The 144,179-nt window shown below is 41.4% G+C and overlaps 4 protein-coding genes and 1 pseudogene across 6 annotated transcripts in view; 4 read left to right on the top strand and 1 right to left on the bottom strand.

Annotated features, from left to right (window-relative positions):
* Positions 1 to 39,881: 39,881 nt before the first annotated feature.
* On the top strand, positions 39,882 to 97,702 carry ltk (leukocyte receptor tyrosine kinase). Of its 3 annotated transcripts, none has more exons than XM_034222246.1 (29): positions 39,882 to 40,066; positions 63,234 to 63,332; positions 64,513 to 64,662; positions 64,909 to 65,137; positions 70,632 to 70,771; positions 71,627 to 71,764; positions 73,610 to 73,759; positions 74,359 to 74,459; positions 74,583 to 74,743; positions 75,119 to 75,213; positions 76,525 to 76,596; positions 76,984 to 77,158; positions 78,128 to 78,278; positions 78,456 to 78,584; positions 79,380 to 79,536; positions 82,738 to 82,923; positions 83,530 to 83,628; positions 85,159 to 85,323; positions 86,206 to 86,319; positions 89,348 to 89,534; positions 89,614 to 89,704; positions 90,178 to 90,242; positions 91,610 to 91,739; positions 91,841 to 91,938; positions 92,427 to 92,519; positions 92,786 to 92,887; positions 93,833 to 93,967; positions 94,543 to 94,633; positions 94,720 to 97,702. In XM_034222246.1, the coding sequence occupies exons 1-29, from the start codon at positions 40,015 to 40,017 to the stop codon at positions 95,719 to 95,721; spliced, it is 4,557 nt and encodes a 1,518-aa protein (XP_034078137.1). In that variant the 5' UTR covers positions 39,882 to 40,014; the 3' UTR covers positions 95,722 to 97,702. The 3 variants fall into 3 exon arrangements, with proteins under 3 accessions (XP_034078137.1, XP_034078139.1, XP_034078138.1); XM_034222248.1 differs by having other exon boundaries at positions 79,380 to 79,518; positions 94,720 to 95,721; XM_034222247.1 differs by having other exon boundaries at positions 86,209 to 86,319; positions 94,720 to 95,721.
* A 221-nt stretch (positions 97,703 to 97,923) lies between these two features.
* On the bottom strand, positions 97,924 to 111,897 carry itpka (inositol-trisphosphate 3-kinase A). The gene is made up of 7 exons (XM_034222249.1): positions 111,248 to 111,897; positions 103,068 to 103,164; positions 101,684 to 101,897; positions 100,348 to 100,552; positions 99,775 to 99,876; positions 99,200 to 99,271; positions 97,924 to 98,805 (listed from the first exon to the last, which is right to left on the bottom strand). The coding sequence occupies exons 1-7, from the start codon at positions 111,662 to 111,664 to the stop codon at positions 98,563 to 98,565; spliced, it is 1,350 nt and encodes a 449-aa protein (XP_034078140.1). The 5' UTR covers positions 111,665 to 111,897; the 3' UTR covers positions 97,924 to 98,562.
* A 5,934-nt stretch (positions 111,898 to 117,831) lies between these two features.
* Positions 117,832 to 127,962, top strand: LOC117549872 (annotated as a pseudogene).
* Positions 127,963 to 128,207: 245 nt separating this feature from the next.
* On the top strand, positions 128,208 to 135,764 carry ivd (isovaleryl-CoA dehydrogenase). Its single transcript, XM_034222558.1, has 12 exons — positions 128,208 to 128,487; positions 129,657 to 129,746; positions 129,897 to 129,948; positions 130,072 to 130,241; positions 130,334 to 130,427; positions 131,169 to 131,299; positions 131,475 to 131,571; positions 131,708 to 131,801; positions 132,732 to 132,813; positions 132,973 to 133,077; positions 133,849 to 133,921; positions 134,790 to 135,764. The coding sequence occupies exons 1-12, from the start codon at positions 128,356 to 128,358 to the stop codon at positions 134,921 to 134,923; spliced, it is 1,254 nt and encodes a 417-aa protein (XP_034078449.1). The 5' UTR covers positions 128,208 to 128,355; the 3' UTR covers positions 134,924 to 135,764.
* A 2,378-nt stretch (positions 135,765 to 138,142) lies between these two features.
* Positions 138,143 to 144,179, top strand: part of bahd1 (bromo adjacent homology domain containing 1) — a 43,608-nt gene continuing 37,571 nt past the window's right edge. The window contains exon 1 of the mRNA XM_034222466.1: positions 138,143 to 138,455. The gene's annotated coding sequence lies outside the window, so the exon portion shown is untranslated. The remainder of the gene's footprint in view (positions 138,456 to 144,179) is intronic.

Raw genomic sequence — 144,179 nt, 5'->3', positions numbered from 1 at the left:
CCGAGGAAGTGACGAGCTGCATGTTGCCGCAGCCTCGAGGGGATCGTCCGTGATGCTTATGGAGTCTTTTTCACACTGTACTTTGATTTCTGCAAACAAATCATTATTATATATTTCCCTACATTCTCCAACAAAAGCAGATGTTTACATACATGTGCTAAGAATACCTGCATTGGCAACAGTCGTTGCAAAAAGAGTCACGACTATCACAACTATCACACCTAGGTAGAGTTGAGTCCTCATGACTGAATGATCTTCAGGGCTTCTCATACTCCGGACCGAACCCTGTGTCCCATTATAAAAAATTAAAATTATACAAAATAAAAACTTTCTGATTCTGATGTAAATTAATGTATATTTTCTTGTGTCTGACGCGTTGTGAGCTGTGAGAATGAACGCGTGCATATATATTTACTTGTGTGCGCAAGTGTGACACGCATTGCAAACCGCAAGTTAACCGCAAGTTTACCTTGACACTAATGCTTCTAACGCCTTTTTTGCTGAGGTTCAAGGCATTGGCTACAGACAAACAGTGCCATTTCTCCCACTAGTTCAAGCCATCATACTGTATGTATGTATTGAATGTGTACAGGGATACAGGGGGCGCCAATTGCCGACAGGCAAGGCATGCAAGTGCTTGGACCAGAAGGGGGCCCCCAAAGAAGGTAGATTAAGAAGGTCCACAGCAACGACAACATGAAAAACCCTTTAATTTACTGCAACGACATGTCGGGAAACCCCCTCAAGGCGGCCCCATGCATAGCGCGCCGTAATAAACTGCTTCTTAATTTCAGGTTTTCCTCTTCACACCGCAGCGGAGCAGTCTCTTAGCTCCTGAATCCGGTTCGTTTCAAGCATCAAAAAATGGTCCAGCCAGAGCAAAAGCACCACATACGTCACGCTTACGTCGAGGCGGGCCACAATAAAAGGCCCCTCTGAAACGTGCATTTTTGCTTTATTGGGGGGGGGTCTGGGGGGGTCCAAAAACCAGTCAGTATCTGGTGTGAGGGTTAGGGTAATGTTGTGAATAAAGCAAAAATGCACGTTTCAGAGTGGCCTTTTATTGTGGCCAGCCTAAGGCACACCTGTGCAATAATCATGCCGTCTAATCAGCATCTTGATATGCCACACCTGCAGTGGCGGCGCCAGAGATTTTCTCTAGGGGGTGCTGTGGGGTAGCTTGACGTTTCATAGAGGGTGCTCAAACATTTAGGGTTTCCCATTAATGCACCAGCGCTACAGTTGAATTTTCTACTGCAACACTCCCCACGCACACACACACAGTGCACTCGCGACTGTTACAATGAAGGCTCGATAATCAGCTCACGGCATGGGGTAAAGTGCTATTTTTACAAGTGGGGAGCGGACCTCACCTCCTCTAGGAGGGTCCTCACCTCCTCTAGGGGGGTCCGGGGGCTAGCTCCCCCGGGAAGATTTTTTTTTTAAATATTGAAGTTAAAAGCATCAATCTGGTGCACTTTGAGAGCGACATTAAGAGATCTATGGATACATCTCTCAACACCCATACGAAACAGAACTGTCAACAGATTTTCTATTTCTTTATAGATATTCTACAAATCACTCCCCTTTTAAAACAAACCGTTTGAGACCCACTGAGATAACTAGACTAAAGTTAACTATCTAAACACTGAGAGAGTCCTTTACTTCACCTGAGCTGAGGTTACCTGAGACTCTCCGTCTGACAGGAGAGAGTCCTCCCTCCACCTTGTTGTTGAAAAAGCTCCTTATATCCGTTAGCTTGGCTAGCTAGCACCAGATGCTAACCACAACGATCTCCGGTAGATACTCACTGGTGCGCGAGGCGAGCTCTCTCGCTCGCGCACGCACACAAAATGGCTCGTGCCCCACACACACACACACACACACACACACACACACACACACACACACACACACACACACACACACACACACACACACACACACACACCACACACACACACACACACACACACACACACACACACACACACACACACACACACACACACACACACACACACACACACACACACACACACACACCACACACACACACACACACACACACACACACCACACACACACACACACACACCACACACACACACACACACACACACACACACACACACACACACACACACACACACACAGAGCAGGGCTTGAATGAAACACAGAGACCCAGAAGTAAGCTACTAGTACTCACGACACAAGGCCTATTATGTGCAGAATCCCTCTCGCTTTCAGTTGGTTTTGATTGAGTGTCCACACGTGGACGTTTAAGGACTAAAAAACGATCAATTTTTCACTTTGCTGTTAGCAAATCCTTTGGCGCTCTAGCTAACAGGAAGTCACTCAAGTGTCACAAAGTAATTTAGCCTATGGGTAGGTCAAAAATCGAATGGGTGCTGGCCATTCGCCTAATCATATCACCTGTGTTGGCTTTATGTTTTTGGTCAAAAATGTGTTTGTTTCACATAATAGCATTGATGTAATCAATAATATTTCTAATTTAATACAAATAATAATAATAATTTTCGAAAAAAAAAGAAAAAAAACATATTTCTTGGGGTTGCTTAGGGGGTGCTTTGGCAATCCTGGGGGGTGCTTCAGCACCCCCTAGCTCCCCCCTGGTGCCGCCCCTGCACACCTGTGAGGTGGGATGGATTATCTCAAGGAGAAGTGCTCACTATCACAGATTTTTTCAGTTTTGTGAACAATATTTGAGAGAAATGGTTATTTTGTGGATATAGAAAATGTTTTAGATCTTTGAGTTCATCTCATGAAAAATGGGAGCAAAAACAAAAGTGTTGTGTTTATATTTTTGTTCAGTGTAGATCACACAGGAAGAGGCACAATTTGTAGACTCCCTGCCAAATTAGCTGAACGAGCAACACCTGTGTGAGAGCAGGGATGTCATTTGACATTCAATTTCATTGTAGAGAACGTTAATAACGCGTCAACGGGAAAAAAAATAAACGCCACTAATTATTTTAACGCGATTAACGCATGTGTATTTTTTGTCCTCGGCCGCCCCGTTTCAGAGCGCATCGAGTTTAAAATACCATCTACAAGCTGATGCTGACAGCCCCGCTCCTGCAGTGCCGTCCGCTTGCGGCAGACCACACTTCCACGCTCACCGGTAGGCACCGACTGGCCATCGGGAGGACCGGGAGGGTGTGTGTATGTGTGGCGCGAGCGAGCGAGAGAACAGGCACACCTTACGTGTATTGTTGTTGTTAGCATCTGGTGCTAGTTAGCTGCGTTAACGGATATATACGATACGATATTACTTTATTTGTCAGATCAAGTCTGAAATTTGACTTGCGTCACAGCAGCTCCATGTCCAATATCAACAGACAAGTATCCAGACACAATACATGAAACACAAACAACAAACATTTAACATAACAGCACAATCAGTGAGAGAAAACATGCTCAAAGAGCCTTCAGCGTGCATTTGATCTGGGATTTAGCTCTGTATTTACTGTGAGGATTGACTGATGCACAAAGGAGTGCTTCAGTCTGACTTTATTGAATCGTGGGACCCTGTATCTCCGATTAGATGGTAGCAGTTCATATTCACTGTTCAGAACATGGTTTGGGTCAGAGATGATGTGTTGGACAGTCTCACTAAGGTTGTTATGATAGGCTGAGTCATAGAGTCTCTGACAGGGTTGACCAACAATCTTTGAGCAGATTTTTAACAGGTGGAGCAGTTTTGATTTTAAAGCTGCCGACAAACATTTGTACCAGGTAGTATTGCAGTACTGTAGAATGGACATGATCACAGATGTAAAGAACAACAGAAGAATTTCTCTGCTCGCCCCAAAAGACCTAAGACGGCGGAGAAAATAAATTCTTTGTTTTGTCCTTTTGCACAGATATTCAATGTGATCCTTCCATGACAGCAGATGGTCAATCATTACACCCAAGTATTTGTATGAAACTCCCTGCTTGATTTGATCTGTATGGATGACAATAGGGACTTTATGGGAGTCAGATGGTGAGCCAAAAATGATTTCCTCAGTTTTCTTGGTGTTGATCTCAAGAGCATTGTTATCAGTCCACTCGACCATCTGATTTACAGCCTGTTGGTGCAGCTCAGGGTCGTCTGTGTTACTGAGCAGAGATATTATTGCAGTATCATCAGAGTACTTAATGATGACTTCATTTGGTGTGTTGGTACGACAATCATCAGTGTAGAGAGTAAAGAGCACAGCTGAACTCACGCAGCCCTGGGGGGCACCTACATTGGTTGTGATGGCAAATGACAGGGTTTTGTTAACCTTCACAAGTTGCTCTCTACTAGTACCAGTAAATAAGGTATGGATTTACTTCCATTTTGGCCATTTTTGACATATAAGGAGCTGTTTCAGTTAAAACAGAGGAGCGACATTTCGCCGACAACTGCGCCGAGCACTTGACTTTATGCAGGTAGCCAGACAGTGGGACAACATGATTGCAGCGTCCAGGCAGCTCCCGTTCGAGCGTATGCCTTCAGTTGCACATAGCTCCAACGAGCCATCACAGTGCGCGCGCACACACACACACACACACAGTCTTTTATTATTGTATTGTATGAGAGCGGTTCCAGGTTGAATTGAGGCGAATATTTGTAATGTTCAGAGGTTGTTAAGTTTAATATTCATGAGATTATATGTCATTGATCAAATGATAATAAACAAACATTTGCATAAAGCATATTGTCCACTCATATGTTGATAAGAGTATTAAAAACTTGAAAGATATCCCTCTAAGGAACATTTAGAACAGATAAAAAATGTGCGATTAATTTGCGATTAATCGCGATTAACTATTGTGGAAGCTATTCAGTATTTTTCCCATTTATTTAATGTATTTATTTGTTATTTTTTGTTTTGTAGAATTAATTGATTTACAGCCATATTATTTAAGTTAAGTTAAGTTGTGTTCCAGCTAAAATGCTTTTATTTTGAAGGTGATGGGTCAATTTGGGCACACAGCTGGGTTTATTTAAGGCAATCAGGGCACAGCAGCAGTCAGTGGGCACCGGGAAGGTATATGGTTTTTTACCAGTGTCAGGGCTGAGTTCAGTAAACATTTAAACACCTTTTGCTGTATTGTTCCCGCAAGGTGAAACTAATAAATACAACAAAAACGTTGATGCCTTGTCTGGACAATGGATTAATTACCTGCTCCTGATCTGCGTAAGGTCCACTGTGCCTGGTGCCTCAGTGGCCTTTTGAAATGTTGTTGTTGTTGTTGTTGTTGCCAAATAGCCACTACATAAAGTAAAAAACCTTCCTTATTGAAGCGGACATTTTTGGGATTTTTTGCACTGCATGGACGTTTGGACTGGAATCACCACCATGCTCAAACTGAGATGATCATGCTGATCAAAGGACAAAGGAACATGGACGCCGGCGCATCAGCGTTTGATCTGGAGATCTGAGACAATGCTCATTGACTTTGTGAAACTTTGAATTGCCTGTTAAAGACACGATCGGAGAACAGAGGACCACCCACGGCTTAAATGGACGCAGCACAAACCTACTCCACAACAACATAACATTGGTATGTGAAGGATAATCTGTCAGCTTTATTGGAAAAAAGCAAACTTATTTGGAGTGACTGAATTACTGTTTCGCTACATGTTGATGAATATTGGGAGTTGTTGGACTTGAAAAGACATTTATTCATAAATCTCCGACGTGAAGTGTCAATATAATTGCCTGTGTGAACTCAATCAGACAATATGGAGCAGCTGGTTGAGACAAACGAGACAATGCCTGTGGTTGATTCAGATGTTTCAAGTGTGGAGAATGTTGCTCCGCCCGAGCCCTCTGTAAAACGGAGCCTCAAGTTTACCCCAAAAGGCTTGGCGTTTTACATAGAAACGTGCCAAGAAAAGAGATCGGCAAAAATCAAGCATCAATAATACATTGAACCAATACGTGTCTGGATGAAATCTACTGACAATGTGAAGTCTGTGCTAGCTCATTTGTGCAACTTCATCAAGTGTTATGAGGACGCTAAGGACATGCATGAGTCTTTCATAGGTATGGATTTGCCCGAGGAGGAGGTCAAAAGGCAAAATACATATTTCAATGCAACAATGATGACATTTTGTAATTTCACTGAGTCTGTAAAGGATTGGTTGTCTGCTGCTGGGCACCCTCATGTGGAATCAAATGAAAATGTTGACAATGAAGTTGAAAATAATGACAATGTTGTTAGCAATGTTGATGTTGAAACTGATGTTGAGACTAAAACTAAACAAAGTGCTGTTATTGATGATATCAATCCGGAGGACAGTGCCTCTAACATTTCAGGTCCAAAGGAAAGGCAACACAAAACACACTCTAATGTATCTAAAACATCATCCACCGCATCTGCCAGGCTAAAAGCAGAGGCTGATAAAGCAGCAATTGTGGAGCGCATGAAGGCTTTAAAAAGGAAACATCAGTTGGAAGCAAAGGAGGAGGAACTGAGAAAAGAAAAGGAGGAACTAAGAAAAGAAAAGGAACAGTTTGCTCTGGAGACCGAGCTAGCTGCAACTAATGCCAAAATCAATGTTCTGGGAACTAGCTCAAAATGCAGCTCCAAAAGGGATGGAATGAACTCTTATCTGGAAAGGAACAAGGCTCAGAGTACAAGGCAACTCAATCCTCAGGCTAATTAATTTGTCCCACAGAGACATGACAAAAATAACATGCAAAATGAATTTCACCCTAATGCCCAGGCTGTCACTGTAAGACCAAAGGAAACCTCACAGACCATCAGGTTTAAAGACACATCACAAACTGTCAGGCCAAAACAAATGGCAGTGTTACAGACGGACATCAGACCACTATACACTCAAGCACCAACACAGCTGGTTCATGATGCTCAACAGACAGGACGAGCATCCTCCTTGAATATGACATGCAATAATGACACCCAAAATGACATTGTGAATATCATGCAACGCCAAACTGACATCACTACAATGTTAGTACAGCAAAATGTAGCATTCTCCCTACCAGTGAGAAATATACCCACATTTGATGGTGATCCTCTTCAGTATCATTCTTTCATCAGATCCTTTGAAAATTGTGTTGAGGTTAAAACTGATAATGCAAGTGATTGTTTACATTTCTTGGAGCAGTTCACCAGGGGGCAACCAAGAGACCTGGTGAAAAGTTGTCAGCACCTACCCTCTGTTCAAGGATACCAAAGAGCCAAATCCCTGCTTGCTGAACATTTTGGAAATGAATACAAAATTGCTTCTGCTTATATGGACAAAATTGATAGCTGGCTTCTGGTTAAAGCAGAAGATGTCAAATCACTGAAATCCTTTTCTCTGTTCTTACGGGAATGCTCAAATTTAACACAGCGAATCATGCACATGAATGAGTTGAACATGCCATCAAACCTCAGAAACATCATGATGAAGCTTCCTTATAAGGTGAGGGAGAAGTGGAGGAGCCATGCATGTGATTTGCAAGAGAGACTTGGTTGCAGAGCACTATTCATTGACCTTGTGAGCTTTGTTGAAAAACAAATTTAGAATTGCCTCTGACCCACTGTTTGGAAATATTCAGGACTCAAAATTTACCAGCTGCAACAAACACCCCACTGTCAGTGAACCAAGGCATAGGAAACAGGGCACCTTTGCCACCGGTGTCACTGCAATGAAAGAAAGAAACAAAGGCTACATGGATAATAAGATCAAGTCCTTTTCTGCCCAAAGTTACAACAAATGCTGTTTATTCTGCCAACAAACCAGCCACTCACTTGAAAAATGCTCACAGTTTAAGTTAAAGACACAAAAGGACAAGATACATTTCATAAAGGAGCATGGAATTTGTTTTGGTTGCTTGAAACGGGGACACATAAGCAAAGACTGCAGGAGTCGATTGGATTGCAGTGTGTGTCAGCAAAAGCATCCTTCAGTCCTTCACATTGAGCAGAAGGGTATAAGTACACCTTTTAATGAAGCACAAGAACCTGTGAGCACTCTGAGTGTAACATCTGGTCAGTCTCAAACATGTGGCCATATAGGGGCCGGAGATGAGTGCAATGCTGTGTTTTCGATTGTTGCCGTTCAAGTGAAAAGCCAAATGAGTGACAGAGTTGTACAGACCTATGCATTTTTGGATCCGGGGAGTTCCGGTACCTTTTGCACTTATAGCCTTGCAAAGAGATTGGGGCTAAGTGGCAAGCCAGCCAGTATTCTATTGCAAACAATGGGGCAAAAGAAAATTGTGAGTACCAATGTATTGTCTCACTTGGAAATGTCTGGCATGGATACGGATGATTTTATTGAATTGCCCAATGTCTTAACCCAAAGAGTTATGCCAGTGTCACGTGTGAACATTCCACGACAGGATGATGTGGAAAAATGGCCTTACTTGAGTAACATAAAGCTGCACGACTTGAATGCAGATGTGGATTTGCTCATCGGAACTGATGCAGCAAAAGTGATGGAACCATGGGAGCTGATCAACAGCCAAGATGAAGGCCCATACGCAGTCAGAACAAGAGTCGGCTGGGTCATTAATGGACCACTTAGGAGTGGAAGTAACGGCAGAGTTAAGACTGGCTGCTCTGTTGTCACAACAAATCGCATATCTGTGGAACATCTGGAAGAGATGCTCATTAAGCAATACAACCATGATTTTAATGAAAAAACATCAGAGGGGCAATTGGAAATGTCAAGAGAGGACATTAAATTCATGAATATAATGAGAAGTACTACAGAACTGAAAAATGGACATTATTATTACATTGACTTACCTTTCAGAGAAGAGGAACCGGTCTTGCCAAATAACCGCTGTGTTGCAGAGCAGCGACTTCAAGGCCTGAAGAGGACATTTGAAAAGAACATCAAGTTTAAAGAGGAGTACACCTCATTCATCAATGATATGCTGGTTCAAGGTTATGCTGAAGTTGTACCCATTGAACAGCTGGAACAAGATGAGGAAAAAGTGTAGTACATTCCCCACCATGGAGTACATCACCCCACCAAAGGAAAGCTGAGGGTTGTATATGACTGTGGAGCCTCATACAAAGGAACATCTCTGAACTGTCAGCTCTTGCAGGGCTCCGATCTCACCAACACTCTTATGGGGGTCCTCATTCGCTTCAGAAAAGCGCAGTCATGGCTGACATCCAGGCCATGTTTCATCAGGTGTGGGTGCCTGATAAACATGTGAACTTTCTTCGCTTTCTTTGGTGGCCTCAGGGCAACACTGACCAGGAACCAGCAGAATATCGAATGAGGGTACACTTGTTTGGAGTTGTTTCGTCCCCCAGCTGCGCCAATTATGCCTTGAGGCGAACTGCAGAGGACAATGCAGCTCACTTCCCTCCTGAAGTGATCAAAACAGTCAATCACAACTTTTATGTAGACGACTGCCTGAAGTCTACAGCCTCGGAGGGAGATGCAATTAAGCTTGTAAAGGATTTGACTCTGCTCTGTAGTCAGGGAGGATTCAACCTCCAAAAATGGGTGACAACCAGCCGTTGTGTCTTGACGTCAATCCCAGGTGACATCAGAGCAACAGAGATGAAAGAGCTGGATTTGGACACAGATCACCTGCCTATGGAAAGAGCACTTGGACTGCAATGGTGCGTGGAGTCCGACCAGTTCAGCTTTAGGACTTCATTACAGCCACGCCCACAGACCAGGTCAGCTCTCTGTATGACCCTATAGGATTTTTGGCTCCTTTTACAATGCCAGCCAAGTTACTGTTGCAGGAGCTTTGCCGGCAAAACCTGAAGTTGTAACGGTACGTCCACACAGCAGCTTTTCAAAAATCTTGAAAATCTTGGAGCTGGGCGTGTCTGAAAGCTTGGGGATTTCGCGACCAACAACCAATCACATGAATCTCCCGCCCCCGACATACAAAGCAAAAAACCCCGGTTCTTCTCCACTATTTCTTTTAACATTTTTAACATTTATGAGATTAATGTTTATGGTGCTATTGTATGCTACATTCCATGCTGGCTAATGATACTGTCTATGCTTGCTAGCAACGAAGTAAACTAGCAACGAAGTAAACTGGATATAAAATCCCCAAACAAGCGAAAACCTACCAGTTTCACCCACTGTCTCTGCCACCTCCCTCCATGCCTGGTTCCTCCGGTTTGTATCCCGGTAAGTAAATAGGGACTGGTCATAAAGAACCGGGTGATTTGCTACCGCAATAACTAACTTCTCCTCCATTTTTGTTAGGAATATAGAATGAACAGTCTGGCTCTCCCAGCTTGCACGCGGTTTGATTGGCTAGCGCTTGAACTGTCAGATTTGCATAAACGGGATTTGATTGGCTGTCGCTTCCAGCTCAGCCTCAAAAGTTGAACATTGCTCAACTTTGAAATCCTGAAAATCCTGGAAATCCTGGAAATCTTCGCCTCGCCCCCCCACAATGCAGTTCGGCGACAAGCGAGGGAAAGTGACGTCATCCCCATTCAAAGTCAATGGGCGGAGACGCGCTGGAAGCGGTGGACAAATCGCCAAAAGCTGCTGTGTGTACGGGCCGTAAGGATTTGCAGTACTCCCTCCTTCTGCTTCCCTTTTTGTTTGTTGTCTGTTGTCTGTTGTTGTCTGTCTGTCTGTGTTTGTCTCCCGGGCTGGGCGTGGCTGACCTACTTCTGGTTCCCGCCAATTCATCTCCGCAGCTGCTTCTCATTCATCCTGATCATCTACTCATCCACACCTGCTTATTAACCCGGTCTCCTCATCCAGTCTTCACCAGTTCGTCGTCAAGATTACACTGGTAAACGTATTGCTTTCTAGCTTAGCCTGACACAACTCTGGAATCAGTTTTTGTCTTACCTGTTTGTCTCTCTATTCAGAACCCATCATCACCTCCTCCGCTAGCCACGTCCAGCCACTTCCTCGTCGGATTCATCCGCTCTCCATGCTACCAGCTCCAGCCTGCTCGCTCCCCTCGGCTCTGAAACCCCTGCTCGTCACACTCCTGTCCGGTAGGACAAACACTAACTCCTACTCCAACCTACTCGCTCTCGGGAGCGTAAAGACACAGGCTCAACCCACCTTTCATCTGCCTGGCGATATCCCCAGCTCACTCCGGAGCCTCGGCTGAGGATCTCCATTCCCTCGCTTTTTTATCCCCTTTCCTGGACTATATTAACACAGTTAGTATCCCCTGTCACGATTAGAAATAAAAACCTTTTGCTGCAAACTCCTGTTTTTCTGTCCGTGTTTGTATTGTGGGTTCAGTCCTGAAAAGCGATCAGGGAGCTTAACAGAAGTGGGATGAACACATTTCCCGCTTCTTCTCCAAACAGTGGTCTGATTGGCTGAGCGACCTCCAAAGGATGAGTGTATTCAAGGTGGAACGCTGTATCAAAACCCTGAACTTTAAAACATCTGTGAAAGCACAAATTCATAATTGTTCTGATGCCAGTGAAGCTGGTTATGGTAATAATAATAATAATAATAATACATTGCATTTCAAAGCGCTTTTCCAGGTGCTCAAAGACGCTTTACAGTGGTGATAAAACATGATAAAATAGAATTTAAAAGTTATTAAAACAAGATAAAATAACATTTAAAAGTTATTAAAACAGCAATACAGCATAATTCACAGATTAAAAGCCAGTCTGAAGAGGTGTGTTTTGGTCAGTGTTTTGAAAGTGGGGGGGGTCAGTGCAGTCTCTGATGTGTTGTGGGAGGGAGTTCCAGAGGGTGGGGGCAGCGATGGAGAAGGCTCTATCCCCCCAGGTTCGGAGCTTGGTTTTCTTGGGGATAGAGAGGAGGTTCGCTTCTGATGTCAGTGTCGTACCTGAGACTGGAAGGTGGCAATAAGGTGCATGTTTCATTTCTTGCTGCGGCCAGAGTTGCACCTCTGAAGCACATCACTATTCCTCGTTTGGAGCTCACAGCGGCAGTCCTCGCTGTCAGAATGGATGGAATGCTTCAAAGGGAACTACAATGGCAACTGGAGAAGTCAGTGTTTTGGACCGATAGCATCAAATACATCTCCTATGAAACCAGACGTTTTCATACGTTTGTTGCCAACCGAGTCACTGTGATCAGAGAAGCTACAGATGTTGACCAGAGGAAGTATGTGGGCTCCAAGGCCAATCCTGCTGACGAAGCCTCACGTGGATTAAGAGCCGAAGAATTTCTCACACATGGAAAATGGATTAAAGGCCCAGAATTCCTGTATTTGCCTGAGAGTGAGTGGCCTACACTGGAAATGGATTCAGTGATTCCCACTGATGACCCGGAGGTCAAAAAAGAAGCAGCAGTGATTGCCATTGTTAAGGATTCAGAAAATCCAACAGACCATCTAATCAACTACTTCTCATCTTGGAAGAAGCTTAAAACGTCTGTTGCCTGGTTCCTTGAACTTAAAAAAGACCACATGTTGTACAGACTTCGACAGAGGTATTGGATAATTGATGCCAATTCAGCTGCAAGAAAGACCATTACAGAATGTATGGTGTGTAGACGGCATAGAGGAAAACTTGGGGAACAGAAGATGGCAGACCTGCCTGAAGAGAGAGTTGTGCCAGACAAGGCTCCTTTTACTACAGTGGGAGTTGATTATTTTGGCCCCATAGAAGTGAAAAGAGGAAGAAGCCTTCTAAAAAGGTATGGAGTGATTTTCACTTGTCTGACCAGCCGTGCAGTACACCTGGAGGTGGCTCATTCCCTTGATACAGACTCTTGCATTAATGCCTTGAGGAGATTCATTTGCAGAAGAGGCCCTGTGTCAAGTTTAAGATCTGACAACGGCACACATTTTGTTGGAGCAAACAAGGAGTTAAAGCAAAGTCTTGCTGCTTTGAATAATGCAAAGATCCAGGATGCCCTAATTCAGGATGGAATTAAGTGGAGCTTTAATACGCCAACAGGCTCACACCAAGGTGGCGTTTGGGAGCGTCTCATTCGATCAGTAAGGAGTATACTGACCTCTGTTCTTGGACAACAGGTTTTGGATGATGAAGGCCTGCAGACACTGCTTTGTGAAGTAGAGGCGATACTAAACGACAGACCCCTCACAAAAGTGTCTGATGACCCTAATGACCTCGAGGCCCCCACCCCAAACCATGTTCTTCTGCTGAAGGGAAAACCCATCTTTCCCCCTGGACTCTTTGAAAAGAGTGACCTGTACATCAGAAGGAAATGGAAGCAAGTACAGTATATCGCAGAGTTGTTTTGGAAAAGATGGACATCTGAATACTTACTTGTGATGCAAGAAAGACAGAGATGGGCAGCCCCAAGAAGAAACTTCTCCCCAGGAGATATTGTCATCATTGCCGATGCTACAGCTCCAAGAGGATCCTGGAAGATGGGTCGAGTTGTGAGTACCAAGTCTGACTCCAAAGGATTGGTCCGCTCTGTGTGCATCCAAACCAAAACCAGAGTCTTGGAGAGACCTGTGACGAAGATCTGCCTGCTGGTGGAGGCCACAGAATAAGATCATGGACAATTCTATCTATTTTCTCTTCCTATCCTGTCTTCTTACCATCTGTTTATCTTTCAGTGGCTACAGAGAAGGTGACACCGAAGACACTATGGCTCATGGATAGAGAGAATAGCTCCCTTATATATTTTACATAAGGGTAATTGTGATTCTCACAATTAGGGGCCGGAATGTGGAAGCTATTCAGTATTTTTCACATTTATTTAATGTATTTATTTGTTATTTTTTGTTTTGTAGAATTAATTGATTTACAGCCATATTATTTAAGTTAAGTTGTGTTCCAGCTAAAATGCTTTTATGTTGAAGGTGATGGGTCAATTTGGGCACACAGCTGGGTTTATTTAAGGCAATCAGGGCACAGCAGCAGTCAGTGGGCACCGGGAAGGTATATGGTTTTTTACCAGTGTCAGGGCTGAGTTCAGTAAACATTTAAACACCTTTTGCTGTATTGTTCCCGCAAGGTGAAACTAATAAATACAACAAAAACGTTGATGCCTTGTCTGGACAATGGATTAATTACCGGCTCCTGATCTGCGTAAGGTCCACTGTGCCTGGTGCCTCAGTGGCCTTTTGAAACTTTGTTGTTGTTGACAAATAGCCACTAAAACTATGGACAATCATGCAATTAATCGCGATTAAATATTTTAATCGACTGACAGCCCTAAAAACAATACAACAATTCAGATGAAACTACTTAAGGCGAGACACCCCAGGTGAATAGGGTCATTTTTCTTAACTTAAAGATATCAGCTAGAAATGTCTCCAGTTAATTACTTACAATAAGGCAATTGTTTTTTGTATTACAAGTTTTCTGAATTAGCGTATTTAAATATGCAAATGATTCATGAGAAATGACCTGTTAAACCCCGAGCCTGTTTTTCAGGTTTCAGGCTCGAAAATGACATTCCCAGAACAAATGACCATAATCTTCCCTTCTAAAAGGGTTAAATTAATAATGTTTTTTCTCAAAGTAATGATAAACCTGTGAGTTGGATGTAGAAAAGTCAGAATAAATATAGATGTTTTTTATTTTAAAGAAAATTCAGATTGAACATGGTAAAAAACTGTAAATTATAGTGTCCGTCCAAAATATATTTTGTACTTATAGTGAAAACTAACCTTGGATGATGCGTTAGTAGACTAAAAGCTTTAGGAATCCAAAGTACAACATATAATAAGTACCCTGTATCAAGATTGATGCAAAACAAGTGATATTTGACCTTTTATAGAGAGATTTAGCAACAAAAAACCCTCTTCTGGCCCCCCTTGCTGGATTTTGACATTTTGACATGTGACATATCTTTCTAACCGTCAGAGCCAATGGAATCGAGGGGAACTCCCACATAGTCCTTATGTGGTAATGTGTGTGTGTTAGACATGGTGTTAGACTGCCGCATAGCCAAGGTTTCTTGGTTTAAGACCCCTTTGTACTTTCACGATTGGTTGCTGATACAAAGGAAATGACCATATTTGGATCCGATGAGATTGTGCAGGAGAGACGGAGCTTTCCAACGATACCTTTGATGACATGGTGCAAACAGCGGTCGCGGTACTTTATGTTACGTTAGAATGCTAACGTTTGGTGAATTTAGGAGAAATCTACAGGCGCAAATAGACAAACTATAGTAAAAATAAACACTTAAATGTGTATTTTGTACGTTTTCCTTCCAAAAGCCTGAAAGAAAACATGTTATGGAATCAAAATAGCACAAAATCTCAAAATTGACCAGTGCATGAAAAACGATGTTTTTGCCTCCCGTGTCTCACCTTAAAGGCAATTTTCTAAAATCAGCCCAACCATAACAAGCTTCCAAGTCAATATACCTACATGATAGTAAGTCAGAGATGTGCAATTACATTTAACTTTTCGTTTTAAAACATTTTTTTATAAATGATTATGGGAAGTGCCCTTTTTCTCACTTGAGCTTCCGCCCCCCAAAATGTCTGTGCACGTCTCTGCAACCGACCAAACACATTCTCCTAAACATGCCCCTCTATTTAAGCTGCCAGGTCTTCCTGCCTCTGCCTCGCTATGCTGCTGCTGCCACTGCTGTGTTCACTTGCTATTGCTACGTTCATGTTCCTGCTGTGTTTCATGTTGCTGCTACTTGCCTGCCCCAGCTCCACCCCAGCTTCCACCTGTAGGCTCGGGGGATAGTTCTCTAATCATCACTCAATGTTCTTTGTAAATCTGTGGAGTGATGAGGCCCGAGCCTAGACGCCAAACTCAAACTATATGCTGCTTATCATAAACATATTAAGAACACGTGAGTTGTCTGACTGAAATAATTATATAAGTGGTTGGACAACTTTGTCAGCAAATTTCTAATTACATTTTTTTTGTAACAATATATAAGTGCAATTTCTTTACTCACACACCCAGCCGCACACTCCTCGGCAGTACTGGCTTTGATCTCTGTTAGACAATTTTGAAAATCCTCTTCAACAAAGAGGCTATGTGTGTTTATGTCTGAGCAGCTAATTAAAAACACATGGCAGCATATAGCCATGGATGAGATCTTCTTTTATGTTCGGAACACATAACAACCAGCAATCTAACCTTAGAAATGTATACACACAAAAAAGCTTTTTCTTATAGTTTGTAGAGGAGATTTTCCCCTGTCATCTGAAGAAGAAAAAAAGCTCATTATGACATTGAAAAGGCTGAGAGGTATTTTGGTGAAACATGGCAGTTACATTACCAGTCTTTTAAAATTGCAGTCAGCTAGTTTGTAGTTAAACTCAACTTTCCCCTCTCCACTGGGCAGAACATTAAACCTAGATGCATGCAGTTTCCGAGGAAGTGACGCGCTGCATGTTGTCGCAGCCTCGAGGGGATCGTCCATGTGATCAGGGCTCGAGCTTAATGACGTCCCGTCGTCCCGGGGCCGAAAAAAATAGTGTCAGGGAGGATAACAAATCATTTTGGGACGAATTTGGGACGAGAGTTCAAATAAAAATACCCTGCTAACTCTACTACAAACGGCGATGAAAATGAAACCGACTGCACGTTTTGTGTAGCACACAGTTATTAAACCTCCTTGTCAACATAAACACCATGATAAACACACACGCACAAAACATTTAGAAACCCGCGAAATACACACACATGTAGCTACAGCTGTGCCGCTGGCTGTGTCCGCGAATTCCTGGCCCGCAAATTCGCGGGTCTAGCTATGTACTGAGTGTGTGTATTTCGCGGGTTGAGTGATGTACAATGGCATCCCGTGGAGGAATTCTGAAATGTTTTACCATTACATCCCAAAAACGCACAGCAGAACCAGACCCTGGAGAGCTGGCCTCTTTATTTACTTACTCCTCTTCATCCCCTATGGGTAATAAGGCTGAGATGAGAACTCTCCATCGTATTTAGTCCTTAGCAATATGCTGCGCCTCTCCCCATGTAGGGATGGGTACCGAGCCCCGGTATTAAACGGGCCCCGGGCCGGAATTATTAAAGACAGTGCACGTTAAGCTCCGACGTTATCGGACTTTTTATCGGTACTGGAGACATTTAAAAAATATATGTCATATGTATTATTGCTACATACACATTATATCGCAGTTTTAGTTTCACCAACTCCGTTTCTAATATGCAATAAGACTACAACATGCGTCTATGATGTATTTTCGAGCTTTCCAATCCAGACGAGATCTCTCTCTCCCGTCTGTGTGCGAGGGGGCGGGGCCGTTTGTAAAGGTCTCCTGACTGTGTTACAGACTGTCATCCTGGTTAGTGGTTACTCTGGGTTCTGTCTTCAGGACACAGTGTTGGATTTTTTTGTTAATTGGATGGGACTTGATTGGATTCAATATTAGAGTAATTTTCTCGTTTGTTTAAATATATTTGGCCTTTGTTTATGTGATTGAATGATTTACTCATAAAAAGGTTGATGAATTATCATCTAATGATTTGTATGATGTTTTATTTCTGTTAAAGGTCACTTTGAATGATTTTAACTAATGATAATGTAGAAAAACTAACATTTTAAATTCGGGACGGTCCACATTCATTTCGGGACGGCTTAGATTGTATTTCGGGACGGTTCCGGGAAGATGGGGGAAAAAGTTAGTCGAGAGCCCTGCATGTGATGCTTATGGAGTCTTTTTCACACTGTACTTTGATTTCTGCAAACAAATCATTATTATATATTTCCCTACATTCCCCAACAAAAGCAGATGTTTACATACATGTGCTAAGAATACCTGCATTGGCAACAGTCGTTGCAAAAAGAGTCACGACTATCACACCTATGGTAGAGTTGAGTCCCCATGACTGAATGATCTAGAATAACACAGGAAGTGGCACCATTTGTAGACTCCCTGCCAAATTAGCTGAACGAGCAATACATGTGTGAGAGCAGGGCAGCATCTGTCTACTTATACTGGGATGTCATTTCACATTCAATTTCATTGTAGAGTTTTCATTTGGATAATTTCTAGTACACTTATTCAAGTATTTTTATTTATCTGCCTAACTGCTTTTCTTTTTTTTTATTCTACTGAATTTATTTTTCAACAATTAGGCCTACCTGATTATTTTACATACAACTCTATTTATAAAACAATACCACAATTCAGATTAAACTACTTAAAGGCAATTTTCAAAAAATCAGCCCAACCATAACAAGCTTCCAAGTAAATACCTATACATGTTAGTAAATCAGAGGGTCCTTCTCAGGTCGATTAAATGGAATCCTTGGGTCCTTCTCACTTCGGTTAAATGGATTCCTTGCGTCCCTCACTTGCGTTGTTTCCCTGCGTCTCTCCCACCAGGGAAGCATGGAGGGACGCAAGGAAACCACGAGAAGCAGGGAAATTAGTTTTAAGAGCAATGGGACGTCCTTTCCTCCGGAGCGTCACGTGAAGCGACATCCGTTTGTGATGACGCCGCACAGCTGATCGTCTGACAGCAGCTCTGTTCCCGTTATTTTCACAAACACCCCCGCCTCTGTTAGTAGGCCTACACATTTACTGACACAAACATTTGTATCATCTGTTGTAGACCCAAATAAATTTTTTTAAAAAAGAACTAATTCTCAAAAAAGATAAACGCCATTCTTAAAATGTATAAACGAACAATAGTTTGATTAATATTGATTAGAGTGCACAATAGAAATACAAATAATTTAGAGAAGAAAAAGAGATATGTTATCTATCAAAACCCAGTTAGATTAACATTCATTGGATTGCACACTTTGTGTGTTTGTGTGGATATGTAGCAAATTAACATTTTAATAGCACTTAATGACTGATTGAATGGAAATGACAATAAATGAAAATGTAAAACGAAAAAAGCGATCATGAAAATGTTTCCAAAAAATGAATAAAATGATTTTTGACCACTTTGTTGTTCAGATATCACATATTTGTAACTAAATGATACATGAATTGAAACAAAACACGGTATAAACAGAGGAGTGACTCCCGTGAGGTTCATGTATTTTCTTCACTCTGCTCTCATGTCAAGAAGCATCAGATCAGTGCATGCACTGCCTCGTCCAATCAGTGAGCGATACACAGTAAGGGGCTGGGCGAGTGTCTGAGGATTTCATCAGAGGATGGTCTGATGGTTGCTCGGTTATCGCTCCTCCATTATCGCTCCTCGCTCCTCGCTCCTCGATCCTCGCTCCTCGATCCTCGGTCCTCCGGCAAAAATAAGGCCATTGGGACGCTACTCAAGATGGCGCAGACAAATCAACTTCTGGTGAGACCGAGACCGAGGAGCGAGGAAATGAAAAATAAGAGAAGTGAGAAGGGCCCCTTGCGTCCCTCACTTGCGTCGTTTCCCTGCGTTTAGTCCCTCCCACCAGGGAAGCATGGAGAGACGCAAGGGCTGCGTTTCACTTCTCTTATTTTTCATTTCCTCGCTCCTCGGTCTCACCGGAAGTTGATTTGTCTGCGCCATCTTGAGTAGCGTCCCAATGGCCTTATTTTTGCCGGAGGACCGAGGAGCGAGGAGCGATAATGGAGGAGCTATAACCGAGGAACCACCAGACCATCCTCCGATGAAATCCTCAGACACTCGCGCCGCCCCCTTACTGTTTATCGCTCACTGATTGGACGATGCAGCGCATTCACTGATCTGATGCTTCTTGACATGAGAGCAGTTTCCCAGCGGAGTGAAGAAAATACATGAACCTCACGGGAGTCACTCCTCAGTCTATACCATGTTTTGTTTCAATTAATGTATCATTTAGTTACAAATATGTGATATATCCGAACAACAAAGTGGTCAAAAATCATTTTATTCATTTTTTGGAAACATTTTCATGATAATTTTTTTCGTTTTTCGTTTTACATTTTCATTTATTGTCATTTCCATTCAGTCAGTCATACAAATGTTTGTGTCAGTAAATGTGTAGGCTACTAACAGAGGCGGGGGTGTGTGTGGAAATAACGGGGACAGAGCTGGGTTGCGTTCCGATAATCCAAAATTAGCTCCTAAATTCTAACCCTATCTCCTATTCCTTGACCTCTGAGTGAAACGTCACAGGGTTAAGGGATAGTGGATAGGAGAATTCAAAAGGATTTAGGAGAAGAGACTGCGGTGCTTAGAGAATCCGAATGCACTTTCACTATCCGACGTGTTTATGATGCGCCAGCGGACGTCATGAATGTGCGTCTGCTGCTGTGGGGAATCTATGGAAACTACAGTTTTCTATACAGCGGACTACAACATGGATGTTTAATAAGAAGGAGGGACTACTGTAAACTCATCTAGAGACTCTGCACCGTGCTCTGATGCTGTTGCTTTATGCTTTATGAACGTGGACAACAGAGAAACATATTCTTCATGACCAAAGTTGGAATTGAAATAAAAAAGGAAAGTGAAACGTATGCTCGTCACCCTCTCCCTTGGTCCACATTAATACAAATGATCCCAATACGTATGATTGTATGAACTATTAAAAGATCTTAAAATAAATACAAATGTATTTATTATAAACGTTAGTCCTTAACATCTATCACTGTGTATATCACCATTCAAACATCTTTTAAACGTTGAACAACCCCACACAGCTCAGTGAAATGTTGACTTTATTTGATCATTTCAGTAAAAACTAACGTTCATATTTCTCTTTTTGATTATAATACTGATGAACGTTCAAAACAAAGCACTTTGGCAACTTACCACATAGGCTACGTTTTAAAATGCGTAATAAGCACCGTAACTTTCATTATATAATTTCTCCCATTATGGTTTGTGTCCGTGAACGGCCGACTGTTGAGTGACGGCAAATGCTGCGGCTGCAATGCATTGTGGGGCAGCATTTTCTCCTCTCCTTTCGGTTAGGGAGGTCCAGTGGTTCCTAAGCTAAAGGAGGTTATAAATAAAGGAAGTTTGAAACCTCCCTTCCTATCATTCTAGGGAATTCGAACGGCACTTATCATGGCTGCCACTGAGGGACTTCCGGGTCATTTCACTCCGTTAGGAAGGTTCCTAAGCTACATGGACTATTCGACTGCAGCCCTGGGAAATTAGTTTTAAGAGCAATGGGCGTCACGTGAAGCGACGTCCGTTTGTGATGACGCTGCACAGCTGATCGTCTGACAGCAGCTCTGTCACACACACCCCCGCCTCTGTTAGTACACATTTACTGACACAAACATTTGTATCATCTGTTGTAGACCCAAATAAATAAAATAAAATAAGAACTAATTCTCTGAAGAACCAGCACCTTACCGTGGTAGAGAGGTTTGTGTGCCCTGATGAACCTGGGGGCTGTGTTGTCTGGAACCTTGTGTTCCTGGTAGGGTTTCCCATGGCAAATTGGTCTCAGGCAAGGGGCCAGACTAAGATTGGTTCAAAAGACCTCATGAAAGACGACACAAGAAGTGAGGATACCCGGCCCGGAGGAAGCCGGGGTCCCCTTCTGGAGCCAGGCCCAGAAGGAGGACTCGTCGGCGAGCGTCTGGTGGCCGGGCTTGCCACGGAGCCCGGCCGGGCCCAGCCCGAAAAGGCAACGTGGGCAACACCTCCGCTTCTCCGTCCCGCGGGCCCACCACCTACGGGAAACAGCGATGGGGTCGGGTGCACTGCCAGAAGGGTGGCAGTGAAAGCGGAGGGTCTCGACGGACCAGACCCGGGCGACAGAAGCTGGCTTTGGGGACGTGGAACGTCACCTCTCTGGGGGGGAAGGAGCCGGAGCTTGTGCGGGAGGTGGAGCGTTACCAGTTGGATCTGGTTGGGCTCACCTCTACGCACAGCGTCGGCTCTGGAACCTTACTTCTGGATAGGGGTTGGACTCTATTCTTCTCCGGAGTTGCTCAAGGTGTGAGGCGCCGGGCGGGTGTGGGGATACTCACAAGTCCCCGATTAGGTGCTTCGTTGTTGGAGTTTACCCCAGTGGACGAGAGGGTCGCCTCCCTACGCCTGCGGGTTATGGGGGGGAAAACTCTGACTGTTGTGTGTGCTTATGCACCCAACAGCAGTTCAGAGTATACGGCCTTCTTGGAGACCCTGGAAAGAGTCCTGTATGGGGCTCCTGAAGGGGACTCTTTAATCTTGCTGGGAGACTTCAACGCACATGTGGGCAATGATGGAGACACTTGGAGGGGCGTGATTGGGAGGAACGGCCCCCCTGATCTGAACCGGAGTGGTGGTTTGTTACTGGACTTCTGTGCTAGTCATGGATTGGCCATAACAAACACCATGTTCGAACATAAGGATGCTCATAAGTGTACGTGGTACCAGAGCACCCTAGGCAGAAGGTCCATGATCGATTTCGTTATCGTATCATCGGACCTGAGGCCGTATGTTTTGGACACTCGGGTAAAGAGAGGGGCGGAGTTGTCAACTGATCACCATCTGGTGGTGAGTTGGGTCGAGTGGCGGGGGAAGCCTCTGGATAGACCTGGTAAGCCCAAACGTGTAGTTCGGGTGAACTGGGAACGTCTGGAGGAGGCCCAAGTTCAGGAGGCCTTCAACTCACACCTCCGGCGGAGCTTTTCGGGAATTCCTGTGGAGGTTGGGGACATTGAACCAGAGTGGTCGGTGTTCAAAGCCTCTATTGCCGAAGCCGCGGCGGGGAGCTGTGGTCTCAAGGTCCTAGGTGCCTCAAGGGGCGGTAACCCTCGAACCTCCTGGTGGACACCGGTGGTCAGGGAAGCCGTCCGACTGAAGAAGGAGGCCTTCAGGGATTTGTTATCCCGGGGGACTCCCGAGGCAGTTGCAAGTTACCGACAGGCCCGAAGGGCAGCAGCCTCATCCGTGGCCGAGGCAAAGCAGCGGGTGTGGGAGAAGTTCGGAGAAGACATGGAGAAGGACTTTCGGGCGGCACCAAAGTTGTTCTGGAAAACTGTCCGACACCTCAGGAGGGGGAAGCAGGGAACCATCCAAGCTGTGTACAGTAAGGATGGGACGTTGTTGACCTCAACTGATGGAGTGTTAGGGCGTTGGAAGGAACACTTTGAGGAACTCCTGAACCCGACAACTCCACCCTCTATGTTAGAGGCAGAGCTGGAGTATGACGGGGGATCAACACCAATCTCTCGGGGGGAGGTCACTGAGGTCGTCAAACAACTCCACAGTGGCAAAGCCCCGGGGGTGGATGAGATCCGCCTGGAAATGCTGAAGGCTCTGGGTGTTGAGGGACTGTCATGGTTGACACGTCTCATCAACGTTGCGTGGAAGTCGGAAACAGTACCGAAGGAGTGGCAGACCGGGGTGGTGGTTCCCCTTTTTAAAAAGGGGGATCAGAGGGTGTGTGCCAATTACAGAGGCATCACACTACTCAGCCTCCCCGGGAAAGTTTACTCTAAGGTACTCGAAAGGAGGGTCAGGCCGATTGTCGAACCTCAGATTGAGGAGGAACAATGCGGATTCCGTCCTGGTCGTGGAACGACGGATCAGCTTTTTACTCTTGCAAGGATCCTGGAGGGGGCCTGGGAGTACGCTTATCCGGTCTACATGTGTTTTGTAGACTTGGAGAAGGCGTATGACCGAGTTCCCAGGGAGTTACTGTGGGAGGTGCTGCGGGAGTATGGGGTGAGGGGGTCTCTACTCAGGGCCATCCAATCTCTGTACTCCCAAAGCGAGAGCTGTGTCCGGGTCCTCGGCAGTAAGTCGGACCCATTTCCGGTGAGGGTTGGCCTCCGCCAGGGCTGCGCTTTGTCACCAATCCTGTTTGTAATATACATGGATCGGATTTCGAGGCGTATTCATGGGGGAGGGGGTCTGCAGTTCGGTGGACTAAGGATTGCACCACTGCTTTTTGCAGATGATGTGGTTCTAATGGCTTCATCGGTCTGCGACCTTCAGCACTCACTGGATCGGTTCGCAACCGAGTGTGAAGCGGCTGGGATGAGGATCAGCACCTCCAAATCTGAGGCCATGGTTCTCAGCAGGAAACCGATGGACTGTCCACTCCAAGTAGGGAATGAGTCCTTACCCCAAGTGAAGGAGTTCAAGTATCTCGGGGTCTTGTTCTCGAGTGAGGGAACAATGGAGCGTGAGATGGGCCGGAGAATCGGAGCAGCGGGAGCGGTACTGCAGTCGCTTTACCGCACCGTTGTGACGAAAAGGGAGCTGAGCCAGAAGGCAAAGCTCTCTGTCTACCGGGCCATTTTCGTTCCTACCCTCACCTATGGACATGAAGGATGGGTCATGACCGAAAGAACGAGATCGCGGATACAAGCGGCCGAGATGGGTTTTCTCCGCAGGGTGGCTGGTGTCTCCCTTAGGGATAAGGTGAGAAGTTCGGTCATCAGGGAGGGACTCGGAGTTGAGCCGCTCGGAGTTGAGCCGCTCCTCCTTCGCGTCGAAAGGAGCCAGTTGAGGTGGTTCGGGCACCTAGTTAGGATGCCACCTGGGCGCCTCCCTAGGGAGGTGTTCCAGGCACGTCCAGCTGGGAAGAGACCAAGGGGTAGACCTAGGACCAGGTGGAGGGATTATATCTCTTCGCTGGCCTGGGAGCGCCTTGGGATCCCCCAGTCAGAGCTGGTTGATGTCGCCAGGGAAAAGAAAGTTTGGGGCTCTCTGCTGGAACTGCTACCCCCGCGACCCGACCACGGATAAGCGGGAGAAGATGGATGGATGGATGAAGAACTAATTCTCAAAAAAGATAAACGCCATTCTAAATAATGTATAAACGAACAATAGTTTGATTAATATTGATTAGAGTGCACAAAATAAATAAAATAATTAAGAGAAGAAAAATATATGTTATCTATCAAAACCCAGTTAGATTAACATTCATTGGATTGCACACTTTGTTTGTTTGTGTGGATATGTAGCAAATTAACATTTTAATAGCACTTAATGACTGATTGAATGGAAATGACAATAAATGAAAATGTAAAACGAAAAAAGCGATCATGAAAATGTTTCCAAAAAATGAATTAAATGATTTTTGACCACTTTGTTGTTCAGATATCACATATTTGTAACTAAATGATACATTAATTGAAACAAAACACGGTATAAAGTTTAAACTGAGGAGTGACTCCCGTGAGGTTCATGTATTTTCTTCACTCCGCTGGGAAACTGCTCTCATGTCAAGAAGAATCAGATCAGTGCATGCACTGCATCGTCCAATCAGTGAGCGATACACAGTAAGGGGGCGGGGCGAGTGTCCGAGGATTTCATCGAAGGATAGTCTGGTAGTTCCTCGGTTATAGCTCCTCCATTATCGCTCCTCGATCCTCGGTCCTCCGGCAGAAATAAGCGCCATGGGACGGTGCAGTACTCAAGATGGCGCAGACAAATCAACTTCCGGTGATACCGAGGACCGAGGAGCAAGGAAATGGAAATAATCTACCTGAGAAGGACCCAGAGATGTGCAACTACATTTAACTTTTTGTTTTAAAACATTTTTTTATAAATATTTATGGGAAGTGCCCTTTTTCTCACTTGAGCTCCCGCCCCCCCAAATGTCTGTGCACGTCTCTGCAACCAACCAAACACATTCTCCTAAACATGCCCCTCTATTTAAGCTGCCAGGTCTTCCTGCCTCTGCCTCGCTATGCTGCTGCTGCCACTGCTGTGTGCACTTGCTATTGCTACGTTCATGTTCCTGCTGTGTTTCATGTTGCTGCTACTTGCCTGCCCCAGCTCCACCCCAGCTTCCACCTGTAGGCTCGGGGGATAGTTCTCTAATCATCACTCAATGTTCTTTGTAAATCTGTGGAGTGATGAGGCCCGAGCCTAGACGCCAAACTCAAACTATATGCTGCTTATCATAAACATATTAAGAACACGTGAGTTGTCTGACTGAAATAATTATATAAGTGGTTGGACAACTTTGTCAGCAAATTTCTAATTACATTTTTTTTCAAAACATCACGTCAAATGTCATTACTTAATGAATCACTTGATCTAAAATCAATATGAAATAGGTTTTAAAAGCATCTGAATGTCTGCTTGCTGTGGATTTGTGCATTTAGTTATCAGTATTCAATCAATAAGAAACCCTATCTTCATATAAACACTGCTGGACTTCACATGATTATCAAATGGTGGAAAATAATCAAGACAGCATGGTACAAGTTAGTAAAAATGTCAACCTCTGCATTGTGCAAACGTAACATTATTTTTGTTTTCAAAAGCGCACGTGTTTTGTACGTCCACCAGCGATTCCTAACAATATATAAGTGCAATTTCTTTACTCACACACCCAGCCGCACACTCCTCAGCATCACTGGCTTTAATCTCTGTTAGACCATTTTGAAAATCCTCTTCAACAAAGAGGCTATGTGTGTTTATGTCTGAGCAGCTAATTAAAAACACATGGCAGCATATAGCCATGGATGAGATCTTCTTTTATGTTCGGAACACATAACAACCAGCAATCTAACCTTAGAAATGTATACACAAAAGAAAGCTTTTTCTTATAGTTTGATTTATAAAAATAAAAAAAGTATTTAAGGATGCTATTTGACTCATCTATTTTGGAAGGAAATACCATATTTATTTACTGACATAATCTGTTGATACAGATTATAGTGCTTCTCGATTGCTAACACACTAAAATTATACACAAAGCACAATCATTTTTAACTGACACTCAAAGAGCAAAACATCGGCTCAAATCTCCAAAACTCTAAACACGTTTTCAGCTTTTCACACAATTTGCAAATTAACATGGCAGTTTTTGCAAACCACTGCACACGTTTCTCCACGTAAAACACAGGAATCTGACATAAAGTCACGTGTTAGCAGGTTTCAAACACTGATATCCAAAATGCCTCACATATGGACCAATGATCAAGAAACACGTTCCACCTGACCAAACACCTGATAGCATAATTGTTGGCTCATCAATCAGGATGTTAGCACTATATAAAGACCACAGGTGAGTACTTTCTTACAGCAACAATTGAAGCCAACATGGACGCAAGAGCAAGAGGAAGAGGAAGAGGTGGGTGAGAGTGAGAGTGAGAGGAGGAAGAATGAGAGGTAGAGGTAGAGCTGGAGAGAGACGACGTGGACAAAGAATAATTCTCTCTAATGAAATGAAATGTTATCAACCATGGTTTGACGATGAGAGAGGCTGGACAGAGGGTTCAGCCTAATCTAAACCGATTTACTGTTGCCTCTGTAATCCGGACACTAACCCCCTGATCCCACCGGAAGCGTCTGCGCTGCGGCTGCGCCGCACTGCGATCTCCTCCTGCGTCATAACCCACCAGGCGCGTTTCAAAACGTTGCGGAAGCGGAGCGTCGTGTGTGCAGCCTCGCAGTTGTTGGATGAACGTTCCACTTCCTGCCTGCGCTGCGCCGCGTCAAAATAGGATTCATCCTATATTTTAGAAATTCCTTGCGGTGAGGAGCTTCTGGGACGCTTCGAGCCGCAGCGCGGCGCAACGCGGCACAGCGCGGCGCAGCGGGTCTGGTGGAATAGCACCCATTGACTAGAGTGGCCGCGATCGCTAAAAACGCCGCAGCCGTAGCACAGCGCAGCGCAGACGCTCCTGGTGGGATTAGGGGGTTACCCCCTGATCCCACCGGAAGCGTCTGCACTGCGTCTGCGCTGCGTCTGCGCTGCGTCTGTGCTGCGGCTGCGCTGCGGCTGCGCCGCACTGCGACCTCCTCCTGCGTCATAACCCACCAGGCGCGTTTCAAAACGTTGCGGAAGCGGAGCGTCGTGTGTGCAGCCTTGCAGTTGTTGGATGAACGTTCCATTTCCTGCCTGCGGCGCGCTGCGCCGCGTCAAAAATAGGATTCATCCTATATTTTAGAAATTCCTTGCGGCGAGGAGCTTCTGGGACGCTTCGAGCCGCGGCGCAGCGAGTCTGGTGGAATAGCACCCATTGACTAGAGTGGCCGCGATCGCTAAACACGCCGCAGCCGCAGCGCAACGCAGCGCAGACGCTCCTGGTGGGATTAGGGGGTAAGGATTTTCAATGAGGCACAGGTAGCAGCAGTTACAAACTTGGTTTTGGCAAACAATGCCATCACACTTAGAGAGATCCGAAGCATAGTAGCTATGTGCTGAGATGCATGTTGCACAATGTTATTTTTGAATACAGTTTTTCTTGATTGCTAACACACTAAAATTCTACATAAAGCACAATTATTTTAACTGACACTCAAAGAGCAAAACATCGGATCAAATCTCCAAAACTCTAAACACGTTTTCAGCTTTTCACACAATTTGCAAATCAACATGGCACTTTTTGCAAACCACTGCACACGTTTCTCCACGTAAGACACAGGCATCTGACATAAAGACACGTGTTAGCAGGTTTCAAACACTGATATTCAAAATGCCTCACACATGGACCAATGATCAAGAAACACATTCCACCTGACCAAACACGTGATAGCATAATTGTTGGCTCATCAATCAGGATGTTAGCACCAGTGTTGTGCTAGTTACTGAAAACCAGTAACTAGTTACCATTACTAGTTACTTCATTTCAAAAGTAACTCAGTTACTTTACTGATTACTTACACCGAAAAGTAATGCGTTACTGTGAAAAGGTTTTAACGTTTTCGTTACTTAAAAAAAGGGCTCCCATTAATGCCCTTATAGCCTTAATTTCAGTACTGTTATTGCATTGGAGAATAATACAATCGGTTGATCAACTTGACATGCATTATATGCAATCTGGATTGCATCGATATTAGCTGGCTTTCCATTTTTGTATATTCTTTCTCCAGGTAGTTGGAAAAAGTTTTCCGTCCCATATGCCACGTGCCGCCCGGACATGGTATCATGCTAACTCGCTCCCTGAAAGCGGGTGACTCCACTGTAGCAATAGCCTGCATGTGTTCTACAACATACCGTGCAATGGCTTCATCAACTTTTCCCTGGCTAGCAGTCCCTCGGTTAAAATCCAGCCGCTGTTGCTTAGGTGGAGGTGGAGTGGCGTCGGCTGAGTCTCTGTGGTCTTAGCTACTAGCTTCGTCCCAGCATGTTGTTTTTGCAGATGTTTTAAGAGATTTGAATTACTGGTTTGGGCAGTAGATAGGATCTTTGACCCGCCAAGACACAACTTACATTTAACTAAAACGTTATCTTCTTTGTGCTCGACAAAAGTGAAATAGTGAGAATATCTCCAGGTGGAGAAACTAGACTTGAGCTCCGCCGCCGCCATGATAGTCTTGTTAGTAAACAACACAAACACGCCCACAGCCCGTCTCCGCATGTGACACAGGAAGTATCTAAGTACATTTACTCAAGTACTGTACTTAAGTACAGTTCTCATCTCTGTTCGCCTGGCTGTTGACTATATATAAAAAAACTAACGCAGTAACGGAGTAACGCACCATGTAGTAACGGTAACTGAGTTACTGAATTTAAAAAGTAATGCGTTAGAGTACTAGTTACTGTCAAAAATAACGGCGTTACAGTTACTTTGTAACGCGTTTGTTCCAACACTGGTTAGCACTATATAAAGACCACAGGTGAGTACTTTCTTACAGCAACAATGGAAGCCAACATGGAAGCAAGAGGAAGAGGAAGAGTACTCTCTAATGAAATGAAATGTTATCAACCATGGTTTGACGATGAAAGAGGCTGGATAGAGGGTTCAGCCTAATCTAAACCGATTTACTGTTGCCTCTGTAACAGGTTAGTTAGTTTTAGCTCTGCATACTTCATGATATCTCAGTGCTTATATCTGTTTTGTGAAACGTATTTACTTCATTACTGTAATTGAATTGTTGGCATGTTGCATACTATAACTGTACAAACATCCTGCACAATGTACTGTGGTAAACTTACTTGTATGCAACACAGACACTGTGAGCCTACACACGGCGGCGTGCGTTGCCGCTTCAACGCTTCTGCCCATTCACTTTGAATGGGGTGACGTCACGATTCGCCGAACTGCATTGTGGGAGCAAAGCGTAGCTTCTCTCGCGGTGCTCGCTACTGCAATGTTCTACTTTTGCCGCCTCGACGGAGGCGTCAGCCAATCAAATCCCGCGTATGCAAATCTGACATTACAAGCGCTAGCCAATCAAACCGCGTGTATGTTGGGAGAGCCAGACCGCAGTTATTTCCCATGTCAAAAAATGGAGGAGAAAATGATCGTGGCGGTACTATATGACCAGTCCCTCTTTCAGGGTCGGCGTCATGGGGGGTCATTCGCGGGCCATGCCCCCCCAAATGAGTCACTGTGCCCCCCCAACGAGCCTTATTGCCAATTTGCCGTTTTAAAAAAAAATCATATAAGTTAAAACGTTTCCACCAAAAGTTTTTTGTGTGAAATACATCAGAAATAAAGAATACACATTTATATTCTTTATTTATTATTTATATGAAACACAGCCTGAGGTGTGCTCACTGCTGCTCTCTGATTGGTGTGTTGCTTGACCAATGACCCCGACTTTTGTTTTGTTATCATTACGTGGCTGTGTGTTTAGATGAAAGCCCAGTGGCGATCTGTCCATCTGTTACACTGATTATACAGTAAAGCCATCGAAAATAATATGATATACAGTACAGTACAAGTACATGGGTCTCTGTGTTTCATTCAAGCTCGGCTCTCTGTGTGTGGCACGAGCGCATTTTGTCAGTGCGCGAGCGGTAACGTGGAATATTGAGTTGAGTAAAGTTAGAACGATATTGGCAGATTCGGATTTCACGGATCAATAACTCATGAACAAAACGTTATTCAGACACAAATGACGTCTCCTATGTACCGTGGTAAGGTTGACAACGAACAACAATCACATGTTGATAAAAAAAAAACAATATGCGCCGTCCTCCGAGCTGGACACATTACATTGGTCTCTATCTGCAGTCGGAGAAGAAACGAGTGCTCAGGGACCGTTTGCTCCGAAAAAAGAGAATACAATAATCTTCAATAATATTCAATAGCGTCACTATTATACAGTGGAGTGCTACCAAACTCACTACACACATCAATAGTCTCCTGGTGGTTGGACTACAGCAGAGAGTTTGGAAGAATGTGCTTTTGAATAATTTTGGTGAATATTTATAGTGTATAATAGTGACGCTATTGAATATTATTGAAGATTATTGTATTCTCTTTTTTCGGAGTTGCACTTTGCAGACGGTCCCTGAGCACTCGTTTCTTCTCCGGCTGCAGATAGAGACCAATGTAATGTGTCCAGCTCGGAGGACGGCGCATATTGTTTTTTTTTTATCAACATGTGATTGTAGTTCGTTGTCAACCTTACCACGGTACATAGGAGACGTCATTTGTGTCTGAATAACGTTTTGTTCATGAGTTATTGATCCGTGAAATCCGAATCTGCCAATATCGTTCTAACTTTACTCAACTGGAATATTGTTGTTAGCATCTGGTTAGCTTGCTATGCTAACGGATATAAAGAGCTGTTTCTACACCAAGGTGGAGGAGAGTCCTCTCCTGTCAGACTGAGAGGATCTTATAACATCAGCTCAGTGGGGTAAGGACTCTCAGTGTTTAGATAGTTCACTTTAGTGTAGGTTATCTCAGTGGGTCTCAAACGGTTTGGTCACCATTTATGTAAACAAGTATTTGCGAGGAATAGGCTACCTTTATATGATCATTATAGTTATTAAAGAATAAGAGAATCAATGAAAAACGGGTATGAAATACTATAGGACAGTAACACAAGAATACAGTTTAAAAGGGGAGTGATTAGTAAAATATCCATAAAGAAAAAGTAAATCTGTTTACAGTTGTGTTTCATATGGATGTTGAGAGATGTATCCATAGATCTCTTCATGTTGCTCTCAAAGTGCACCAGATTGATGCTTTTAACTTCAACATTTTAAAAATAATCTTCCCGGGGGAGCATGCCCCCAGACCCCCTAGAGGAGGTTAGGTCCACCCCCCACCTAAAACATGTTCACATGGATAGGATACTAAATACATGTGCACACTTTTCATATGGTGGCCTATGTCCATATGTTTCTGTTTTGGTGATCGTGCCTCAACCGTGCATGTATGCACAAGTCATAGGTGCGCTGTACAATAGCACTACACCCTGCAATGTGTGTGAGAGACAATAGACTTTACAGCATGTTTTTTTAAATTGAAGTTGCGTTGGTGTTTGTGTGTTGGTTGTTGACGGCAGTGTGTGCCCCCCCTTGGTAAATGATTGCCCCCCCATTTGATTTGTTCTAGAGCCGACCCTGCCCTCTTTACATACAGGGATACAAACCGGAGGAGCCAGGCATGGGGGGAGGTGGCAGAGACAGTGGGTGAAACTGGTAGGTTTTCGCCTGTTTGGGGAGTTTATAGCCAGTGTACTTCGTTTGAATGGACAGCTAGCAAGTATAGACAGTATATTTAGCCAGCATGGATGTAGCATGAATGCTTTGCTTTGTATGTCCGGGGCGGGACATTCATGTGATTGGTTGTTGGTCGCGTTGTTCGTAAAATATCCCCAAGCTTCAGACACGCCCACCGCCAAGCGGTAACGCACGCCGCCGTGTGTAGGGGCCGTGACTGACCACTATATCTTTGTTGTTTATCTGAAGGACTGAGAAACAAAGAGGTGTAGGTGGAAGGCTAAGGATGTTCAATGAGGCACAGGAAGCAGCAGTTACAAACTGGGTTTTGGCAAACAATGCCATCACTTAGAGAGATCCGAAGCATAGTAACTATGTGCTGAGATGCATGTTGCACAATGTTATTTTTGAATAAAATGTGATTTTTTTTCAACAACTCATTTGTATTTCTTCATTTACTGTATTTCTGTAAACTCAAGCAATCTTTCTCTGCAGAAACCTCTATGTACAGAGCATAGCCCATATCAGAGGAAAGTGCTTTAGATTATGCTCAGCAGTGTGTAGCTGGGTGGTCAAACAATCTAGTGTTATGAATGAAGTGTGTTATATTTGGTGCAAAAGTTTGCATTTGGAAAGTGTGTATGTAGTTTTGAGTGCAGTTCTTCGTTTAGCAGGAGAAATGAGGTGTTTTGCACTTTGGGTGTGGGGTTTTGTGAATTGTGTTTAGTGTTCTGAGAAACTGAGCAATTAAAAAAAAAATGTGTGTTAACAATCGAGAAACTGTAAGCCAGTAGTTCCCAGCCTTTTTCCTTGAGGGCCCCATTTTTTTCTATGGGTAATATTTTAAAGATATTTACCAAATTCAAATTATATTTAATGCATAACATAACGGTACAGAACAAACGATAAAATGTACAGTTGTATAGTGACATATTCTAAACAATGTTCATAAAAACTTTCAGAGATAGGCCAAGTATATTTCTTTTTGTTGTTATCTTACACCTCTTAAATTCAAGGTGGCCTATCGTTGCCCTTTGAAGATTTGGAAATGCTAATTAAACACATTTTCTTTTTAAAAACTTCAGGCTAAATACATTTAGTCGCAAGTTTATTTCAACTAAACATTCAACATTCAACCTCTGGATATAACGCAGCAAAGTTTAACAGCAAACTCTAAATGATCAAAAGTTGAAACAACTTTTCTCAGAAACTCAACATTATGAGCTCCATGACAGAATTTATTTGGGGTTTGTTTTATTAGACATTAGTTTTGGTACTGGTTGTACCTAATAAATAGTTTCCTAATAAACTGGCAACGGAGGGCCAGTAATCAATCAATCAATCAATGTTTATTTATATAGCCCAATATCACAAATGTTACATTTGTCTCAGTGGTCTTCACAGTGTGTACAGAATATCAGTATGACAATACAACACCCTCTGTCCTTAGACCCTCACATCGTACAAGGAAAAACTTCCGGAGAAAACCCACAGTTTAAAGGGAAAAATGGGAGAATTCTCAGGGAGAGCAACAGAGGAGGGATCCCTCTCCCAGGACGGACAGACGTGCAATAGATGCCGTGTGTAAATTGAAAAGATAATACATTTGCAACATAGGTAGACCAAATGTTTGGAAATGCATGTGTGTATAATAGGAAGATTAATCCACGAGGATATCCATCCAGGACCTATGATCCAGGACCACAGCCACGACTCAAGATCCAGGGCTCGCGATCCAGGACACAGGACCGCAGGATCATCCATGTCTCCGGATCCCGGCATATATAGACACCAAAAAGAAAGACATTTGGGGAAGCTGGGTTAATCGGAACATGAGAGTACACAGGTATAGACAGAGAGAAGGAAGAAGTAAGATGTCCCCCGACAAACTAAACCTATATCAGCAGTACGAGGGGCTGAATCTAATCAGCCCTAACTATAAGCTTTATCAAAAGGAAGGTCTTAAGCGCACTCTTAAAAACGGATAGGGTGTCTGCCGCCCGAACACAAACTGGAAGCTGATTCCACAAATGTGGAGCTTGATAAGAAAAGGCTCTGGCTCCCATTGTACTTTTAGAGACTCTAGGAACAACCAACAACCCTGCATTCTTGGAACGCAATGCCCTAATAGGACAGTAGGGTATAATGAGTTATTTAAGGTAAGATGGCGCCTGCCCATTAAGGGCTTTGTAGGCGAGAAGAAGAATTTTAAATTCTATCCTGTGTTCTATAGGGAGCCAGTGTAAGGCAGCCAGAACAGGAGTAATGTGGTCCCTTTTCCTAACTCTGGTTAGTACACGAGCTGCAGCATTTTGAATCAGCTGAAGCGACTTGACTGACTTCTTGGAACACCCTGATAATAAGGAGTTACAATAATCCAGCCTTGAAGTAACAAATGCATGGACTAGTTTCTCTGCATCGTTTTGAGGCAAGATATGCCTGATTTTTGCAATGTTACGTAGATGGAAGTAGGCGGTCCTTGAAATTGATTTTATGTGGGCGTTAAAGGATAAATCCTGATCAAATATAACACCAAGATTCCTTACAGTCTCACTGGAGGCCAAATTAATGCCATCCATAGTTAGTATATCTTTAGATAATATGTTTCGTAGATTCTTCGGGCCAAGTACAATAACTTCAGTTTTGGTCGTGTTTAACATCAAAAAATGTAAGGTCATCCACGTTTTTAAGTCCTTAAGGCAGTCTTGAATTTTATTTAGATGATTAATTTCATCAGGCTTGATTGATAAATATAGTTGAGTATCATCCGCATAACAATGAAAGTTTACAGAATGATTCCTTATAATATTGCCTAACGGAAGCATATATAATGTGAACAAAATAGGTCCGAGCACTGAACCCTGTGGCACTCCATGGCTAACTTTGGTTTGCGTAAAAGATTCATCGTTAACACGTACAAACTGAGAGCGTTCAGATAGATAGGACCTAAACCAGCCTAAAGCAGTTCCCTGTATGCCAATTAAGTGCTCTAGTCTTTGCAATAGGATATCATGGTCGATAGTATCAAATGCAGCACTGAGATCGAGCAAAACAAGAATAGAGACAAGTCCCTTGTCTGAGGCTATTAGACTGTCATTTGTGACTTTAACCAGAGCGGTCTTTGTGCTATGATGTGTTCTAAAGCCAGACTGAAAATCTTCAAATAAATCATTGTTTTTTAAGTAATCACACAGCTGTTTTGCGACCGCTTTCTCAAGAATTTTTGAGAGGAACGGAAGATTAGAAATAGGTGGCTAAAACCTCTGGATCGAGGTTGTGCTTTTTAAGAAGCGGTTTTATCACTTCTACTTTGAATGATTGTGGAACATAGCCTGATAATAAAGATATATTCATAATATTTAATAAAGAAGTGCTAATTAATGGAAAAACTTCCTTCAACAGCTTAGTTGGAATTGGGTCTAACATGCACTTTGATGGTTTAGAAGAGAGAATCATTGAATTTAATTGTTCAAGTTTAATGGCTGAAAAACATTCTAGTTTACTATCTAGTGTAATATTCGAACTTACGTTTCCGGGAGCTGTTGATAACACTATACTGGTCAAAGGCAAGAGGTCATTAATTTTGTTTCTAAGAGTAACAATTTTATCGTTAAAAAAGCACATAATATCATTACTACTGAGTGCTATGGGAATAGAAGGCTCAATCGAGCTGTGGCTCTCTGTCAGCCTGGCTACAGTGCTGAAAAGAAATCTTGCATTATTCTTATTTTCATCTATTAATGAAGAGTAGTAGGCTGCTCTCGCTTTACGCAGTGCTTTCTTATATTCATTGACAGTAATATGCCAAATTAAACGAGATTCTTCAAGTTTAGTGGAACTCCATATCCTTTCAAGTTGTCTCGACTTTTGCTTTATTTTGCGGGTTTCGGCATTATTCCATGGAGCTAATCTATGTTGTTTTATTTTCTTCTTTTTCAAAGGAGCAACAGAGTCTAATTTTATTCGCAGCGCATCTATAGCACTATCAACAACATGATCAATTTGGGGTGGTGTACATTTTGTATAAGTTTCCTCCCTTACATGCAGACATGCTATCGAGTTAAGTATTGGTGGGCTATAGCACTAACATAGGTTTCTGCTGCAAGAGCTTTTTGACTAATGCTTTGTAGTCTCGTAATAGTACTTCAAAAGTTACTAAGAAATGGTCGGATAAAGCAGGATTATGCGGTTCGACTAATAGTTGCTCAATTTCAATACCATAAGTCAGAACAAGGTCGAGAGTGTGATTATAGCAGTGGGTTGGTTTATTTACACTCTGACAGAAACCAACATAATCTAATATAGAGTTAAATGCAACAGTAAGGCTATTTTTATCATCGTCAACATGAATATTAAAGTAACCTACGATAATTACTTTATCTGTTTTAAGTACCAAAGTTGATAAAAACTCAGAGAATTCTGATAAGAATTCTGAATAAGGACCTGGTGCACGGTACACTGTAACAAATAAGATTGGCTGCAAAGTTTTCCAGGTCGGATGCGTAAGACTAAAAACGAGGCTTTCAAAGGAGGTATAATTTAATTTTGGTTTAGTATTGATAAGTAAACTTGAGTCAAAGGTTGCTGCAACTCCACCTCCTCGGCCCGTGCCTCGGGCAATATGAGTATTGAAATGGCTGGGTGGAGTGGCCTAATTTATGCTGACATATTCTTCATGTATCAACCAAGTTTCAGTGAGACAGCATATATCAATATTATAATCTGATATTAAATCATTTACCAATATTGGTTTAGATGCTAGAGATCTTATGTTTAAGAGACCACATTTAATATTCCTGTTTTGTTGCACTGTAGTAGTTGTTACATTTACTTTTATTAGGTTATTATGTATGACACCTCTATTAGGTTTGTGTCTTGGGCAGACACACACACCGTTAATATTGGGTATTTTATTGGGTTCGGGATTCCTATGGATGACTGCCTAGAGAGCGCAGAGAAGCGTGTAAAACTGCGACTCCGCCTCCTGGTCTCAACTCCAGTTTGTCATGGATTAAGTCCAAAGCCCTGAAATGTTTGCCCAAATGAGATCTGCACCATCCAAAGTAGGATGAATGCCGTCTCTCTTAATCAGACCAGGTTTTCCCCAGAAGGCTGTCCAATTATTTACGAAGCCCACATTGTTTGCTGGGCACCACCAAGACAACCAGCGCTGAAATGATGACATGCGGCTATACACAGGGCCGCCCCTGGCCAATTTGGGGCCCCAAGCGACATTGTGAGATGAGCCCCCCCCCCCCCCCAACCGACAGTTGTTTTTGGAAACAAAGTAGGCTACTTTGCAAATATAATTCCTGTTTATTATTATTATCAACACAGTTACTTTTGTATACAGTGAGGTAAATGGTAAATGTGCATGTATGTCGTTCAGTATGCGTTTACAGGTGAATACGTCTGCATTTCCTGCCAAATACTAGCCTCAAAAAGATTAAAATATAATTAATGCAAATAAACTACTTCTACTAATAATAATCATAATAATCATAATCAATTCAATAATATAAATATATTATTTTATTATAATATAGTTGTAATATAGTCAATCAATCAATCAATCAATGTTTATTTATATAGCCCAATATCACAAATGTTACATTTGTCTCAGTGGACTTTACAGTTTGTACAAAATATCAGTATGACAATACGACAATACGACACCCTCTGTCCTTAGACCCTCACATCGTACAAGGAAAAACTTCCGGAGAAAACCCACAGTTTAAAGGGAAAAATGGGAGAAACCTCAGGGAGAGCAACAGAGGAGGGATCCCTCTCCCAGGACGGACAGACGTGCAATAGATGCCGTGTGTAAATTGAAAAGATAATACATTTGCAACATAGGTAGACCAAATGTTTGGAAATGCATGTGTGTATAATAGGAAGATTAATCCACGAGGATATCCATCCAGGACCTATGATCCAGGACCACAGCCACGACTCAAGATCCAGGGCTCGCGATCCAGGACACAGGAGCGCAGGATCATCCATGACTCCGGATCCCGGCGTATATAGACACCAAAAAGAAAGACATTTGGGGAAGCTGGGTTAATCGGAACATGAGAGTACACAGGTATAGACAGAGAGAAGGAAGAAGTAAGATGTCCCCCGACAAACTAAGCCTATATCAGCAAAACTAGGGGCTGGATCTAATCAGCCCTAACTATAAGCTTTATCAAAAAGGAAGGTCTTAAGCGCACTCTTAAAAACGGATAGGGTGTCTGCCGCCCGAACACAAACTGGAAGCTGATTCCACAAATGTGGAGCTTGATAAGAAAGACAAAACATGCTTATGACATGCTCAAAAACTGATATTTCTTAAATCTGTATTCAAATGTAGTCTGTCAGCAATGTATCAACAACTACACACACATTTCTATCAGTATTTCTCTGTGTTGTGGTTGACATGATGATGATGACTGTTAGGAGTACAAGTTTACTTTTTATTCATGTATTTTTTCTTTTAATGTTTCTTTTATTATATTTTACTGTTTTTAAATGCCTTTGTCTGAATGTCTTTCATTTTTGTAAAGCACCTTGAATTGCCTTGTGTTGAAAGGTGCTATATAAATAAACTTGCCTTGCCTTAAGGGGAGAGGCTGAGCATCACCATGAAATGTGCAAATTGTACAAATTAATAAAAGGGGAAAAAATGCTCCATGTTTTTTAGGCTGTAAACTTTAACTGTTATGTAAGCCAACTAGACAGACAGTGTATCACTCTTCCTCCTGTACATCAGCAGATAAAAGGCATAACATACTTGAATGAATGTTAAATAAAGAATGCTGGAAATAACTGCATCTCCATTAGCCTGTATGCTATGCAGAGACTGCCTTCTTCATGTCGTGAATTGCAGCTGATGTTTTAATATGGCAATTGGCAATTTGACTTATACAACATTCGCAAGTTGTACATTTGACAATAACCCACCTTCGAGTGATGTTCTAGTTTCTTTTTTTCCCCCTCTTGCTTGCCCCCGGACTGAAACTGTCTTTTCACCGACATCTCTTCACCTGCACTCGTGGTCGTATCAAAGCCGTGATTGGTCAGATGTCGATACATTACACCGGTGTCGGGTTAGAGACGTGCTCCCCTTGTCACCTCTCACTCTCGCGGGGGGTGCACGGAGAACTGAGCGGAGAACTGCGCACAGCAGCTGAGGCCCTCTGGGCGGGGCCCCCTGCGCAAGGTGGGGCCCCATGCAGCCTGCGTGATTGGCCTGTAGGGAGGGGCGGCCCTGGCTATACATGTCATCATTGATCAGATTGGGGAGGGGACCAGAGAAGATTACGATGTCCGACAGTAACATGTTTTGTATATTTAGTAAAACATTTGGCAGGATAATTTTAGCATTAATCATAGAAAGAAAAACGCAACACAAAAAAACTGTTAGTTCTAGCTGTTCCTGCATGCACCATGTTGGATAATGGATACAAAAAAACACAACGAAATAGAAAATTGTGTGTCAGTTTAGTCCTTTAATGATAAACCTGTATCTTTATGCTGTATGCGCAAGCTGGTATCACTGCACAGATACTCTCCAAACGGAATTTTAAAGTGGAGAATAAAACCTGAGAAAATGAATGTCTGGTGACTAACACACACATCAGAGAAAGGGGGGGAGAGAGAGAGGGAGGGAAAGAGAGAGAGAGAGAGAGAGAGAAGAGAGTAGAGAGAGTAGAGTGAGAGTAGAGTGTTAGAGAGAGAGTGAGATGAGACGGGGAAGAGATGCGAGAGGAGAGTGAGAGAGAGAGTTTGTCGTCACGGAGCTGCAGCAGCATCACCAGAGTAACAGTGCGCAACTTGGAGAAACCACTACACTGTCGGGAGGAGCGCGTTCGGGGTTGGAAGCCTGTTTGTGAACGTATTCATGAGGACGTAAAGGGGCCAACAACTACACGGAATCTCTGTGGACCTGTCGAAAAACGAGAGCCATGGATTTTATTAAAAACTACAATACTCATCTCTCCATCGTCATTTTGATAAGTAAGTACTGTAATTCACTTTTATCTAAATTGGCTTTTGTTTATAAAAGCAAAGGCAAATGTTTCACCACAGTTAAACGTTCCCATGTTAAATCCCTTATTGTTTTATTGTGCTTTAGATAATAAAAGTAAGCACTTTACAAACATATGCATGTGTGCATAAACATGTGACATCAAATTCAACCGTTTTTCTGAATTAATATGTGGTCCATCTACTGCTGCAACGGTAACATCAGGAGTTGGGATCATTGAGATAAACACTAGGTGGCGCTTTAGTCAGGTGCCTTTTAATAGAATTGCAGAAGAAGACGAAACGAGGTGAGGAAAAGAGCGAAATTTATGGGAAAAATGTAAACAATTATATTCATTTCGTGTATTTATTATAAAGTCTCAACAATGTGTAATATGATTTCCGGTGCTGCAAGTAAACCGGAAGTGCACTGCTTAGTCACTACTTGCTTAATGTTAATCATGATTCATTTGCTAACTTTCTTGCATTTAGCTATTATCGATATAAAAAAGTGACCACACAAACACTTTTTAAAACATATTTTCAGTTCCCCCCCCCCCACATTTCTCATCGTTTTCCCTTTTTTTGCACAAATTGAAAATGCACACCGTTTTTTGGATGCAAACCATAGCCTGCAGGCCTAAATATAGATGCAAACGCACCTACAATAAGACAAATGAATGAGCTGTTCTGATACACAAAAAGAGGATCACCAGTTGAATATGTAGCCCAGTAATTAGCCTGAGCCTGTAGCACACACACACACACACACACACACACACACACACACACACACACACACACACACACACACACACACACACACACACACACACACACACACACACACACACACACACACACACACACACCCCCACACACACACACACACACACACACACACACTACCTCTTTCTCTTTAATTTCCAGGCATACACCCACAGGTGTTTTCAAATCCACTTTTACATATAACATCAGTCCAGATGTCATATTCCCATATGAGGCACGCTTTAAGCATTTGATTTACATTAATTCACAATGCAGCACGACTACAAGACTTGGCAAGAAAGTGGCTCTTCAACTGCTCTCACAGTTAGTGGGTTTAAGTGTTTATGAACAAGATAATAAGAGGAAACTATTACCTTTCTATTCCAAAAGTAAGGTAGCAGCGGGTAAATGCTCATTTTGTTTAAGCTCGTACCCTAACTGGAAAACACATTGCAGCATTTAAAAAAGCTACAACATCCCCATGTGCTGTTCACTATGACATCCCCAACCTCCTTTAATATTTTAATTATTTTGTATTGAATCTAAATGATATTGTTCACCCGAAAAACTTTCTTTATTTGTGCTTGCTGTCCAGATCCAAACTGACTTAATGTCATATGATTGAGTGTTTATGACCAGCAGTGGCATGTCATGTGGGCACATAAATTATGATATGCTTAGTTTGCATTCAACAGAGCAGGCTTATTGGCGTCACTGTGACTTTATGTGGCTTCAAATGTTCTCACGGAGCTTGTTAGTTTACCTCTTAGGTGTACATGTTATGGCCTGATTTTGATCACCTCATGCTAGTGCTTGTTTTTGGAAAACTGTATGGTAGATGCACATGAAAACTGTCTGGTGGATGCGCATTTGTACTGTTTCATTCGGTTTCTCCCACATACTACATGCTTTGCATCCATGGTCTTGCATCAGCTGAGAAGGAATACTTTATTCCACAGGCTTTCCCAATAAGATGATGTGAAATTACCTATCTTCAGCAACACCATCTTTTATTTTGCAAAGGGAGAGGAGGATTGTGTTTCTTGGCTCTACCCCTCTTTGGCTTTAAGCAGTACAGAGGCTGCACCAGTGGCTCTTACTGCAGTCAATCCCACTGACAGGAGAAAACCCAGGGTGAGCTTTGCCAAAACTCACAGTATTATGTCAGTCCCCCCCCCCTCTCTGTTCCTGAGTCGTCCACAGCAAGCAGCCTAGTTCAGAAGCAAGTGAGGAACAGTTCTCTCATAAATGTCCTTGAGATTAGTTTGTATGCTACATATTTGCAACGGTAAATATATTTTCCAGTAAGGAAAATGAATTACCTTTTAAGTTTGTTGTATGTATCCTCAAAAGGTGTAAATTGTTTACACTGACGTATTTGCAACTAAAGAATTATGATAATGGCTCTTGCAGCACTTGGCTAAGGCTGACTTCGCCGCAAATTCATGACGCACTGAGGATAGTCTACGCAGAATTACGATCACAGCGCATTGGAACAAGGCAGCCTATAGTTCCCACAGCCAATCTGGAGTCATTAAATGCAGAATTCTCTTTTCTGATTGCATTGAAAAAGAACACTTTGTTCTACTCCAATCTTCTGCATATGGATGTTCTTTATTCTATCACAGTTTTAAAAAAATTGCAATATATTGCCTCGTATCCCCTTAGCCTCCCCATGATGTCTATCATTTTGCCAGATTCTTGCCAATACACAAATGAAATCATTTTGGTCTATCTTTCAGTCGGGTTTCATATAATAGACACACTGGAGGTTTTGCTCTTTTAGACTCTGTTAACATTTCCTTTCTCCCTAAATGCCAAGCGACATCTTTCAAAATGGCACATAGTGGAGAACTGCGAAAGTGCAACTGTGGCATTAGTCATTACGATAAAGGGCTTCTTCAAACCCGTAATCATGTTGTTCTTTCTTCCAATTAACCCATAACTGTCCCTAGGAATGAGGATAACAAAATGCTTTAGTTATCTGGCAACAATTGTTTCAAAGGGTGTACAAAATCCAATGCTGTCTGTAGGTTAATTGGTAACAAAAAGCTGAAAAATACACAACTTAGCTTTTAGAGTTATTGAAGATATTGGCTGCCTGACTGTGACTTACATAAATGGATTTGGGGTTACTTTAGTCCTTCATTACTAATTCATACTGAAACCACCAAGGCTCTTGGTTAATGATTGTGGATGTATGACTGCGATGGAAGTGTGGGCTTTAGATGTAAATATCACAGTGGCTCAGTAACTGAAGGTTTGATTTGATGCCTGATTAAACAGCAGAAGTAACTGTCAACATCATTAAAGGTGTGTGTGTGTGTGTGTGTGTGTGTGTGTGTGTGTGTGTGTGTGTGTGTGTGTGTGTGTGTGTGTGTGTGTGTGTGTGTGTGTGTGTGTGTGTGTGTGTGTGTGTGCGTGTGTGTGCGCAGGCTTAATATAAACTAATCATCCATGTTTATTTTGCACCCCTGAGTTCCTATGTCTAAAATGTTAAAAAATATATTTCTGATCTGCACTCAATCAGCAGAGCATGAATTACATTAGTGCAGGAAGTCACTCAGCGCAACACTCGAGTGATTCTGCTTAAACCAACTTCAGAGTACATGCTTTAAAATATATTTTAAAAAACACAAACCCACCTCAACCAACATTTACAAAGTTCAGTGGTTCAAACTCCAGCCCCTGCAGTCATCATGTTGAAGTGTCAGTCCAGATTGCCTCCAATGACACAGATGTGTGTGAATTTTAGTCCCTGCCTTTGTATGAATGTTTGTGAAGGGGTGAACGCTTACATGACATCAAGATTAAGATTTAGTAGGGGTGTGTAACGGTATACGTATTCGTACCGAACGAATATAACGTTAAACGTAAAAAGTGCAAACCCAACTCCCACTAGCATTTAAGCCAAAAAGTTCAGACCGAGCCAAAGCTATACAAACGCCAAATATCCTTATGTTGCCATGTTAGCAAAGCGCTACCTGGCTGTATCTGCTACCTCTGTCCCTAGCGAGAGGGTGTTCTCCACAGCAGGAGACATTGTTAGTGCCAGCAGATCTGCCCTTTCAGCAAGCAATGTGGACAAGTTCATCTTTCTTTAAAAAAATAAACATGAAAATACAATGACAAGCAAGCAAGTCCTAATGTCAAACGAGTACAGTACAGTTCAAGTACAGATTATTTCAGTTCATCGAAATGCTGCACCTTAATGTTTATTTTATTATATTTTGTATTTATTTGAGTGAATATTCACAGTTTAATAATAATTAAAAACGCCCAACAAATATTTTATGTTTTGTGATAATTTTTCTGCTGTACCGAAAACGTACCGAACCATGACCTAAAAACCGAGGTACGTACCGAACCGAAATGTTTGTGAACCGTTACACCCCTAAGATTTAGACATACTTTATTAATCCTTGTCCTTTACTCTGTTGTTATTTACATTATATCATACACATAGGCCCAAAATACACACATGTTGTAAAGCGCTTTGAGTGGCAATGAATGGAAAGCACTATATAAATGCAGACTTTACGCATGGTGCCTAATTCGATTTAAGTTAGAATAATCTTATTGGTTGAATTTAGGAGTGACATTTACCCTGATAAGAAGTGCTTAATGTGCTCAACTTGATCTTTAAAAAAAAATAGATATATTTTAGATCAAATGAAACGGTGAAGGTGTCACGATCTGTCTGTGTTGTTGTTTTGTCTTGTCTTTTTCTATCTTTGGGTTTCCTGTTTTATTTTGTAAATTGTTCACCCCCGTTTCCTGCCTGTTGCTTTCTGTCTGTTTTCCCTCCCTGATTACCCGATTGTGTTCACCTGGTGCCTCTGTGTTTTCTCCTACCTCCTCACCTGTCTCGTGTTTGTTTGATTAGTCCTGGGTGTATTTAAGTTCTGGTTTTTCCGTCTGTCTTTGTCGGTTCGTCTTGTGTTTTGAGTAATTCTGCGGTGAGTGTTCTGTTCTGTGTCTAGATACTGTAGCCTTGAAATAAAGGAATTCTTTTGTCACTTAAGTCTGCATTTGGGTCCTGTTTCCCACACAAACCGTGACAGAAGGTTGACCCTAAAAGAGCTGGGAAAATTGATTAGTATGAGCCTCTTAGAAGTTTGGGAATTAGAATATTTCAGGAGTCTGATGTGGTCTGAATATGATTCCTCAGTTTGCCTTTGTTTCTGTATACCTTTCTTTTTTATTTATTTTGTATTTAATCGTTTATTTGGCAGGGACAATGCACAGTAATGAACACTTAAAACATTCAAATGTGTCAAGCGTAACAGTGCCAGATTTAGCTTTGAGCTAATTTCCATCAGCAGTCCCTCAAATAAAACATTTAAGAAGTTTACATTTTACAAACATAGCAAAAACAAAATACATGATATGCAAAAGGTGCAAAAGAGCAAGAGCAGCATACACAAGTATTTATGACATGGCAGTACAATATAGCAGCAACGACATATAAAGTGCAAGAGAAGATACAAGAGCTACATAAAGTGCAAGAGGAGATATCCCTGTGTTAAAGTGCATTTAGCGGTGATTGCACGGATGTTTGTTTCTCAACCATTCTTTGAGTTGACCTTTGAAGCTATTGAGAGTGGGACAATCCCGTATCTGAGTTGGGAGGCTATTCCAGAATGAGCGGCCTTTAATGGAGAGTACATTTTGTCCAAAAGTGGTCAGTCTACGGTGGACATCACAGTCTCCTCTGGTTTCTGACCTAGTGCAGCGTCCAGTGTCTTTTTTGTGGATGAATTCCCCTAAATAAAACACATACTCTTAAAAGACTTAAAATTGTCAAAACTTAAGATATTGTGTTTTTCAACGATGGTGGTGGTATGAATTTGGCTTTCTGTCAAACACCTTGATAGCTCTCTTGTACAGCTGTTCTATCAGTTTCAGGTTTGTGGCACAAGCAAACGACCAGTTTGTGAAACAGTATTCAATGTGGGATAGAATCATACAGTGGAGGTATGACTTTGCAGCATTGACAGTTAAGAAGGGTCTGATTTGTTTAACATTTTGCAAGTTGAATTGAATAGTATTGGATACTTTCTTGATATGTTTCTTAAAAGTCAAGTTTGAATCTAATATGACTCCAAGATACTTTAAGTGGGAGACTAGTTATATTTTTGCTCTGTTTAAAAACATGTTGGATCCTTCAATTTTGACTGGTCATTTACTGAACATCGTGCATACTGTTTTTTTAAGTTTAACTGTAAGCAAATGTTGTTCAGCCAGTGTTGAACCTAGTCCAAAGCATTAGAGAGACAAGATGATTTTCTACAACACGACTCATTTTGCGTAGTTTTTCTAACACATGAGATGTGTTGTAACACATGAGATATGTTGCTCAGGTGTAGTTTGAGTGGAATGATCTATAGCCACAGGCTGCAACAAGGGAGAGATCAAAGCATGCGTCTCAGTGGCTCTGCTGCCTGCATAACAGAGAGATGAGCAGCCAGCTGTGCAGCTCTCACGTTTCAGGCCAACATGAGTTGAGGCAAATCTGGTCCAGAGTTGTTAAAATAAATGTTTTTGTATTATTCTTCTCATCTGCTCCTTTTCCTCCCAGAAGAAAAAGTGAAAAGAAACTGAGGCCATTCAAAACAGAGAAGGAACAATGGTTTCATTGATGCCGCCATGTGTACAGTACAGTATTCAACATTCAGGGTGTAACATTTCACAGACAATTGTATTGCCTTAAGATTGTTGGAAAAGTCCTCTTTCATCATAACACATATTTTATGTTGGATTTTAACGATTGAAAATACACAGATTGTCAAAAATCGAAAGAGACGTTACTGAGTTCTTCAAATTAATTATTTCGTAAATCACCGTAGAGATGAAGAGCTCCAGACACAGAGGAGACCACAGTTATCTGATAAATAGATGAAATTGTAACAGGATGACTCCCATTGAAGAAAGGCTGACCTACAGTGGATAACAATAATATGTTAAAGCTCTCTCTCTCCCTCTCTCTCTCTCTCTCTCTCTTTCTCGCTATTATTATATACAGCTTAGAAATGTAAAAATATACGGGGTAAGGATAAAGTGTTACCAATTATTGTATGGACAGGGATGGTGCTTATCATTAAAATATTACATTTCTGTTAGTTATTCTCAGGAACTGCGCATTGATCCAAATCATTGTAAAGGTGCCAGGCAAATGTCCCACAGTTGTCTAGCCTGATTTCATTAAAACAACAAATACAACACACATTACAACACGTTCAATTATATCAGCAAAGGAAAGACATTAGTGATCATCACTCATCAGCTCCCTCTCCATCTTCACCCCAGCATCGGAATACACCATCTCAGAGCTCATCCTTAAAGCTAAAACCACCACCTGTCAGCTTGATCCTCTTCCCACCACCCTGGTCAAGGCTTGCCTACCAGCCATATCACCCATGATCACTGACATAATTAACTCCTCCCTCACCTCTGGAATTGTACCCACCTCCCTCAAACTGGCTGCAATCACTCCCATCCTCAAAAAACCCGGTACTGACCCAGCCGATCTAAACCACTACAGGCCCATCTCCAAACTACCCTTCATTTCCAAGACCCTTGAGAGGGTGGTTGCCGCACATCTTCAGTCCCATCTTGACACCAACAACCTCCATGATCCCTTCCAATCTAGTTTCCGCCAAAAACACAGTACTGAAACAGCCCTGGTTAAAATCACCAACGACCTCCTCTGTGCAGCTGACTCCGGACTTCTCACCATCCTCATCCTCCTTGATCTCAGCGCTGCATTCGATACCATCTCTCACCCACTTCTCCTGGACCGCCTGACTGGCATTGGGATCACTGGTGTTGCACTCTCCTGGTTCTCATCATACCTCACTGACAGACAATAGTTTGTACAACTCGGTAATCACAAGTCACAAGAAAGTGCTATTTCACTGGGTGTCCCCCAGGGTCAGTACTGGGTCCACTCCTATTCATCATATATCTCTTACCCCTGGACAAAATCCTCCGTCACCATGAGGTTAATTTTCACTGCTACGCCGACGACACACAGGTCTACATTTCCTCCAAACCCACCACTGCCCTGCCCCCAACCTCCCTCACCATCTGCCTTGAGGACATCAGGAGCAGGATGAGCAAATCCACCCTCACCAAGTCACATAACACCCCATCACCAAACATCACCATCGACGGCTTCCCCATACCATTCGCTGCCCAAGTGAAAACCCTCGGTGTCATTCTGGACGGCTCCCTCTCATTCGCACCACATATAAAACCGCTTTCTTTCATCTTCGGAACATCTCCAGACTCCGCTCATCTCTGTCCCAACCCAGCACTGAAATCCTGGTCCACTCATTCGTCACATCCCGGATTGATTACTGCAATGCACTTCTGACTGGCCTTCCCATCAAACTCCTCAATAGACTGCAAATAATCCAGAACTCTGCTGCCCGGATCATCACCCGCACCAACTCATCCGACCACATCACCCCCATTCTCACTCAGCTACACTGGCTACCTGTACGCTCACTTATAAAGCTCTCCATAAACTTGCCCCCATCTACATTCACCGACCTCCTTCAGGAGTACACCCCCTCCCGCACCCTCCGCTCTTCGTCCGTAGGACTTCTCACCGTCACAAGCTCTCGCCTCAAAACCATGGGTGCTCGAGCTTTCAGCTGCTCGGCTCCCAGACTCTGGAACTCCCTGCCACTACACATCCGACAGTCTGATTCCATAACAACATTCAAAACCCAACTCAAAACCCACCTGTTCAAACTGGCATTTTCTTTATAAACTGTACCCTGTGTCCTTTTGTGTCCTTCTATAGTCCATTTCCTGTTGTTTGTCTTGTCTTACCCCGGCTGATACTTCACTAAATCCACTGTTTTAATTGTTCCCTATATTGCCCCTATGCCCTGTAAGGTGTCCTTGGGTGTTATGAAAGGTGCCCCCCAAAATAAATGTATTATTAGAAGCTGAAAAGGATAAAAGGCTAGAATATGGCAGCATCATGCAAAGTAGGATCATACAAAATAAAGTTCAGAAGACATATGGCACAAACAGTCACACTTGATTTAAGGCATGAAAACAGAAGATTAAAACATCTGGGCAGCTGCCCTCCACAGTTTTTTATTTTCCTTATTTCACCTAACACAAAGTGCAATGACGTTTTGTTTTGGAGAAGGAAATGCTTCTATTTTCACGCCCATATGTTGAAGAATAAGTTTGGAGTGACTTGACATTGTGCAATGAAAACAGGCCACTGTCAGATGAAGCAAAAGGACACAACAGAGTGTCTGAAGTCACATGTTAATCCATCACGAGAAACTCATGTTTTGCTTAATTCTGGTCAATTCGGTTATAGGTTTCCACTGACACACAGCGGGTACCTGACTCGTGGTTCATATAACGGTTTCAGAAAATAATAACACATCATAACAAATAATAAGTCTGGGGTAAATAATAAAAAAGGCAACAGCAGATACGGCAAAAGACCTAGAACGCTTTAAATATTCACGCTTGCCAATCAAGAAAATCAGGAACAGATTGTGACTCTTCTGGTGCTCGTAAATACAGTATGGCACATTCTGCTCAAACAAATAAACAACATTTGTTACCAGGAAGCATTTAGAATATATCGGACCTTGTGTTTTCAATCTTCTCCATATTGCTGGAAACATTACTTTAGCACACTTTCAAAGAGAATCTGTCTTAGATCCCCGTGCAGCAGATTTCAGTCCAGCAGGGCACAGCAAGTCATTCATAAGAGAGAGAGGTGCTGAGTCGGGTTGGCCACAGTGACGTTCTGACCTCATTTCTGCCTCAATGCTAAAATTAAAGAGGGAAATTGGCCACCTGCTGTGGCAATCAGTGTTACTAGTAAATATAGTACAAATGAGTGCATCTTTTTCAGCTAGGATTCCTCTGCGTAGCCAGAGGGCGAGCTGTTGATGCGGCTCAAAGACTGATCTACCTTGTTTCTTTGCTTAAATTGCAAGCTTGTTATGTTTTCATCAGCAAAAATGGCTTCCCAAAATAGTACTGCAGAGGATGTTATTGACTCGAATATTCAGTAAACTGCCAAATGAATGCAGTGTAGAGAGGCAGAGGCTGGAGCTGAGTTAGCTTTGCAAGAGGAACTGGCCCTCGGGACCCTGGGCATCAGAAGCTTGCGTGCATTGCATCATGGTACATGTAGGCACGCCACTGCTCATTAACACTGATCAGATATCCATATAAAGAGGTTCACATTTTTCCTTTAAAACCAGAGGCTATGTTTGAAACACATATCAGAGAGGAAATGAGTTCACATTAATAATGTATTGTGGGAAACAGATGTAACACTAAAATGTTTAAAATTTAAAATTATTGATTTGTGTGAAGCAGGCAATTTCGATTTACATTTGTTATATACAATTATATGTGATGCAGAGAAGAAGTATTGCTTGAGTATCATTTGGTTAATGGTGTAATTAATCATTAGGCAGTACGCAGTGCACAGAGATCGGGACCCCCTTGAAAACGAGATGGTGCAACTCAAGGGGTTTATCCCAATCAATAAACATTTCTATATATATATATATATATGAAGTACCCAATATCTCAGTATATTATTTTGATCAGAGCCTTATCATGAGTAGAGTGTGTGCACATTATTCATAGACACTCCAGTTTGATCTCTGTGGAGGAAGGTCAGCACACCAGCACATTGAGAGTGGGAGAACGACTTTGTGGAAATTAGAAGGACGGTTTCATCCTCAGTCCGCTCCTCCTCAGGATGTTCACCAGACAGATGTCAGGGTGACCTCCGTACAGACTCTCTTAGTTGGTAGATTGACATCAAATCATTAATTGGTACAATATAACGGTATACATTACACGTTATATTCCTCCATGTTTGGAGAACCTAAAGCCTTGGAGAATTTGCAGTATAACATTTCAAAGATTGTTTAATTGACCTTGTTCTGATCTTCTAGCTCTATAGTAAATTGATTTTTGTATCCCTTAGGGGGCAGCACAACAAGCTTTAAACGAAGCAGTGTCTTAAGTATAGCTTTTAAATTGATATTATGGTCATGTTAGCAAACATTTGCCAATTTCATCCAGCTGATATGGAGCATCATTAGAATATCTTTCCAATATTTACTCAACGTTTTTGCTTTATTTTTTGTTCTCTGCTTACTAGAAATAGAATTATCTGACTCTTTAACTAACTTTATCCGTGTGTCGTCTGGTTGTGGTTAGCTAATTTAAGTGTAGATTGGGATTTAAGAACTCTTGTGCTGAAAACAGCTGACTGCTATGCTGATGAGAGCAGTGGGAGTGAACCAAATGATACGATTGAGAACTGAAACAAAACCAGGCTAGCTGTTTCCTCCTGTTTTCATTGCGCTATGCTTGGTTAGCCTGCTGCTAGCTGTAAGGGAATAATAAGAGTACAGACATGAGATGGCTATTCATCTTTTCATGCTACAGTTTGGGTGTCTCTGTTGAAAATAGTCTACAGTACAATGTAAATGTTGTGTTACTCCATACGACCAGAATAACTGTGGAATTTATTTCCTGCTTCAACATCATGGGGCGGTGACTGAATTATGATCGACCAGCTGTGCATAAGATGTAAAGTTGTACAGCAACACACTAGATGGCATGTAGGGGGGTAGAGAGATGGAGAGGCTGTTTTTTTAATGGTTGTGTACTTGTTCGAAGGGCCTTATTTTTGAACAATATTAGCCTTGCCGGTGTGTATACAATTTTGTTAACCTTGTAGTTAAATTCCTTTGTCACTGTTCATGACATCTTGTACTGTATATTGAGAATTGAGCCTGCTTCTAGTGTTGGTTTGCCCTGGTGTTTCACACATGGGTAATTCTACATCCACCAGCCGGATGACATTAAACATCATTATTTCTTTGGCTAATAGAATTTCCTGACAGGAAAACCTTTTCCTGAGTTTCAGCATTTTTCCAGTGAGGACAGTCACCCTGTGGCTGCTCCAAGAAGGTTATTTACTGAATTATCGGGACAAATTTGCCATGTCAAACTCAAAGCAGATTTGTTGTCTCAGGACATTCTATAAACCTTGGTAAACTGGCATCTGCCATCACACCATTGTTTTACCCAATTGTTAGCATAGAATGATGTTGTAAACAAACTATACTGATGTTTTTGCATTATTTTTGCTTCAGAAAATAAGGATTATTGGTCTTTTAATGACCTGTCAATATGAGAGTGTCACCAGATAAAGAAGGTAGATTGACATGTTTCAGTTTATTTGGATTGTGGATTTTAAATGTAATGGCAGCAAAAGGCATGTATTTATACATACATGGACAGTGTCAGTTTTGTATGACTGGTTGTAGCAGTAAAGGCTGTAGCTTTGACAGTCATGAGCTTGACATTTACAAAACACTCTGTTTCATGGCTTCATAAAAGGTTGAACCACACATGAAGAATTCATGGCAAAAACACATCACATTTATGTAGTGAAAGCTTTTCACCATTACCATCAAGCTTTTACTTTATCAACATCACATGTTCTGTTTCCATATCCCAAGTCACCTTGAATTAAAAATGCTTATTGGCTTATGTGTATGCTGTATTTTATCGTCATATTCATAACTGGTTTACAGAGAAAACAGAGATGGTGTGTCGGAGGATCTGTGTGTCTTTGTTGATAAAGGACAGTCTCAGGAAAAAACTGCTGGTACAATATACCAGCTAACTGAAGCCAAGCTGCAACCAATTAAATCATAAATTGAGTTATGGGACTTCATTATTTTGGAAATACCGAAAGCCTGATTCACCGCACATGAATGGGTCTTCAGAAGTCTATCTGGATGAAGACATATTCGAGAGTCTAAGCTGAGATTTTTCTTTATGGAAGTGACATATAAAGTCTGATATAATGGAAATATGGTATCAGTTAAACGAGACAGAGCTGAAGTGCTGAGTTCAAGTGTCTTTTTATCGCCTTTTCTTTGCACAAGCACAACATAATTCCCATTCTGCTCACCGGCTCGGCTTGCTCTGACTTAATGGATGAAGTTAGTCAGTGTGAATTAATGGACTGGTGTAATCCGTTTCTGAAAGATATTTACAAGCTGCTTATTCACTTCAAGCACCTATAATAATGAGCTCAACACTCGTTATTTTTTATTCTTTTATATGCCTCATTGAAATCCTTGCTAAACAATTCCCAGCCCAAACTCTATGTATAATCATTTTCTGAATAAGGGATTGTTTTGAGAACAAACATATTTTTGAAATGTCTACTAAGAAGAAAAATTGGATTTTCCTTGGCCCATGCTTTTCTACTATGTTTCTTCAACTGCGTAACTTATCAACCATTGTTCTTCATTACCTTTTCTGTGTATTTTGGATGAATTACATCTAATGAACAGATTTGTTATCACTTTCATTTCTTCAAATTTTATTTTTAAGATGTAAAGGGAGAACTGTGTTGGAGGCATTACAACATATGGTTTTGTAGGAAGAGTTAAGTCATAGGACACTTGGCTAAAATCTCTATAATGCTGCCCAAAGTTATGATATTATGTTTTTCATATATTAAAGTGAATTGATTATCTTTGGGTTTTAGGTTGCTGGTCCGATAAGCAAAAAACATCACTCTGATTCTATCTCTATAAGTAATTTTTTACTTCTGGGTTTTACTACTTTCATACCTTTTTTATAGAAACTGAAAAATAATGAATAGATAATGAAAACATATTTCCTCTTTTCTACCACATGCACTATACAGTGGGGCAAAAAAGTATTTAGTCAGCCACCAATTATGCAAGTTCTCCCACTTAAAAAGATGAGAGAGGCCTGTAATTTTCATCCTAGGTACACTTCAACAATGAGAGACAGAATGGGGGGAAAGAATCCAGGAAATCACATTGTAGGATTTTTAATGAATTAATTGGTAAATTCCTTTTTAAAATAAGTATTTGGTCACCTACAAACAAACAAGATTTCTGGCTCTCACATACCTGTAACTTCTTCTTTAAGAGCCTCCTCTGTCCTCCACTTGTTAACTATATTAATGGCACCTGTTTGAACTCGTTATCAGTATAAAAGACACCTGTCCACAACCTCAAACAGTCACACTCCAAACTCCACTATGGCCAAGACCAAAGAGCTGTCAAAGGACACCAGAAACAAAATTGTAGACCTGCACCAGGCTGGGAAGACTGAATCTGCAATAGGTAAGCAGCTTGGTGTGAAGAAATCAACTGCGACCAAAGTAACAAAGGCTACCATCAGTAACACACTACGCCGCCAGGGACTCAAATCCTGCAGTGCCAGACGTGTCCCCCTGCTTAAGCCAGTACATGTCCAGGTCCGTCTGAAGTTTGCTAGAGGGCATTTAGATGATCCAGAAGAGGATTGGGAGAATGTCATATGGTCAGATGAAACCAAAATAGAACTTTTTGGTAGAAACTCAACTAGACGTGTTTGGAGGAGAAAGAATGCCGAGTTGCATCCAAAGAACACCGTACCTACTATGAAACATGGGGGTGGAAACATCATGCTTTGGGGCCGTTTTTATGCAAAGGGACCAGGACGACTGATCCGTGTAAAGGAAAGAAAGAATGGGGCCATGTATCGTGAGATTTTGAGTGACAACCTCCTTCCATCAGCAAGGGCATTGAAGATGAAACGTGGCTCGGTCTTTCAGCATGACAATGATCCCAAACACACCGCCCGGGCAACAAAGGAGTGGCTTCGTAAGAAGCATTTCAAGGTCCCGGAGTGGCCTAGCCAGTCTCCAGATCTCAACCCCATAGAAAATCTTTGGAGGGAGTTGAAAGTCCGTGTTGCCCAGCGACAGCCCCAAAACATCACTGCTCTAGAGGAGATCTGCATGGAGGAATGGGCCAAAATACCAGCAACAGTGTGTGAAAACCTTGTGAAGACTTACAGAAAACGTTTGACCTCTGTCATTGCCAACAAAGGGTATATAACAAAGTATGAACTTTTGTTATTGACCAAATACTTATTTTCCACCATAATTTGCAAATAAATTCTTTAAAAATCAGACAATGTGATTTTCTGGATTTTTCTTTTCTCATTTTGTCTCTCATAGTTGAGGTATACCTAGGATGAAAATTACAGGCCTCTCTCATCTTTTTAAGTGGGAGAACTTGCACAATTGGTGGCTGACTAAATACTTTTTTGCCCCACTGTACATTGTATTAATTGTATCCTGTTAGAAGACTAAAACCAGATTTGGTTTAGTGTTTATCTTCTTTTACTACTCAAGGCTCTAATATTTGTACACAAACACCTTGTAATTAGCTAAATACAACTTAATTGTGCCCGCATAAGGCTCTAGAACCACGCTCTTTAAATAATAAAATAGCTATCGAACTGCATTAGTTACATATCCTCCTGGGACCCGAGGAAAAAAAGTGTCTTCCAATTTCCTTTTTTTTGTGATTTCCTACCTATTTAGGGTTAAAAAAACATCTTGCAATTTAGACTTTTTTTATTTTATTTTATTTTAAAATGTTACAGTATGTCCACTGTAGAGGACGTCAGGAGTCGGGACCATATTAGTTTGAAAAGACAGCCAAAATTAACAGATGGACTATGTTACGTATTATGGTTATAGAGTGATATTAATACAATAATACATTCACCTTTATTTAAAACATGAATAAGTAATTGATCTGAACATTGCTGTTTATTTGGTCAATACAAAACTAGCTTGTTTTTTGGTGAATCTTTCCAGATCTTCAAAGACTTTGTAGTCAAGGTAGTGGGAAAGTACCTCATTGACTCCAGTCAGCACGGGCTGTATCTTGACTAGTTTGATGGATGTGGTCTCCATTTGACCATGCTCATAGAAACAAAGCTTGCATTCCTGAGGCAATTCTCATTTTTCGTGGCTCCACTTAAAATAAAAACAACAATAAGACATACGTGCTACTCTTGGCCCACAGAGGGCCATGTCTTTCCAGCTCGTCCCTATCAGTCTCTATGTATCTATCTGTGCGCTCATGGAGCCTCCTGCATCTTTCCCCCCCTTCTTCTTGACCCTCTTCTATCCCAGGTGTGAAAGCCTCATCTCTCTCATCATCTGAGAGCTCAAAATCTGAATCTCCCTGAACTATCTGGTTCAGAAAATGTCTGCTTCAGTTCCGTCTCCTGCAACAATATTGAGTCATAAAGTCCATGAAGATAGTCCTGACGTCCACTAGAATGGACATTTATAAAAGGGCTGTTATTTGAAAACTTGAATTATTTAATTGCTTTCAGAACTAATTATATAATTCCTCACATGTTAATAAACAAGAATATATATGATTTTCATGGTAAAAATGACAATTATTCAACAATATTTGACTTCTCCTCCTGCTTCTATACAATTTTGTTTTTCGTATGCCAGCCATTTTGGATGAAAAGAAAGAGGAACTTCCCAGCATGCAATTTTAACCAATGACATATCACTGGAAAGACCAGGATGTCCTCTGTACAGCACATCAGGGATTGATAGAGTAGCTCAAAAGACTACAAGGAGATGCATGTTAACAAAATGTCCACTACAGTGGACATTTTCAATGGGCTGGGTCCCAGGAGGATGGTCCGGACTCACATGAATTGAACACAGCTGTTTTAAAAAACAACTAATGCAAGACTTATTCCTGAACCTAGACAAAACATTCCTGCAAAAAGGAGGTGGAAACATTTGGGACATTGTTTTTCCAGTAAAAGATCGAGTTAAGCTCTTTAATTTGTGTCTAGCAGACTCATTTGTTGTGTTTAATTATTCACAAGACCACATTGCATCCCCGTAACTCTAACCATGTGGTTTTCATTGTAACCATGACAATGAAGGGCCGCTAATCTTGATTTATTAGTCACTTCAATGCAAACCATGAGCTTTCCTTTGTTTTTGTGCCAAACCTTAACCGGAGAGCTGTCCCATCATCAAACCATATTTATCTTATGTTTTGGAACATAGGATTGATTGATTTAATATGAAAATACTTGGCTGTTCTCTTTTCCTTATGCAACATTTTCCTCTGGACTCTGCCACCTCTCTGGTCTTGTCCCGACAAAGCACTTTTAAAAATCACTGCAGTGTGAAACATATCTAATTTAATAGACGTGAAACACACTGTGAAACTGGAAGTATTCCACCCTGGAGGATCATCTCAATCAACAATAGCCATGTATAAATTGTTGTGAGTTTTCTGTTTCCTAATGCATGTCCTCTGAATTGTGCCAATATGGCAGGTCATCCGCTTTACATGTCGTTGCTCAGTTCCTCTTGACAATGAGCTCCACGGAAAACAGTTTGTGAATGATTCCCTGCACATGAAAGTGCAACATCCTTACAAGTGCATACGCTTCTGACTTCAATAGCCCTGGTAGATGGCAATGATGGATGGCAGCGCCGGCTAATGCTGTAATTTAACAGTCAGATTTACGTCACCTCAGTGTTACTGTTGCACCATCTGTCTCCCAAGAAAGCATTGCACTTTTCCCCTTGTAACACGTCTTTCCAGTGAGGACCTTCACCTGCTAGTTTTCAGGCATTTCATTGACACAGCTTTGCAAACTGCTGCTTAGAATTTGGCTTAGTGACAGACACAATATAAAGAGCCATCATTTATGTCTGACGCTTTGATCTCTCCCTGCCAAAAAGTCAGCCCAATCATTGAATCAGTGGAAAGCTAATATTTGCGGGTTTCTTTTATTTGATCGGGTTTTGCTCATAATGAGAGTTCTGAGAGAAACTTGAATGCGCTCCTAAATTCACACTTGTTAGCAATTAAAAAGTCTCCGGCACACTCAACAACTATGTTAACAAGGAGTTATTTTATTATGTGAGTTGAATAAATGAAGTGTTACCTTCCTCCTGGGAGCATTGTTTGTAATGTTCTGTTTGTTCTTCATTGCCGTCTGTATTTGTTCCTGTGTCAATGTTTCATCTTTTAAGCCTCTCTCTGGCTTCACACTCGATGAAGCCAAGCTGTCAATGGATGTTTTAGATCATGGCTCTCTCTGTAGCCAATTCAGCTGTCATGTGATTTCCTGATTAAAAAATGTGGAATTTGACGGGATCAGGACTTTATTAAGCTGAAAGGACGAGATGAAAGTTGACTCTCAGCTTATAAGCACTTAAAATAAACATGGAGATGGATTTTTTGTCTTTTAGACTTCTTTATTACACTTACACAGTTGTTAAAAATGTAAATGCCTCCTGGCATTGTGTCTCAGTTTTGTAAATGCAGGTGCTTGAGGCATGCAGCTTTCATAGTCTGTTTAAATGTTGCCAGTGATGAAGCAGGCTCTGCGGAGTACAAATATTACTGCATTTGTGAAAACATATAAGTTATTCAGATAACGAGATAAAGAGATCTCACTTGGGCTGCTCCTCGTTGCTAATAGCATAACAAAACCTGAATCTCCATCTAAGATACAAGTGGTCGAAATGCATTGTGGGTAATTTAGTCATCAGGGTTTGACAAGGGAGAATATGTGGAATGAAAAAGATGATATCTCTTGTTCTGCCGCATTGATTTTGATCCTTCGTGTCCATCATGAGTCTGGTAATGTTATTGGACTGCATGGCTAACTGTTTATCCAACACCATGTAACATTATTTTACTTATGTAACACAAAACCTATTGACCGCGAGATGAAGGAACTGGAAGTTTAAGTGGCTAAATCATTCCCAGATTTTAGGAATCATTCGTATAAGATGCTATAACTGGGGTCAGGGTTTTCAGTGGCAAAATCCCCCTGCTTTTCTGTCACAGATCACATCAGATGAGATTACCTTTCTGAGGTGCTCATGATCTGAAATCACCACAGAGCCCAAACCCTGCAGCAGCTTCCAGCTCAGGAAACAGTCGAGACCCTGATTTAGCCTTTGAAACCACTTAGTTTTGAACTAAAACAGACTTTACTTTTATCAGAACTGACAGCATTCAAAGTCTCTCTCTGTTCAAAGCTGCAAACAGCAGCCAGCATCCTGGATTGTCATCAAAGTAGCTTCTCTGCTCGCTGACGATAAGGCACTTCATTCACTCCTCTCTTATTCCCTCTTATCCAGAAAAGAAAATGCCATCATTTGTGCCTTATCCAAACTTGACACGTTGGATAGGAAATGAGTGGGAGGAAAATCATTTAATTCTGAGTTCTAGGGGCATTCCCAAAAAATGGTTTGCTATTTTATGTCAATAATAGAGTTCTAATGTTTTTTATTTTTGCTAAGCCCCCTCTTTAAAGACTATTACAATTTTCCGGTTTCCATATTCAGAAATCTATCTTTAGCTGCTTTTATTCAGTAATTACAGATGAATAGCTCTGCTTTTCAAATACATGACCCCCAGTAACCCTTTATCATCATTATCATAAACTGCTTTTTATAAACTGTCTGCTAATATCTCGATTTGTCCTGTTTGACCTGCGTGACCTTGCCTTACAGGCTCCAGAAAACAGTCATGTCTCTGTTCAGAGGCCATTTGATGGGTTAAGATACAATGACCCACTGGGACATGATATTTCCCTCAGTGTCTACTGGTCATGCTAGTTAGTATTTCCAATGTCTTGTGTCACGTGAAAAGTGCCCTCGCTCTCCGTCATCCCACAGAACAACACCCCGTCTGTGGCTCGTTTGTTGTGAGTGTTTGGTCAGTCTGCAGTGTCTTTATTTCTGGATCAATGTTGTGTTTCACACTGTACGGCCATCGCCTGTCTCAGTATGTCATTTCAGAGATATTTGGGACTAAAGCCTTCAGCATGCACTGGGCTGAGGGAAAATTCCCAATCGACCACAAAACGGTTTAAGTTTGGTTTATGCCAAACTGTATTTTTGAAAAATAAATAATTAGATAAGCCTGTTGACACTATTCCCTGAATGTATTCACATTTATATCCTTATACAGTACATCCATTTAAACATTCTTGCATATGATATAATATGATTTAATGAATGTTGTACTTTATAGAGCTATAGTAATCCATCAAAGGCGTTGAAATTGCTAAATCATATATGCACTAACCTTTGATATACTTCCTCTGATAAATAACTGTTAACCAATGATAGATATAAATTCACATTCTCACTCTTTAACTGCTTCTTCTAGTTTATTGTTGAATATTTGTGTCTTTCAGAATAATATTATAATTGCACATTGTTAACTGCAAATCAGATATCCAGAGGTGCTGACAGTTGTTTGTAAAGCCTTCAGCAGCTTCTGCAGATAGTTTTCTCAGGCTCCATACAGCCTGGAACAATTGTGTGTGTGTGTGTGTGTGTGTGTGTGTGTGTGTGTGTGTGTGTGTGTGTGTGTGTGTGTGTGTGTTGTGTGTGTGTGTGTGTGTGTGTGTGTGTGTGTGTGTGTGTGTGTGTGTGTGTGTGGTGTGTGTGTGGTGTGTGTGTGTGTGTTTATCCTCTAACAAAACTAGTTTGTACAACGTGTCGATGGACCACTTAGAAGTACACACATGCCTGAGAGAGAAGATCAAATCCTGTTTATTGTCTCAACTCAACACAAATGCTCATCGATGCATGAAGAGGGCCTGAATGTCAGTCTGACCACAAGTCCGTAAAGTACTGCTCATAAAGCTCAATCTTGTTAGCACATGATAAACAAATCCAACCTGTACATGGGTCAGGATGTGTCAAGATTGATATCAACTTAGAGCGCCTCTCTTCTTCATTATCCGAATGATGGATGACACTGTTTGGATTACATTTTAAGAGTAGAAGTGCAAAGAAAGGGTTTTTGAAAAATGTCTGATTCTACACATCAACGGCAAACTTTTAAGGATTTTCTTCCCTGAAAACCTAAATAATGGTCTTTGGGATTTAAAATGATAACAAATCACATAGGAAACTCATAGAAAATTCCTATGAGAGGAAGCTGGTCATCGACTGTTGCAGGCATGGCTGGAAGGCCAAGAGGAAGAACAGTACAGATGAAAAATAGCCTCTTGGCTAACTCTGATACATTTACAGAAATGTTGATTCATGTGTTTTTTTAAAAGCCCATCGAGGTTGGCAGCGAGGAGGCTTTGCAGGCCAATCACTCTTCAAAGCCCTTAGTGCACAGGGCATCAGGTGCAAAGAGGAGAGCCAACTGAGGAAGCAGAGAGACCCTCAAGATGGCTCTGGATCAGGAGAGGAGGTCCAGGGGGAGGAGCTAAGGCCACATGAAAACAAGTCATGGTGTGATCAACCATGGCTGGGTCACCAAGGCGAGGGTGCATGATATTAAAAATTGAAACACCCGATGACCCCTGGTAACATCTCTCAAGATGTGTTCAGGAGCATCATAATGTGTTTTTTTTACCAATCTGGTCAGGTCATTTGTGTGTAATAAGCCACAAAGTAACATATAACGGCTTTTATGAGGAATGCATTCAGTCCAGAAGAAGTCAATTGCTTTCATGTTGCCTCATACAGCTAATGGACTGAGAGGGCATGCATATCGAAGGAATTTAATCGAGTTGAGTAGCTTGCATAATGAAAATGTTTTTCATAAAGGACTCTGTTTGTTGAAAATATCCAGTTATATATATTCGAGGCATACTGTGAATTAGGGTTGCAAAATTCCGGGAATGTTCAAAGATGGGAACGTTCCATGGAAATAAACGGGAATTAACGGGAGTTTATGGGAATAAACTGGGAATTTTCTAAATTGAAGGTTGGCTCTTCATAGGGAACTTAAATATAGTTGGGGAAAGTATATTTTAGCATAATCTTGACTAAAACAAACAGATGCCATTCAAGTACACTTGAATATCCATGCGAGATTGAATGGTAAATGTGTCCATAAAAAACTATTATATTCATAAAGTGTACAGCTAATATATATATATATATATATATATATATATATTAATTAATTTTATATAAAACAACTTTACCATTCAATATCTCGTCCAACTGATCTTGCAGCTGTCACTCCTCGGCTCTTGGTAGTTCAGGCATTTATCAAACCTGGCAACTCCGGGGTTCCTGGCAGCTGTCAATCAAAGTCCAGTGGCTCCGCCCCAAAGCATCAGAAACTTTTCACGCGCGCGTAGACAGACTCCGCGAGCGAGTGAGGCTGACACTCCCGCGAGGGAGCAAGAGGGCTGTCTCTCTCAGTCATTTTATGCGCGTGTAAAAGCACATTTTCCGCTCGTGAGTAGCTTGTTTTGCGCTAGAATATTGACCCAAATCTGACTCCATATCTAGCAGGGACGGAAAAGGGGGTGAAAAGGTTCTCATGAACTAATTTTAGTTCCGGCTCTTTTTGGTGTGAACGCAACATTTCGGAACTATATCGGAACTAAAGTGGGAAAAGTACTGCGGTGTGAACGCGCCTATTGACTGAAAGGGTTTAGTAAAAATGCAGAGGATTGCTTGAAGGAAGATTTGCATGTTTAATGGGACTTTTTGGAGGGAGAAGGGCTCTTTTCATTTAACATTTTGAATGGGACTTTGTGGGGATTTTTGGATGGGGGGTGCATTTTTGTTCATTTTTTAATGAGTGGGGTTGGGGGGGATGAGTAATATTTAACTCAACACTCCTGTTTTCGTTCTTCAATGAAACAAATAATTGTTCAATAAAATAATTCAAACTTGTTCTGTTCTACTTCTTTCTTTTTTTTTAATCTGTTAAAATGTCATGTTGTTTGTTTAATTTTGCATCGAATATTTCCAAAATTCCCCAGCTTAACTGCCCATGGAAACTTTCCGGAAATTTACCGGAAAGTTTCCGCCCCTTTGCAACCCTATACTGTGAATACATGTTTGCATTTTCTGCAATTTACTTCATTTGATGCACCTCACTAGCATTGTATGTGAAAGGGTGCAGAACCTCACTTTGCTTTATTTAAGGGGCACTATTTTGCTCATTTTCAGGTTCATATTTGTATTTTGTGCCTCTACCGTGACATGTTTAAATGCCTTAATGTTCAAAAAGTGCATTATTTTTCTCATCCTGCCTGTTTTTTAGTGCCTGTGCTTCAGCTGGCCTGCTCTGTTGTGATTGGTCAACCGCTTAGAGATATTCCACTCTTAGCCTATCAAGCACAATGTGTTGGAGCGGTGGCCTGTAGCGTGTGTTACCTTCAGTCTCTTAATCTGTCTGAAAACAAACTGGTTGTGTTTGTAGACAGACAGACAACTCAAACTGCAGGATGTGTTGATGTTCACTTCCTCTCCTGGTTTTAGTTTGGACAGCGACCGTTCTTCAGATACTAATTTTAACAGTGTCACTGTCCACTGACCTCCACCCAGGCACCTCTTTGTTTCCTCAAGGATTATCAAAACGATTGCACAGTAATGAGTGAAATGCATTGTTTAGCAGCTTTAAACTGTTTGTATGTTTGACTTACCCTCATAAACAAGACCTCTAACCACTCTCTGTGTCTGTCTGTCTCTCTTTAGTCAGCAGTTCCTGCCACGCTCTCTTGGACAGATCTCTGGAGGAGAGCATCTCAGATCAGCTGTTTGCTCTTCATCATGACTCAGAAGATGACAGCCAAAGTAAGAGTTTTGTGCTTGCTGATGTGCCAACACACAGAAACATTACACATTGCAATGATTACGCATCAATGTAAGAAGTCATTGATCTAAGTGAATGGGCGCTCGACTGGAAGGCAAAGAGAAATGTACTGACTCTTAAAACTTTAAATCTCTTTAAAGGTCAGGAATGTATTGACCTCAATCTACCAAAAGAAAAAGTTGTGGTTTAGAAAACATCTCATTACGAAGTTCAGGTGCTCTGTTCGATGAAAACAAACAAACAAAGGAACATCATTAAAGGCAGCCAAGTTTATTAATGAATGTTGATTTCGATTAGATAATTCAATAATGTGCCTCGTATTTCCGTCCTTTATCCCCAGAGGGATTCCTTTCTGTGGATGTAGTGTCAGTTTCCTCTCTAACCATTACATGATATCTCGAATGCCTCGTCTGTTTTGTCCCGTTGAAAAAACAAAAAAAACAACACAGACGGATGCACAATTACTCAAAATGTACAAAGAGTGCTTTCTGTTTCTGTCTGGCTGTTTAGGAAATTCGGGAATTCAATTTAATTTAGAGGAAATGTAGGCCATGAGCCAAGGAAGTGATTAGTCTGTGGTGGAGGTCATGATCCATGTGTGACTCCAGAACACCATATTCTAACATTGGTAAATATTTCTGATTTTAATGAACTACAGGGACTACTCCAAATAAAAATCACCTGGTTTAAGAATCACGTGTTTATTGATGCAGCTCTGGATCCAAAAAGTACAAAATGTACACCTTTGGTTATTTAAATAGGAAACTAAGATGGATTTGTCGATTGTGAAGTTACTTTTAAAAGATGTTGTACATTAAACAAACTAAAATCATCATATTTGCTTATATTGACTCTGGCATTGCCTTGTTTCGGGAGGAATCACAATTGCGGTTTGGTTCTTGTAAAGTTGAGTTATTTGGTTGGTTTTGACATTATATTTGTTGTCTTTTAAATAACCCTATTTTTGTACTTTTAGTATACAATAATTATTTTGCCACATGTCTGCCTTATTTCACCCTTCAAAAAGATCATTTATAGAACTTTGGATAGAAAATATATAATCTACTTTTATTTATTTTAATATGAGGCATTTATGTTAAGTGAATCCCCCACATCTTTGAATATTTACACAAAAAAGCTTCACTCTTGTCGTTCTTTCAGTCAACTCCTGTGATTTCGAGTCACTGTGCCACTGGACATTATCAAATCACAGCGACCGGAGCGACTGGTCAGTGGTGTCGCCGCAGCAACCAGAAAGCTCTCAGACGGGGCTGATGCCTGTGACCGACCACTCAGTGGGAAACTCTGACGGTAAGAGAAGAGACTTTGAAAGCAAATAAATCAATGCTTTGAGAGACTGCACATGCCTTTATTCTTCAAAATATGTCCCAGTGATGGATCTTTGAACTCAAAGCTCTTTTGAGTCAGTGTTCCTCCTGTGACATTTGTTTGAGATTTGTTCTAATGTTATTCGTCAAATGATTTATACTTCTGAAAGAAATATAGCTGCCACAAAGCTGTCATGCATTCATTTCCAACTTTATTTAATCACTATAGGGCACTTCCTGCTCCTAAGCTCCTCCCCTAACACCGAGGCCTCTGGGAGATGCGAGTTCACCCTAACCAGCCCAGTGTTGCCAGGAAACGACAGGCACTGCATCTTGCAGGTTGCGCTGTATGAGTCCGGTCCAGCAGCAGGGAACCTCACGCTCCGGATCAAACCGGTCCACTCGGAATCAGATGTTCACTCTGTGCTTATCAACCACAGGAGGCGGGATGAACGCAGGTCAGTGAACACACCCAGATCCAGCTCTGCAATGCTGTTTGTGTGCAGTATTGATGTTTATTTATTATGCAGCACAACACGGCCATTTAACTAGTGTCCAAAAAGCAAAACCCTGCATCTTACCTGATTGAAGTGCTTGTCAAGCTGAGGGCCAGCCTATGAAATAACTAAGAGCTCACTGCAATGAAAGTTGACATACGCTTTCAGAGCGCACAAGGGCACAGAAAGTAATACCTTTTACTTCTGTGGTTCTAAAGAAAAATAAAGAAAGTGTATCTCAGCTGCCATGTGGGACAAACTTTAGAATTGTGTCCATGTGGGCACAGCAGTCCCCTGTATACTGTTCGGGAAATGGGGACATGTATCTCCTCTTGATCTAATGCTGACTGCAGCCTTCTTTAGAGAAACTAAAAGCATTCCTGTGTCTAGATCTATGGTCTAGATGCAGTCCCTGGAAACACATGTATATATAATTGGTTTGGACAGAAGAGGGATGGATGGGCATATGCAATAAGTTTGTACATTGGCTTTGTTAGTGTCCGTGCAGTAAAATAATGGACTGAGCAATTTCATTATGAGTGGTTTCAGTTATGCAGCCCACTATTCATCGCATGCTGGATGGAGACTTCTAGATGCACTCTCCATATAATACACAATTCCCCACTGATGACGCATCTTTTACTGTAGTGCTGTTAGTTGTTACATTGCACCTGTACTGCTTTCAGAAAGAATCAAATGCCCTAATTGGACTTTTTTCCTGTAAACCAGAAGCTTAAAAGCCCTGAAAATGGCCCAGAGATTGCACACATTACCTTCATTTTAATGTATGTTCCCGACAGTGAAACATCAAGTAAAAGCACAGTATGTTTAAAGCTGTCACATGGTGAAGAACTGAACTCTGAGAGGTGGATTATATGCAGCATTGCACAATTTATGGCATCTCAGGTGGAAAAAAAATGAATACAAGGAGGTGACAGATGTACCATAATATGAACAGGTACCCTTTGGAGCTTTTTAAGTAGTAGCAGCTGCATGTTTCACTGAGCTATATTGTTTGTTTATTGTGGTTTATTGACATTTCAGCTGACTGCTTAATGGAAAATGGTTGCAGTGTTGGGTAAACATGTGCCAATAAAATCACTTAAGATGGTGATATAAATACGACTTTTATAATGTACAATGCAGATTTAAAAAAAAAAAGCCTTTGTTTTATGAGGAATAAATATTCAACATGTTTGTTAGGTTAGTCACCTTGTGAAAAATCGGAATCGCTTCAACGATGTGGTTTTTGTTGCATTGACATGTGAAAGGTAACCCTGTTTGCATTTAGAATTGGTGTTAACAAACAGCCAATGTTCACCATGGCTTTTCTATGTCCAGACTGCTAGAAGCTGAGGTTAAATGGACTCTTTAAAGATATTTTATAAACATGGTCAACATTCTCTATATTGGATATTTCTGCAGATGCCTGCTTCACCAAGAAGATCAGTAAATAACATAAATATTGTGATCAACAACATCAGGTTAGATAACCGCAACTGACCAGCGTTAAGCTTTTCTTACTACGTTTTCTAATGACATTAACTACTAACCACGTCAGCTCAGGGATCAACAACAGGTGACAGTAAAGTCACTAAGAGGTAGGCCTACTGCAAAATAAAAAAATACAGTTGTGGGCCTTATGCTGATAACATTTTTATTTATCTTTTATATATATTCATAAACCTCTCTGAAGAACCAGCACCTTACCGTGGTAGAGAGGTTTGTGTGCCCTGATGAACCTGGGGGCTGTGTTGTCTGAAACCTTGTGTTCCTGGTAGGGTCTCCCATGGCAAATTGGTCTCAGGCAAGGGGCCAGACTAAGATTGGTTCAAAAGACCTCATGAAAGACGATACAAGAAGTGAGGATACCCGGCCCGGAGGAAGCCCGGGGTCCCCTTCTGGAGCCAGACCCAGAAGGAGGACTCGTCGGCGAGCGTCTGGTGGCCGGGCTTGCCACGGAGCCCGGCCGGGCCCAGCCCGAAAAGGCAACGTGGGCAACACCTCCGCTTCTCCGTCCCGCGGGCCCACCACCTACGGGAAACAGCGATGGGGTCGGGTGCGCTGCCAGAAGGGTGGCAGTGAAAGCGGAGGGTCTCGACGGACCAGACCCGGGCGACAGAAGCTGGCTTTGGGGACGTGGAACGTCACCTCCCTGGGGGGGAAGGAGCCGGAGCTTGTGCGGGAGGTGGAGCATTACCAGTTGGATCTGGTTGGGCTCACCTCTACGCACAGCGTCGGCTCTGGAACCTTACTTCTGGATAGGGGTTGGACTAGGGGTGGGCGATATTGAAAAATATATTATCACGATATTTTTCAAGCAGTATCACGATAGACGATATATATCACGATATTTTTTCATGTCGGTTATTATGGTTACTTAACAGTACAAGCACCTACAAGGTAACAGAAACTAAAACAAAAAGGAGTAACAGACCAAAATAGCATTTCAAGCTGGTTTTATTTCTGAAATGAATCCCTGAATGAACAATTCAACATTTTGATATGGCTTCAAGGCACAGTTTCTCAGTATAAAAATGAACTTTCTGAGGTAGCACTAGCAGGGGATCGTGTCCGTCTCTGTGGCTTCAGGCTTGATCGCCGTTCAAATGACAGTTTTAATGATCTCAATGGGAATGGTTAGCGTTTCATATGCACGCAAATAAAATAAAATATAAGCCAACAGAATCAACCAAGACAATAAATGAAGTGCAATACTGTCTGAATCCTGACTAGACAGCTTTAGAGCATGTCTTTCACATCAGTTTCTTTTTTTTATAGTTTCTTTTTTTTCAATTTTTTTTATTTTTTTTTATCACGATAGATACGATATCTCTGAAAAAGCATATCGTGGAGACCTAATATCGTCACGACGATATATATCGTCATATCGCCCACCCCTAGGTTGGACTCTATTCTTCTCCGGAGTTGCTCAAGGTGTGAGGCGCCGGGCGGGTGTGGGGATACTCACAAGTCCCCGGTTAGGTGCTTCGTTGTTGGAGTTTACCCCAGTGGACAAGAGGGTCGCCTCCCTACGCCTGCGGGTTATGGGGGGGGAAAACTCTGACTGTTGTGTGTGCTTATGCACCCAACAGCAGTTCAGAGTATACGGCCTTCTTGGAGACCCTGGAAAGAGTCCTGTATGGGGCTCCTGAAGGGGACTCTTTAATCTTGCTGGGAGACTTCAACGCACATGTGGGCAATGATGGAGACACTTGGAGGGGCGTGATTGGGAGGAACGGCCCCCCTGATCTGAACCGGAGTGGTGGTTTGTTACTGGACTTCTGTGCTAGTCATGGATTGGCCATAACAAACACCATGTTCGAACATAAGGATGCTCATAAGTGTACATGGTACCAGAGCACCCTAGGCAGAAGGTCCATGATCGATTTCGTTATCGTATCATCGGACCTGAGGCCGTATGTTTTGGACACTCGGGTAAAGAGAGGGGCGGAGTTGTCAACTGATCACCATCTGGTGGTGAGTTGGGTCGAGTGGCGGGGGAAGCCTCTGGATAGACCTGGTAAGCCCAAACGTGTAGTTCGGGTGAACTGGGAACGTCTGGAGGAGGCCCAAGTTCAGGAGGCCTTCAACTCACACCTCCGGCGGAGCTTTTCGGGCATTCCTGTGGAGGTTGGGGACATTAAACCAGAGTGGTCGGTGTTCAAAGCCTCTATTGCCGAAGCCGCGGCGGGGAGCTGTGATCTCAAGGTCCTAGGTGCCTCAAGGGGCGGTAACCCTCAAACCTCCTGGTGGACACCGGTGGTCAGGGAAGCCGTCCGACTGAAGAAGGAGGCCTTCAGGGATTTGTTATCCCGGGGGACTCCCGAGGCAGTTGCAAGGTACCGACAGGCCCGAAGGGCAGCAGCCTCATCCGTGGCCGAGGCAAAGCAGCGGGTGTGGGAGAAGTTCGGAGAAGACATGGAGAAGGACTTTCGGGCGGCACCAAAGTTGTTCTGGAAAACTGTCCGACACCTCAGGAGGGGGAAGCAGGGAACCATCCAAGCTGTGTACAGTAAGGATGGGACGTTGTTGACCTCAACTGATGGAGTGTTAGGGCGTTGGAAGGAACACTTTGAGGAACTCCTGAACCCGACAACTCCACCCTCTATGTTAGAGGCAGAGCTGGAGTATGACGGGGGATCAACACCAATCTCCCGGGGGGAGGTCACTGAGGTCGTCAAACAACTCCACAGTGGCAAAGCCCCGGGGGTGGATGAGATCCGCCCGGAAATGCTGAAGGCTCTGGGTGTTGAGGGACTGTCATGGTTGACACGTCTCATCAACGTTGCGTGGAAGTCGGAAACAGTACCGAAGGAGTGGCAGACCGGGGTGGTGGTTCCCCTTTTTAAAAAGGGGGATCAGAGGGTGTGTGCCAATTACAGAGGCATCACACTACTCAGCCTCCCCGGGAAAGTTTACTCTAAGGTACTCGAAAGGAGGGTCAGGCCGATTGTCGAACCTCAGATTGAGGAGGAACAATGCGGATTCCGTCCTGGTCGTGGAACGACGGATCAGCTTTTTACTCTCGCAAGGATCCTGGAGGGGGCCTGGGAGTACGCTTATCCGGTCTACATGTGTTTTGTAGACTTGGAGAAGGCGTATGACCGAGTTCCCAGGGAGTTACTGTGGGAGGTGCTGCAGGAGTATGGGGTGAGGGGGTCTCTACTCAGGGCCATCCAATCTCTGTACTCCCAAAGCGAGAGCTGTGTCCGGGTCCTCGGCAGTAAGTCGGACCCATTTCCGGTGAGGGTTGGCCTCCGCCAGGGCTGCGCTTTGTCACCAATCCTGTTTGTAATATACATGCGGTACTGCAGTCGCTTTACCGCACCGTTGTGACGAAAAGGGAGCTGAGCCAGAAGGCAAAGCTCTCTGTCTACCGGGCCATTTTCTGTTCCTACCCTCACCTATGGACATGAAGGATGGGTCATGACCGAAAGAACGAGATCGCGGATACAAGCGGCCGAGATGGGTTTTCTCCGCAGGGTGGCTGGTGTCTCCCTTAGGGATAAGGTGAGAAGTTCGGTCATCAGGGAGGGACTCGGAGTTGAGCCGCTCGGAGTTGAGCCGCTCCTCCTTCGCGTCGAAAGGAGCCAGTTGAGGTGGTTCGGGCACCTAGTTAGGATGCCACCTGGGCGCCTCCCTAGGGAGGTGTTCCAGGCACGTCCAGCTGGGAAGAGACCAAGGGGTAGACCTAGGACCAGGTGGAGGGATTATATCTCTTCGCTGGCCTGGGAGCGCCTTGGGATCCCCCAGTCAGAGCTGGTTGATGTCGCCAGAGAAAAGAAAGTTTGGGGCTCTCTGCTGGAACTGCTACCCCCGCGACCCGACCACGGATAAGCGGGAGAAGATGGATGGATGGATGGATGGATATATTCATAAAAGCTAATAAATTAAAAAAGGAAGTTGTAAATTCCTACTTTAAAAGACATGTCACTGTGATTGGCTGATGCAGGGCTGAGTGGGAGGTTCTGGATGCTATGATTGGTCAGGTGAACGAGCCCTTTCAGATGATCCTTCTCTATACTTCCTGTTTGGGGGAAGATGGAGGGACTGTGGCTCTGGACTCTCTGGAGCTCATAGACTGTGACTCAGGTGAGTTATCACCTTATTTAAACGTTTTAACGATTTCTATTCAAACCAAACACTGTACCTTTTCTTTTCATTTATTTTTTGTAATTTTATTTTTTACCTTAAAATCTGTTCATGTTCCAGATGATTGAAAACATATTTCCCCCTTTCAGTTCAAAACAGAAACACTGAAAACATTTTCTCTTTGCAGATGAGTTTATCATTAACATATCAATATGTAAGATTTTGAATGCCTTATTTAATTTAAAATATAAAGTGAAACACAACACATACAATTCATTTTTTTTCTTATTATGTCAGTAACACATGAAAAGCATATGTTCAATAGCAATTATTTATGCTTTAAGCTATTGTATACTCTATGCGCTGCAAATAAATTAGGCAGGTATAGAAATAAGCTTTGGTTTCTGGCGGAGCATTAGACGCAACACACCATTTTTTTTGGCAAGGCAAAACAGTGAAGACTTCAGAAAGTTTCTGTCCACAAGCCAAGAATAGTTTAGCACGTAACACCCTGTTAAAACAGCTCTTTTGCTCTTTTTAATGATTAACAAATGATATCTTAAGGGTCATTTAGTGAGCTTGAGGGGTGGTATTAATCATATTTTGGACAGAGCCAGGCTAGCTGTTCCTCTTGATCCCAGTCTTTGTGCTAAGCTAACTAGCTGCTGGTTGTAGCTCATTGAAAAAACAGATGTTTACTGTGGTGTTGATCTTGTTATCTTAAAATAGTAAAGAAAATCATATTTTCTTTACTTTACTGAACACATTCCTATCTTCAAATGTAAAAGACTTCTCCATGGTGTATCGGACGTGAAGTAATGTATCATTTTTTTTGTGTGATTTCTGTGGTTGCAGAACACCAGGGACTCGGGCTGGATGCAAATTGTTGGGAATCTTTCCACTGTGTAAACTCAGGAGACTGCATCGACCTGAGCCAAGTCTGCAACTTCCACACCGACTGTCCTCTAGGAGAGGACGAGGGCTTCATCTGTGGTGAGGTTTAGTTTCTGATGAATAAAATCATTAGTTGCTCAATTTAACTCCGTTTTTGAGGGAAATAGCGGCAATTCAATTTCTATTAGTAACACTTGGAAAAGCACTTGTGCAGTCAGCTTTAGAGTTTTTCCCGTGAATGAGGATTAATCATTTTAACTGTTTGCTTTGATCTACACGTTCAACCGTTTCTGAGAGTGGGAGTGTGAAGACAACAATAAAAGTGAAAGATGTGTCTGTGTGCGGCCGTCAGTTTGTGTAGCCGTGGGTGGAGAGTTAGGGCCCGAAAAGTTGAGGAGTCCTAAAGCAGAACATGGGGCTAATAGCAGGCCATTTGCATTAGTTGTATTACATTCAGTTTAAATCCATTTAGATGTTATAATCCTTTGACTGGAGGTACCAGATTATTTCATGCCACAAAATATTTAAAGTACAGTGAGTTACTTTTATGTAGACGTCTAAAGTGTGAAGCCCCAATGCGGCTGTCCTCAGATTCTCGGCTAGTTTTCCTTTTTTCATAAATGATTTTATCGTATTCTCAGGAATTTGATATGCTTTTCAGAAATCATCCCTTTTATAATGTATAAACATACCATCTTTTGATAATAAACACCTGTAGTGAATTCATTAGTATTCAGAAGTCTTGAGATTTAGGTCACTAATAACAATTGTACCTTTCATTTCCTTTGTATTTTAAAACAGTAATCATTCATTTCAAAGGCATCATAACATTGACATATAAATGACTGTGATTAATAACCCACAGAAATATTGCGTGCAAGAGTCCATGTGCTCTTTCTCTTTCAAACACGAACTCACACAGCGAGTCCTCGTCTCTCTAGTTGACTCGGTCTAAAAGTCAACATTTATTGAAAAAAGATAGACGTAATCATTTCCATCTAGCAAAAATATTCTGGTTTAGTCAATTTTTTTTAGCTTTTAGCCTAAAACAAAATGTTCACGGTGGTCGATAAACTCGGCTTGCAGCACAAGGCCCCATCTAGTCCATTACATGGATGATCTAAAATAACTCTTATAGCCCCATAAATTACTTTTCTACAACCACAATTAGGGTGATAGTCTCTTCATAAATTACGACATGCATTTACAGCTTCATATGAAAACACCATAAAGGCTTTTAATGTTAAAAGTGAGCCTGACTGGCTTTGATGATTCACTTTGTTTGTTTTCCATTACGAGAGTCAGGGCTGTGTTTTTCAATTGTTTTGTGGCAACTAACATCTGTCCTCTTTATTGTACATTTGCATAAGGTTTTTAGAAATAGTTGATTTTGGAAAATGTGCTCATTTGCTTTTTTTACGAGAGTGAGTATAGAATATCTACACAATCAATAGACATGAGATAGGTTTCAAAATGTACCCATCTTGTTCTTGGAAAGTCAAATAAGTGTATGTGTAAAATATGTATAAGTAATATATATTTAAATTGTATTAGTAAAAAGTCAAATCAAATTTGCATATTTCACAAAATGTTGAACTATTTTTCTAAGGTTAAAAAGAGATATGGAGGTTTCAGCTACATTGTTTGCAGCAGGTATTCGGAGTGGCTCTAAAGTATTGCCTTAGTAGTGAAGTTGACTCTTGGATGTATTAGAAACCAACTTTACAGCCTATATGATTCAACATGTGACTGAGACCATGTTGCAGTTGTTGGAAGGCAATTTGAAGTTGGTCAAATGTCCACCCTCTCCTTTAGGCCACAGCTTTCTGAGCATCAATCCACCGCTGATTCCTCCAAAATTAAATTCCTGCTTTTGGCAAAACAGTATTAAAGGGGAAAAGCGGGACTTTTGGAGAAACTTGATAACAATTTGCTCCTCCACAGGTGCTCTTCCGTTTGGCTCTCACTGTTCTTTTGAACCGGATGCATGTGGTTGGTCCATTTCCAAACAGCACTCGGCCTGGAGAAGGGTGGAAGGAGACGATCTTCTGGAGGAAAGAGACCTGCAGGGCGTCGCTCTGCAGAGCACACCAGGTTGGTTGTGTGTGTGTGTGTGGTGTGTGTGTGTGTGTGTGTGTGGTGGTGTGTGTGTGTGTGGTGGTGTGGGTGTGGTGTGTGTGTGTGTGTGTGTGTGTGTGTGTGTGTGTGTGTGTGTGTGTTGTGTGTGTGTGTGTGTGTGTGTGTGTGTGTGTGTGTGTGTGTTGTGTGTGCTGTGTGTGTGTGTGTGTGTGTGTGTGTGTGTGTGTGTGTGTGTGTATCTGGTCCTTTTCTGATTATTCACTGTGGTGTGGAAAGATAGTTATATTGTTCTTTCCAGACCAAGGTAATAATGCCTTGTTTGTGAAAGCCTTGTTATATTAATGCCACATGGATTTACATTGCATGTCCATGAAGAATTGATTGCAGAACAAATGAATGTTTAAAGAGCCCATAATAGCTTTATATTCAGTCTAATGTTACAGCTGCTTTCAGTTTTAATTTTTTTTTATATGCAGCTGTGTCTGTTGGGAATGTATGGCTTTTAAAGTATACAAAAAACGTTTAAAACTATTTCTCTACTACTGATGTTCGTTTAAAATAAGCTTGTTGTGCTGGTTGGTGTTCTGCTGTGTCACATTTATTGTGCGCCCCAGGGCACTTCCTGTTTCTGCAGGTTAGAGAGAGTAACTCCCTACAAGAGGCGTCCATTCAGAGCCTTACGTTCCCTCCGCCAGTCTCCACCTCTGCCTGCCAGGTCAGTCATTCGGACGGATGGTTTAATAACTGTGTTTATATTTTTTTTTTCCCATTTTATGGCAGCTCATTCATAACTAAAGATGTTGTCGGTATGCTAACTGGTATTGTTTTTTCTGTACAGTTGCGTTTCTCTCTCTACTTGTACGGGGACTTCAATGGTTCTTTGCTGGTGGCCATAGAGGAGAATGGGACTAACACTGCACCACTGGTGTGGGAGAGAAGCGATCAGAGGACAGACGACTGGGAAGATGTTGCCCTGCAGCTGACCGGTCTTCATCATGAGTGCGTAAAATGAAATCAAAAGGGTAGAGGAGCAGATAATTGTGTCACGCTGACGTGCTACAGCTAGAGAATCAGACACGGTCTCTTGTGTATAAAGCTCATCCCCATCATCCAACCGTACCCACCTCTTCTTCCCCTTGCTATTTAAATATGTTGACGTCAGGCTCTGCCATATTCCGATTTCCTTTTATCTCCATGTCAAGAGAAAATGAGAACTTTACATTGATGTTAAGAAAGAAGAAAATAAATGCTGTTTCTACTTATTTTCTACCATCTGTCATACAGGTGTTGTTATTTCATTTCTGTGGCCTTTCACATTAAGACAAAACATGTAATTATTTCTAAAAACAGAAATGATTTGTTCTTTTTGTCCAGGTTCCACATTAAGGTGACAGCTGTGTGGGGAAAAGACTCTAATGCTGACGTCGCACTCGATGATATTGCCCTCGGAGCAGCCTGCTTTGAAACAGGTAGGCTGTTGCTAACATGCCATCATATACTGTTACAGACCATAACAGCAACACCACCATTTAAATATGATTTAGCACATTTGTGGCTATTATAGTATTAAAAGAATATAAATAAAATATATTGTTAAAGGTATTTCACATGCTACGTAAATAGAAGGTTTGAATCATGGAAAATAAAGGCAAATTGGGCTGCTTAAGTCATACTTGATGACTATGACCTGTCGCTACTGTTATCTAAAAATATGTTGAGATATTTCTGTCCAACTGTTGTTGCTGAAGATGCAGATCTAAAACACATATTTTGTTTGTTCATAAGCAAACTCCTGCAGAGCGTCTTTAAATTAAAAATGTGTGGCCACAGAGACCACTGCACAGACTTGCTTATTAAACTAGAGCTAATACTGCTCAAATAGTTTATCCATCTTATATACTGTATGTAACACTGTGTCTCCTTATTACGTTTAGAATGATCTGTACTCTTTATGAAAGCAGAATCTTATTAATGAAATGTAGAGCAGAGAGTATAGTGTAACTGATGACTGCCGTGTGTCGCTCAGCCCTGCAGCAGTTCTTAGTTATTTATTTGATGCCAATTGTATTTGAGTTGTGGCTTGCCATCATTTAATTCTGCTGCAGATGCAGTACCGCAATATAGCAGGAAACATGTGTACTCACATTCATTTGTCAGAGTCATTATACTTCATTTATTTTCCATTCTCTCAAACACGCAGAACGTCATTTTAAAAATCGTTTCGTCCTCTTTTCAAATTTTCCAGGTAGGATTTTATCAATTAGTATTGTGATAAAGTTGAAACACATATTACATTTGACTCGGGTGTATCAGAGGGAAACGTCTGTTGTGTGTCTGGTATCAGCTCTGGATCCAATTTTACTTTAATAGTCCATAACTCAGTTTCAAGTTTCCCCCATTGACATTTTGAGATCTTGATGGGGAGACTTGCATGCTTTTATGGTGTTGAAACGACCGTTATTCTGATGTTGTTTGAGTGAGCTTGCATTGGCGATGATATCGCTGTGGACATCTGGTCTTGGATTGGATAAATTGCAAACGGCTCTAAACCTTTATCTTTGACAGAAACTGCATTAACTTAAACCATGAAAATGGACAATGTTTACTATAAGCTAAGTAAGAAATACATAGTGTTTTCCTGCTCAGGGAATGTGTCGCTATTCATCCAAAACACCCATCCTCGAGTCTAATTTATGCTTTAGTGAAATGCGGATGTTGACCGGCTCATTGTCTCTCTTTCTCCACACCTTCCTCTTCTGTTGCCTCCTGTCTCTCCTCAGATTTGAACTCCCTCCTGCCCATGGCGGACTTGGAGGATTTCTTAAGCCCTCTTCCAGAGCCTTCAGCCTCAGGTACTGTGATACCTTGTGCATTTTTTAAGCCTCCCTAGTGTACCATGTCTTTATAATCCATTCTGCATGCAGAATTTACATACCAGGTGGTGGATTGTACACTTGCGATTTCCTGTGACGCTTGAAGCTTTATCTAGCATATCAGTTGACCTGGGCTGGTAATCCACTCTGCATGCAGCGCTCGCATACCAGGTGGATAATGCAATTTCCCCTGACCCTCCTAGACGTTGTGCTACATGTGTGTACTGTTTCCCAATGTTTATCTTTTTCTCACGTATATATCTTTCCTCCAAGTGTATTTCTTGCTGGTAAATATACAGTACCTTTATTTTACCCAATCAGAAATCACCCACCAGCTAATGTAAATGTTTGTTTTGTTGTCTCTAGAGGTGTCTTTGATGACATGGTTGTTTAACTCATGCGGTGCCAGCGGACCCTACGGTCCGACCCAGGCCCAGTGTGACAGCACCTACAGGAACAAAAATGTCAGTGTCGCTGTGGGGAAGGAAGACCCTTTAAAAGGAGTCCAGATGTGGATGGTACCAGCTACAAACAGATACATGTAAGTGATGGAATAGTGGCTTTAATCTACCTGAGCTGTAAGGTGGAAATCAAGAGGCTGGTCAGTTATTTGTTTAAGTTGTTAAATAACGATTTTATATTGTTCCTATTGCCAACAAATCCCAAGAAAATGTGAAAAATCTACAAATAATATTTTGTCTCCCTACTAGTCAAAGCCTGATGTTGCTTATACTTCTGTGCCATACATTTTTTTCTAAAAACGGCCATGCCCAGGTTATATAGGAAATAACTGAGATTTTATATCTTAAAGGTGTGGTGTTTGAGCTTAAAAAAAAACAATATCTATCCACAACTATAGAACATGAGGGTGTGAGCCACAAACAGGGTAGGGTAAGTCAGAAATGATTGCGATACAAACTTATGATTTGTTGGTTTTATTTTTGACAGTAAGAAAAGACAGTGTTGTTATTTAGGAACAGTTATACATGATGTCAGAGTTTCAATGTTGTTTACATTTTTCTGAATGCCCTGAATAGTTAATTTGTATTAGCTTTAGTCTTTGAAGAGTCAAGCTGGGCTCGGGTGACAGTTTAATGAGCTGCGTGCTTGGGCTCTAAACTTTCCTGGCCATGCTCAGTGTAACTGATTATCGTCCTGCCAGATCAAGACTTCAAACAATTAGATTGTCTTTGTCAGTCATGGGACCTCATTATCACGCTCACCACATGAAATGAGGCAACAGAAAAGTGGCTTAATCATAGGATCCACAGGGCGTTTAATTACTTTGGTTAGATAACACACAGCAGTACTTCATGCCAGTACTAACACACAGTGTCTGTTTGTAAGAGCAAATCTTTACAAAACAGCGATTGACTGTTTCTTCTTTTGTGTCAAAATATATCTGCCTGATAACTGTATTGCAGTGTCTCCATGTAGTGTGTTATATTCTTTGGAGCCAGAAAGCAATCTCTTTCAGTCACAGAATTTAAAACCCCATTATCTCCCTCAGGATCTCTGCTTATGGGGCTGCAGGAGGGAAAGGAGCAAAAAACCACAACAAACGCAACCACGGGGTCTTCATATCGGCCATATTTCCTCTGGAGAAAGGAGATCTACTTTATATCTTGGTGGGCCACCAGGGAGAGGATGCATGCCCCGGGGTGAGTAGGGTGAAGTCCAACACTTTCTGAAAGGTTTTATTGAAGTTTGTGACAATCCATTGGGATATCGTTTGGAGACAAGAAAGTGACCTAGATTAAAATAATCTTTGGTTTCATTCTTCTGTGATGATGGCTTCTCTCTCTGAAACTCAAATCTCCCTCTCTCCTGCTGTGTAGAGAAATCCCCACACTCAAAGGATCTGCCTGGGAGAGTCTTCAGTGATTGAAGACAACGTCGGCGGAGAGGCTGGAGGGGAGTGGGCTGGAGGAGGTGGGGGAGGAGGAGGGGCCACCTTCATCTTTAAGGTGAGGGTTTAAGTTCTGCATATCGTTTCTGTGGGTTTTCTTCATATATCGTGTGGATTAGGTGTACATAGTGATGATCAAAAATGTCTGCAGGCATATTGAAACAATTTATCATTCTAATCCACGGGTTTAAGTATAGATTGGACACGTCGGAGGGCAGTTTTATCAATATTGCACAAGAAAAACTACTTTTGTAAAAACGTCAACACGTCAGCAATTCACTTTTCTCCGGGCTACCAAAATCAACCACCGCCAAACTACAAACACAGCTGCCAGAATATTAACCAGAACCAGAACATTTGATCATATCACCCCTGTTCTCATTTCATTGCATTGGCTCCCGATTCACATAAGATCTGACTTCAAGATGTTACTATTAACCTATAAAATGGCTCCTACGATCACATAATGCAAGTCTCCTTTCCATCCCCAGAATAAAATCATCCGTAGGTGGCAGATCCGTTTCATTCCGAGCACCTTTCCTTTGGAATCGTCTACCATTTCAGATCCGCAAAGCTATTTTCGTAGACTCCTTTAAAAGCAAACTCAAAACCCATCTCTTCGCATCTGTCATCCTTGTAAACTAATTTTCATCACCTAGTTTCGGCGAATCATTACCATCACTTCAGTCACATGTTTTTATCCCATGGCAATACTAATGTTGAGGTATAATGTGGTGTAATGTTTTTAGAATTGTTATGCTATGACGTTTGTATTTTGTTTTTGTCTTTGCTTTTGTTTGCTTTGTACAGCCCTTTGACGCATTTCTTGTGATTTTGAAATGTTATTTGTAAGATGGGGGGGGGGGAGCTGGTCCCGTTGCTGATTGCAGCTGGCGGGGGAGGGAATGCCTACATGGAGGACCCAGAGTCCAGTCTGGACCATATCCCGCTGGAGCAGTATGAGAACAGCACCATCGCTCCCAGTGCCAACGGTAAAACTGGTGCCGCAGGTAATATAAAACAAGACATTCTTACACCACTGTGGAGGCATGTTTGTTTAAAGGGCTGACTAAACCTAAGAAAATGAAATGTACCAGACATTCCCTGATTGACTTTGCCTTGGTTTGGAAATATTCGTTCTTTGTTTGATATGCTAACAATATTAAATCAAAATCTGATATTCTTGTTGTTTATTTTGACAATCCCAAGAACTTGCAGTCCTGTTCTCTTTAATAGAAACCTGTTTCAATGAAAACAGTGAGGCCTGGAAGTTATTTGTACAAACAGAAGCAGGTTTTTGGTAATTCTCTGATTTTTAGAAAGTATTTTGGAGCATTAGAGATGACAGGAAAAGATGGCATAGAGATTGTGAGCGTGCAACGTTAGGACCAGCCGAGTCGAGCCAGGAATGTTTTGCGGTTCATGTGGGTTTTTGTGATAATATGAACCATAGACAATTTAGAAACTACAGGTTATTTTTTATTGAGCTTTATGGAATGGAATATGCTTTTAAGGTCAGCAATAATTTACCATTTATTACTAGTATTACAGGTAATGACAAATTTGACCCCAAAAGCCCTTTGTAACTGGAAAGGGGGATGGGGTGAGAGCAACAGTGTTTTATAAAAAAGCTGTAGAAGAGTTTCTTACACAGACATTTTATAAAACCTTCAAATCAAACTGTTGGTGAACTGTTTGGAAATGGGCAGGCACAAAACGTACCTGGCAGGTGATTGGGAGAACCATCTGTCAATCAAACTCGGTCAGTAGAAGATGAAAAACATCTTCTCCATCGAGCCTCGTTCAACTTATTACTCTCACATGGTCATACTGTCATATGATATAGAGAAAACACAAAACGAGGATAATATATTACACGCAGTAAAAATGATTTATGAAATATTAAACTTAAGTTTGGCTTAGCACAGATAGGTTAAGTGTCACAGTTAAAAATGTGCTCTTGACTTTCTTGATAAGTTCTGGAGTGTCAGATGACAACAAGTTTGTTTATCTAATAGGTAACATAAAAACCTGCCCGTGGAGACAAGTTGGTCCAAGGCCATGAGAGGGTTGTTTGTACACACACACACACACACACACACACACACACACACACACACACACACACACACACACACACACACACACACACACACACACACACACACACCACACACACCACACACACACACACACACACACACACACACACACACACACACACACACACACACACACACACACACACACACACACACACACACGCTCACACACACACACACGCACTGAAGGAGCACATGTTGGTTGGCCTGTGGATAATGGGATCTTTCTGGATCGTATTTTTAGTTTCCTCTCAGGTTGAAGACAGACATATATGGTCTCTATTTGCTCCTGGAAACGGCTGCTGGAACGTTCTCACTAAATCCCCTCTGACGGACACAGTCTCAACACAGACCACATATTGGCGCACTACTTATTGAAACCTCTGTGGGTTTGCTTAGATAAACATCTGAGTGTCAGGGGAAATATGCTGCTCTAAGTAGAGGAGGTGTGTGTGGATATGTTGGTGCGTGTGCAGGGTTGGGAGGGTTACTTTGTAAATGTAATCAGTTACTGATTACATGGCTCTGAAAGTAATCCGAATACAGTTACAGTTACGTGTCTTAAAAAAGTAACGTAATCAGATTACTTTTAGATTACTTTTGGATTACTTTCTTTTTCCATCACAGATAGATGGGTATGTTTTGGTGTACAGGAGACACAAAAAGCAAAAGGAAACTGAACGTGTTTTTACTGTTTTAATGGCTTATCAAGAGCACAACTGAAACATAACATCTGAAACGATGTAACAACATAATAAATGTTTTGGGGATGCAGCTTGGGATGTGAGGAGTGAGGGACACGGCTTAGAACGGGCGTGTCGCCTTCTGCAGGACATGAATTAAAATGTCGAACTCAAACTTTATTTTAAGGACATTTCGGCCAGGGGTGTAGAGCTATATTTGTTCAAGCACCGGATTGGCAAAACAGGAGAGTGTGTGCACCAGTCTGCCTTGATCTATGTATTCATGTCTGTGACTCTCACAGTATCTGCTGCCCACAGCTGTTTTATAGAAGGAACACCTCCTTCACTTCATGAAATCTCTGCAGCACCAGGAGGCAGCGGGAGGGTTAACTCAGCCTCTGAGAAGACGAGCACGCAGTGCCTTTCACGCACCGCCTTCACTGTGTTTACCTTCAGAATCATTAGAAAGGCTAAAGAGCGGTGTGGCTGATGTGTTTTAACCACACACACCTCTACACACACACACACACACACGATTTAAACGCGTACTTTTGTTCCTCCATGTTTCGTTGTTATTGTTTCACTGAGCGGACCCGCACATTTTTTTGGTCCATCTGCTTCGGTAATAGGTTTTGTGCGCTGTGATGATTCGGCTGTACCTTTAGTAATGAATATTAAATGTTGTGAGGAAATCTTTTCACCAATAATTCCAATAAGTAATCCAAAATGTATTCACTTCAGGTTTACGAAAGTAATCAGATTACTCGTTTTTTCAAATGTAATGCGAGCTGGATACAGTTAGGCCTACTTGTGTGTGTGTGTGTGTGTGTGTGTGTGTGTGTGTGTGTGTGTGTGTGTGTGTGTGTGTGTGTGTGTGTGGTGTGTGTGTGTGTGTGTGTGTGTGTGTGTGTGTGTGTGTGTGTGTGTGTGTGTGTGTGTGTGTGTGTGTGTGTGTGTGTGTGTGTGTGTGTGTGTGTGTGTGTGTGTGTGTGTGTGTGTGTGTGTGTGTGTGTGTGTGTGTGTGTGTGTGTGTGTGTGTGTGTGTGTGTGTGTGAGACCGGTGTCTGGCAATGTTGCACCCGGCCTCACCCATTATCATGTGCCTTGCATTGCACAATTCGATAAGGCGTTAGAGCTCCGCTGGACATGTGATTTGCTGCCATCGGCAAAGATTACTGGGCTTGATCAGCTGGTGGATAACCTGTGGACTGTTTTCACGATTATTAACTATAGACATTACATAAGAAGCAGATGTAATTACCATGAAGTGTGTGGTATTTGTTATCATTTCTTTGCTGACCTCACCTTGTGAAGTGTTTAGTTTTAAGGAGAAAACTTCATGCATATTATGATTCATACTATTACATAAATACGTTGATAAAGTACTATTTAATGTTGTTCTTTTGTTGCTCTTGTGTCCCTGAAGGTGGAGGTGGTGGCTGGAGAGACAGTCCCGGTCCTCACCTGAGGGCTGGGAAGTCTCTGGTGGAGGGAGCTGAGGGGGGGTCCTCGTGTCCCATCGCTACGTCCAAGCTCAGCTGGTCCACCTACGGGGGGTTTGGAGGTGGAGGGGGGGCCTGCACAGCTGGAGGAGGGGGAGGAGGTTACAGAGGTAATCAGTCCTTAAATAGAAATCAGTTTTTAATTTAAGATCACTTCCTTTCTTTAAAGACAAGCTATTAAACTCATTTTGAGGAGAAAATGTGTCATTTGTGTGGCATAACTCTCTCTCCTTGAAGGAAAGCTGATATATAAAGCATCATTAATTCCTTTCTAGTCTTTTGACTGTTTCCGAACACAAATGACTCGAGGATCCCCCCCTCATTTTCAAATGAACCAAAGTTTAGCATAATGTCACTGTCACATTTATGTACAATTTTGCAATGTTGTGAGTGATGTCACAAACTTCCATGCTTTGGGATTAGACAGTTTGTTAGTTAGTTGCAATCAAGTCAGACATAATAATTATACATTTTTAGTTTGTTTATTTCTTTGTTTTGTCAGATTGTTAGAAACAGCAGGGTGGAGGAGCTTAATATTATCATCCACCAATCAAATCTCCCAGTCTTTCAGCTTTTTGTCATTGAGAATAATGTGTGCCATGCGGTGTTTTTTTGTAAACAGTGGAGTCAAGCTGATGTGCATGATGTGTCATTGATTGTTATGACGTTTTCTTTTAATACTAACCAATGAGTTCACAACACACATTTTGTGGCAGGGGGGGACGCTGCGCTGACGGATGAGATCACAGCTGACGGTCAGAATGGGATCTCCTTCATTCATCCGATGGGAGAGATTTTCCTCCAGCCTCTGGCAGGTGAGACTGACATGTGAAAGGTTACACGGCAATGATGTTTATACTGATAATGGTGAGAGAAGTTATTAAGTGAACCTTCAATTAAGACGTGTTTTTGTCAAACCAAATAAGAATACAGTTAAATTCCGTAAGGTGGACTAGATCAGAGTAGAAACTACTTTAATGGCAGAATGGAATAGAGAGCAACTCCATCCACGAATGAAGACCATGAGATGAAGTTAAAAGCTTCTCCCATTTTGTTTCCCCTTTAAACTGTGGGTTTTCTCTGGAAGTTTTTCCTTGTACGATGTGAGGGTCTAAGGATAGAGGGTGTCGTTTTTCTCATACTGATATTCTGAACAATCTGTGCTGTTGTATTTGCTGTAAAGTGTCTCTACTGTAGGCTATTTTTATTATATGTACAGCACTTTGGCTCGACCAAAAATCGTTTATAAATGTGCTATATAAATAAAACTTGATTTGATGATTTTATTTGAAAAGCTCAAGCAAAAGCTAGTAAGTTGTATTTTATTGGTCAAACTCTGATAAAATACATAGAATACAACAAGGGGAAAAGAAAAGAGAACTTGACAGTGAAAAATAAAAAATGTCAAAGCCCTCAAGGAAACTAGTACGTTTTCTTAGGTCAAGCGAGGATGAGAAAAGCAAGGAATAAACTGTATTGCAGAGTGAAATAGTGCAAAGGTAGCACATGTTTCTACTGATAAAGCCCATGAGATGCAGTTAGAATTGAAATAAGAAACAGATTGAGTAAAAAGCTAGTAGGTGTGTATTAAATCAAATGTTTAGTCAAACAAGAGTGGAAAAAGAATGGCAGTTAACTAATTCACAGCCTCATGTAGCTCGTTGCCCTCGGCCCCAGCAGGCGGCTTCTCATGTGAAAGACGCTGTTGTTGCTGTTGGTTTTCTGCCAGCCGACGCTCTCAAACGCAGCGTCTGCCCCCGCAGTTTTCAGACATGAAACACATCCAAAGCGAGATACAAACAAAGGGATTAACTTAAAAGCTTATTATTGAATTTTTCCTGTAAAGTAGTTAAATGATCTTGCCTCAAAGTGAAGCATGACGTTAAATATGACACACATATTCTCCCTATTTTCATAGTTTATATCAAGATACAATGGAGCCATGTTTAAGTCACAGAGTCATTAGAGTTTTGAGACACATTTTGAATACAAGCACATACTAGGCTTTACACATACAGACATAAATGCACAACAAGTGTCCATATTCATTGTAATGAAGGATCATAAACAAGAACGCAACTGTGTGGCTCATTCATGTATTTTGTATATTTGTTCGACAACAATTAAGCTTGATGGCACGGAGGGAAAACCATCTGGCTTTGGCTGCACAAACAATAATTCAACGCATGCGATTTGTTGACAAAAAGCTACATATACAATATCACCTGACCTTGTTGGGCTATCCTGCAAACTCAATGATCTCCGTCTCTAACAAATTGCTTGTGCATGCGGTTTCTGTTTCCTGGCATTCATGGGTTTATGTGTGTGTACATTGTTCCCTGTAGCCATGGAGAGCCACGGCGAGTGTGAGATCAAGGTGCAGCTGAACTGCAGCCACTGTCAAACGCAGAGCTGCAAACGCGACGAAGACACTCACCTCATCCTCTGTTTCTGCGACGACGACGATGAAGTCCTGGCCAGCGACAACGTCACATGTGTCGGCACCTTAGGTATATAATTACCAACCAAAAAACACTTTTTTCTCTTGGATTTTGGCCATAAGTCATTAAAAGCTTGTTTTAAAGGTCTCCTATTATACTATTTTTAGGCATATATTATAGGTCTCAGATATATAGAAAACATGTATATGAAGTGTTTTGCTCAAAATACCAAACAGATCACCCATTCTAGCCATGCCTCATACCCCTCTATTTCAGCCCTGTTAGAGAAACGCTGATTCTGGATCCGTAGCTTTGCAAAAAAAAAAACAGTGAAAAGAAAAAGGAGGGGGAGCTTATACATGTTCATGCAGGAGAATTCTACCCAGATACTCAGCTAAACGCTGCCGTGATTAAACACCATATTATGTACCAAACCACATCAAGGATTATTTCTGAAACAGTATAGAGCTCAAATGCTTTTTCTCTTGCGTGTTTACCACAAGGTGAGTACCTTTTTTATATCCTTTTTTTTTACACATGCTCTCTCCAGTACAGCGTTAGCTCTGAGTGTTAGCGATGCTTGCTAATGTAAACAAAGACCATATTACTTCCAAAACACATCGCGCATTGTTTCTGATAGCGACGTTTCTGATAGGGCCGTCAGTCTAAAGCCAGCCAACATTTCGGATATTACGTCATATCGGCACCAAATCTGGATCAGCTCCCTTATACCCCTGTTTTAAGAGATATGGGTACGGAGGAAAAGTGAGAAGGTTGTATTTTCTGACACTTTGTGAGTTCCCTTACACACCGGGGACACATATTTATGTATAAAATACATCAACAAGTGTATTTTGCATGATAGGGGACCTTTAATGTCTAACAATATCCCATAAACACATAAAACATGTTTTTTGTTTTGAACTTCACTAATCGAGCCCCCTCTCCCAGCAGCTCCTCTGGGAACGCCTCTGCAGGGCCACATGTCAACATCTTTGATCCTGGCGGTCGTGGTCTCCACCATCGCGAGCGGCATCGCGCTGATCTGCACCGGAGTCATCCTCAGTAAGAGACTCTCCCAGTTCTGTGTGCAGTCTGTGCCCTCCACCTTCCACCGGCTGTGAGTGAGCGCATCTGAACGTACAGATGCTAACAGATGTTGCTGACAACAAAAACAGGGACAGCTTTTTGAAGTGTTGGTGTAAATGCCCTTTTCTGGCTCTGCGCCGGATGATTAAATGGGCTGTGGGATAGATAGGGCTCTAAATGATGTGTTGCTGAGCACATATGGACACTTTTATTACAAGCACTTATTTCAGATGACTCTATTTCTGCTTCCTATACCATTTGTTTTGTGCCAAAGAGTGTGAAACAAGATAATACGGCAGACGGGAAGTGACATAATGGATATGATATGATATTTGGTGTTTATTGCCTACAGTATGATTGCTTTTATAGCAGCACAAAACAGTAGTAAGCATCTCACCGTGTCACTTAAATATATTAAAAAAACATAGACTAGTTTGACATTTACCCAGGAGGTTTCTCTCAGCTGGAGATGTGTTATGATGAGTGAAATTAGACAGCAGTAAATGTCAGCCTGTATGATTCAGTTGCTTAAGAAACAATCATTACATAACAATATGGGGATGTAGACAGCTGTGATAAAGATAAGCCTTTTAGTCATTTTGAGAAGAACACAGTTTATCTTAACCCACAGGCATTGACTGTATGACACTAGGATATAGTAGTATAATAAGACTTGAGCAGTAATGTTGTTTTTACACAAAGCACTGCCAGTAAGATTTTTTTTTTTTTTAAAGCACGCACAATTTGTCTGATTTCTGTGATCTTAAACGAGTGGACAGTCAGACAATCTGTAAATCTAGCTGTATTAACCGCAGACACTTTATATACAGTGTGTATGACATTGTAACAAGACGATTTATGCAGTCATGTGCTATAATATAGGACGGTGAGGGATAATAGAGCTCATAAAACTTGTTTTTTGCACATTTCTCACCATTTTGACATCCATCAGCTGCAGATAATTAGGAAAGGAAGCCTGACATTTGGGTCCAACCATTAATCCTACAGTAGTTCCGATGTTTTCGTACAGCACATTCTCTCCCCCTCGTCCTCTCGCTAACCTTAGTGAAAGTTCTGAATATTAAGTGAAGCTCAGCCGTAGAAGACTCACTCTTTCGTTCCCACACTCGGTTTTGGTGGATCTAAACTTCCTCAAAGAGCCTCCAGAGAAATCTGCACAGTGCTAGCTTCCTGTAAAATATCAGTCACACTTCCAGCTCTCGGGCTTTTTCGCTCTCTGATGAGACAACCAGGCACAGCGAGAGGCTTGGTGTTTTGACTGAGATGTTATGTTTAAAAGTCCTGTAGGGAGAATGATGAATATGCAATTAATCCGATGGATTAAAGGAGCAATATGGAGGGTTTTGCGTGACCAGAGCAAGTTCATGTCAGATTTACAGCAAAAGGAAACATCTTGATGACTCTGGGTCAATACAAATGTTTGATATTTATTGACCTTCAGGGAAGATTCCTAATGATTCAAGTAAGAATTTATCTAGTGAATTGATATCTTAACGCCATTGTTGGAGCAACACTTTTTTGAACACAGGAGAGGAAAATGAATCTGCATGTTACAAAGACAGGACATGTACTGACCTCACAGTCATCCTTCCCAGAGGAACCATGTTTTATTTTGGACACTAAAGCTGTTCCTTTACTATATAAAAAAGGGTATTTCAACATCATGTTTGATCACAGTGTATTTACTATCCAAGACATTTGTGTTGTGGAGATTTTTGTAGGTTAGCTCCACATTACTTTATAATAGTACATTCTAGTGGCAGACTATAATAGGATTTGTTTTTGGAGAAGATGCTAATAGAAATGTATAAACTGCAGAGGGAAAACCCTTTTGGTCCTAAACAATGGTAGGATATGAGAAATATTGAATGTTGGGAATATGTGATGAAATTGTTATTCAAAACTACTTTTAGGAGATACATTTTTACATGGCAATTATTTTAGAGAAATATGGAATGGAAACATTTGAAGTATAAGTAGGGTGAGGACCAGCGAGGATGGCTAATATCAGTCATGAGATACATGGTATTTTCAGATCAAGGACTAGTATTGAAGAGGAATGGACAGAAAACAAGTGAGGTGTTAGTAAGTCAAACAAAAGTACAACAGATGTTCCAGTCACACATGTCTAATCAATATATCAGCCATATTAATTGCAAAAAGGATGGTTATCTTGTTCATATAACCATTCATGAACAAAGAGCTGTTTACTGCGTAACATACTCTTATAATTACCAAAGTTTAAACTTAGCTGATTTCTATGCAAAACAAATGAACAACTGTGACTTTCTCACTAACTACACTGAGTGTAAATGTGTACATTTGCAAGTGAATAAATTAAATACTAAAAATAAATAAATGACATTGTGCATTCAGCTTGCTTTGCGTTGCAGAACAGCACACCCACAGTACACACACCCTTCAGGTTAACAGTGTCTCTCACCTGAGCTCTCCCCCATGCAGGGAGGTAGTCTGTTCCCTGGGCGCCCCATCTGCTCCTCCTTCCCCTCCCCCTCCCCCTCCTCCTCCTACTCCTACTCCTCATTTTCCTCCTCAAACCACCCCTCCCAATCTTCCCAACCCCCCCCTTCCCGAGTCCCTAGCATCTGCACCGGGCGATGGCTCGACGGCTCCTCTTACCTGCACGCAACACCCCCTCCCTGGCAGACTACCAACCTGCATCGGGGACGTGGTCTGCCTCCACGGCGGGTGAGTCCAAACTCACTGGCACAGACAGAGTAGGAGCAGTAACCAAGGAGAGGACATCCCACACGAACCTAAGTCCCTAAGAATGCTGTTTTTACATCCATAAGCATCATGAGATGCAGCTTGACCCTTCCTTGTGTTACTGCTCCTACAGTTAGCAGATCAGATAAGTTGCTTCTTCAACTTACATGCAAGTGTGGGGTCCAGTGAGTGATTTAAATAAAACCTTCTCAGACTTTAAAGTAAAAGTAGCTGGTTGTCTTGTCTTTGTCTTCAGTGTGGTACCGCAGGAAGAACTACCTGCACGCAGTGAGGGGGCGTCTGCAGAGTCCAGAGTACAAGCTGAGCAAGATCCGCTCCTCCACCATCATGACGGACTACAACCCAAACTACTGCTTTGCAGGGAAGGCCGCCTCGCTCAATGAACTAAAGGAAGTACCGCGCAAGAACATAACACTTCTCAGGTAAAGCTAAATTACACACCATATTTTGAAATGTCAGGAAAAACACTCTACTCATGTGTCACTTGTGGGGTTTTTCCAGGGCTCTCGGCCACGGTGCATTTGGGGAAGTCTACGAAGGACAAGTCCTGGGGATTAGTGGCGATAACAGCCCCTCGCAGGTGGCCATAAAGGTCAGTGCTCACGCTGTAAGACACATGAGCACCAAGTTGCACCTAAATGTCAGATGATAGCACCTCCCCAGGAGTTACTTTCATTATACATAATCAACTAAACAGCCTCCCACAGGGGGGCTCCTGCCTCTTGGATCCAAAGGTCACACACGGATGAATGAATTGAAAAGACAAGGTTTTTGTAATGTCTTTATTTAAAGAAGGTTTGTTTACCAACATAATGTGAACGTGTGTAAAGGTGGTTTGTGCTATGCAAAAATTAAATCACTTATTGTAAAACTGCAGACAAAGATTTATAAATGCAAAAAAGTTGGTCAATGCCCTTAATTACTTGGCTTAAAACCGACACAAGGTTAAAAAGGAATATCTGAGTGAGCTGCACAAAGGTCTGCTGATTTGGTGAAAGGATTTCTCTCCTCTGGACCATGGCACACTCACTAACACGTCTCCCTCCGATTCCTTCTGCTCCACAGACTCTCCCAGAAATCTGCTCTGAACAGGACGAAATGGATTTCCTGATGGAGGCTCTGATTATGAGGTGCTCCTCCATCCTGCACCTCACACATTGATTCACTCACTGCACCCTTCTTAAAGCACACCTGACATGTGTGAAGCAGCACTGTGCTCACATCATCAGACAGCAGCTGGCTCCTGAGTAACAGGAGATAACACCTGAGGCAAGATGGAAAACCTGACTCCCTTCAAATTAAGCCTCTGCTATAGTGAAGAACACAGGCCCTGTCTGCCTGTCTGCAGGGGTTTTTTCATCTCAGGAAAGTAACTATGAAACAGATAACTTAAATATAGTTTATGACCTGTGTGGTTTTTATAGGTAAGTACCAATAACAAGTCTTATTCCAAACACCTGTGGGGCATTTTTGCTTTATTAGATTCTTTATTGATAGTTTAGAAAGACAAAACTCGATCAAGAACAAATAAGAGTTCCTTATTTATAATCAAGTAGTAGAGCTGAGATCACAGTTTATTATCACATATGTACAGAAGTTCATAAAAAATATATAAAGCCATTTTTTAAATCTGGATTTGGAGTGTACACAAGGAATCTATTCGGTCAGGACGAGTTTTAAAAAGTGTGCAAAAAACTGAACAGAGGAGTTATGTATGTAGATTTAAAGAAGCATCTCTTTCTCTCTTTTTTAAATCTGTGTGCTAGAGTTTTGATCGTGTTAATCCCTTGCATGAAACTCTGCGTATTGAGCAGAAAGTGTAGCTTCATCTTGTTAAGGGTTTTCTGTGTGGTCCATCAGCTTTATCATTGGTCCAAAAGTGTGAAAAAGATATCACCATTTAAAAAAAAAAAACAAGACACTGATGAGGACTGTCAGCTAAAAGATATAGATAAGTACATTGTTACACTATCACACTGCTTAAATCGCCATCAGCAATGGGAGGGAATAGTTCTAACTGAGCATGCAGAAAATTGATTTTACTAACTATTTTTTTACTTTATCTATGCTAAAAGTTCTGTCCCCCACGATGTTCCCTCGCAGACTGGTTAAAGCTTGAATTTGATCAGGGACACATTCCTACTGCAATACTTTACTACAAAATTAAACTTGAGTGAGGCACCTTTTAGACTTTGTATATATACAATCTGAAGAAATATGTAAAATACATCACTACTATATTAAACATGTTGTTTAATATGCAGCTTTTCCCCAGCCAATGAGATCACAGCTGATGTTTCCAGGTGTTCAGCACAGTCTTCAAATCTACTGTAGGATCACGAAGCACCTGTCTTCTCTTTCCCTCATCTACATTGCCTTTTTCTTTCTCCTTCCAGTATATAAAGAGAGCAAACATAAACACACTGCACATTTTATATATCTAACACACACATTGCCGTCCTGCTAACCCAGGGGTTTTTATTGTTTGTCCATGCAGCAAGTTCAGCCATGACAACATCGTGCGCTGCATCGGTGTCAGTCTGAACATCCTGCCACGCTTCATCCTGCTGGAGCTGATGACCGGAGGAGACATGAAGAGCTTCCTGAGACAGAACAGACCACGAGCTGTACGTCTAAACGACACCCTCCTGTCTGTGTGTGTGTGAGGTGTGTGTGAGGTGTGTGTGTGTGAGGTGTGGTACGCTAAACTGAGCTGTGCTGTTTCCAGGGCCAGACTTCTTACCTCACCATGCGGGAGCTGCTGCAGATGGCTCGAGACATCGCCTTCGGCTGTCGCTACCTGGAAGAGAACCACTTCATTCACAGGTTCAGATCCACACTGAGAGATCAGATTAAACAACATAACATAAAAATGTTCAAGATTTTAGAATGTCCGTTCTACTGCAACAAAAATACTTGAAAAAGCATTATGGCATTAGATCTTCTTTTTTTTATCCAGGAATGTATTGCTTTTTAACCTGATTATAAAATCAATATCAAGAAAATTACGACATGTTTACATATTTATTCATTTGGACAGACTGTTGCATAATCAGTCAAACATTTTACATTTCCTGACCTTGTTTACTGTAAGCTCTAATAGTCAACATTTTCTTGAAGCAGGAAATGCTGCAGCTTTTAAATAAATAAGAACCGGATGAGAATTGATTAATATTCATCTGTATACAAATCCCTTTAAAATAAATGTGGTTCCCTTTTAACAAGAAACCAAACCATAATCTATTGTAGAAAAATGAATATGGGTTTAGTGCCATCATGAAGATACATTTTCTGACAGATCCTGTGTTTTTCAGAGACATTGCTGCCAGAAATTGCCTGCTCACCTGCCCTGGACCAGACCGAGTGGCTAAAATCGGAGACTTTGGCATGGCACGAGACATATACAGGTTCGTAAGCTGAATTTGCATCGTCACACACTGCATGGCAGTCCGCATGAAAGCACACAGGATGACTTACGATGATGGAGGCAGCACTTGGCTGATGTAGCAAATGGAGGACCGGTAGAAAAGCTATCCAATTATCCTCCGCGGGGCCAGAATCAGAATTTACTTACAGAGTTCATGACCCTGTGGTACTGTATTTACCTTCTCTTCTAAACAGATGATAAATGGACATTCCTAAATCTGAATGTTTTGCTTTTCTCATATCACAGAGCCAGCTATTACAGGAAAGGTGGTCGTGCAATGCTGCCCGTTAAATGGATGCCACCAGAGGCCTTCATGGAGGGAATCTTCACCTGCAAGACTGATACATGGTATGGATACTTAACACATAATATCAAAAGAAGTAAGAAAGAGAAACTGTTTTTAATGGCGGTTTCCTCCCTCTTTTATTTAGTTTACAATCTGTTATTTAATGTATGTTACTTTAAACTGGCGAAAATGTAGGTCTTTGATAAATGCTGAATATTATGTGTTCAGGCTAATTGCTTTCACTCCAACAATTCCAACATCTAAAACCAGATGAAGATGTTTCCTTCTACCCATGTCAAAACGTTCTGACAATTATCCCAGCGCCTAATTGCAGCTGATTTAAAAGCCTCTGTGCAATCAGCGAAACACAAAATGCAAAGATGGAAATAATTTTACTACTAAACAAAACCACTAAGACGTACAAAGAAGTCAGCAACATTATACTCAGTGTGAACATCTTCACAAGACAAAGGAGTTCAAGACACAAAATGCGCAGTGAGGGGAAACATTCAAACTGCTTTTGACAAAATAAGTCAAATATTTAACAAATTTCACTTGAAGAAATGTTTGTTTACGGATAAAGTCTGAACTTTGTAAACAGATTTTTTATGTGGAGGCGGCGATCAGAGTCAAACTTTGCGGTTGGAATATTTTCAGGACAGATTTGACCACAGAGAAGTGCCACTGATTTGTTTCACCAATCTTAAAAACAGAAAGTTCCCGGCGGTGCTTTAAGATGTCTGGATCCTACTGTCTGAAAACATTTTTGACAGTAACTGCGTGTGGTTCAGAACTCAGCCCCAATGAGAGTAAAGCCAACAAACATCAATCTTTTAAAAATAAAACCACATTAATACCTTGGAGGCTGATACAACAGATTTGGAAACAACAATTGCTTCTAACCAATGCAGGATTACATGCTGATGTCCTCTGAGGAGAGCAGGTCAACATGTGAAGCACAGTCAGTCAGAGTGAGCTGAGTTTCTGGTCTGTCTCTCCCCCTGCAGGTCGTTTGGAGTGCTGCTGTGGGAGATCCTCTCTCTGGGGTACATGCCGTATCCCTGTAAGACCAACCAGGAGGTGCTGGAGTTCGTCACCAGCGGAGGCCGGATGGATCCTCCCAAGAGCTGCCCGGGGCCTGTGTGAGTCCTGACGGAGAAACAATAAAGAGAGGAGCCTGGGTGTGAAGTTAGAGCAGTTCACATCCAGCGTGGAGGCATGGATTCTGCATTCTTTAACACCTTTGAAAGGGAATTGATTCAACTTTCTGAAAGTTTTCCCTGCTTCTTATCTCAGAAGTAAAAAAGAGCATAAGGCCAGAAAAAATCAGGGGAGGAAAATAAAGTTGGTATGTCAAGAATAACTTTTGACCAAAGCTAAAGCAAGTAGTTCGATTTATACATTTATTTGAACAAATTGTTTTCCTCTAAGTATAAGAGTGATGTATAAGTAAGGACTTTTATGTTAGGAGATTATCGCATGTCTGATCGTATTACATGTACTTCAATAGATGGTTCACATATACAGTTTGAACTGAACTATAAATAAAATGATTCTCTTCTTCATTTATCCATTTTTTGGTTTTAAATAATTAATGCTTGTAATAATCACTTTGTGTTTATTCGTGTTATATATCATTTATGTATAGTTTATGTATTTCTCTTGTTTTTTCATATATTGTAAATCACCTTGTAAATCGTTTTTTTTTTTTCTGTAGCTATCGGGTGATGACCCAGTGTTGGCAGCACTGCCCCGAGCACCGGCCCAACTTCTCCACCATCCTGGAGAGAATGAATTACTGCTCTCAGGTATACTCTTTCAGATATATATATACTCCTTTTTCCTTCATTTTGTTTTGTTTATTAATAACCTTTCCCCTTCACTACTCTATCAGGACCCAGATGTGATCAACACCCCCCTACCAGTGGAGTACTCCCCCACATCAGAGGACGACAGCAGCACAATAATCCGTCCCTCTGACCACACCTCTTCCAGCCTCACTCCCCTCCTGGTGTCCCATCCTGTCTCCCAGTCCCCCTCCCCCCAGCTGGGTCTCTCCTCTCTGGGCCTTGGTGCCGCCCTTCTTCCCCCGCAGCCCACCAAACCCCGTCTGCTCCTCCAGAGGACCCAGCCCGTCCACCACGAGGTGACGTCCTGCCGCGAGGCTCTGGAGCCGTCCTGGGCCGAGCCTGTTCCAGCCCCCGGTCTGTCGGCAGGAGGCCACTGGCTTCAACCCGAGCCCCCCCACCACCGACCGTGCTCCAGAAACAGCTCTTCCTCAGGGAGCCAGAGGCTGAAGAACAAGACCAAGAACCTGTGGAACCCCACATATGGATCCTGGGTTCTGGAAAATCTCCGTGGGAAGAAAACACTAGCTCACACTCAGTCCATGCCACTCTCCAGCTCCGCCTCCTCCAACTCTCAGGCCTTGGAGAGCAACGAGGCTGCGTGTGACCTCAGTCCTTCCTCGACACCGTCCCCTTCTTGTCAGGCTCAAGCGACTCCGAGCACATCCTCCCATAAGACCCCAACTGGTGGCACCACCAAAGCTGGAATGGATCTGGCTAAGTTACAGAGTTTCCCCTGTGGCAACGTCAACTACGCCTACGATGAGCAAAGCTACGAGGCGGAGAGCTTACTCCTGGTGAAGCTCAAAGCCCCAGAAGCCATCTCAAACACCAGCTCTGCCCCCAGTGTCTCCTCAGGGACGGGCCTGGGCCTGGCGCTGGGAATCCCCCCCTCCTCCTTCTCATCCTGCATGCCCAAGCTGCTGCTGAAGCGCCACGCCAGCTACGGACACGAGGACATGAGGAGACACACCAAAGCTGAGAAGCCCACACGTGACCGAGACTCAGGCTTCTCTTTGTCTGAAGACCTCAGCGTCACCCCCATCTAAGAAATCGCCTTCTGTTACAGGGATTTAGATTGATATAAAAATGAAATGTCCCCCCCCAAAGCGCATTTTCTTACCAGCTGAGACTAAAGTGTTTCTGAGTTTCTGGAACAAAAATCATGACCACGAGGGATCCGACACAGTCTGAGAGCCACGACATCGAATTTATTAGAGCTCTGGGAATGCTGGAAAACACAAACATGCCTCTGCTCTGTGACACAGAGAGCCAACGCTGGACTCAGAGCTCCTTCCTGGGCTTCTGGTAGCTGAACACTGGACGACAAGATGCTTTCGCTTGTCCACATTAAATAACTGCTGTAAATGGACTCCTTTTCTACCTTTTATGTTTTAGTTTTTTCATGAGAGCTTTTGCTGTAATAAATGTTGCATAATTGTAAACCATTTGTTGGAATTTGTAGTAATCAGTGTAGGCTACAGTAGGACCGTAACATGACAAAAATATTGAGCCATTGGGAAGAGAATCGCCTAACGTGTGTTTTTGTTTGAGAATGTTTAATTTCAGAAGTTTGTTATTCAGAAAAGGCTCTAATTACTAAAACAGTTTCATTTTTAATTGTATGCATACATCAGATACACTTCTGTGTTTCGGATTTTCTTCACCCTACACAATGTGAAAACACATACTTCAAGTATATTGCAATAACATGTCTCTGCTGTTTTCTCTCAACACAAGGTCTACTTACTTGGCGTTCCTAATGCTTCCCCAGCAGATGGGAGCTTGCTGAGTTTTCCATGGAGGTGATTTAGTTAAGTAAAGAAAGTTCACTTTTAAGATAAAACTCAACATTTCAGATAGTGTGTGGATTAAACCAACAAGATATTATGTTTTATTGGTGAGCTTCAGAGAAACGAGCAGATATTTCAAGGGTGGCTGTTTTCCAATTCCCTAGTATTTATGCTAAGCTAACCACTTGCTAGCTGTAGCTACAAACTACTATGAAAGTGTTTTCTATTTTCTCATCCAAAACGACATATTTTCCATAAAACAAATCGCCTTATATAGTTTTAAAATTGCTTTTGTTAAGTGGTGACTTGCTTCCTGTATAGTCAATGATTAAGTGGAGCTGAGAAATGTTTGCCAATTTACATAAATGTATTATTTTTTCTGATATTTGTTACTGTTCTCTGCTATGTCCCCATATTTACTTGGACCGCAGGTCTCAGAAATGTATAAGTGTGTAGAATGTGATGACCATGCAGCTGTGGAGATATTTTTGTACTCACTTCGTACACTGGACTAACCCATTTGCATTTGTAGCTGTATTGTTTTTTTCACTTATGTTAATGATGGATCTGTAGTTGATCACTGCCATTAAATACTGCTGCACTGCATCTGCTGATGTAGTGCTGGTAGTACCTATGTTTACTCAGCAGGGGGAGGTATTCAGATATACCAAACGTGCTGCTGCGGGTATCTCAGTTCATATTATTCAAAGATTATTCAGTATTTATGTTTCTTATTTAATCGATTGTGTTTGATACGTGTCTTTATTTTCATCCTAAACATTTATTTTGTAATATGTTGTGTGACTGGTTACATTTATATAAGGGTTATTTAGGCTTACTGTATGTGTTTATGCTCAGGCCTGCTGATATTAGTGAGAGATGTTCTGGTTGCTCTTAATTCCACTTAAAATTAGAAAAGGTGACTCACCAAAAGGCTGACTATCTTTTTCTAAAGTCACATTTTTAGCTAGAGATGTGTGCCATTAAAAAAACATTGGTTAATGTGGAATTTATTTTACAGAGAAAGACAAATCCATCTGTGTCTTGCTCACAGTGTATATTATTGGCCTGGTGCATTTTATTTCACACTTATTCAAAATGTTTTTCCTTCTGTATTCTTGAAGTAGCTGACGGTGTTATGCCTCAACCAAAAATACAAAGATATTCTATGCAAAACACTGTATTTCACACTTTCCTCTAACCTTACTGTGCCCCAAATAAATCAACATATATTGATCATATGTGTGTGAATCTGATCAGTTACACGATGTGAGCTCACTCCTTACTAACATACTAAGATACCACAATGGTGTTCTACCATTAAGAATAAAAACGAACTGTATTTGCCCTTCGAATCCCCTAGTCAGAGCTGGTGGATGTGGCCAGGGAAAGGGAGGTTTGGGGCCCTCTACTGGAACTGCTACTGTACTCGGACAAGCGGTAAAAAAAGGATGGATGGAGTATTTGCTCTTTTTAATTTGATATACATTTTCATTCTTTACACTTGCACAAATGTGCTAGAACAAGAAAGGAAAATAATTACAAGTTTGATTATAATCAATGAAAGAAATATAAATTGATACATAGTAAAATGTTCAGAACAGTTCAAACTAATCATCATGCAGTACTTTATTATTGTAGTTATATATATATATATATCTGTGAGTTTAACACCACACAGAATCTCCCCTTTAATGTCACACTTGCAGATGTAACATTATGACTGAGGGGTTAGATGGTAATAAGGAGGATTTAGGACTTTGCTTACCTACTCCTTGTTTTTAAGTCGTGTTTCACGTGTCACCCTGAAACTAAAATGCATATCCCTACACTTTCACTTCTGTTCATTTTATAGGAAGTTGAATTAGTGTCAGTTCATTTGCTCAATCTTTCAGTAACTAGTGACAAATTCTCTGCTCCTCTCTGTTTATCGTGTCTTTTCTTTCAGTGGATTTATCATAGTAATACAATGCTCTTTCTTGTAGCATGTATGCACTTTTTTTACATTTATCATCCAGCACCCAAAGCCAATCTACTTGTATGAAACCTCCCTCAGAGGCTCTCTGTCTGTTAGTTTGACTTCCCATAGGTCACGGGTCACTGACAGTCTGTTTCCTTGGTAACTGAGCTGAAGGACTCTTCATTGCTGACAGACTTCAGAGTGTCGAGGAGTTTTTGCAGCCCCCACAGGTATCCGTCCTCCCGGTTGCCTTCCTGCCAGGGAATGTCGTGATTTAACGTCTGGCCCTCCGGTAACACTGTCGTCTTTCCAAAGTCAATTATCCACACCTGTGCATTGCTCTTGTGGTCGTGGATAAAGAGGAGAGAGCTGCCAATAACCTATAGAAAACAAGACGGTTTTCATATTAGCCTTTCCTTTTCCCTCTTCTATTCGAACATTCATTCTGATGAGGGAAAACATAACAATGTGGTTTTTTGTTGTCAATTAGCTCGTTCTTCACCGGAGAGATCAGAATCAGACATCCTCTGTTTGTCCTTCAATTGTTACAATACCAAAGGCACAGTGCAGATAACACGTATATAAATAAAGAGTGGACTGGTTAGCTTAAAGTATTTTTGATGGTGTTAAGACAGTGGTACATCATTCACATTCAGATCTTGTGAAGGGATGGTGTTCAGTCCCTTAAGTTGAGCTTTAGTTCCTACAACAGTTGTTTTAAGAGTTCATTTTTTATGCTTTAATTTGCCATCATGTTTTTAGATCGGTCATCACCTCGTGTTGCTTGAAGAACTCTGACGTCTTCAGGGCCTGTTGGATCTCCTTGAGTCTGCTCAGGTAAGACTTCTGTGTTAGAAGAGAAAAACAGTGATGGGCAGATACTGTTAATACTAACATTACATGCAGGCTTACATTATAATGAACTGTTGTAGCTAGCAGGGTGTATAGAGTGTGTCCTACTATAATAGAAAACTCAAACAGCATTACGGACTATGACTATGTATTATTATTTACTATTTAGGCTTTTTTCATTTAGCATTATCTGTCCACCAACCTTATCGAAATCGGAGGATGAAAACCTCTTTAATTGTCACACATACATGCACACAGCAGCACACACAGTGGCATTTGACCTTAGTGTAAGGACTGAGTGATAAGTATTAAAAAATAATGTATATTTGTCAGAACCAGGATATGAGAGCTTACTCAACAGGTGTGTTTGCAGTTAGTGTTGTGTTCCAGCTAATGCCTGTGTGACCGCCTTGTGTATACGACAGTAAGGTTATGTTTGTCTTTATATGAATGAATAAACAGCTAACGTGTGCAGAAGCAAAGTGACTGCCACGTACTAGGATGTCGGGGTTCCCTCCGACAAAGTCCTTGAACTCTTGGACAACATCCTGCTTCGATCGGGTTTTCTTGAAATCAGTTCGACATGTGCCGTCAGATTTCTAAAAAAGAGGAAATATTACATAATAAAAATACTTTTTGCCTCAGATTGGACTGAATGTATGAACATTCTTTAAATTAATTAATTAATTTAATTTAAAGGAATAACTCATTTCATAACATCAAATCGTCAGTTAACAAACTCACACACAACTTGTGCAGTATAGTCCAAGTCTCTAATCGATTTAGTCTTACTACTTCACTAAAACATTACTTAATACACTTTCAACAGTACTTGTATTTACCGTAAATATCTAGAAGATTGGAATCCTTTTCATATTACATATGGCCATATGACCGATGGATGATACAGCAAATATCAAGTATTTCAGCTTAGACACATCATGATAATGATTTGTGATTGATTGAAGATTGTGCTCATGTTTTCAATTATAGCTTTATAGGGCCTTGTTCAACGGTTTAAGTGTATTTTAATGTTTCCAATGAATACCACTAATGACATGTCCCTCTACCTTGATCCCTTCTATTCTGAAGCCCAGGGTGTTGGTGGAGCTCATGCTCTCCCTCCACTGCATGTAGCGAGGCTTGGTGACCCCGCGCTGAGAATGCTCCTGGGGGGTCGGCCCCTCACTGTCCACCTCCACCATCTTCTTGTACAGGTCTTCTCTCTGCTTGGGCCGCTCCCGCGCCCGGACCAGCTCCTCCTCCAAGTACGTCCTGAAACAGCAGGAGGAATGAGGCCTCAGGTGAAGGAGGTGCATGTTTACACACTACTGTTCTCTGCATTTAAGTAAATATTAAACCGTGTTTACTTTCAGGGTTTGTCTTGCACCCTTAGTTATTAAGATGCAAGAACTTACAAATAAACTCTCCTGCTGCACTTAAAACAGAGAGATCCTTTTTAAACATCAATCATGCATAATAGCTGACCATTGTATAAAAATGCCCAAACTGAACTGCTCTGTTGAAGGCAACATACTTTATGAAATTCAGCAGCGCATTCACACTTTGTATTCTTTCATACCACACAGTAAGGTGCAAGCAGATGTGGATTTCAGTTTCAGTTTGTGAGCTTCACTTCCTCTCTGCTGAAGAGGGAAGCTGAGAGGAGAATCCAGCGTGCAGCGTTTAACTGTGTGAAAGTCTGAGTGCGTGTCTGAGTGCAACTTAGCGGTTTTGCAACTTTGTGGTGTGAGTGTTTTTGACGAAAGGGGAGTCTCCAGGGACACCCTTAGTTAGTGTTTGTGTGTATATATGTATGTGTGTGTGTGTGGCCTTTGAAACATAAGCGCACAGAAAGGCTAAGCAGGCAATATAGTAATTTGTTTAAGTGTGTATCGTAATGTGTAAGTTAGTTTAGCGCATGTGTGCAATGCATGTTAAACTGGAAATAGTTATCAGGGACCTCCACGTGTGTGTGTGTGTGTGTGTGTGTGTGTGTGTGTGTGTGTGTGTGTGTGTGTGTGTGTGTGTGTGTGTGTGTGTGTGTGTGTGTGTGTGTGTGTGTGTGTGTGTGTGTGTGTGTGTGTGTGTGTGTGTGTGTGTGTGTGTGTGTGTGTGTGTGTGTGTGTGTGTGTGTGTGTGTGTGTGTGTGTGTGTGTGTGTGTGTCCTGTGCACATAACGCATTGAGGCACCCCGCCCGCTGCGGCAGGAAGCCAAGCATATAGCCTGCAGTTACAACAGGTGTTCCCTTGTAGAGCAAACATGCTTTAGGTGGCATACTGTTTATTCATTCTGAGAAATAAACTACAAAACCGTTTCACGTGTTGAAAAACGAAGGTTATAATTATAGAATATATGCGTAAATCTCTAATATAAGTAATTCAATGTATACCTTACTTTCTTACCTCACTCCCATCTTGCAGTCCATAACATTGGGGAGGTCAAAGTTTGACAGGAGGTCAGTCATATGAAGGAAAGACTCTCCATCTTTTTCCACAACACCGTGGAAACTGGGCACGAACGGGAGCAGCACGTCATCCCTTAGCTTTTCGAAACACTGCTTCTCGTTCTCAGAGAACTTCTTCAGGATGTTGCCCTCGTCTGCTGCTTTGAAGTTCCCTGAGATAAAAAGAAGATTTCAGGCTTTTAAGAATGAAATGCTAGAAATGACTCATAATGACTAGTTTATGCTTTTTAAATCCATGTTTTTCTGCTGCAGAGGGGATCGTTTTCATTACTAAAATTAAAACTAAACAATAGAACAATAAGTGGGGGAAAAAAGTAAAACAACATGAACATACATTTATTTTAGTTTTAGTTTGTTAGCTATAATTATAGGAGGAGGCGTGTGGCGCAGTGGATAGAGCGTTGGTGTTCGGATTAAGGGGTCACAGGTTCAAACCCCACTGCTCCTGTGGGGACTGCCCACAGTATTGAGTATATACGTCACTTTGGATAAAAGCGTCTAACAAGTAACATGTAATGTAATGTATCGCTGTTGAAAAAAGGAAACAGCATGAATTTCCATCAGCTTTCGTGACATTACCCACAGAAATGAAGTGGCTTTGCCAGAACTGTTTTACATTGGACACATTTAAAGGTGGGGTAGGTAAGTTTCAGAAACCGGCTCGATTGCACTAAAATTTGAAAGTACACAGCCGAAAAGAATCCGCCCCCTCCTTCAGACTTCCTTACAGAGCACCTCCTCCAACACACATGAACGCGCACATGACGTCAGCAGACTGGTGAAAGTGGCCGCCTGTTGCTGGCGAGTCATTGAAGTACTGTTGCAATGCACGCCCAATGAGGGCACGCCCAATGAGGGCACGAGATACATTTGTGCGATTGGTTGTACTTTTTACAGTACTACGGCTTCCACAGATGACATTTTTTTATGGATTTTTTGTCAAAGCACTTCAGATATTCATTGCTATCGGATGTTAAGAGCATTCTATGGAATATAAAATAAAGTGTATCTCGAGCCGGTTTCTGAAACTTACCTACCCCACCTTTAAGTAGCGAGAAGATTCAACATTAATGCCATTTCTCCAACCATATATCTTGTATGTGAATGCAGCTACATCATTCTCAGACATTTGCAAAAAACGACTTAAAAACTGATCTAGAAATGTAAACGTCAAAATAAAGAATAACAACCCTGGTTGCAGGGTCAAATTAAGTATTTCCATCCATCGGGGACAATCCCCGACCTCTTACCCGCAGCTTCTCTCTTTCATTAAAGCTGTCACAGAAGTTAAACGACACAGAACTGATCTGAATAAGTCATACCTTTATGCCCGGCTAGCTGAACCCAATTTAGTTTTCTCCTCTGCGTAGCGCTGAAGGGCCAGTGGACGACCGTCTTCAACTTCCACCACGGCTTGCTCTGGAGAACACATGCAAGCACACAGAAGTAAATATAATAGAACAAAATAGACTTGTGGTAAAGCGGCGAGTACAGTTTTTGGGTTTATCCTGTGTCCTCCATATCAATTATTTGAGAACATGAAGAAGTGCTGACCTTGTCCATCCTTCACTGTTTGAATAAAAAGTGTTTATATGCAGTTAATCTGATGCCAGCCGTTTAGTTCCACTGCATGAAATCTAGGTCATTAAATCTGCACTAGACATCTCGATTCAGCATCTACTGCTTAGTGTGGGTAAAAATCCACTATCTAAAATCAGTTTCCTGGTTATATTGCTTTTATCTTGAAGTATAAACATGTCCCACTGAATTAAATATGCAACATTTGTCATCTGTAGTCAGATTGCATTTTTTTATGGGAAAATCTGAAGGTTTAACACCGAATAATCAAGGGTGACATTGCGCTTGCTGCTGGCATCTTGATTGCCACTCAGCAAAGTCTGAATTGTTCGGTGTCATAATGTATGACTGCAACACATCAAATGATGCACTGAATCCTGAACAAAGCAAAATAAAAAAGATGACTGATGGGCAAATTATATTTCCTCGGCTGGGACGTTTATTCTTTCATGGTTGTTTGTTTGAGGACTCCTCTCATTGCAGGTTTGCTTTCTCCTTCTTTCTCTGTCTCTTGCTATGCAAACATCACATATCCACACACAGAAAAACACAGGAACAGCTTGCATATTTCACAGACACTGTAGTTCTTCACACTTCTGGAGAACTGCTTGCTTTATTCCCTCCAAGACTAAATCTCAAATAACACACACTTAAACATTGAGAGGGATATATTTCTTTACAATAATCTCAAACATAATCATAAGGAAAATACACACGCATGAACAACCTCCTAGACGTAGGAGAGGGAAAGAAGTACTGTTGTTGTGATCCTATCTTGAGGCTTTGCAGAGGTCATTTTATTCTGTGTTCTGATTGAAACAGGAAATGAAACAGGGACTGTGTGTTCATGAAACACAAAGCTCTGCCGCAGCACACCGAGTCTGGTAAATGTCAAGGGATACGCTTCACTTACTATGGTGCTACTACTTCACGGATCATATCCAATTGTGAGGGTGTTTATTGGCTTCTCAGTGGACACTGGCAGATACTGTGTACATTTTTAATTTATATTGAATTCCTTGCACACTTAATGTAGATAATATCCTACTTTTATATATGTTTTGCTGTAAATTGGCCCTTCAATAGTGTTTTCTTTGTCAGATAGTTTACAGATTTGTATTTCACGGTCAACTTGTATATTTTCTACACCTTAGTGCTGTTCTTATTTCTATTTTTGAAATGTTTCTATTTTATAGTTGTTTATTTTCTACTCTTTTTAATTTATAATAATGTGCAATGCCTTGTTGTTTTTTATCAAAGTCATCTTTATTGTCAATCTTTCCGTTTGTGTGTATAGACAGAGAGATCGAAATACCGTTTTCCCACAATCCCGAATACAAAAATACATATATATATATTAAAATATCTATATCCCATATATATATAATCAACACACATTTATACATATGCACACATTAAGATAAAAACACAACATCAATATACACAAAATAACAGTCACTTCAATGTCTTTGGGAATCTACATTAGTGCAAGCTAATGCTGCTGTGACTTATCTTATTAACAGTAAGTTACAAACTCATGAACATTTTTAAATCACACTATTTGTCGCACTTCTAATCATACACAGTAACGTGTACTAAAATGATATTGTGTATACAGTTGCAAGAAAAAGTATGTGAACCCTTTGGATTCTCCACACATAGCGTTGTGTGTTCCTTCCAAACAACTCAACTTTGGTTTCATCTGTCCACAGAATATGTTGCCAGTAGTGCTGTGGAACATCCAGGTGCTCTTTTGCAAACATCAAACGTGCAGCAATGTTTTTTCTGGACAGCAGTGGCTTCCTCCGTGGTGTCCTCCCATGAACTCCATTCTTGTTCAGTGTTTTACGTATCGTAGATTCGTCAACAGAGATGTTAGCATGTGCCAGAGATTTCTTTAAGTCTCTAGCTGACACTCTAGGATTCTTCTTCACCTCATTGAGCATTCCGGCGGGTGTGGCAAGGTATACAGCACATCACCAACTACAAGAACAATAACAGCACAACGGTTGATGGGGACGCCTCACTGGCAGAGGAACTTAATTGTTTCTTTGCTCGTTTTGAGGTCAATGCAGTAGAGACGGACACAACAACCTCACCAGCATCCAACAGTCACACCCTCACTGTGCAGGAGCATGATGTGAGGCGTGTGCTCAGAGCGGTGAACCCGAGGAAAGCTGCAGGCCCTGATGGCGTGACGGGAAGGGTGTTGAAGGAGTGTGCAGACCAACTTACGGAGGTCTTTACAAAGATCTTCAACCTGTCACTCTCCAAATCCATCATCCCTTCGTGCCTGAAATCTGCCACAATCATCCCTCTGCCGAAAAAAACCATCATCTCCAGCCTCAACGACTACCGTCCGGTAGCACTCACACCGCTCATCATGAAGTGTTTCGAGAGGCTGGTCCTGCAGCACATCAAAACCATTCTCCCACCCACCTTCGACCCAAATCAGTTTGCGTATAGAGCAAATAGATCTACAGAGGATGCCATCGCCACTGTTCTTCACAGTGCACTGTCCCACCTTGAACACCAGGGGAGCTATGTGAGGATGCTCTTTGTTGATTACAGCTCTGCCTTTAATACAGTCATCCCGGGAAGATTGGTTTCCAAGCTATCTGACCTAGGATTCTCCCCAAACATCTGCCAATGGATTAAGGACTTCCTAACTAACCGCCCCCAGACAGTGAGAATAGGCCCTCACCTTTCCTCCACCCTCACACTCAGCACCGGTTCACCACAAGGCTGTGTGCTGAGCCCCATGCTCTACTCCCTGTACACCTATGACTGTGCCCCCACTCACCCCACCAACACCATCGTCAAGTTCGCGGACGACACAACCGTGGTTGGACTGATCACAAGAGGAGATGAGTCAGCCTACAGGGATGAAATCCAGAGACTGGCAGTGTGGTGTTCAGATAATAACCTTGTTCTGAACTCCATAAAAACAAAAGAACTCATTATAGACTTCAGGAAAAACAGCACAACACCAGATCCACTGTACATCAACGGCAACTGTGTGGAAAGGGTTCCTGCCTTCAGGTTCCTCGGCACACACATTTCTGAAGATCTATCCTGGTCTATCAACACCACACCATCTGTGAAAAAGGCCCAGCAGCGACTCCACTTCCTGAGGATCCTCAGGAAAAACAACCTGGAGGAGAAGCTCCTGGTGTCTTTCTACCGCTGCTCCATAGAGAGTGTGCTGGCATATTGCCTAACCACGTGGTGTGCCAGCTGCTCAGAAAAGGACAGGAAAGCCCTTCAGAGGGTCATCAACACAGCCCAGAAGGTCATCGGCTGCTCACTGCCTTCTCTGGAGGAACTCTTCAGCCAACGTTGCCTCAACAGAGCAGGCAAAATAATTGCAGACTCTTCACACCCTGGACACTTCCTGTTTGCTCTTCTGCCCTCCGGTAGACGCTACAGGTCAATTCAATCGAGGACAAACCGACTGAAAAACAGTTTCTACCCCAGAGCCATACGAGAACTGAACACCGTCAAACACTGAACTAGCACACACACAGTTACAACTTGCAACTGCACTACTTCTTAATAGTTTTATTAATTTATTAACTGATCGACATCAGAGATGCCAAATATCATCCCTGTATTTTTATATTGTAAACTGTATTTAAATAATGTGCGGGCATGTATGCATGTTGGTATGGATGTGTGAGCATATGTTTATGTGTGTATATGTTTATATAGATATATTTATTTGTTTTATGTGGAAATGCACTGCGAGGATTGCTTTTTTTTAAATGTCGTTGTACCTGGTGCGATGACAATAAAGGAATTCTATTCTATTCATTCTGCGCTGTGCTCTTGCAGTCATCTTTACAGGACGGCCACTCCTAGGGAGAGTAGCAACAGTGCTGAACTTTCTCCATTTATAGACAACTTGTCTTACCGTGGACTGATGAACATCAAGGCTTTTAGAGATACTGTTGTAACCCTTTCCAGCTTTATGCAAGTCAACAATTCTTAATCGTAGGTCTTCTGAGAGCTCTTTTGTGCGAGGCATGGTTCACATCTGGCAATGCTTCTTAAGAATAGCTAATTCAAAACTGGTGTGTATTTGTTATAGGGCAGGGCAGCTTTAACCAACACCTCCAATCTCGTCTCATTGATTGGACTCCTGGTTGGCTGACTCCTGACTCCAATTAGCTCTTGAAGAAGTCTTTAGCCTAGGGGTTCACCCTGCACTGTGAATGTTTACATGGTGTGTTCAATAAAAACATGAAAACATATAATTGTTTGTGTGGTATTAGTTTAAGCAGACTGTGTTTGTCTATTGTTGTGACTTAGATGAAGATCAGAACACATTTTATAACCAATTTATGCAGAAATCCAGGTCATTCCAAAGGGTTCACATACTTTTTCTTGCAACTGTAGCTATAGGAAGCCAAGAACAAATAGAAAAAAGGGATACAAGTTTGTTTTATCATGTGGCGTTAATTCTTATCCACAGACTGAGAGGCAATGGAATCTCTGAGTTTCATTGAGGCCAATATTTATATTTTACACGCCATGGTGCCCCAGCTAGCCTTGATGACAGAAACCACAAGAGATTGAACTGATAACACTTAGGAATAATACTGGTTTCACTCTCAAGAACTGTACAAAGCAGAGTTCATCAATAATACTGTACTTAGTACAATATTAAACATTTCAGCACTCTTGGCAGCAGGAACAATACAAGGGGCCTCAATTACACACTGTTGTTTTATGAGGTATCACAGGTCAGATTTGTTGAGAAACACTGAATAAATCATTTACATTGGTTGTGATTCTGATTCTTTAATGAATGAATTAAGCTTATGATATGTTTTTTATAGTTCCGTCTTAATTCTAATAGTAATCGGTAGCCATATATCAAAGTAGGGGAGTCAAAAGTACAATGGTTCCCTCTGAAATGCCATAAAGCAGAAGTAAAAAAGGCCAGAAAATAGGAATATTCAAATAAAAGCACCTCAAAGTTGTGCAGAACTTGAGTGAATATACATAGTTACTTTCAACCACAACCTAATATAAATTCCACACAAATGCTCTGTTGTGTTAGTCTAATGTTTGCTTTCTCTTCAACACTGAGTATACAACAGTGTTGATCCGAGCCTTTGGGGAAGTTATGAGCCGCGCCAACACACACACAACTGAGAGCAAACATTACCAATTCCCAACAATGCATTTCAAAGGACTGAGGAAAACAACAGAGTCGATGTGACTCGCTCAGCCAAACATTGTTTTTCCATGGTACGCTAAGTGTCACCTTGACATGCAAATGGGATTCAAACCACTGCAAGATGATGAAATGAATTATGCTGCAATCACAAGCAAATGCTCTTTGCTGCATTTCCATTGAAAGAACTTTGCTCCATTGGACCTTTATCTCTAGAATACATGCTTTAAAAGCGTGAACTGGCAAAAGCTTAGTGCTGATACACAGTGTGATTGACTTCCTGAAGTGTGGCGTTGTTAAATGTCAAAGGCCACAGCTTGGTTATTATTGACCACAGAAAAACATATTACACAATAACATGTGAGCTTGTGCTGCACTTTGTGTGTCTGTGTTGGGTGTGTGAGTGTGTGTGGGGGCTGATGTGTGGGCAGAAGCATAAAAGTGGCTATGTTCAGAGGTGTCACCAGCAGCATATTTCCATTTAAAAGTGCAAGGCCTTAAAGTGCCAGAATGGAGTTTTATTTGGAAAACCTTCACACTGAGCCACGCTTGATGGACAGTGTGACTCTTTCTCACACACTTGCACACAGGCTACACAGGCAATGTGTATTCAGTCTGTTTCAAATAAAGTGACAGCTACAGACTTTGTATGGAGAAGGCAAAGAGAAGCGGCACGATTAAAGCACACAAACACACACACCCAATGACAGTCTGAACCTGAATCTCATGCAGGGACTGGTTTAGACAAAAAGCAGGATGTGCTGTAAGTGCAGAAACCAATGGTGACTCACTACCATCACACTTCCCACTAAATCACACAAAATGCACGGTTTTTCGGTAGAATATCAAAAATGTGTGCTTCTGAAAGTGCTCTATTTGAATGTTCAACAAGACTCAGACTTCTCGGCCCACGACTAAAAAATCTTGAATGTCAAATACATGTCCACCCTCAGAGTGTATTGAAGTAAAGGCCGATCCTTCAACACTAGTCTGTTTGCTGTAGGAGGGACGCAGAGTGATAAAGGTCACGCATTACAGCACCGAAACATGACCTGACATTTAACACGCACATTAATTTCTATTATTTTTAATGACATGTACACTTAATCGTACAATATGTAGTTTTCTAACAAACTTAAAAGGGGCCCATAGGAGTGTTTCATTGCAGTCAGCTCCCCCACTAAAAAAATATATCATAATCATTGTTCAGGATATTTTTGCAAGCAGCCGAATTATTCTCCTCTCCCAAACAAACTGACCAGGGGAATAAACTGGTATAAACAACAGTATAAAAAAGCAGTTTAACTTTCTGTTTTCAGTGTTTTGTTAGTAGGCACGTAGCTCAAGGCTAACGCTTGTTTGGCTTGTGTCTCTCAAAATGTATGGTAAAAGTGTGGCCTGTAACTGGATTCAAAGTTAATGTTTGAAAGCTACTGGCAGAATGCGGAGAAGTGCAGAAGACTTGATTACAATTAAGAATGTATCCATTACAAATGTTAAGAAACATTTGGTATAATGTAAGTATTATATCCAACAACATATTTAACATAAGTATAGTAATTATTGATATAAAAGTAAATGACTTTTTTCAAAATAGTGATTATTGAGGCTGTGATTCTTATTAACAATTTGTACCATGTGCCCTTTAAGATAATCTGCTGTAAACAAAATGACGTGTCATGTTTCCTCACAGCAAAGGTCATCAAGCTTTCAGCGGCTTCTTCATGTTGTCTTAACAGCGCCGGGGATCATTAAGGTGATGTGAGAGGCTCTGATAAGCCATTAAACATAAGCAGGGATAATGTGATTTCAATGGGGACAATCACATTTCCTCAAAGATTATCCTGCTCTCTAGCAAGGATCTCACAGTTGTTTAATCTTTCACTGAACATAATCTTAAGCAACAAGAAGAGAGTATCACTCTGACAACTGAAATATTCCAGATCTCAAACAGCATACCTAAGAGCAGAACAGATACAAAAATAGCTTAGTAGAAGTGACTAATCCTCAATACTGCTGAACTCACTTGTAAAACATGCTTTTTATGGGACTTAAAACATCAACTAAGCTAACAAATACTAACACTGTAATTGTCTCCCCTCTGCAGTCAGAGGTTCCTGCGGTCCTCTGAGAGGAAGTCGTTTGCTGACTGCTGTTTATCTGATGCTGTGCTGCACTGTTTTCAAATCATCAGCTTTTTACTGTAACTGGATCATTATAGGGGGATGCAGACACACAAGGTCAAAGACGGCATTTGCAAATGTTTTTGTAAACATCCTGTCCTGCCCCACCATGCAAACAATTCACTTTTACTACAGTGAAACTTGTTTACATCACAGATTATTCATTTGCAATTACTGACACCTCTCTGCCACAAATATTACTTTGGTTAATATATACATTAAAGATTTAAATAGTGCACTTTTCTAGACATCTTTTGAACTTGTGTGATTGTCATATTTTCTTCAACACTGGTTGAGCATGCATAATGACAATAATTAGCACACACTTGTCCTAGGATGCTCCAGATATTTGCTGTAGTTTATTTAATCATTTAATCATCTATACATTTTTGTATTCATTTATACAAAGAGGGAACAGATTGTATCGAATTATGTTATACACTTTAACTGGGACAAACCATAAACTACAGTGGCATGATTCGCTGGAAAACCTTCACTGGGGAACCCCTTTAATGGCCCTCTTAAAGTCTTGATATATATCTTTATGTGTTTGCCTCACCTCTCCAGAGTCCCCCAGATGCTCTAAAGTGATGATGCCTTTGCTTTTGCTCTCGTTGTCGCTGAGTATATCATCCTCGGACTCCACCAGAGAAGAGCCTGTGGAGGAGATGGAGGAGTTGGACAGTTTCCTGCGCAGGGTTCCGTCCACAGCATCATCCCAGTCCTCCTGCTGCATCTCCCTGGAGGAGCCGCCTCCCTCCGGGGTGATGGTGACCTGCGGTACCCGGGGAGAGTCCATCACAGCCGGCGCTCTGGCTGAGGACGACTCGGTGATTTGAGCGGCTCTCTGAACGAGATCATCGCAAATCTGTGGTGCCTTCCCGGCTGCTCTTCGCTCTAAACGCGACCCTTCTGTAAATACAGTCCCAGAAAGACCGAAGTCCTTGGAGCTCTTCCTCCTGCACTCTTTGGGCATTGGAGACCTGAAGCACTTCAACCTTCAAATCTGGTCATTTCACTTTCCCGAAAGTTCAGTATTAGTTGTATTCAGTCGATCCTCAGAGATACTTCCTCGTGTTTGTTGTCCTTTGTCACACATTAAAACAACTCTCTGATAGCCTCTCTGCTCTGCGCGTGATGTTGGAAAGGGGAACCCTTCTCTGCTGGAGGCTTGGCTCGCGCGTTTACGCGGTTAAACACTCACGCGCACCGGCGCACTACACAACCGTAGAAGGATTATTATCTTCCGCAATGCCTCCCCGCTTCCTGACTGTAGAGTTAAATCAGCTGACAGGTTCAGTCTTGTAAAGGTAAACACATGTTTTGCCTTGAGCATGAAAATAGGCTTCCACATTAATCTCACTCTAACGGGAATATGCCTTTAAATTACAATGATATTACCTTCAGATTAAAAGGTAGTTGCTTAACAAGCAGCCACACAGGCATTATCATAACACATGTTTTACAGTAGTTGCTTCTTCACATTTCTACACAAATACATGAAGCCTACCTGCATAAACACATGTTCAAAACCTTCAATCTATGTTTTTACTAAATGGTGTCATTTGTTTAAAATAAAATATTTCTCACTCCTAAATGGCCACTAGAGAGCGAGCTTTATGAAACCTAGATTCATTACTTTAAAGATTGAACAACTCTCTGGGCCCTTCTCACTTCGGTTAAATGGATTCCTTGCGTCGTTTCCCTGTGACTAGTCCCTCCCACCAGGGAAGCATGGAGAGATGCTAGAGAGGCTTCTCAATACTCAAATGTCCCCTCCTCGACTCCTCGGTCCTCCGGTAGTGACCCGGAAATGAATTTCAGCGCGCCATTTTGAAGGACGTCTCATTTCTCTAAATACATACCGAGGACCGAGGATCGAGCGTCGAGGAGGCTCTCTGGAGGAGCTATAACCGAGGATACACTGATGGTTCCTCCACGGATGCATTTCCGGGAACGGTGGAGGCGTGACGCACGGCCGGACTTATCTCAGCCAATGACAGCTATGCATGCATCCCCTGGATATTATTTTAGAAACTGCTTTCATCGCGTCGCGATGTTTCCAGAGAGAACAGCTGTGAGGTCCGTGCAGAAAGCAGAGCAGTGTGTATAATATATATCACTCAGTATAACAGGCCGACTCTCTTTGCTTTAGTTTAGTAGATATACAAACAAAGAGTCGATATTTTTCTAAGACCATTGCTTCACATAATAAAATACACAACGGCTTATGCTTTAGGAGCTGTAGGTGTGTGTGGTACAGTGTGTAGGTGTGTGTGGTACAGTGTGTAGGTGTGTGTTGTACAGTGTGTAGGTGTGTGTTGTACAGTGCGTAAATGCGGCGGACAGACGGGTCTCAGTTGGTTTGGTGTCCTCTGCTTACTTTTAATAGGCCTACTTGTAAATACAACTTTTGGCCCGTAATTTCAATTCCCCATTTCAGCGACCAGAGAGAGGGGGGGATATATCCAGTCTCTGATTGTGTTACGTTATTATGAGAGTGCTCTCATACTTTAAATTGTATATATTTATATAAATATATTTGTGTGTGTGTGTCCGCATCTGTAGCCTGTTATTGTCTCATTATACCGCACTCTCAATTAATTCAAAGTAAATATGTGGGGGAACAATGTTCAGCTGATCTAACAGAGATACAGCGCTATGACAAAACACTCGACAGCTGATGCAGCTGTTGCCACGTAATAATGAACGGACGTCTCTTTAAAAATGACCGCTCAGAGGAGAGGAGTTCTCATTTCTTTAAACGTCTGCTGCTTCCCCTCCTCGGTCCTCCGCTCGCATCTCCTATGGGCGGGTCTAAAGTCTCGAGGAGGGGAACCGAGGAGGGGACATTTGAGTATTGAGAAGCCTCTAAGGCAGTGGTTCTCAAACTTTTTCTGTCAGGCCCCCCCTTTGGAGAAAAAAAAAAGTTGGGCCCCCCCAACACAAAAAGTCAGGCTCAGTGGCGGCGCCAGAGATTTATTTTGGGGGTGCTGTGGGGTAGCTTGACGTTTCATAGAGGGTGCTCAAACATTTAGGGTTTCCCATTAATGTACCGGTCGCTACAGGGGAATGTTCTACTGCAACACTCCCCACGCAAATACACAGTGTGACTGTTACAATGAAGGCTCGATAATCAGCTCACGGCATAGGTGTAAGCAGGGGTCAAGTGCTATTTTTATAGGTGGTGTGTGGACCTCACATAGGGGGGTCCTCACCTCACATAGGGGGGGTCCTCACCTCACATAGGGGGGTCCGGGGGCAAGCTCGTCCGGGAAGATTTATTTTTAAATATTGAAGTTAAAAGCATCAATCTGGTGCACTTTGAGAGCAAAATGAAGAGATCTATGGATACATCTCTCAACACTCATATGAAACAGAACTGTAAACAGATTTACTTTTTCTTTATGGATATTTTAGAAATCACCCTTTTAAACTTTTTTTACTGTCATATAGTATTTCATTTATTCTCCTTATATCTGTTAGCGTAGCTCGCTAGCACCAGAAGCTAACAACAACGATCTCCAGTAACGGTGCGCTCTCTCTCTTGCTCGCGCACACAAAATGGCTCGTTACACACACACACACACACACAGAGCCAAGCTTTAATGAAACACAGAGACCCAGACGTAATAGTACTGCATCATATTATTTTAGAATCAATAATTTTTCAAATTATGATTTTTTTTTTTTATAACCATTTTTCCTCCTGGTCTCTCGGGCCCCCCCCTATCATGCCTCTGCGCCCCCCAGGGGGGGCGCGCCCCCCACTTTGAGAACCACTGCTCTAAGGAAACCACGAGAAACAGGGAAATTAGTTTTAAGAGCAATGGGACGTCCTTTCCTCCGTAGCGTCACGTGAAGCGACGACCGTTTGTGATGACGCCCGGCTCCACAGCTGATCGTCTGACAGCAGCTCTGTCCCCGTTATTTCCACACACACCCCCGCATCTGTTAGCACACATTTACTGACACAAACATGTGTATCATCTGTTGTAGACCCAAATACATTAAATAAAATAAGAACTCATTCACAAAAAAGATAAACGCCATTCTTAAAATGTATTGAAAAAAGCGATCATGAAAATGTTTCCAATAAATGAAGAAAATGATTTTTGACCACTTTGTTGTTCAGATTTATCACATATTTGTAACTAAATGATACATTAATTGAAACAAAACACGGTATAAACTGAGGAGTGACTCTCGTGAGGTTCATGTATTTTCTTCCCTCCGCTGGGAAACTGCTCTCATGTTAAGAAGCATCAGATCAGTGCATCTGTGCATGCACTGCATCGTCCAATCAGTGAGCGTCTGTGGGATTTCATCGAAGGATGGTCTGGTGGTTCCTCGGTTATAGCTCCTCCATTATCGCTCCTCCGGCAAAAATAAGGCTACTCAAGATGGCCCAGACAAATCAACTTCCGGTGAGAGCGAGGAGCGAGGAAATGAAAAATAAGTAGCTCAACCGGAAGGGGAGGGACTTCGCCTCTCTATAGAGTGGCGAAGTCACGCCCATCCACTTCCGGTCCATGGGACCTTATTTCGAAAAAAGTATGTATTGAAGTCAATGGAGAGTAGTGCTGGGGGGAAACGATTATTTTGAAAACGATTAATCGGGCGATTATTTGATCGATTAGTCGACTAATCGAACGATTATTTTTCTGTTGTTCAATTCATAAAAAACGTAATGTAAAAAAAAGTAATGTAAAACATTTTTTTTCCACGATACTGTGTCTCAGGGGATCTTAATATTTAAGAACCTATTAATGTGTTATACCAGATTAACGGAAATAATCTCAGCTAACTGACGATACAAACCATGTTTACCAAAACAAAACACAAGTCTCATAAGAAGCAAACTAAAATGCTATCTAAATAACCACTGAGCGAAAAATGCTAACGGACATTGGCACAGAACTCAAGATAAAAGTACCCTTATTACTTATCGTAGCTGCACATACAAGATATCCGATTAAAGCTGAGACTCCACAGATTATGTAGGTACATAGTATCATCACTGAGTGATCCGGACTCGCGACAGGGGAAGCAAATACAGTCATCACAACACGTACCTTCACAGAGCTTCTAGGGAGATCGTCTCACCGCCGTAGCTGTCAATCTGATCAAAATACGTGTTCAATGGCATTAAAATGAGAAAAAACGCGGCTGAATCGGTTAATCCATAGGTTTTTAACGTCTATGTATAAAAAAATTATTGAATTTATAATCCATAATTCCATTTGTATGTAAACATCGGAGAGCAAATGCTAGCTGCTAATGGTTGCCACCACAGCTAGCTGCTGCTTCCGGTCAAGCAGTAGTCTCAGTGAGATATAAATATATAAATATCTTTGCGTTTTGGACTAACTTTAAAATATTCCCATGCTTTTGAAGACCTAGGGCGAGATGTTTTCGTTTGAGGGCTTCGTGCGCAATCCTGTGAGGTTTCAGTCTCCATTGTGTTAGAAGTGCGATTGCGAACTGCTTGTTGCTTTGGGTGACCCACGTGTGTGTGGCGACCATATATACAGTCTATGGTGGCGACGCGTCGACGCGGAAATATGTCGTCGACGATAATTTGAAGTCGACGTCGTCGACGCGTCGCTACAGCACTAATGGAGAGAGAAAACTTATCTTTCGATCCCGTTTGAATTGTGCCACGAATTACACATATGATGTTTGTCAATCTTAAAAAATAATTTCCATGTCAAAAAAGTCACAGTTTTTCGTAAAACTGTTGAAATATAAGACTATGAACAATACGCAACTAGAAAGACTACAAATCCCAGAGTCGCGTAAGTGATGTCATAACTGATGGCACAATTGTTTTCCTCCGCTAAATATAAGAGATAGATAAGATAACTTTAACAAGATGCCTGTGTGCTTAGTACCAGGTTGTTATCATACCAGCAATGGGTCTTGCTCGTTCTTTCGCTTCCCGTCTGATGAAAGGACCAGGAGTGGCTAGATCAAGTTAGCTACCTAGCTAGTAGCAAGCACGTTAGTTAGCATTACAGCCTTAGCCTTGTCATTTTTATTAGCCTTAGTTAACATGAAGTAACATTAAGTAAACCAAAATGTTAAACAGTAAGAGTAGTAGTCATATTTCGTGAACCCTTTGAAGAGTACTGTCACACCAGTGTGATCATTCTATAATACACCATTTAAGCCCGGGGGAGAAATGCTAATGCTAACGCTGCATTAGCATCCACGATCTTTTCTACTTCTTGCTATCTGCACAAATATGGGATTAGTTTTGTATCATAAAGATAAAGCAACACTTTCTCAGAATAAAGCAAAACTATGAGTTTAAAAGAAAAAAAAACGAAGTCAAGCAAAATAAAATAAATTTCAAAAATAAAACTATAAGTTGCAAACAAATCATGTGTGTAATCATGTAAACTATGAGTATTTTTTCTTTGTTTTAAAATCGGTTTTTGTTTGCAGTTCTTGTTTGTGGTTTCTCAATGATCAGACTTTTGCTCTCGCTGCAGCTTTCTCTTTTGCGCTCCCTCATTTTTTGTTTGAGATTTTGACACAAACATCCCAGGTGGGCGGGACTTTCAGGAGTGTGTCCCCATTGGCTACTCAGTTTTTGAGTGACAGCCCACTACACCACATATCATACAGTGCAACTCATGCAGCAAACTCCGGAGTCCACTCCGCCACGTTAGTGTTGGTGTCTCCTCCTGGGGAGTTTTCATGAACATATCGGACTTATCTTATGGATTGCTGTGCATTATACTTGTGATGTGTAGTTTATACTTTGTTCCAACTTTAAATATTTTAATACCTGAACACACTGCTGCTGTTAAATAATTTCCCAATTTGGGATTGATAAAGTGTCCGTCTGTCTATTTATTTTATAGTTTAAAAAACACATATGTATTTTCAAGCTAAAGGTGATGCACAATATAAACTGTATACTATTATTTTTCAAAGACATGTTACATTTCAAAAGCATATATTGCTATGTTTAGGACAAACAATTAAAGACTGCTTTAATTTAACAAATTCTACAATATAAAAGTGGCAGATTTGCTTTATTAAACAGACCAGACCTAGGTTGCATACCAACACAATTAGGAACATGCTCACATCTTACTATGTTGGTCTGAAGAGCTGAAGCATTCATACACAATGGATAACAACGGTGTTGTTTCATTCTATATCCTGTGAGAAAATGATATACATTTAGCATTACAAATTCGACATACTATTCCTGAGGAAGATATGAATAATCAACAGATTTGAATGGAATCTCTAACATTTTCATGTAGAATAAAGACAAAAGAGTGATTATACAAATTACATTTATTGAAATTTGAACCAGAAGATGAAGTCTCAAAGAATGTTTTAAATAAAAGGACATAAAACAAAAAGGTGGATAATAATAAAATCTATTAAATGTATATGTAAAGATATTTGGTCAAATGAAATGACACTGAGCTAGTGATAACAACAACGCCCAGCGTCCCTAAAAACAGGGATGATAGCTCATACAATAGAAATTTCAAAGGTCTTTTATTTTGAAACTCTACATCAGAATGTCCTGATTTTTTCTAAGTGACTAGATGGGATGTCCTGCTATCACCCTGAAGTGAAATGAGTCTTTGATACTGGACAGTTTTTGTTTTATTCTCATCTTAACACAGAGGGATGATAGCTCATATATGAGACTTCAAAGGTCTTTTATTTTGAAACTGTACATCAGAATGTCATGATTTTTTCTGAGTGACTAGATGGGGTGTCCTGCTATCACCCTGGAGTGAGATGAGTCTTTGATACTGGACAGTTTTTGGTTTATTCTCATCTAAACACAGAGGCAGTGTTTCCAGGACTCTACCGTAATGCATAGGATATTCGCGCACCGCAATATCACGTGCGGGCTGGCTTGACTAGGTTTTCCCGAGTGGAGGCTGGCTTGACCGCAGTTGCATTGTTATGGATCTAAAGGTAGCAAAAGCTAACTTTCATAGCACAGCTTTACTTCTCACTTACCACAATAAAGAAACAGACCGTATAGTACAGCACAAACAACACAAATGATCAATACTTGCATATATTTGCACTTGTAGTATTATAATAATTTAAATGCTGGTTCTTCTGGGGGTGTTCTATCCACGCTCAGCTACCGCACCGCAGCTTCCTGCACTCGCAATCGTTGGAGGACTGGGCTGTCACTCAAAAACTGAGTAGCCAATGGGGACGCACCCCTGAAAGTCCCGCCCACCTGTGAAGTTTGTTTCAGGATCTCAAAAAAAAAATCAGGGAGCGCAAAAGAGTAAGCTGCAGCGAGAGCAAAAGTCTGATCATTGAGAAAGAAGAAACAAGAACTGCAAACAAAAACCTATGTTAAAACAAAAAAAAAAGACTTATAATTTACATGATTACACAAATGATTTGTTTGCAATTTATAGTTTAATTTTTGAAATGTATTTTATTTTGCTTGACTCCGTTTTTTTTTCTTTTAAACTCATAGTTTTACTTTATTCTGAGAAAGTGTTGCTTTATCTTTATGATACAAAACTAATCCCATACACAAATGGTTGACATTAAACATTAAAAAGATCAGGCAGTTCAGAGAGAATCAAAGGAAGGCAGGCAGGCAGGCAGCTTTGCATGACATTCTTCTGGACGTGTTTATTGTGGTGATAGTGAGGGTAGTTAATCCCTTGTTTAGCAAGACAGTAGTGACGGCCATCTTGGTGACGTGTGTTGTTGTTCAAGACCAGAGATGTAGTTCATTGATCGTTTCACACAAAAACATGTGTTACTTCACATTTTTACGACACTTTTTTTTTTTTTGACTGGCAAAATTATCTTTTAAATTGACAAACATCATGTGTAATTCGTGGCACAATTCAAACGGGATTGAAAGATAATCTTTCTCTCTCCATTGACTTCAATACATAATTTTTCCGAAATAAGGTTCCATGGAGGTCCACCGGAAGGGGAGGGACTTTGCCACTCTCCTTTGTTGTATTTCGGGCCCTGTATACTTTACAGCTACAGTACACTAGGAAAATTGGCTAAATGTAAGTTAAATAATGTAATTCTTCTTCTTCTTCTTCTTCTTCTTCTGGGGCCAAAAGGATTCACTTGTAAACACTACATTTTTGGACTAAATTATTTGAATTATTGTTTATTCCTCTGTTTGAAATTGCCATTATGAAGAGAAAGACCAAAACATTAATAGAATTTCAAACTTTTGATCAGAATTGCACATTTGCCAAGTTATTTTGAGTGGGCCCAACTAAGACCTTGAGCAAACAAGTCCCTGAGCAAACAAGTGATGTTACGTTTAGATTAGGTGGGAGGGGTGAGGTGGGGTTTATAAAGGGTGGACACTGAAGTTAAAGTCAGTCAAAGAGTGATAATGGATGGAAAAGAGGATGGAGTTGCAGCCATGGCAGCCACCTACCAAGGCTTTGACCCTGCGGCCTATCTGCAGTACAACTACACTCCACCACGGGCTGACTTTGAGAATAAGGACAGCGTTTTGCTCTGGAAAATGGGATGCCTGCACAGAGCTTTCACTGAAGGTGAGACAATGGGGTTACAAAGATGCTTCAAATTATGTGCACAATAGAAAATGCATATGCCTTTTGTGTGTTAGTGTTAAAGCATCACACGAATATGTTTGCAAGTTTTGTGTCCTCGTTCAAAAATCATGTTTGGGACTTGGATGTCTTTCTCCACCATTCCAGTGAGCCGTTTATTCCCATGTATTTAAAAATATGGAAGCAGACTCTTGAAACTTGTAGAGGTAATCAATCAAAAGTAAAGTTTCAAGTCGGCTTTGTGTTTATCAGTGTTATATATTTTATAATTGAGTGCTTAGGCAGTTTAAGTGTAGATTGGTCTGCTCTGCATTAAGTGGAGTAGGTTAATATGTGAAAAAAATACATTCTGTTGTAAAATGAGAGGCGAGATTAACCAAATGTTAGACGTATACCTAAAGAATCCCTGTAGAGTAAATACGTGAAATGTTGGAATTACTGTTGTAAATTAAAATGTGTTTATGCAGGGTCACAAGGGGGCCCGGAGCGAAATTGAGTTGTAAGCCCCTGTTAACCCCCCAGGGCTTGTTGCACTATTTGTATATATCCACCAATCAGCTACAGTTCATCCAAGAGAATATATATGACAAGCCTAGAGCTCTGTACACATAAACCTTGCCATGCCCTCTCCAACAGTATAAACACATAGCAGAGAAACTAACAAAAGGTGTTTTTGTGTGACAAAACCTGGACAAAAACCCAACTCTGTCACCAACGTTGCCAAATTGGTAATCCAGCCTTGCTGACTTTAGCTTTGAGAAAGGTGTGACTGTTGGGTGTGCTAAAAAGAATATGTTGGTTAATGCAAATATTTGAAGAATGGACATGTATTCAGGTCAAGTTTGTTTAAAATCTGAGATGTGACATTTGGGGAACGCCTTTAGAAGGATGCTTGGATTAGTGATGAGAAATAACACCTTTAAGATAAATGAATAAGAGTTCTCCCTAATTGAATCTAAAGTTTGGTGGCTTCACCTCCTTCTCCTCTTCATATGTCCTCCCAGGTGATGTGAGTGGTGAGCTGCTGGTGGACATCGGGTCAGGTCCTACCCTTGTGTAGCCTTCTTACAGTGCAGACGCTTTTCTGCTTGCTCTTGCCTCTGCTTACTTTTGTATGCTCTTTTTCTATTTTTCTTTTCTGAAAACTTCGAGCAGCGGCTCCTGGACATTAACCTATCACTGGGACAGTTATTCTTCGTAAATAGACGGAGGATTTCAGCCATATTTCAATATTTTTACGACGACCTCGGTCTTACAGTAGCGTGGCCTAGCAACAGCTAGGCTACTGCATGCTATTTAGCTTAAGCTAGTTAGCAGCAAAATGCCTCCTTTCTCGACAGATGACTTCCACAAACTTCTACAGAAGATGGCCGTGTTGTAAATGAAAATGCAACGGTTGGAAGTTAACGTGGAAGTGAATGGACTAGGTTGGAATGACACCACTTTACCAGTGTTGCAAAATAATGGACAAAGGCATGCTAACTCAAAGCTAGTTAGCAGCTACAAGGATTCCAAGGAACAGGAGGGCTGTGTACCGGGTAATACATCTACAAGTGGTAGTCCTCCCTCGAACTCTCTGGGTGCAAGGCCGAGGAGTAAATCATTTCCATGGGATTTGGATTTTGGCCCAGCGCTCTGAAATCTGTGATGCGACCGGCTGGCCTGCATTGTTATCAACCCCTGTTCCTACTAGGAAACAGCCGTGGAGCTGTCCACGGCTGTTTCCTAGTAGGAACAGGGGTTGGTAACAATGCAGGCCAGCCGGTCGCATCACAGATTTCAGAGCGCTGGGCCAAAATCTGCTAAAGGGAGAACTACAAACAATCCTCCTAAACCACAGAGTGTGCCAAGCCAGAACAGATACGATCCACTGACCCAGAACCGGAGATCTCTTTCTGATGACCTGGATTACTTGTCCTCTTCACACAGCAGGGTAAGGACCAATAGCTACTCCAAAAGTAAAAGGCTAGAGGGAAAGCTAACGACTGGGCCTGAAACTCTGATTGTGGATGACTCTGCTGTAAGAGATGTAAAAGGTCTGTGTAGTAAGAACAACACCAAAGTACTCTGTTTTCTCAAGGATGTGGTCTCTGACTTGGCTGAGAAGATCCTGCATATTGGGGCTGAACATCCGACTGCGAAGAATGTGGTACTGCACATTGGAACAAATGATGTTGTGAAACAACAGTCAGAAGTGCTGAAAAAGACTTTAAATGTCTCTTGGAAACTGTCAGCTCTCTAAATGCAGAGGTGTTCATCAGTGGCCCTCTACCGCTAGTCAGAAGAGGAGTGGAGAGATTCAGCAGATTGTTTGCACTAAACACCTGGCTTTCAACTGTCTGTATTGACCATTCTGTCAATTTTATTGACAACTTTAACTTTTTCTGGGACCGCAGACATCTTTTTAAGGCAAATGGAGTTTGTCTGAACAAGTCAGGAGTGAAATTGTTTATCTCTAACGTATTCAACTGCCTACGTCATCAATCTGTTCCCTCTGCCAAGGACAAGCAACAAGAGGAATCAAAACAAGAGAAAGACACATCGCTCAGAAAACCTTGAAAATCTATCACTGCACCCGCCTGAGGAATGTCTTGATTATGGGAGACAAATGGAGGAGTCTCCACCGCCCTTCACCCCCCCTATCACCTCTGAGGATACTCTTCCTTCACCCCACAGCTCTCTCTACTCTCCATTCACCCTTTCACCCTCGCCCACCCTCCTGGAGATCGCTGAACACACGAAGGAGATACAGAGGGTTGGCACCGATTCCTTCCTGGAGTTCAAAGACCAAACTAAGGCGATACGCAGGGTTGGCAGCATGTCCTTTACCCCCGCTCCTCAACGACGCCCACCAAAATCACCGCAGAGACGCGCACCATCTCCCCCGTCTTCATCACCGTGCCCACGTCAACCACCTCCCCCCCTGGCAGCATGTCCTTTACCCCCACACCATCTCCCCCGTCTCCATCACTGTGCCTACATTAACCACCTCCCCTCCCTTCAAGAAAGCATCTGCAGTCTCCGAAGCCTGATAAGGATGTGTGTGTACAAAATGCAACAAACTCTTACTGATATGTGCTGGGTCCAGGCTCAAGGGCGTATGGCACTCTCAACTCTTTCCAGGACATGCCAGGGCCCTGCCTGCCAGTAGCTTTGCCGACATCTGTGTTGATAGGTAATAGATTAAGAGCGGTGAATCAGCTTAGAAACAGGAAGTGCTCAAACGTTTGTGTGAGTTTATCAAATTTAGCAGTGATTCCATGTCAGCCACAGCTTGTCACAAAAAATCTTACTGATAGTGTGTTTAACAAACTTAAACTAACTTTATTAAATGTCAGGTCTCTGGCAGGAAAAACATTTTTAATCAATGATTTTATCATTGAGCACAATCTTGATTTGATGTTTTTAACGGAAACTTGGATTAAACAAAATAACAGTGCAGCTGTTCTTATTGAATCAACCCCTCCCAACTTTAGTTTTATGAGTCAGGAAAGAATGCATAAGAAAGGGGGTGGAGTTGCTATTTTGTTCAATGATTCCCTTCAATGCAGGAAGACATCTTATAGGAACTTTGCTTCTTTTGAATATGTGGCCCTTCAGCTGAAATGCTGCTCTCGAGCTCTGTTCCTAAATATCTATAGACCACCCAAATACTGTGCAAGCTTTTTTGATGACTTTACTGAACTGCTGTCTATAGTGTGTATTGACTTTGACCGTCTAGTCATTGTTGGTGATTTTAACATCCATGTTGACAACCCATGAAAAAAAAAAAAAATGATATAGATGCCATTGCTCTAAGGTAAAGGAAGTGACTGGGAAGAAAATATCTCCATGGAGAAAGGCCATGACCGTGAGAGCAGAAAAAAGAGAGTGTCGAAAAGCTGAACGTAGGTGGCGAAAAACAAATCTCCAGGTTCACTTTGAAATCTATAAAGAGAGACTTGGCCTTTATAATTTGGAATTGAAAAACGCACGACAGTCTTTCTTCTCTGACATCATTACCAAAAACAAAAACAATGCACGTGCCTTGTTTGCTACCGTCGACAGACTAACTACTAACAGTGTCAGTAGCCTCTGAATTTCTATTCACCAGGGCATGCAATGATTTTGCCTCCTTCTTCACTGACAAAATTCAGAAAATCAGACAAGCAGTCAGTGCCTCTGCATCAGGTACAGCAAATGTGTTGTCACGATGTCCACCTAATATCAATTAAAACACCATGACACAATTCCATCAGATTAATGATAAAAACCTAGAGGACATTATTCAACTTCTGAAATCCTCCTCCTGCTGCCTTGATATTATTCCAACAGGATTTTTCAAAGATGTTTTTCGTTGCATGGCCTCAGATCTACTTCATATAGTAAACAAATCTCTTCACTCAGGTATTTTTCCACAGGCCCTGAAAACTGCAGTCATTAAACCACTCTTAAAAAAGAATAATCTAGATGCTTCAGTAATGAACAATTACAGGCCCATATCAAACCTGCCATTTCTAGGTAAAATCATTGAAAAAGTTGTTTTTCAACAGTTGAGTAATTTCTTGCATTTAAATAGTTGTTTCGATGTGTTCCAGTCAGGCTTTCGTCCAAACCACAGCACTGAGACTGCTCTTGTAAAGGTCGTCAATGACATCCACTTAAACACAGACAGTGGCAGAACTTCAGTGTTCGTATTATTAGATCTCAGTGCTGCGTTTGACACTGTTGACCACAACATATTACTCGACCGACTAGAAAACTGGGTGGGACTTTCGGAAACAGTTCTAAATTGGTTTGAATCCTACTTAAAGGACAGAAAAAACTTTGTTTCTATAGGTAAATACACATCTGAGTTGACAAATATGACATGTGGGGTACCTCAAGGCTCCATCTTGGGGCCTCTTCTCTTTAACATCTACATGCTACCACTGGCTCAGATAATGAAAAACAACAAAATAAGTTACCAAAGCTATGCGGATGACACACAAATTTACATAACAATTTCACCAGGAGACTATGCTCCAATTCAAACACTGAGTAAGTGCATTGAAAAAATCAATGACTGGATGTGTCAGAACTTTCTCCAATTACACAAAGATAAAACTGAGGTAATGGTTTTTGGAGCCAAGGCAGAACGTATAAAAGTTAGCCCTGAGCTTCAGTGTGCAATCTTCAAAACAACAGATAAAGCCAGAAATCTAGGTGTAGTCATGAGGCGCATTCACACTGCGGTACTTTTCCCACAAAGGTTCATGTGAACTTAGTTCATGTGAACTCTTTAGTTCGCATGAACTAAGTACAGATCGCGTTCACACCGGAATAAGTCCCTGGGGGTGAATTAGGCAAATGAAGCCGCTGACGTCACTTGTTCTTCTTCTGCTTTGGGTTTACTGGCAGGCCGCAAACCACTTCACGGCGTATACTGCCGCCCAAAGTCCCCGGCCGGAAGTCCCCGGAGTTGGGGACTGGCTTCAGTAGAAGCCGCTGGGACTCCCAGCAGCTTCTACTGAAGCCTTCCGAGTAAATCGCCAGAACGCCGATACCTCCTCATCTCCACCGCTCCCATGTTTTATTTTGTGTTGCCATAAGTTAGTCTCTCTGCGTTTCTGCGCTGGGTTAATGCTAATAATGCTAATGCGAGGATAATAAAATGGCGGCTTCACAAAACTTTTTGGGAGTTTTACGGGGCGTGGTTTGCAATCCGCCCAGCCAATCAGAAATATAGCTCTTTTCTCACAAGAGAGCCGCACGAAAGTCCCTGCTCTCTAGCAGGGACTTTCGTGGGGGTAAAAAGGTTCACATGAACTAATTTTAGTACCGGCTCTTTTTGGTGTGAATGCGATAAAAGAGTTCACATGAACTAAGTTCACATGAACCTTTGTGGGAAAAGTACCGCAGTGTGAATGCGCCTATGGACTCTGACCTGAGTTTCAACAGTCACATTAAAACAGTTACTAAATCAGCCAACTATCACCTAAAGAATATCACTAGGATTAAAAGACTAATGTCTCAGCAGGATTTGGAAAAACTTGTCCATGCTTTTATCTTCAGTAGACTGGACTACTGTAATGGTGTCTTTACAGGTCTCACTAAAAAATCTATTAGAAAGCTGCAGCTAATTCAGAACGCTGCTGCTCGAGTCCTCACTAACACTAAGAAAGTGGATCACATCACTCCTGTTCTGAAGTCTTTACACTGGCTTCCTGTGTGTCAAAGAATATATTTCAAAAATACTGCTGCTGGTTTATAAAGCTTTGAATGGTTTAGGCCCAAAATACATTTCTGACCTACTGCTAAATTATGAACCATCCAGATCTCTCAGGTCTTCAGGGACTGGTCAGCTTTCTGTCCCCAGAGTCAGAACTAAACATTGAAAAGCAGCGTTGAGTTATTATGCTCCAAATATCTGGAACAAACTCCCAGAAAACTGCAGGGCCGCTGCAACTCTGACAACTTTTAAATCCTGAATACTTTTCTTATAGCCGCTGCTTTTAATAGATCTATTCATATCTTAAACTGCACTGTAACTTTTATCCATGTATTTTTTCTTTTAATGTTTATTTTATTATCTTTTCTTTTTAATGACTGATTTTAAATGCCATTTTCTTAATGTCTTTCGTTTTTTGTAAAGCACTTTGAATTGCCTTGTGTTGAAAGGTGCTATATAAATAAACTTGCCTTGCCTTACCCTGTACCAGGTTATGAGTGGCTGTGAAGTTTTCAACAAAGTGATCCTTACCGACTACCTCGAGGTCAACCGGCAGGAGCTGAAGCGCTGGCTCAGGAACGCAGAGGACAGTGCCCTGGACTGGACTCCATTCCTGAAGCATACCTGCAAGCTGGAATGCCGACAGTATGCATTTTTCCTCCCTAACTTTTGTTAAACATGATGTGATATTCATTCAGTATTATACCGTTACATATTTTTCAGTGTTTGATTTAGTGATTTATCAGGCCCTCAGCGTGGACAGAGAAAGCTGCTCGGCTGCGTTCAGTTGTCTCGGACGTTCTCTATGTTGATGTGCACAGCCCTCAGCCTCTGGACCCTGGTGCACTTCCCCCAGCTGGAGCCGACTGCCTGGTGTCCTGCCTCTACCTGGAGGCCTCCAGCCCTGACCTGGCTGCCTTCAATAAAGCCCTGGGACACATGAAGGTTCTCCTGCGACCTGGTGGCCACCTTCTTCTCATTGGAGTCCTGGAAGAGAATTACTATATGGGCGGGCCTGGGGTGAAGATCCCTGTTGTCCCACTGGATGAGGCCCAGGTGTGTGCCAGTCTGAAGAAGATGGGCTTCACTCTGATCAGGCTGGAGGTTTTAGACGCTGCCTCCGGACATGAGGGTGGGGGTGGACGACGTTTCTGGCCTGTTTTTTGCAAAGGCAATGAAGGATTAAAGAGAGAGTTAAGGGGCAAAATGAAATAATAGGGAATAAAAGATTTTACTATCTTATTTTAAACTTAAATAACCTGAAATGATTCAATTAATGTTCTTTATTATTGGAAGTGTTTTAAATGCTTGGTGGTATAAGTTTGTCCTGTATTATTGTGTTCACAATAAATGTCACTTCTCCTATGTCTCAAGTCTCACTTCAATTCTGACACTTAATGTATACCCGAGGTTGAAACCACTGCAACACATTCAGTTCCTTTTCTTTTCTATCACTTTTCGGTACTGAAGTTACATAAAATACAAATGTATTTAAAATAATTGTACTAGCCTATCAAGTGTGGTGCCAGGAAGTAATTACAACATGGAGAAAACTGAACACATTTTAGTGGGAAGAGAATAATTGATGGAGAAGGTTATTCATACAATACATTGGGAGACACATAATAAAGTACATCTAGTTGAAATATAAATAAATTAAATATACTTTTGTAAATTAACTTTTTAAGTGGTGTGATTTATTTTCTCCACTCGATGTAAAGTACCCCAGTCCAGCAGGGGGCGTTAATGCGCCAATACACTGGTTTACCAAGCGCCAACAAACGGTTGTGGTGACACTTTTAAATAACAGCAGAGTGAGACCTCTGAGGAGAAGCTAGTCCACGGTCAGACAAGGTGTAAAGTTGTAGTTTCTTGTTCTATCCTTGTATCTGTCAGTCTGCGAGCAGCACCATGTTTGCCGTCAGAAACGCTCTCCGCCTCGGCTCCAGGCTGTCCGTCCCCGCGGTGGCGAGGAGAGGCTGCTCCGGGACTGCCATCCCGGTGGATGATGTGGTGAACGGGCTCACCGACGACCAGATACAGGTTAGCTAACGAGACACACAAAGTTCACTTATCAGCTGGCTGAAAAAGAAAAAAACAGTCACATTAAACACAACTAAAGTATGGTTTATGAAGTTTAACAGTCAACAGTGGAGGGTTTAAGGACGTTACGCATATGAGGTGATGACATAACATTAGCAGTTAAGGAGACCTTCATGTTAGCCGACCCTGCTAAGCTAACCACCTAGCAAACAGATGTTTCACACTAAACATCATCCTAATATTAGTCTTAATTCATTTGTTTTGCACTTGTATAATCGCTTCAGAAAGTGGCCCTTTCAAAGCGCATTTGTTTAAGCGTAACCAGCTTTATTTACCAATATTCGCCTTGCTAGCCACCAGTTAAGCTCTCCTAGGGAAAGTTAGTGAAAGGTGAACGGCTCATTGAAACATGCTTTCCAATCAAGAAATGTCAACCCAGCTAATGGGGATAGCAGGTTAGTAATGCTTTAAATTAAAAGAGAGAATCAGGGCATTAGCTGGTAGCAGAGCAGGGGGTGTGCTTCATATAAAGGATTTGATTGGGTAAGAGTGGCTCTTCTCCAGTCCTGAATATTATGAATAAACCTGAACAATCATTTAACCGATTTATGCATGATTGTGAGATGTCTTACCAAAGTGACATCAACAAGATTCAAGAAAAGTCAAAGGCTTTATTGTTATATGCACAGTAGCTACGGTGTAGTTATGGCAATGATATAAAACACATTTTTTTTTAAAAACAATACAAATAGTGCTTGAATAAATTTATTAGAAATAAAATAGTGCAAGATTATAAGTAATGCAGGAGAAGTGAACTGTATGTAAAATAAAATACTATAAGCTACATTTTGCAGATAATGTTGCAAGTGACCAAGTAAATGCAGGAGTCTATATTTATGTAAATAGAGTAAGATAAACAAGAACATAATGTAAAATGAAGTACTGTACAGTGGAATAAATACTGCTTATTGTAATAATAAATAGATTTGTGAGATGCAAACAGATCAGTGCTAACAGAAACACTTGATAAAGATATATAGCTAATCCATTTCTGCCATGAAATCAAATGACGAAGGAACATCAGAACACATGGCTGCTTTTTCATTATTCAGTGCCTTTTAATAATGAGTCATTTTAAAGTATTTTGTTCTTCTTGTTTTTTTGCACAGCTCAGGCATGCGGTTCGTAAATTCTGTGCAGAAAAGCTTGCACCTCAAGCTAACGAGATCGACAAGACAAATGAATTTCCAGGAATGCGGGTGAGTTGAATCACCACATCATACCTGTGGTTTTCTGAACGAGTTGAATTGCTAATAAAGTGGTATATGGTCATGAGTGTGAGCCAATTTACCATCTAACCTAGAGCAGGATTTCTGTTTTGGTAACAATTTGCGTTGTCTCTCCTCCAGAAATTTTGGCTAGAAATGGGGGAGATGGGACTCCTTGGGATCACAGCTCCAGGTAAGACAGCTGAAGGAAAAGCACCATCAGTGATTTGAAGTAGTTGAATGACAGCTGGTGGAAAGTGGTCCTCTCTTTTTTTGTTATGTTTAATATGAATGTATTCTCAACATCTCTTCTCAGAGGAATATGGGGGCACAGGACTGGGATACCTCGATCATGTCATTGTGATGGAGGAAATGTCCCGAGTGTCAGCAGCCATTGCTCTCAGTTACGGCGCCCACTCTAATCTCTGCGTCAACCAGATGGTGCGCCACGGCAACGAGAAACAGAAGGAGAAATATATTCCAAAGGTCTGGACCAAAACAGCTCATGTTATACATAATAAACTGTTAAACTAAGATGGATTAAGTTCTTCGTGCTCATCATGGTGTTTTCCTGACAGTTAATGACAGGAGAGCACGTAGGAGCGCTCGCCATGAGTGAGCCCAACGCCGGCTCTGATGTCGTATCCATGAGACTCAAAGCGGAGAAAAACGGTATGACAAACTCTGCATAAATGTTATTCCTATTATTTATTTTTTTATTTTACATCATCTTAATTTGTAGTTCATATACTTCTAGTTATTATTTAATTTTTTTATATTCATCTGAATTATTTAAATCCTTATGCTGCTGCTACACCTGACACTTATCTTTTTAATTTAGTTAGTTTGTTATATACTCGTGCATGTATACAGTAAAGGCTCGATTGTATGTTTAAACTATAATGTGTGTGCTTGATGGTCATTGAATAAATGCCTGAAATGTCAATTTTCTCCGAGATGAAAAGTCACAATCTGTTAATAATGTGGTTCTGTGAGGAGAGATTTTGTCACCATGATCGCATCCACGCACATTTCTGTCACAATAGTTCACAGATGTGTACTCGAGCTCAAAAGGAAGGGCAAGTTTGAAGATGGCCCGATTCGGCCTGATCCCACTGCAAGATGTTTGATTTTAAGTTTAATGATAGATTCGTGTTTGAACAGGTTTAACCAAATAGACTTGGATGCTTCCAGGATAAGAGAATAAATTATTGAGCTGTGGCCTTAAATCTTTAATGAGAAACTAATTATCAATTAACCACAACGACAGGTGCACTCACATCATCTCTTAACCTATGATTAACATCTCCAGATTTGACCATGGATCCAGACAAATGGTTTTAAATATTAATTCTACACAGTGTGACTCCAGTGTGATTTCCACTTGTATATTTACTTTGTGTCTTTCTACAGGCGACTACTATATTCTGAATGGCAACAAGTTCTGGATCACAAATGGGCCCGATGCCGATGTCCTTATTGTTTATGCAAAGACAGATCCCAAGGCCCATCAAAAAGGCATCACAGCATTTATTGTTGAAAAGGTAAATCCAATTTAAGATGGATTCTTCTCCGTCTCAGGCTTTACTCGTGGCTCAGAGGACACTGTGGGTTTAAACGTTTGCAGTCAGTTCTGGGGATCAGTCTTGCATTTTATTAATTGATTATAATACAAAATAATCACAGCAATTAAAAAAAAGTTTGTACATGTTTTTTTAGGGAATGCCTGGATTCTCTACAGCACAGAAGCTTGACAAACTGGGCATGAGGGGCTCCAACACCTGCGAGCTGGTCTTTGAAGACTGCAAAATCCCAGGTGTGTGTTCAAGGGCCAACAGTGTGAAACAAAGCAGTTTTTTTTTTAAATACATTTTTTGGCTCACTGTATGATCCTTTTAAACTGATCGTGTATGTTCATCTAACTTTTGGATTTTCTGCTTGTTTCCTTGTAGAGAAGAACATCCTTGGTCCGTTGAACAAAGGGGTTTATGTGATGATGAGCGGCTTGGATCTGGAGAGGCTGGTGCTTTCAGCAGGGCCCATCGGGTAAGTTCATTTCAGAATTGATATTAAACTCTTCAGAAAATTAGGATGTATATCAAATTGTATTACCATCCACGAGCTCATGCTGGAGTTCATCTTTGAGTCCTTGTGTGTATTCTTTTAGTCATGTTTGCTACTGTTTTATAGTGCTGTCTGTTATCACTTTCACATATTCATTACCATCAGTAATTGCCTATCAGTCTGACCTTTTGGATTTGAATATTAAATAAGATGTGATACACTTTTATTGATCCCCACAGGGGGAATTGGGTTGTTGCAGCAGCACAAGGACAGCAATAAATACAAATAAAGCATAAATAACTAAATGGAGATACAACTACAATATAAAGACGAAGTAAAAATCACACCAAATGACTGTGTTGATGACAGTAGAACTACCAAGTCTATTATATACAAAATCTAGTTTATCAATAAAATAAATCAATTGAAAACATCTTATTGTACATTTTTACATCTCTGTTTCAAGTTGTTTGTGGTGAAAATGTGAATGTAAACACTGTTCGCTTGTCAGTTGGCTTGTCTGTATTTGAAAAAAGCTACTGGCACATTTACTTTGCATGTTTGTGTGTCGTTAACATGAGCAGTCTTTACTTTTGATTTAATTGTTATTACTGTAACGCATAGATAATTATTCTAAAGCGAGCATTGAAACACTTAATTTTTTCCAATTGCTTATCAAGTGCAATGTGTTATTGGAAACGGAAAAGAAGTTGCTAAATATTCACACTAAACAACAACATGAATGCTGTTCAAACATTTAAACGGTAGCAGCAGTTAATGGAAACAGCGTGACATTCATATGTTTTCTGTTTTCTACCCTGCCGGTTCCATTATGTGAGCTGCTTTTCAATATCCTATTATGAGACTTCTTTGAATTATTCAGCAGACTTTAACAAATGTTTCACTTTCCAGCATCATGCAGGCCGTTTTGGACAACGCTGTTCCCTACCTGCACACCAGAGAAGCTTTCGGACAGAAGATCGGACACTTCCAGGTTTGACCTTCAGACTTCTCTTTATACAAGAAAGTAGAGTTTGAATCGTGATATATTTAGTAAAATGTAATAGCTGTAGTGTAAAGCTTGCAGCTATATCATTTGAAGCTGTTATTTGAAGTGAGTGAACTATAATGTTTGATGTTATTCTGTTTGCAGCTAATGCAAGGCAAGATGGCCGACATGTACACCAGGCTGAGCGCCTGTCGGCAGTATGCGTACAACGTCGCCCGAGCTTGTGACAAAGGACATGCTAGTGCAATGGTGAGGGGATTTTTTAAATATATATATACTTATGAAGAACCTATTTTGTTACAAAAGTTGCATATGATTAAGTATAGCATTTCAATTTCAGTGTAAGAAAAAGATTTTAGAGAGTACTTGTCCATGGACAAGTGAGTTTGGCAATTTACTTGTCCGAATACATTTTTCAAATGAACACAAAACAATACAGGCAGACGAATGCAGCTGTCGTAAAACACAAATGAAATGGCATATTAACCAGTCAATATGCAAATAAAAGAAACTATTATAAAACATTAAAAACTGGCACAATTTTAAAACGACTTCAATTATGGGATATAAGAGCAATCAGAAACGGGTTCATTGCCAGGTAGGTTCACACGTACGAGGAATTTGACTAGGTGTCGTGGTGCATACATAAAAGTAATAAAAAACATACATTTAAATAAAAAAAAGAACACCGATAGCAAACTATATTAAGAACACTGTAATAAAAAATATCAATCGCATCGACCAATGGTTTCTTGTTCTCTGTCCTTTTAAGATGGACATGGTTAAACCTGGAAAAAGTCAAAAAAGTATTTTTGTAAAAAAGATCTTATCAATGACATTTAAAATCTAATGTCATTATAATGTAGGAAGTTTATGAATTCCTCTCACTTGTGTGATCCTATGAAGAAGAAAGATGTTAGATATGTTGTTACTCAGTCAGCATTTCATTTTTCCTACACTGTCCTGTAACAGTAGATTCCCCCACCACTGCACAGATGTTGACAGGTATTGTTGTTGCAGGATTGTGCTGGAGTGATCCTGTATTGTGCAGAGAACGCCACTCAGGTTGCTTTGGACGGCATTCAGTGTTTGGGTAAGTGCCAAGGCTCAAATGAAAACCGAACCTTTTTAAAACAAAATGTAAACGGTACTGAGGGAAAGAATGTATTTCAGTCAGAAAGAGAGGTTTGCGGTCTTCCCTCTGGTTCCTGATGGAGTCCTGTTGCTTGGTGTTAACATCAGAGCAGCAGGAAGCAGGCGCTACAGGTGCAGCTACTTTGGTTCATAAATATCACGCTGACTAGAGAATGGCTGCAGGGAAGATAAGAGAGAGGACCCTTCCTCGACTGCAGTGTGATCAGGGGGAGAGCTTTAAAAAGTGGGAATATTCTGTTTATTGGATGGATAGAAGCCATGGGGATGTACTGAGTTAAGCTTTAGAAGAGAAAGGAGCAGAACTGATAGTGTTTGTGATGAACTTCTCTTTTAGGCACGTCCCATGCAGTGTTTGGTTTCATTTGCATGCTTAGAAAGAATGTGCCTCTTTCCTCATGTGATACTTCTTGTTGCAATTTTCATTTGATGCCAAGCTTTAATGAGTCTCCTTCACACTTTCTAAACTTGTTTTCCCCAGTAAATGCCTTTCATTTTATGGTATTTTAGACAAAAAAGTGATCATTTCTGAAGTTCAAATTGTAGTTGCCTGGCTTTATTGCATTGCTGTAGTTTTTAAAATAACGATTTTGTTGAGTAAAAATGTGTAGAAAAGTTTTGTTAATTATACTTGAAGTGTGAAATGCACACAGTTATTAAGCCATGCAACACAGGTTTTATCTGTAGCAACTATAGTAAGATATTACGAGCGCATGGACTCATTTAGTGTTATTTTATTATGTGCGCTGTAATATCAACCCGCTCCGTTGCTGCTCACTAACTTTAATTCATGTGCCACTTGTCGACAGGTGGGAACGGCTACATCAACGACTACCCCATGGGGAGATTCCTGCGCGATGCAAAGCTGTACGAGATCGGCGCAGGCACGAGTGAAGTTCGCCGGCTCATTATTGGACGAGCCTTTAACGCCATGTACAAATAATGGAACGCGCTCAAAAACTCTACAAGAGGTTTTTCATGAATGAACACAGTTACTCACTCCCAGGGCCTTAAACTGATGAACTGATGCTGCTGTCAGGATGTTGTGGAAGCTTCCAAATGATTGTCACACAGGATATTAATTCATTTATATGAAATCACTCAGAGCTGACCCAGATGTTACAAGCCTTTTTTTCCTACAAAGACTGTATTTTGAATTGCATTAACCTGATAATCACTGTAATGCCAATTAAGCAATACAAATAGATATTAACGTGGGTTTTAATTTCATTCTTAAATAGTTAATTTATCTCCCTATCTAGGTGACAAGGGATCAAAAACTGCTGCTGCCTTTTTTACTTCAACAAACCATGTTGGTGTTTCTAGGGTTATAAGTATAAATACTGAATACTGTTATAACAGTAAAAAAAATCATATGAACTGATCATTTTGAAGCTAACGACTGAGCAGGTGAGGGGTGGACACTGTTGCTTAGACACCACAACATCGACTAATCACTTCCTAACAGTTGATTAAATAAGAATTGCTTTTTTTTCACATCACTTTAATTATTTAAAGCAAATTGAGAACAGTTTCTGATCAATGAGGAAATGTATCTGATGTCTGAGTATTCTGTTGTAGAGAATTAGCATTAGAGAAAAAAAAGTTTGTCCATTTTCCGGAGCAAATATATTCCACTACAGTCTGTACAGTCCAACTGGAGCAACACTCCTACAGATTTGTTTGTCTTCTCTTCTCTAAAGGACTAAATGTAGCTGTACAGTGTGATACATGTATGATATAATGTACTGTTTGACATGAAATAAATGAACAAATGTTTTATTTCATTTCTGACTTGTTCTAGTCATTTTCATGAAGCATCATATTTACAACAATCTGAAAAAAACATTGTAAAGAAGGCATGTCTGTTTGTATCGTGCCTCTGTACCGCTGAACACAGGGCTGCTTGTTTCTACAAAAGATGAAGTGGAGACGTCAGTTCAGACAATGATTGAACTATCACAGTGCAGTTGAATAATACATGTCAGGGTGACTTTTCTCATTACAGGTAACAACACAACAGTATTGTCTCTAACACTGCAGTAAATGCAAGGGAATTACATGTTTTTTAACACTTAAAATTAAAACGTGTATTCTGTTAAAATATCCTCTTTAAAATCCATGATAAATGAACAACTACATTAAAGTTAAACACAAAAAAAACAGCATTGCGACATTTGACAAGCAGTGTTAGAAATATGGCTTACTTAAGTAATAGCATTAAAAACACTTGTTGCATTCAGATTGACCTAAGCAGTCAAATGTGCTGCAGTATGAAAGGTTATGCTGCGAGAGTCTTATTGTGATATTATTGGATCATTACTGATGCATTAACATTTAAGAAGTACTTTTGTGTTGCATTTTGAAAGGATATAGATTAATTTAACTCTTAGTTAGTTTAATCTGTAAAACTCCATATCATTTTAGATTAGTATTACTATGTTTTGTAAAATCTTAATCTGCAAACCAACTAAGCAATCAACCATAGTTATCAGGATATCTATTGAAATAAAAGTAAAATATTAACCTTCGAGATGTGATGGATGAAGAGTATAAAGAGAACGATTTCAAGCAAAATGTGCATGCTTTGAATGTGTGACCAGAGTTTTAATTAAACGGTTGTGGAAATCTTGACTGTACAGCCTGAGAGAACCAGCAAGTTAGCCGTTGAAGCAAAAGCAGCAAAGCCATGCTTGTACAACGGAGATGTAGTCAATTATCAAACATACTGCCTTTTCTCATGTTTATCTTCTATCACTCTCTTTGAAACTCACCTCAAGCTACATACCAAATGTCGACACTTCTGAAGACCTGCAACAAGGACAATCAATCAAAGTGTTCTATAGTTTCCTGTCCTTAGATGGCAGGTGGGCAATTTCTCCTTTCAAACCCACGATGACAAGATGAAGGATGATGGTTTACTTCAGAGATGATGGTGCATCTGTGGCACTCACTTTATAGACAACTGATTTTTAAAGTATTTTATAAGAGTGTTATACCCCTAAATCCAACAAATAGACCACCTGTATTTGTCTTGTTACTTTTTAATAAGCATGTATTTTAGATACAATTTAACCTTATAATAAAGCATGCCAATGCACTGTGTATGAGCTTAAACGGTTTAATGACTCATGTAATGCTCTGCAGATCAGTTATAAGTGATCTAATGCAAACATCCAGTGTGAACTCAGATCTTTGTAAAGGAAGCTGCTGTCAGAGGAGTGTTATTTTTCTTTTCAGCTGTGTGGCTCTTTATAAAGCAGGAAGGACTCCTCCCTTCAGGGGAGAGGCGCAAAGTGCATGCCTTATTGTCAAGTCAAGGTTTATAATGAGCATCAAGTGTGGAACTATGTAAGTGAGTCATTGATGGAGGTCTGATGGACACTATAGTTAAACTTCTTCATAAGTGGTTTATACATTTTAACTTTTTTTTGGTGAATCAACTGTAGGAAAGTAAAGGGAAATCAGGACAAACTGAATTTTAGGAACGATTTCTGGACTCAGCCACACTTTATGTTTTACTTGCTAATAAATTATGATTGAACAATAAACTGAAAAATACTATTGAAAGACATGTAAAAAAAAAATACTAGATGTATATAAGAACATGGATAAGGCTTAATAATATTTTGTATAAGCCATGCTGCTAAATAAATGCTAAATAGGTTGAAGAGTAAATCAAGATAACTCAAAAACAGAAAATGTGTGACTCTAAGCACTTTTGTCTCATTGTGCATATAGGCTAGACACTATCTTAATTTATGGGCCATACAAAATCCCAGGTGTCACAATATGAAGTGACCCCGTTGATGAAATAAAACCAGAAAGTCACAGAAGAACAACCAGCCCTCCGCAGCAGAGCTCCGGGGCGCAGTCACATGTCAGAGAAGGTTCTGGGCATGAGCTGGAGACATACACAGATCCTTCATTCAGAGCCCCCCCACTCTGTGCTGCCTGCTAGGGTTAATACAAGTGTCAAAAGAACAGGGCAGACATTAACTAGGTGAAAGCATGGTGAAAGCCATCTGTCAGCCACAGCGGGGCTGCTGCCTGTCGGGAGCTCCGTGACATGTGGACGGCGCGTCCGTGGCCCTTTAAGAAACTCCATGTTTTCGCTACATGATGCGTCAACATAAAAAAGCGGATGATGCTGTTATGTAAAAACACGCTGAAGTGAGCCGTAGTTTTGCAGGGAGCTTGCCGAATGCTTATCACGCCACATGTATTCTCCTAGAGCAGGATTTTGGGTTTGAAGTGAACCGACTTGTGATTTTTACGCGTAGCGCACAAGGCAGTGCAGTTTAGTGTGGAGAGAGGAAGAGGAAAATGCTTCAGCGGATCAACTCAACATGAGTCGCCCTCCACTCTGTTTTCCTCCTTCACTCGCGGGAAGCGTACACCTGACGCATCTCTCTCTCGCCCTGTGGAAGTGATCTTGCTTCTTCAAACCGGGTTATTTTCAAGACAGCAAATCGGTAAGACACAACAACTCTTATCGCTTCTCAGGCCAAACAGAAAGTGTCAGACAGGACAGGATCGAGCTCCGTGCTGGAGCGATGTGTCAGCGATAGACAGATGAACAGATCCTTCAGTTTCGGTAGTGATCTGAGTGGAAAGTTTTGCAGATCTGTGACTTTTTGCTTTACTTTAGTTGTCTTTTATCGCCTTAATGGTGAGAAACGCCTCGGTTGAGACTTGTTCAGCTCGTGATCGCTGAAAATGCCACTCGAGCAGCTTCTGTTGGAGTTTGAGGCTTCACTCTGCTGTCTGTGGAGTTTGTGTTTTTTGGGTTTCCTGTCACATTTGAGGTTGTTTATGGAGATGGAATATGTTTTAACAGCCTGCTTATACCACAGGAAACCATACTGGAGACATGTAAAGGTCCTTGTGGTATTCTACTGTTTGTTTCTTCTGGATCTATAGCTGATATCTGATGAGCCGATTAATCAATTAGTAAACTGAAGCGTCATAAATACCCAAAATCCACTGCTGCCAGGTCCACTAATGTGGATTTTGGCTGCTTAACTATCATAATACTCTGGATATATTTGGACTATAAGTACATTTATTGTTTCACTTAAGTACAACTTTGACACACTTGTACTTAACTGACATTTTATGCTACTGAATATTTATCCTTCATTACTTCTCAGAGGTAGAGTTTGTTCATTAAATGTAGCCTATTACACATCATTAACACCGAAAAGTACAGCATATAGGTTAAATGAGCTTCTCGTCAACGGTACAACATTAAAATGCTCCATATTATGTCAATGGATGCCATCTTATTAATATTGCAATGATATAACAAATGATTGTAATACACTCTTATTAAAGGAAACATAAGAAACTGCAGCAAACTGTTTGATTTACAGCCTTTAGTAGTGAAAACAGGCGATTTGACCATACTGTGACTTTTTGAGAAGATATATAGAACAGGTGAACAATTATCATTTGGATCCCAGGTCCACACATGCCACATAATTTAATCAGAAACAAAACAACACAAAACTACAGACACTGCATCCAAAAAGTGTAATGCATTTCCTGAAGTCATGTGAGCATGTACTCTACATACGAGCTGTTGCAGTTTATGACACAGTTTATGATGTTTTGTGTGTCTGTGGGAAGTATTCAACGCGGTGACCACAGTGGAAAAGAACCTGTGAGTTGACAACCAGTAAATCGTTTATTTAAAAATTGTGTCTAAATGAACCTTTTTGTCTCTCAGATTGTGGGTATGTGTTTGAAGGAGCCGTCAAGCTCATTTTATGTAAAGATGGATGTTTTTTTTTAGGACGTTTAATTTCTTCGACCCGGCTGGCCAGAGGAAAAAATTACTAGGAAGTAGTAACTTTAGACTTATCAAGAGTTAGTAATTGGATATAAAAGATGAGGTGGTTTAGGGGGAATTACTCTCCGCTAATAAATGATTGTTTCTTCGTAAGGATTTGTAATAGATTGTACCAACAGTGCTGTCATTCCTTTTTGAAAAGGGTAAGTCTAGAAAGTGAATAAAGATTGAAGATATTTCACATTCAGTCAATTAGTAGTAAGATTTCACCAAATCAGCCAGCTCTGATCTGATCTATTACCTCAGCAGTTATCCAATGATACTCTTACATGTACTATATACTTATATTTTCCTTTATCTTGGTCTGTTTTGACTCTGATGAAGACACAGTACTGTTCAAATATTAATCTATAAATTAATCAATCAGTGTTCTCCAGTTCCTTTCCCCCCTCCCTGCAAGATTTAGCTGCATGCTCTTCAGTACTTATAAAGGAGTATTTTCCCTATGGTGTTCGTACTTTTACTCAGGAAAATAGTCTAAATACTTCTTCCACCACAGTTGGATGTACAAAACAAGCTATTTGAAGACTTTAGCCTCCAGGGACATGTTATTGCCTTCTTCTTTTTACTTCCTCTGACATTCTATAGCTTTTCATAATTTAGTATTTAATCAAGAAAATAATGAGGGGATTACTCTCTAATGAAAAATAAGTTGTGTGAGTTTGCCTTAGCACTGTTTGGATGAAGAAGAAAAAACATCCAGCTTGTGGAGAGCCCATCACCTCCCGCTGTAAGAGGCAGTTGGGAGTACATGCTGTGACATGACATCAGGGTTATAGTTCACGATGTACAAGCTGCCTGGTGAGTTCTTCAGTGTAATTGTGTTTTGTAACGCCTCGTGTGGACAGAGAAGCCTGACAATGGAGCTTCAGTCCTGGAGCTTGTGGTAGATTTTGTCTCGTCAGTTCTCCGCAGCCTACTTTGACAGGCTTGTCATAGCAGCTTGTTGAATAGAGGTGCCGCCAAGACGTGAACCATAAAGCTGGATATCAATCCTGGACATAATCCCATTATTTCTGATGAAGTGTCCTGTTGTGAGGAGGAGGAGCAGTAGTAGTAGTAGGAGGAGGAGGAGGAGGAGGAGGAGGAGGAGGAGGAGGAGGAGGAGGAGGAGGAGGAGGAGGAGGAGGAGGAGGAGGAGGAGGAGGAGGAGGAGGAGGAGAGCATGCCTCCTGTCACCCAAACGTGTTCTCCTTGCTGTCCAAAAGAAGACAAATACTTCCTGCTCAGATACAGGCCACATGTGTTCAGAAGACTATCATTGATAATATAAGCATTAGCATCTATTTGTTAACATATTCTCGTTCTTCATGTTGTTGTGTGGTTCACTGTGTAAAGCAAATCCATTGAAATCTATTTCAGGAAGTGAAAACATCATTCCACCCAGTATGAATGCCTTTATTGTTCACGAGGTTGCGTTGGAAAAGTACACTAACACACGCACATCCCTTTTTCCAAAACACCTGTCATGGTCACACTGGTGTGCTCCACGCAGGGACGTTAAATATTATCTAACAGGAACTCAGCTCATTGGGTCCTTTTGGATGGCATCAAGTACAAGCTAACTTGCATGTGTTTTTTTAAACTAAAGTAACTTTTTAACTTACTGCTGTCCATGGCTGATACTTCCTCTATTTGTCAGCAGCTTCAGCTGTTTGTCATTAGATTAGACTTGCATTTCCATGTGGCATCTGCAGTGGGGAAAGTAACAAAGTACATTTACTCAGTTATTGTACTTAAGTACGATTTTTAAGAACTTGTACTTTACTTACTTCTTTACCTTTTAATGTTATTTTATACTTCTGTCGCTGAAGAAAATATTGTACTTTTAACCCAATACCCACATTTTCCAGCTCTAGTTTCTTAGATTGCTTGGATACCTATTTTTAGATTATTAATACAAAATATACATCAACTATTAAATGATGATGTCATTTCATAGATTACGACCCATCAGAACATTTTGAATGCATGGCTTTTACAGTAGTATTTTTCCTGGTATAACTACTTTTACTCGGATGTAAAATCTGAATGCTACCCTCAGTCTCCCACTGCTGGGCTGTAAATCATTTGGACATTTGGTTATTTTATATGCAGATAATCTAAAATGTCTAAACCGATGGTATTAACCTTATAAATCAACGCATGATGAAAAGATGTGGTTGAAGAGTGTGCCTAGATGTTGGGTCTCTGTTTTAGTCATTTTTAGGGAGAACTCATGTTTATTACAAATTGGGTCTTACTTTTCTAATTATGGCTATCATTCCTTTTGGTAAATTAACATTGCACTCCCCAAGCTATTGGCTAAAATCATTGCCGGGTTAACCTGCTAAGGGGCCCCGAGGCAACAAGCGGACTTCTGGGCCCCACATTCATGTAGAGATATTCAGCGTACAAGCACAACACTGAAATAATACCTCTGGCTCCATGCAGGAGGTTTAAGCAGCCTAAAAAGGAGACCTACAGACACTACCAAGGGCTAAAAAAAGCTCTTCACCTTGTAATTGTATTGTTTGAATTCAGAGTTATTCTTCTCCTTAAATATACCCTTTTCTTTATATTTTGCTTCATAGAGTTCAGCTCACTTTTGAGACCAAGCATACTGTATGCCCTTGAATGTCTTATGACTTGGTTTTATTTTTGTAATAATAATACACCTTTAAATACACATATTCATGAAATTGACCCCAAACCAGTTGAACCCTAGTGCTTTCACACCAAATTGCGCAAAGATCTGGAACAGCATCATATATGTCCGATATTCCCTGTATTCTGGTTTTGTCTGAAATGTGGGAATATGGCATCGTTTCTAAAAAGAAAACAGGGCGAGAAATGCCAACGATCAGACTAAACAACCCCCCTCCCCCAAACACCAGTTGGATGACCCAAACTGTCCATTACAAACATGCTTCACAGTTTATAGACCGACTTCCTGAGTAAACTTTGACCAACTGTTCTTACTTTGTTGTGCGTGCAAAAACATTTCCTGCTATTTCAGATTATAACCGTAATTTCTACGCACTCTATTTCAGTTTTACCTCTGAATAACACCGTTTAGATCAACTGTTGCCCTCATTACCTCCTGTCTCTGAGTTGTTGTGGCAAAGTGCTTCCAGATTTCAGCAGTGATTTTGCATTACGACAATGTTATCCCATCCAAATAGATATAACGCGATAATTTAAAACAAGACTAAACCTGAATTATGCTTTGTGGCTAACATATAATCTACAGAAATATACATTGAATAATGCTTCTGATTTTCTCAGTTAATTCCTCTGCTTTTCAGTTGCTTTAATATTTCTTTGGTTTAAATCTTCAGAGTCTCCAAAGCCATACTGTAGCCTCCTAAAGCCATTAGCCAGGCCCTCTCCCGCTATCCCCCTCTCCCTCTCTCCCTGTCTCTCACTCTCTCTTCTTCCCCTGATTCACCCTGGCAAAATGCCCAAGACACAGCTGTGAAAATTACAGGTCTGTTTCATGGAAACACAGAAGAAGAGGGGGCAGGGTTGGTGGGGAGGTAGGCAGAAACCGAGCAGAGACCCAGCGTCAGCTGTTGGCCGGCCCACAGCTGCAGTGGATGTGGAGCTTTCAGGGCCGGGGTCTAGCTCGCTCCTCACACACACTGGGATTGTTTGCGTGGCCTGGGAGCATGTGTATGTGTGTGTGTGTGGAAGGGGGAATATTAAACCCTTTTTGGCTGAGGCCGAACAGAACAGAAGCCCTCACTGTGACGGACAAACGTCAGGCTGGTTCAGTGAAAAGCACATGGCACCGAGCGGCCTTCAGTCTGGCAGATGCTAAAAGCATGACTGAGGCCCTGGCAGGTGGGCAGGCGGGCGGCCGCCCCCTCGCGCTCTTTCCTCCGCTGGGTTAAAAATCCTCCTCTATCAGAGAGTCATTGTTCAGGGTGATGATGACAATCTCTCTCTGTCTCAATTTTTCGTGCTATCTCAATCCATCACTCTCTTGTCTTTAGCCTCCCCGTCTCAGTCGCGGTCTCTCGCACATTCTCTTAATTTTTCCTCCTCCTCTGTTCTTGCTTTGCTCTTTCAGAAAGTCCATGTCGAACTATGTGTTTCTGAAGAGCTGTCAGGCAAAGAAAAGCGGGGTGAATGTGAAAAATGGCCTCTCTGATTTCTCCTCAGTTTGACTTTTCTCCTCCTCGATGACATGTGAGGTGTGAGATTCCCTCTCCACTTTTCCCCACTCCTCTCTGGCGCTTTGCTTCGATCTTTTTGAATTCAGTCTTCATCACTATGTCTCTCTCTCTATCTAGAGTTGCTTTTTTTCTCTTCTCCCTCTTTGCCAGTCAGGCTGTCTGGCATCTTGCCCCAGCTCTTTGAA

Source organism: Gymnodraco acuticeps, unplaced genomic scaffold (genome assembly GCF_902827175.1).
Source record: "Gymnodraco acuticeps unplaced genomic scaffold, fGymAcu1.1, whole genome shotgun sequence".
Classification (NCBI taxonomy): domain Eukaryota; kingdom Metazoa; phylum Chordata; class Actinopteri; order Perciformes; family Bathydraconidae; genus Gymnodraco; species Gymnodraco acuticeps.
Note: the sequence above shows the minus strand (reverse complement) of the source record. Positions and strands in the feature narration are given on the sequence as shown.

Excerpts from the sequence above, each read along its gene's own strand:
- ivd (XM_034222558.1), top strand. The coding sequence starts at position 128,356 with ATGTTTGCCGTCAGAAACGCTCTCCGCCTCGGCTCCAGGCTGTCCGTC. Across the intron at positions 130,242-130,333 it reads AGGAGAAATATATTCCAAAG|TTAATGACAGGAGAGCACGT; the intron begins GTCTGGACCAAA and ends TTTTCCTGACAG. Across the intron at positions 131,572-131,707 it reads TGAAGACTGCAAAATCCCAG|AGAAGAACATCCTTGGTCCG; the intron begins GTGTGTGTTCAA and ends GTTTCCTTGTAG.
- itpka (XM_034222249.1), bottom strand. The coding sequence starts at position 111,664 with ATGCCCAAAGAGTGCAGGAGGAAGAGCTCCAAGGACTTCGGTCTTTCT. Across the intron at positions 103,165-111,247 it reads ATCTGGGGGACTCTGGAGAG|AGCAAGCCGTGGTGGAAGTT; the intron begins GTGAGGCAAACA and ends TGTGTTCTCCAG. Across the intron at positions 100,553-101,683 it reads GACTGCAAGATGGGAGTGAG|GACGTACTTGGAGGAGGAGC; the intron begins GTAAGAAAGTAA and ends CTGCTGTTTCAG.
- ltk (XM_034222246.1), top strand. The coding sequence starts at position 40,015 with ATGGATTTTATTAAAAACTACAATACTCATCTCTCCATCGTCATTTTG. Across the intron at positions 78,585-79,379 it reads GGGCCACCTTCATCTTTAAG|ATGGGGGGGGGGGAGCTGGT; the intron begins GTGAGGGTTTAA and ends GTTATTTGTAAG. Across the intron at positions 79,537-82,737 it reads CGGTAAAACTGGTGCCGCAG|GTGGAGGTGGTGGCTGGAGA; the intron begins GTAATATAAAAC and ends GTGTCCCTGAAG.